The sequence below is a fragment of the Coturnix japonica genome, chromosome 2, assembly GCF_054131305.1.
Source record: "Coturnix japonica strain WE chromosome 2, WE-NBRP24, whole genome shotgun sequence".
NCBI lineage: Eukaryota > Metazoa > Chordata > Aves > Galliformes > Phasianidae > Coturnix > Coturnix japonica.
In genome coordinates, this window is record NC_140664.1 from 25,328,885 (window position 1) to 25,446,616 (window position 117,732).

The 117,732-nt window shown below is 43.1% G+C and overlaps 1 protein-coding gene across 4 annotated transcripts; it reads left to right on the forward strand.

Annotated features, from left to right (window-relative positions):
• The first annotated feature begins 13,136 nt into the window (after nt 1-13,136).
• On the forward strand, nt 13,137-103,624 carry PAG1 (phosphoprotein membrane anchor with glycosphingolipid microdomains 1). 4 transcript variants are annotated; one of them, XM_015855849.3, is made up of 8 exons: nt 13,137-13,305; nt 35,926-35,986; nt 86,780-86,990; nt 88,970-89,021; nt 89,542-89,638; nt 91,750-92,345; nt 95,485-95,544; nt 96,091-103,624. In XM_015855849.3, the coding sequence occupies exons 3-8, from the start codon at nt 86,866-86,868 to the stop codon at nt 96,439-96,441; spliced, it is 1,281 nt and encodes a 426-aa protein (XP_015711335.2). In that variant the 5' UTR covers nt 13,137-13,305; nt 35,926-35,986; nt 86,780-86,865; the 3' UTR covers nt 96,442-103,624. The 4 variants fall into 4 exon arrangements, with proteins under 4 accessions (XP_015711335.2, XP_085393380.1, XP_015711337.2 ...); XM_085537254.1 differs by lacking the exon at nt 35,926-35,986; XM_015855851.3 differs by lacking the exons at nt 13,137-13,305; nt 35,926-35,986 and adding an exon at nt 56,601-65,833.
• Nucleotides 103,625-117,732: the final 14,108 nt, after the last annotated feature.

Genomic DNA, 117,732 nt, shown 5'->3' on the forward strand with positions numbered 1-117,732 from the left:
AGAGGAAGGAAGGCAGAGGCCGCGTGGCTACTTCTAGTCTGGAGATTCTAGTAAAAGAGATCAGAACACAGTGGCACAATTAAATTCAATTGAACGTTCCTCAGGATGAGGGATCCAACAAGACCTAGCCCAGGAAACCCAGAACTGGAAGTACTGAGCTGTCGATCAGTTACATTTATGTGATGAAATTATTGGTGTGTTCCTCCTCAGTAATCCATTTTTGGTCTTACCACTTTGAATTCTTTTGTACTGAAATTCATACGAGCAAGTCAGAATATTAAACCCTTCTTGTACAGCTAGGATAGTGATTTGCATATAGACACAGCCATCCAGTTCCCTTGCTATTTATTCCCAGTTCTAAATGTTTGTAAAATTGCAGCCTGTTTAACTGCATTTTGAAGGATCTGCAGCTGTGCAATTCAAATACATGACATGTCAGAAAAGAGCAACTTTAAAATAGTTCAGTAAATTGGGGGGGTAGGGGAGGAAATTGTGCATCTTCTTCCAATCTTTACCCTTTCTTCTTAGAAATCCTACATACCAGATCCTCAGGTAGAAGGAAAACAACCTCCATTTACACTGGCTGAGAATCCGTCATGCTGGTGCCTACCCCGAGCTGCTGGAAACCAACAACTGTTTCACATTCAGGCTGTGGTGCCAGGGCACCATGTGATGGTTGGCGTGGCAATACAGCTTCCTCATCCTGAATGCAAGTTTGCAGCAGTAGCTCAGAATATATTCAGCATAGATGAGGCTTAGCAGAGGTGAATCACCAGTGACACTGTGTAACGGTTTGCATTGACACACAGATCTGATGAAACTGATGTAAAACAGGAAATATGGGCACCATGTCTGTGCTGGTGGGCAGGCTACAGTCACAGATAAAAAGAAACAAATGACAACAAAAGGCTTTTTAAAGCATAAAGGCACGGTAAAGATCATTAGGACAGCTTTCTGGTGACAAAGGTAAAGTGGAGTTTTTTGGGGTCACTGGAATGCTTGCTTAGCTGGAAGAAATGTGGAGAAAAAACACATATTTGACAGACTTTCTGACTGAAGTGCAGTGATATGCAGATGCACAGTTTCCTGCCTGATACCTCAAACAGAAGCAAATGAAACAAAACCAGAGACACTGTTTGCACATGTATAGACACATATTTATCAATGAGCAGATTCCAATATTCTAACCTAAAGCCAACAGAGCTATATAACTGCTGGCTGCTTCTGCCCGGCCCTGCGTCTGACAGCTGATGTGTGACCATACATGTGAAATCCCCCATAACACAAAAAACCCTTTTGTCTGATGCTGTCCATTCTGGTAACCATTCCCAATCAGCCAGACAGGTGTCAATCAAAGTAATGCCTCTCAACACAGAGCCAATCTGTCTGTGGTTGCAGGGTTAGAGCCAATTTAATTTAATTTATTGGAGTTGAAAGGAACCTTTGCCTCTGCGACAACGGGTGAGACAGTTTGTAATGATTCTCATTTAATTGATGAATGTAGACTTGGCACTTGACAATTAACCAGACGCGTTAAAACACCAGGGGTGAAGTCCCAAAAGAATCTCACAGGCATCTTCATGGTGCCTGGGTTTACTTTCCTACAGCAAGTTCATCTGAGCCTCTCCCAGCTGGGCAGAGCAGGAGTTGCTCAGCTGTGTCCCACAGAAGCAGACATTCACTGCTCAGAAATCATCTTGCTGTGCAGGCTGAGGACCCACATCCCATCTCCACTCTGTAATCCCACACAGTCCCACACTACACAGACCTTTAGCAGCTGATGCACCTAAGCACTGGTGAGGGGCATTTAAATATGCAAAAGCTTACAATGAATTAATCATTCCACACAGTGCTGTTCTGCAGGAGAAATGTTGCTTTCTGGAAACACTTTTATTTCCTACCTATTTTCCTGGCACTGAAACTTGTTTCTCTATTTTTCTTGTCCTTTATGGTTGTGTGATTTACCAACCCACTCTGAATAGATTTTCACTATTAATTAATGCACATTTTCAACCCTTCTAATCACATATTGCCCAAGGGTGGTTACTTCAGAGGCACAGATTTTAATTCCAGGGTGCATCATTGCAAGCTTCTGCATAAGTCCCTATGATTTTACCCTGGGAATGCCTGCTGGATGCCCATCAGCTGACCGAACGGAGCGTTTTTTAAGGAAATCTAATCCTGATTTAAAGACTTAATGCAAGTAACCGCATCCTGTCATAAGCTGTTTCACTGGTCAAGATCTGCAACTTATTTTTAGCTTGAACTTTTCCAGCCCTGTCTTCTACATGAGTTGCTCCGAAGGTAATGCCTCCTCTTTATTTCCACGGAAACCACTGCAGATACAAAGAGCACAATCACACTATGTGATAGAGAAAATTATCAGCTCTAAAATGCTATTTTTCAACAAGCCACCACCGTTGGCTGTGTGTTTTCACCAGTGTTGAACAAGAGCCTGCATGCTACTCTTGTACAAACCTGCACCAATGGAGGTGATGTGCTGTCTCTGTCACCACCACTGAAATGCATGACCCACCACCTCACTGTGCTCACAGCCACTTCTCGGTCCCCATAAACATTCAGCAAGCATCAAATAATGTCAATGGGTGCCATTTTTTTTCTGTGTGATGAAATTCAGTGCCACATCTTTGCTTCATCTGCACTTCCGTGTCAGTCACCATTGTGTCAGAGTGCCCCTCTGCTGCCATCTGGCACACAGCAACTACATGGAGTGGAATATTGGTGGGAAGGTTCAGCCTCTACTGCCTCACCACCAACATCCACCTCTGATGCTGTGGCCCAACAGAATAAAATAGGAGGCATTACTTTCAGGGCAGCCCTCACGTCTGCTAAATCTATAGGTCTTTGTTTTCTGAACTGTATTATTTATAAACTGTGACTGGCCACCTCAGAATCTCCTCATTTACAGATTAATTAGATTATTCTATAAATGCTCTCATCAGTAGGAAAGCCCTGGTCCTCATGCTTGTGCCTGAGCCTCACAGCAGAGTCTTCTGATTTGACTGGAAGCTGCATGGCTCCCTCCTCATCAGGACAAAATGCCCTGAGGTCTATCAGAGCATCAATGCCCTCCACTCTGCCTATTCTGGTGATCACCCAGCAGGCATCAGCACTCACTGCTGCTTCCATTTTTCCACCATCTATCTGAAGTGCAGCCTCCAAACTTAGGATGCAGTTCAAGTAACAGCCCCAGTACTGCTGTATTTCTTCTTGGCAATCTCCTGCTTTGCCAAGCCTCCCACCAGCTCTCTGTCCCCATGCACCCCACAGGGAGCTCATGTTCACCCATGACTCAGGAAGCCACCTAAATCCTTTGCACAACCCCTGATCTCCCCACCAGTCCTCAGTTAGTCAAGTTATAGTCATGTGGAGTCTTATTTTTCTTATTGTCGGATAACATGTCTTCTTTTATCACATCAGTTCAAGGGTTTATAATTCAGTGCAATTATTCTGAGAGCTCTTCCATGCAATATTTGTAAGTCTAGTTAGCACATTTATCTCTGTTCGGTTCTTTGGTGCCTGCTCTGCACAAAAGGCTTTCAATATTGTTGCAAAATATGATGTTTAGTCTTGTCCTGACATACTTCAGATTTGCTTTACCTCCTTTCCTCCTTTCCCCCACACATCCCTCTGTCTGCTGCCCACGTTTTCTGCCTGCCAGCCTAAAAAAGAGATTTCAGAATTTTAAAAATAGCTATTTAAAGGCAACAAACTAAGGCTGAAATGAAATATAGCAGGGAAGAGCTGTTCTGGGGAAAGGCAGTTAGTTGGAATACACCAGGGCTTTCCTGCAGGGCGACTGTGCATCTGCATGGACCTAAACTCACACATGTTATTAGCTGAGCCATCACTGAGAGGTCTGTCTTGTATGTGAAAATAGCCAAATGCAGACTTACTTTGTGAGGAGGAATTCCAAAACCAAATTAATAAGTTTTATTACTCATTCTTGTGTTTCTATGAAATTTCACTCTTTCATCCTCAGAGTTTACAGGTTAAATCTGGATTTAGATGCCACTGTTCGAACGAATGAAGTCTATCTATTTTGCCCCACAGTATTTAATGAAAAAGAAAATGCCAGAAGATCCTTCCCTTTCCAAATAAGCAGCTGCAGAAAGATTAGTGAAGATATATGTATGTTCAGACTGTCCCCGCAGCGAGGCCAGGGGGTTAGGGGTACATTCATCATCCGCATCTGGATTAACTCGGCTCTTCTTGTAGCACTGCAGTCCTCTCTATCACCACTGACCTACTTTTCAGGTGGCTTGGTGAAAGTCACTCCAAATCCTTCTGGCATTTCAGCGCCATAAAATAGTAATGTTTCACTGGAATTGAGCATCTTCATGCGTCTGCACGTAGTACAAAGGTAAGTCACACAACTGAACACAGAATCTCACCGCCGGGAAAACAATTCTAGTTTCTCTAACATGAACAAACAAACAGCAGCTGGCATTGAAGGCCTTTACTAAGATGCCCTTCAGGAATTGGTCTCCAAGGGCAGACGGTGTCCCCAGAGATCTTATCAGCTCTGATGCCTTTGCTCTTCTGCTCTTCTCTTTTCTATAAGAAAGTTACCGGTAGATTCTGTGGGATTTTCTTTTACCTTTTGTGTTTTGTTTTTTTTCCTTTTCCTTCGTGCAAAAGAGTAGCTTTACTAAAAACAGGTTTATGTTTATGCAGAATGATGCCAGTTACACAGCACCATCTATCTCATTTGAATACAGTGCTTCTTGAGACTGAGACAGCACCAGCTTTCTCCGTAGCCGCCATGCACTGCCAGCACTGTCCCTGCATGACAGCCGTATTGGAGCAATGCTCAGCCTGGGAGCTGAGAGCCCAGGACTGACATGTCCCACTCCTTTTGCTGCTGTTGGCACTCATACTCATGGAGCTGGGCACGGGGAAAGCAAAAGCAGCCCAGCATGCTCTTGACAGATAGCATTTGCATCCCGAAAGACAAAGGGCCACATCTGGTGCCATCAGGCAGAAAAGCATGAGCTTATGGGGAGCAAATCCTTAATCACTCTCCTAAACACAAGGAAGACTTCTCATAAATTTAAACCCACCAGATTATTATCTTAAGTTCTTTAGGGATTTGCTTCTGATTTGATTGTATTGGCTTCAGCGGAAAGTGGAGCAACATTTTCTGCAGTGATGTTACAAACTCCTAACGTATGCAGTTCTACAGCAGGAGCTCTGGTAGATATTGAATCTGCTGTATCACCAGCACTACAATGGTAAAGTGAGCTGCTGCACCCTTTAGTCCTTTGGAGGCTCCAATGGGGTTATTAGAGAGCATGTTTCTGCTTTCCAGCCTTGGTTGTACAAGGGCTGCCCTACAAAAGAGGGCATGTACATGACTCCCAGGCAGCTGAAAATCCACATTGATTTGTCTTGCCCTGTAATTACATGGGTATCTCTGTGGGAGGGTTACCCTGTATAGCCAGTGGGGGAGGTAAGAAAAAGGAACTGGTGAAGGAAAAAAGGACAAAGTCAGCAAATTTATGTCACCCTTAGCCTGAAGGATATGCATATTATTTCTTCCTCATCTCTTTCAGATTCGGTCACCAGTTCACAGCACTGAAAAAACATATATATATATTTAAAGTCATCTGTATTTCTACAAACAATGCTGGAGGAAAATGGATATAAATGATATAATAGGTCAAAAAGTGTTCACAACAGCAGCGTGCTGAGTGAGGGAGCTGAGTGGTTCTGCAGTGCTGTGAACTGGGGCTTCTGGACAGGTTTTCCAGCTGCTGCTGGAAGGAGAGCCTCCATCTCTGCATCTTCACTGCCACGGTTGGGACCACCTGAGGTCAGTAAGGACTTCTGTCCCAGGGGACCCTCATGCCCGGGCCCCATCCAGGCTGAGTAAATCATCTGCTGGCAGAGGAGTGGTGCCAGGCAGAGGGATACCCCTAGTAGGTGCCAACCCAAAGCCCTGATTTTATGAGCAGAGAGAATATTCCCTCTGCTGCCCTACCACATACATTAGAGGCAGGGAAACCAGCTCTCAAACATCCAATATACCACAGAGCTACCACAGGACTCAACTCACAGCAAGGTTGCAAAGGCAGAAGGCAACCAAGCAGCCTAAAGCTTGTAAAATACATACATCAAGGAATATGATAGCATCTAAAAAGTGCTCATATCCAAGGATATGAACATTCTGTGACCCAGTGGTAAAACTGACCCTCTAACAGGTCACTTGGAAGTGAACTGGTACTTCCAACCAAGACATTCATTTGGCTTACTTCCTTTCATATTTGTCTTGTTACAACAAAAGAAGTAGCAGACACTTCAGTGAGTGAATGCTGCATAGTGACACGGGCTGCCAGGAGTTTAAAGAGAGTTCAGAAAATTGAGGATTAAATATCTTTCCTAACATTAACACAGTGCTAAATCAAAAGCGTTACTCTCCCTGAATCTGAAATAGATTTGCCTATATAACCGAGAAGATATCCTTTGAAATGGGGAGACCTTTTTATCAAAAAAGGAAATATTGCCTCGGTTTGCCCAGGGCACGTTTCCTTCCCCAGGATTTGAGAAGGTGGGAAAAAGAAAGCGGAAAAATCTTAAATGACACTTATTCTAAAACACATATTACATTTTTGCATTTCAAATAATGACTTCCTTTAATTTGATTCTGCCTGTAATTTTTTTCTCTGTGTAATGGGTTTTGTTTGCCCCTCATTTTAAACACATCCCTGTCTCGGGGCACCTGGAGTACGCATTTAGTTCAGAATTAATTTCTGTAGTTTTAATTAATTATGATGGCTGCATTAAAACTGAACTTCAAGGTTATTTGTAAAACCCTTTTTTCTTACTTGTAAGATAGCAACGGAGAGGGCAGATACTCACAGCCATATAAATCATTCTCAAGGTCTAAAACGCATTTATTAAATTTCTTTCAAGTCTTTCAGGCTTCTCTTCTGATGGTTTGACAACTCCAATGCCGTCTGCAGAATCCTTGTTATGGAGGTAGAAGTGAGAAGAGCACAGGAGAGCTGACCCTCAGGTGCCATGGCCGCACATGGGGATGGGGGCACTCATGCACTGCAGCCCACTCCTCTGCAGCCGCTGTGTCCCTGTGAGCACTCATGTTGCCCGTAGCCCCATGGCAGCACTTCCCACTCTACAAGCCCACCCTTCAGCCACAGCCTCTCACGGACCATTTTGCTTTGATCCTTTCAGTTGACCTCCATCTTCCTGGTGAAGGAGGTCAGAAAGGTCAACTGCTTTAGGCCACGATCCTTCCAACCTCTTCCCTAACGCAGCCAGCTGTTCAAAGAATTCACTGAGGTGGAGCACTTGTCATTCAAACTGAGCATTCGCTCAGCCTGAGCCCTGCTGTGATGGAGACCCACACCTGGGCCATCAATGCCTGTGGTGGGAGGCAGGCCCGGGAGCCCCCGGCACCAGCAGGGGCTGTGGTGCCTCATCATACACTGGCCCTAAGGCAGGAGATTCAACTGTTTACCTCAGTGTGAGACAAAGTGGCAATGGTATATAGATCATAGAGTCAAATTTTGATTGAATTTTTGCTTTCTTTCAATGGTTTCTTTTTTATTTATTTTTTTTAAATTTATTTATTTATTTTCAGGAAGCTACTTTTAAGCGTTAATGGCCACCGTGTGTTCAAGTTGGTTACACTCGGCAGGTGGGCTATTAATTGGAATGTGCATTAGTGAATTCAGAAAATGCTTTTTACTCAGTTCCTCAGGCAGGTTTTGATTTGCTTCCAAATGCTCCCTCCATGTTATGGCCAGACGTTCATAACGGGCTCCGCAATGGCGATAGCTTGGATTTCTCAATGCGTGTTTTTGTGTTTTAAGGATTATTCCAGATGCAACACAACTTTGTCCTGTTCAGGCCATCCCCAATGCTAAAAATAAGTAAATCCATAAAAAACAACAATATTTCTCAGCACTGAATCAAGACAAAAAGAACAACCAATTACTCCTGCACAGCATGACTGAAGTGCTGTCAGCTAAGTGCTGCCACGGACACCTGCTCACTCCCCCTAAAAATAAACTGCTGGATTGTGTCAGCAGAATTGATGAGCCCGAAACTCTAATGTCCCATGGCAATAGGATTCCTGTGTAGAAATCTGTCTGTGGAAAACCACCGTGCATATGCCTTGCCCCGGTCTCTTGTAGCTGCACTGCAGAGTAGTTACAGTGGTCAGGGCACTGAGGCACGCAAAGCCCTGCAAAGCTCTGTGAAACATTCGAATTCACAACCAGGTTTTCAAAGCACATGAGCTCATTTGCTAAGTCTGATCTTTGGGTCTGCTTGGCAGACAGCAGCTACCTCATACTTCTCCTCGTGTAACCACTGTAAAAAGCAAACTATGTGTGGAAGTGGGCTTCCCCAGTGCTGGCATCACGAGGAATTACTTTGTCACTTTAATAAATTCCTCTCATTTGAGAAAACCTTGGCCCAATGCTTTTGTTAGAAAATAGCTCACTTGCCCACAGGACTGAGCATTAACCAGGATGCAGAGCTAACAGTGACTGCCTTAGACAAAGAGGCTATGCCAGGGGCCATTCCTTTGACAGAACTATTTTATGCACCTCAGCCATAATGTGATTTGTCATTGATTTCAGAGATGCAGCACATAGTCACCCAGGCTTTCACAGGGATTCTTGGCCTGTAAGAAACTTCTATTAGACCATTTAATGTCCTCTTGCCACTGGCAGTTTCTTACTGATGTGCTCCTTAAATGGAAACAATGCTTTCCTACCAGCCCCCCTCCCCCCCCACAAACACATATCAAGGCCTTTAGAGCCCCTTGTCTGCCTACCCATAGTAGCTCAATTTCCAGAGGCGATGGCATCCTCAGTGAAGGCTTTACGATTGTTAATGACTTTACAATCTTGCCTCTCGAAGAAGCACGCAGCTATTGTAGAATCTAAGACTACACCTTCTTCATGCTCTGCTTTGCGTAAGTGACCAATTACCAGGTCAAGGCTAATAACTACACACAGACACTAATTTCATGAACAGTGAAAAATGGCTTCTTTTATTGCTTTTGTGGTGTTTGTTTGCTCTACTTCGTCTACACCCCCTTAAGCTATGCACAATAATATCCCATCACAGAGCAGGGGAGGTCCTGTCATGTCACAGCCCGAGTGTTCATGCATGCCTCCTACAACATCTCCCCCTCCCCATGCTTGATAAAGCCTTGCCCCACTACAACACAAACTCAAATTCTAACCCTACTATCTTATATCAAAAGTGTTAGTCATCATTTGATTTAAGCTTTGCTGTAGACAGCCTAAGAAGCAAGGTGCACAGATTGAGAAGCATACAAAGACAAGCAGCACAAGTGAAAATGCATGTGGTGACGCCCCATAACTGGACTTCGTCATCACAGCCCCCTGTAAATCCTTTATACTCTCTCCCTTATATGTCGTGTTCTATGAGCTATAATACGGTTTTGTGTTAACTGCATCCAAGAGATATGATTTAAAGCAAGCATTGTTAATTTCCCTAAATAACAGGGTAAAACCGTATGACATTAATAGAGAACACACAGTAGGAACCAATGGCAGAAAATGAAGACATTCTTGCTTGGACTAGCAAAAGACCTTCAAAGGTGCAAACAGTTCAGCAGACAAGAAGGGAGAAAACCAAAAGATTGTAACAATTCCTGCCAGACAGACCATCTTGGGATGATCATGAGACGTCTAGCTTGCACACCTGGCATGGGTGGGAGCAGACACTATAAAGACCATTGGCAAGCCTGCCAAACCTGAGGCAGCTTGGAGTGAGTGGCGAGAGACCATGGGTTCGTGTATGAGCAGAGAGCAAATGGCAAACACAGAGGAGCAGATGGCAGATAACCAAATTGTGGAAGAAGAGCAGACGGAGCATACAACAGATAGTCAAAACGCGGACAAGGAGCAATTGGAGGAGTCTCAAATCATGGAAGAGGAGCAGAGGGAGCAGAATGCAGAATCTCAAATCATGGACAACGCCTTAACCTATGTGTGCAACCCACTCTATGAAGTTCCAGCCTGGAGAAGACAATGGAGAAGACCTGTGCAGAAGGAGGTGAGCCCCAACATCGATCTGCACCTCGTACAGGAGTGGTCCCATGGAAGGATGGGAAAAGGGCGCGGTGGGCGGCACATCGCCAATCACCTAATGACGGAGTACTGCACGGTGATGGAGGCTCCCAATGGCTCCTTCCTGGTCAGGTCTTTTCTCCCCTTAAAGAATTATAGCTGCTCAGACCTTTGGAAAATCAAGTGAACAAGGCACAAACAGAGGGGTAGTTGTTATCTCTGTGGGCAGGCCAAGCCAATTGAACAATGCACTATGCTAAGTAATACCAAAGCCCACATTAGATGGAGTGGGTGGATGAGAGGCTAGACATGAAACAGGACAGACGTGAAGAAGGAAACCCATTCAACAGCCCATTCAACGTTTTTTTGTTGAGTCAGTGTAAAAGAGGATGGAGAATGATCTTCAGAGCACTGCATGCCCACAGTGTCACAACGAGTGACGTAGCGGAGGGACACAAGAAGTCTCACTTTCACCCATGGTGCCTCTCTGCATTAGTCACCCACAGGAAATTTACACCGGTGGAGTTTAATGTTGCATGCTTGTTATAAGAGGTTTGCTTATACTACACACTAATGATAATTAGGGGAATAGCTCAATGTTTCTTCAAAAGATATTTCAGTTTCCCCAAACCGCAGAACCCTGCAGGCTGAGAACTCAGAGTTTTCCCCAATTACTTATTAAAACTTCTTTAATGAGTATTTCTGCATGAATAAAATATGTGGAATTAGGACCACACTATATATTACATAAAATAGGAAATAAATGAGTGACTACAGCCACCTGGAGAGCTGCCTGCACTAGCAGAGTTTGTGCAGAGTTGAGTTAATGTATAAATTGGTCCCCAATGCTGTATCACTGAGCACCTAATGCATCCAATGGCTTTTGTTCCTTCTCTTCCTTTTCTTTCTCCTGTAACTCAGACTTCCCCCAGCCGTGGGCCCTACCTCCTCGCTTGTGGTGGCTCTGGAGTTTGGCCATGGGCAGGTTCAACTCACTGACCCAGCAGAAATCTTGGCACCTCTTTCTTCCTGGGTCATGTTTCTGCTTGGTTAGTAACCAGCATTAAGAGAAGGAATTCTTTGATTCACAGCCGTCAGAGCTGAAACGATGGAAATGATAGGACTGATGGCTAGGAACAGGGCTTCCTTGTTTTGGTGGAGGTGAACTGATGGCTTAGTGCACACCATCTCATCTGAAACTTACAGTGTCTGAGCACCTCAATCCACTGTAAGCATCCAAAAAGCAAAAAAGCACCTGCTTTCCTCCAGTGCAGCTGAGGCCATAGCCATGTACCTAGACAGAACATAACACTTGTGGCTGCTTCACAAGACCCCCTGCTCCTCTGCCAGCCCCATCAGCACAGAAGTTGGCTGCTTTCACCAGGAACGGATCCAGCTGAAAAATAATCTCTTCCTCCAGCTCACTTACAAAGAGTCACACAGAACAGTGTGGGACAGTAGGGGCCTGAACAAGGGGTCAGATGGGCTTCTCCAGGGTATGAGGTGAAGGTGGCATGTGTCCAGCTGCACATTGAGGCTGCTATCTCAAAATGCTATCAGACAAAGGCTGGGACTTCCATCAGTTCTTACACCTTTGCTTGTTGGGTTAGCCCAGCATGACTAATTGCTCCCAACATCAGCCTTTTGCTGAAGATTAGATTGGGCATGTGATTTTTCTCAGTTCTTCAATGGGAAAACAAAACATAACAGAACAGAAGTGGCTGAGATGTATGTACGTTATTTATGTTATTCACATGTGATAATAACTGTGAAGTTGTATAACGCAGGTTACAGTGAAGGCTTTCAGCTGCCCTTCCTCTCCTGCTCTATATTTCACATTCTTATCTTGCATTCTGGTTCACACTAAACTATAAGGCCCTTGTGTCAGGGACCACGTCACTTATGCACCAGTGCAATGCCTCACATAATGGAGCTCTAACAGCGACCGGGGCCTTTGGGAGCACCTGTCACAGAAATGACAAGAGGGAATAGTTTCACTCTTGTGGAGTGCAGAATTAATCACGCCTCACAGTGCTTCATTTTTGCTGGTCTGTTTGAAGGACTCCATTGCTTCCTCTTGCCCGTGTGGGTCCTTTCCCTCCATTGCCTCCATTCCCTCCAGCAAGGGACCCACCAGCTGGTAACACTGTACCATGATGTGAAGAAAGGAGCCCTGAGGATTCGTTGTATGGATGTACGTGGGGACAATACACTGAGACATAACCTTGCCAAAGATGATGATGAAAATGCTGGTGGTGCTGCTGTATTGGTATTGCTTTGTTTTTTAAAAAGCAAACCAAAAGCGACCAACCAGAAACCACCTTCCTGTGTAGGTAAGCATCAAACGCAGACTCAGGCTCAGACCTGGAGCAAGCCACAGACGTGACACACATATGTGTTCCTGCAAAACAGACTATGGGGTTTGAGCGTGTTCTTAGGAAGCAAGAACCTCACTGAGTGTCAGCCCAGTGCTCCCATGTGGGTGGAAACATACAGCAGTTGTGCCATTTCCCTAAAGATTCTCCAGAGATCTAAATCAGGCATTTGCCTTTGCAGCCTTTCCTGCCTTTGCTGTCACTGTACCTTTCACTCAAAGTCCTCCGTGCTTCCCTGCCTGATGGAAAAGGTGGTTATCCCTTTCACCTAAAGACCCTGTTACATCAAAAAGCCACTCGTAACGATCTGGAAGACATAATATCTGTCTCTATTAGTCATGATGGAAGGACAAAAATAAAGAATTAAAGGAAAGGCAGGAGGACAGGCAGCCCGCATTCCTCCTCGCCCTCCTTTTCCAGGCCGGCCCCCAGACCCCCTCAGCCACACGGCGGAGCAGCGCGGAGCTGCGGGGCATCCCGGGGTCGGCTCTGACACCCCGTGTGTCCGCACATCCCGGCTCTCCCGCATCAGGCCGTGCCCTGCGCAGCCTCCGCAGAGCAGCGCTGCGGTGCGCGGCGCGCAGGGGCCCGGGGACATGCGCACTCTCCGCGGACATCGCTCGCTCCTTCTCCGCCGCCTCCCCCGGGCGAAGGAGGAGGAGAGAAGGAGGAGGGAGAGAGAGGAGAGAAGGAGGAGGGAGGGCAGAGCCGCGCGCCGCAACTTGCTGCCGCTCCTCCCTCGCCGCTGCCCGGCCCCTGCGGGCTGCGCTCGGCGGGCAGCGCTCGGCGGGAGGCGGCAGCCGGGGCGCGCCCCGCTGCGGGGCCGGCGCCTGCCGGTGAGTTGGGGGCGGTGCGCGAAGTTGCCGTGTCTGCGTGTGTCTGTATATATATATATCTGTGTGTATCTGTATATATATGTCTGTGTGTGTGGCTGTGTGTGCGCGGGGTTGCGCGGCCGCGGGGCTCGGCTGGTGTCCGCTGGGCTCGGTTGGTGGCTGCGAGGCTCCGCGGGCTGCCCCGGTCCTGCAGTGCTCCCCGTCCGGCCGTCACCCGGCGGCCATTTGGGGCCGGGGTCAGTCCGGCGGCGGCCGCAGGTGCAGCGCGGTGCGGGCTGCGCTGCGGCTCGGCGGGCTGGGGCTGGGGCTGGGGCTGCTGCTTCCATTCCCATCCCGGTACGTGCAGTTTGTTGTGCGGCGGCATCTGCTCCTCGTCTTGGGAACTCTTGGAGAAGATGCGATCGGCACGGGAGGGCAGGGGCCGCCGTTCAGAGCGAGACAGAGTGATGCGAGCGGCGGCGGGTCCGAGCGCATCGCCCTGGCTGCCGCTTGGAGCATCTCCTTCCCATAAGAGCCCGGAGCGCGGTCGTGGCGGAAAGTTGTTTAGCGTTCTGATGGACCCGATGATCTCAATAAACAAACGCAGTGATTTATAGGTGTCTGAGCTGTAACGCTCTGAGCGGTGGAGCTCTTTAACCTTTCTTTCTAATCCGTCTCTCGGAGATTTGGTTTTAAGCAGAGCGATACATCATCTGTGGTGCCGAGTACTTAAGTTGATTACATTTGTAAAAGGAACGGGCTTTGAAATAACACCGAGCCGGTAGGCAACAAATGCAGAAAAAGAGTGTGTGAGAAAGAGCGGAGATAACATTCAGGCAGCAAAGATATTTTTCTCCTTCCTAGCGGACAGGCTCGATTAACTTTTATCTGAAGTTCTTATTATATTAAGCTAAGAAGAAAAAAGCAAGGTGCTGTGTTAAACCAGCAGCAAGTCCTCTTGAAATCTGTCTCTGTCGTAGGTAAGTCGTGATTGGAGCTGCGTTTATTCAGAGGCTGTGCAGAAGAAGATACCGGGCATGTGTTTGGGAGTACTTTGTTGTTGTGTCTGTTTACCATTGATGCTGAAGCAGAAGCAGAAATATCCAATTGCTGGGTTTCTTATCCTGAATCTTTAGAAATGGTACCCTGATGAGTATCCCTGTGTGTTAGATGTGCAGCTACATTATAGCTAAAGTGCCTCTTTTCTCTGGGAAATGGATTCATTCAGCTGTGAGCTTCTTTAACGAGGGCCACATTCTGCAGCCTGTAGAGCATCTTCTGTAAGGGGAGAGTCTTTTGCTCCTGTTGAAAAACAATAGCGAGCGCAATGTGTGCAGCATTTTGCAGACCAGAAATACAAAAGAGGCTTTATTTTTAACCGGTATTTCAACACAGCGTTTTATTAACATAAAATCAATATTCAGGTCAGCAATGAGGATCTGCAACTTCTGAAAGAGAAACTGGTCTGAAGGCAGCACAGTGAGTAAAGGCTGTGGGATGTGGCCCTCCACCAGCACACCTATCTCTTACTAAGTTCCTTTTGTGAAATATCACTTAATGAGGAACACATTTGAAGACAGTGCTCCTCAGAGCCCTCATTGATGGACTCTTGAATGTGCCTTTAGAACATGCATTGTATGTAAATGACTTCAGAACTACACTCTAAATTTATCCTGCTATTAAAGTTATGTTGATCAGAAAGTGGCAACTAGATTTCAAGTCCGAAATAAGAAATGCTCAATAGTCTCAAGCTGATTTACATTTTAAGAAGCACAATGCCGAGGAACCCACAGGAAACGAATCGAGTTTTCTTTGCTGGCTGTGCAGTGGCATTTTGTTAATGAAAGCTCTTTCCCGAGGCTGACTTCATTGGCACACAATGGAGTTAAATCTGTTTATCAGCTTGTTGATGGTGCTGGTAAAGTGCTGGAGAGCTCAGTGGCTGGAACAGTACACAGCCCTCCTCCTTCCAATAGGGAAGGGAATGGAAAATGGAAGGGCTTTTTCAAAGTAGTTCCAACACTATCATTTGTAACAGCAAAATGCAATGCAAGAATAAGATTAATAGACCAAGTAGGCTCAAAGACATTGTTTAACATTTAATTGAAACCATAAATCATTCAAACAGCATTATTCAGACTCCTGCAGTGATGCTTCTGCTTCCAGGTGTTGAGAACCCTACAGATTTCATTACTGGGATATGCTGTGCTGAGGGGCCAGCAGCTCATCCTCAATGCCCCTGAGCTTTACTGCAGTCAGGAGCCATCACTGGTCTGTAGGTCACCAAGCTGAGGCTCCCCTCACAAGTGGGAATGTTGGTGGGATGAATGGCTGTGGCCCTGCTGAATGAGACTGCTCACAAGGCTATGGCTGCTTGCTTCTCGTCCTCATGTCCTGAGCACACAGGGACCCTCACCCCCATCCACCCTCCCCTGGCACAGCTCCATGCCGTTCCCTCGGGCCCTGTCGCTGTCACACAGAGCAGAGCTCAGCGCTGCCCTCCGCTCCCTGTCAGGAGCTGCAGCCACCATCAGGCCTCCATCAGCTCCTCTGCTCTGCACTGAGCTCACCCAGGGACCTCAGCTGCTCCTCATTTATACACCATACCCTCTTGACTCATCACCATCTTTGTAGCCTCCTTTGGATGCTGTCTTGTTTTGTGTCTTATGTTGTGGTGCCCAAACCTGCACCCAGTGCTCAAGGTGAGGCTGTGAGGAGCTGAATGGTCCCTTACTTTCAATGAGCAGCACAGTCAACTATTGCTTACACTGGCTAACATGTGGAATGGGGAACACTGGATGCCCTTTTGTGTAATGCAGCCAGCAGTAAGTTCTAGGCTTGGAAATCACTCTGTGCTCATGAAGCCTTGTGGAAGCCCTGTAGAAGTGCATGGGTACAGCAGCTGCAGCCTGAAGGCTCCAGTGCAAAGTTGCTGCAGATATCCTCAGTTACAGTTGCCCATCTCCATCCTAGTAGTGACTCTTACTGAGCGGCTGTGCCATGCCAGGGACTCCCTGCAGGTCTCCCATGAGCACACATGACATCCCTGTGCCTTCCAGCTCCCAGAACCCTGCATGATGGGCAGGTAGATCTGTGTTGTACGAGCTGCATGTGGAGACTGGTCAGCAGGAACTTCCAGGTACTCAGTGCCATATTTGAGAGCATATGCTGCAAACCCCCACGCAGTTTGACTGTGCTTTTCTTTAGTGGGAAAGCATTTTTTACAACACTGTCTCCACAGTTATTTGAGCAAACTGTGGTGCCTGAGCCAAGAGCATCAGTCAAATCTGACAAGGAGCATACCCCTCTTTGGGAAGGGACATAGATTCCTATGGCCCAATTCAGTGCCGCAGCTTAGGAGCAGATGGGGACATGGGGTCAGGGAACAGTCCCCATAGCAGCGCCTGTAGCAGGGCATCAAGTAGCCAGGTGAAAATGAGTGGCAGGAGGCATTTCTTCACTTTGTGAGTGTGGTATAACCAAGGTTTAATTAAAACAGCGATGGTAGGTTGTTAGGGCAGATAAATACTGCCTTGTTACAGCCCTCTTGGGTCGTATGTAAGCAGTGTTCATTTTAGAAAGGATGAATGAACAGTCAGTGTGGAGGATAAAGATCAGCATTGTTAATTGCTATGGAAGTCTTCCGTGGGAAAGAATAAGCTCGTGAGGAATGGTACTGTCCATAAATGTCATTTAAATATTTACATAACTCAGCGATAACATTTCTATATTAAAATACAGAGTCATGTTCAGGGTCCTGTTGGCAATAACTGGGACTTCAACAGCTGGGTTTGGTTGGTTGGTAGTACATTGATTTCTGCTGCGTTTCTGAATGCTTCGCTAACAGTAACCAAGAGCTCTGCAGTATGAAAAGCCCTTAATTGTTCTTATAGAAGAAAAAGGGTTTTTAATTTTGTTTTTTAGATACTTAGGAAACTGCATTTGCATAAGCTGTCGTGCTTCAAGTGTGATTAACTTTTACCTTTTGGTGTAAGAATGGAAGTCACCATTATCTAAGCTTAGATGCGTAGTGGTTGATCATCCACTGAAGCTTCTGCCTGTTGGTAAGTCTGCAGAGTGAGGAGGAATTGCTCCATGTGGGAAAGATTTTTCTCACCCACCACAAATAACTGGAAATAGTAGGAGCTGTTCCTACACTGCTCATTGATGTTAGAGTTCTCACAAAAGTTTCTTTTGTCCTTTTCCAGTTCTCAGAATGTGAGACAGCCCTTGAAAAATTATGTCTACTTTCATGTAAACATGATGAAGATGAGCCTTTGAGAACATAGCTTATGTTGATAAATAAACTAGCTTGGCCAGAGTGAATCTTTTCATCTAACTTCAAGAGCCACACTGTATTGAAGTAAATATAGATGTGCTCCTTTCATCCAAGTACATAACAAACACTCTTATCTACTGCAAGCAAACCTAAAATGGATTTCTATGTGGTTTTCTTCTTGGTACTGGACAAGTTTAGTCTAGCTAGGGTAGGACAAGAGTGGACTATTACTGCAGGAGTTGTGGAAGTGCTGAGGTTGGTGACGTTGTCAGTACTGTGTTGGTTGGAATGTCCATGAAGGAGGAGTTGAAAGAGCAGTTCTGCAAACCTGAAGGTGCGACAGCAGGTTTGTTTTACATTTCTAGATTTCCAGGATGACTGTTTGCAGTGACAGCATGTTTAATTAGATCAGCAACTTGCTGTGGAAAGCATTCTTAGTGCACGCAGTGATTTGGTTCCATAGTACTTGCTTCATAAGGAAGACCACCATGTATCATAGAACCACAGAATGGCTTGGGTTGGAAGGGACCCCAAGGATCATCAAGTTCCAACCCTCCTACCCCAAGGAGGGGGTGTTAAGTTTGTATTTCCCGTATCACAAAGAGTCTTTGGATCTTCTATTTAAGATGGACAGTTGTCAAACAGAGAAGTAAAATTTTTCTTTGCTGCAGTCTTGACGAGTAAGAGATAATATAAAGAGTGATTCCTTTGAGATACCGTGAAATATCGTGAAAGATCTTTACATCTGGCAGACTCCTGTACTTTAAGTACATAACAGTGATATACTGATGCCCAGATTCTGCTCACCATTTGACACCACAAGCAGTCAGACATACAATTTAGCTCATGTCTGATTGCACTGTGCCATGTGTACAGAAGGTGAAATGTATTAAAAACTGTTCATCTTTGGATGTGTTCATCTGGGAATTTACTCATAAATAATTGATAACTCCCTGAAACAAAATCTCTTAATTACTCCTTGCATTTCTCACCTCATCCCTCCCGTGCTCATTGTTCTTGTAGATGCAGGGGAAGACAGAGGCACGGCTTTAATGACGGTGTGTGTCAGCCTCCAGTGCTCCTTTCAAAAGGTCACCCACCTGAGCAGGGGAAATGAAATACATGACAACAGAGAAACATTTTATTGTCCTATGCAGGAAGGTGGCATTTCAGTGTTTAAGAGGAACCGTTTAGCTGATATATTTAAGGCTTGTTTTCATCCCGTTGTAGGAGCAATGCATATGATGAATCACTAAATCAACGAGTTGTTTGCATCCAGTGCCCTGCAGGATGTCAAATTAAGGGCTATTTGATGCGCAGGACCAATTACAACTGTTATATTTGGGCTTGATATACCAAGATTTTAGTGTTTTTGAGTATCCTTGCACAGCTGACTGCAGTGGAACAAGACTTTATGAGTAGTGGTCTCTCAGTGGAGTAGGGGTTTCCTTCATTGAGCTAGTTTACCAGGTATTGAAGCATTACGATGAGTTTACTTTCTTGTGATAAAAAGGAAAGCCTTTCTGCTACCCGCAGACTTGATAAAGTGTGTTTGATTTTTATCTAATACAATTCATTTTAATAAAAAAGTGTCCTGATGTAAAATAAGTTCATCTTTCTGATGACTTTATTGCTTTAGAGATACTAGCCAAGTCTTTGGAGGTGATCATACTTGCTTGCCATTTAATAGCCCTAAATATAGCTGATGTACAAGAAGTGTTCAAATAACTTAATTAGGAGAACCCTAACAAATCCTACAGCTATTTTAATGTGAGCTTTCAGATGTTACTCGTGTTTAATTGAAAGGTGAATGCTGCAAAGGCTTGGTCAGCCTGCTGTTTCTGAATGAGAACTCTTTATGGACTAAACTGAAGATTAAGTCAGAGAGAGCTGGGACTTAAACCAGATTTGACTTTGGAATTCATAGCTCAGGTTCTTCCATCTTCACCTGGCAGTAATGTGCATTTGTGGTGCTATCTAGACTTACGTCTTCCAAGTAGTACTGTTTCTGATCAAATAAAATGCAAAAAAAATTCTTCCTGATACTGGAGAAAAGGCGGCCTTCGCTCCTTCTATAAACCAAAAGATTAAGCTTGCTCATAAAGGATTAGCAGAGCTCTCTTCTGTTAATTCGTAGTGGTGTAGTCAAAGTGCTTGATTCTACATCAGTGGAAAATCCATTATCGATCAATGGGAATTTTACAGCTGAAGCCAAAGGGATTAGAGGCTCATCATTTGGAAGTGACTGAAGGAGAGAAAGAGCTGGATATGCTTGTTGTCGCATGGCTGTGAGCCACCTCTGTGGTACGGCCACCAGAAATGGCAAAGCAAAGTTTGGTTTGAGGAGGTCTGATGTCCAGGATTTAGTTAAAGCAGCAGGGAGAAACACAGGTCTGGAATTGAGGGCTGTGTGGAAGCACTGGTGCCTGCGCCTTGCTGCCACCTGGGGAGATTGGATAGAGAGGTGAGCCTTAGGAAGTGGCAGGAGGAAATTACTGCTGATGGTATTGAAGGTGGTGTCCTAGCAAATTACACAGCCTGCAAAAGTTTCTTCCTTTAATAAACAATTGCTGCTTTTCCTTCTGGTGGACCAATGATCTTACTGTTAGAACTCTAAGAAAACTGATTGTCCCACACTACTTTAATTAAGAATGTTCATGAAGCACATTCCTAAATATAATTTTGCTTTCCTTTTGAACGCTGAGTGTAGTTAAAAAGTAGCTCTGATCCAGAGTCCAGTTTTGGATGAAAGCAAGGCCAGCCCTGATTTCTACTGCAGCATTTGGCGTGTATGTTCCCAAGGATGGTACCTAATACATCACAGAATAACGTTCAGAGTAAAAATTGGATTTCTTACGATGATTTGGTAAATGTAAATGTATTGTTTTTATCTGTCATAATAGGCAGGATTGTGTCATTTAGCATGGCAATTACAGAGATTAAATTAATTTCATTTTCCTTTATTCTTATTAAATGCAAAATAATTGAGCTCACATCATAGGAGGTTGGGACTGCTGTTTGTAGCTTCATCATTTATTAATCTAACACATTAGATGAGAAGCTTTATAGATTTGCTTGCCTAAGGAGAGAGGAAGAATGATAAAGGCCAGACTGGATCTGTGTATTCTGTATATCCTTCTTGCATTTTGAGATACTGTCAAACAGTTGCTTCATTTGTAGTATGTTTTTTAAGAGCACTACCCCCAGAATGCCTAATTGTGACCTAGTGCTTAATCAGTCTGAGTACACTGAGATTTGGACAGACAAAGTTGCTTGTGCAGTTCCTTCACCCCCTCAGCATGCTGCTGGTATAGAGATGTAGAATTGTAAACGGGCAGGCAAACTAAAATACAGATGAGAGTGCTGCAAAAAGGTATGTTTTGTACTATCTTGGCCATCTTAATTGGCTGTTCTAGTTATGGGAGGGAAGCCAGAAGATGGTGTTGGCTGTGTTGCAGTAATCAGCTCAGAAGTGACAGAAGCGCTCTTTCTTACCTTGATGTAGCTGGAGGGGGGTTGGAAATTAGACATTTGTCTCTGCAGCTCCACGTAGCCCCAGCTCTGCCAGGCACAAATTAGTAAAATAAATCCCTCATGTTCATATTTAAGTGGAAAGTATAAAGAACATTTTATGCCTTTTTTTTTTTTTTTTTTTTAATATGTCGTTTGCTGGCTGGTACAGTGACTTCCATTTCGTGACTCCTGTGATGTGACTTGTCACAGAGCTTTCCTGTGGTGATTAATTCATCGCACTGGGGGGTAGTGGCGTGTGACATTATGCATGGGAGCTTAGGCAAACAGTTACCTATAGAACATCAGTGATGAACCTTTACTTAAACGTTATCTATTAATGCAGTTTATTATTGCTATTTTGTAATGTGATTTTCATTCCTGTTTTCTCTCTCATTTGTGTCTGTGGTATTCAAATAGCATGCATACCTATCAGCACCTTTGAGTGTTGCCAGTGTAGCTGGTTTGGAACAAGATGTACCTAGCAACTAAGGACATGAAATTTACCAATGTACTGGGAAAGGGCTTTGCACCAATTATGCAGAGCTATGGCACAGCAGTTTAGTCTTCCAGAGTATCTTAGTAGACAGTCTGTCCAATCTTTTAAATAGTCATTCCAGTCAATTGTATTGACTGAAGTGAAAGCACGAATTAATTTTTCTCTCCATTCTCAACATCAAGATTTCATTTCATGCTCTTGATTTATATTTCAGTATTAGTTGTGTATTTTGATTTCTGTGAGTGAACTCTGAAGCCCCTCCTCTCATGAGAGCCCACCTTTAATTCATTTAACAAGTCTGCGTTCCACACAGCAACAGGCGTGCTCTTGTTCCACTGAGCAGTAGTATCTTTGTATTGTCTATTAGCTTGTGTATTTAATTACACCCATGCTTAAAAAAAAGTAGCAGGTAGTTTATATTGGGAGAGAGACGCCTGGTTTCCAGTGACTCTATGGCTTGGCCCCAGCTGGTCATCGCTGCATCCAGTGGACATCAACTTCAGCAGTGTTATTGAGAGTAGCCAGGTGTTGTCACACATCCAACATTTAAACATGTGGGAATGACTTGGCAACAAGGGAAGGTGTAGAGTTATGCATCTGGGGAAGAACAGCCTCAGGCACTACCTGGAAAGCAGTTTTTCAGAAGAGTCCAGTGAAAGACTGTGAAGATGATTAAGGATCTGGGCAGCACCCAGAGGGGAGGCTGAGAGAATCATAGAATCGTAGAATCACCAAGGTTGGAAAAGACCTAAAAGATCATCCAGTCCAACCGTTAAGAGAGACCCAGACCTGTTCATCTTGGAGAAGAGGAGGCTCATCAGTGTCCTGAAGGGACCTTCCTGAAGGGAGGGTGCCAAGAGGATGGAGCCAGACTTTGTCCAGTGGCGCCCAGTGCCAGAGCAAGAGGCAGGGGGCATGAACTGGAACACAGGAGGCTCCCTCTGGCCACCAGGAAGCACTTGTTTACTGTATGGGAGACTGGCACAGAGAAGCTGTGGATTCTCCTTGGACATCTTTATTAGCTGTGTGGACGTGGCCCTGGGCCCCCTGTGCTGGGTGTCCCTGCTGGAGCAGGGGTTGGGCCAGAAGGACCCAGAGGCTCCTGCCAACTTCATCCATCCTGTGGTTGTGTGACCCAACCAACTGCACTTGAAAGCAGCTGTGCTGGATGAGTGGCAGAAACACCTCTATGCCATCTTCTGAACAGACAGAATGTTTTTAAAGAGAGCCTGTTCTTAAATAACAGTTCCCTATTTTGTCCTTTAAAGAACCTGAAGATAGTTCTCCACTTGCCCAGGAAAGGTTATCAATACATTCTAGGTACCTCATGTCTGCTTCTCAGTTCAGTTCTCCTTTTTCAACCTCAGTTTATAAAACAGAAACTCTTGCATGTGTGCACTGGTCTGTTCAGCAGGGAAGCTGCTTGTCATTTTCTCCTGTTCCTGAAGGATATAAACATAAGAAAATGTGAAAAAATAAAAAGAAATCTCATTCTTAGCAGTGACTTGAGTCTGTAAATGTTAGACAAATAATGTTTATTGTGCAACTCACTTGTATGGCTTTTCTTTAAAGCCCAGTTTGTAGTAGCTGTGTTTGTGCAGCCAGCATCGTGTCACATTTGTCTCCAAAGAATGACAAACCAGGTGGTGAGCTTGGCTGTTGTGCTGATAGCCCTTAAGCAGTATCATAAGCAAGATGCACGGCAGGAGACTTGTATCAATACGGGCCTACAGAGAGTGTTTTTGTTGTAAAACACAAAGGTGTGCCACTGAGTTTGTGTCTTCGTTCTGACAGAGATAACTGCATCATGGAAACAAAACACTCAAAATGTGCAGCTTTTTATGCTAGTGGAAGCCATGGAACTATTATTGGTGACCTTAGCTTTCTCATTTTGTTTTGCAAGCTAATTGTATATTAATTTCAAGCATAGCTTTAATCTTTGTCACTAGGGTAGCAGCAGTGGAGTTTCCCTTTGACTATTGATGTCCCATTTGTTTTTATTCCCCGACTCTCCATTTGCAGAATAAAGACTGAAACATACATATTCTTTCATATTAATTTATTTCCCACTTGGAAATATTCAAGTTTGCAAACAGGCTAATCTTAGATATATCAGTGCTGTCTTCTCAGTGTAAATAGGATTGTTAAGCATGATCCTTGGTGACTGGAAGGCTTTGCAGGTCAGGGATGAAGTTGTTTGAGGTAGAAGAGGAATGGTCTTAACACGAGGTGTTTGATTTTCCTGCAGGAGAAGGAGAGTTGCCATTTTAGAAAAGGATGGAATTTAAGCCTTTACCCAGTTCCCCTCATATTAAACACACTCACCATGAACAACTTCAGTTCTGGTTGTACTTGCAATATTAGAGACTTCAAAAGAGAAGCAACTGCATATGTAATTTGCTGGCTAAGACCTCATGAGTGGCAAAATGGGTGACATTTCCTTCATCAAGATCTGAACTGCATAGTGGATGTCGATTTCAGTAAGAAACATTTTAACCAATGGAGGGACAAACTTTTCTTCCTATGGAAAGTAGATACAGTTCTTTGGGTACACTCCTGAAGTTGGGAAGTTTAATGGTGTTTTCCCCTCTCTTCATTGCTGTAAATTGGTAAGTAATATCTGAAGATAATAAGAAAATAAACCAGTTTCTTTCTTTTTATGTTTTATTTGCCTCATTACTGCACATGTGATATAAACAGCAAATTCAAGAATTACTCTTGTGTGACCCTTAGGAAAAATTTCTTTTTGTTATACAATGGAAATACACACCAACACTTCAAAGAATCTCAGAAAAGGTCCGAGATACAGTGCTTGATATCCATCTTTTAGCTTTTAGGGCTTTTTAGACACCAATATACCTTTCCACACACAAATAAAAGGAAACTAGTTGAAAACAGGATAATGTTGGGAGAGGGAAAATTAATATCCTCAGTCTCTACATGGGAGGCTGCTTGGGCAAACTGTATAAGTCATGTAACGCATCTGCATCAGAATGTAAGCAGGTGGAAAGGGTCGTCTGCTGAAAGCACAGAAGTTAAAAGTTATTCAGGCTACAAAGCATATGGAATATCTGCCCCTAATGAATCCAACAGAAAACAACTGGACTGTGTTGGGTCACGAACTGAATACTGAGATCTTAAAAGGACTTTGAAGGGCAGAGAGTGCAGTGTAAAAGTAAATTATAAACTGCTTATGTATCAGAAAGTGGTTAGCACTGGTTGGCATGTAGGATGATTGGGCAGCTGAAAGCACATATAAAAAAAGTTAGTTACATTATATATTATAGAGGGAATGGAGTGGACAGATGCTTCACTGAGTGATGGAGATGAGAAGGTGTCATGTGCTGAGAGCAACTGGCAAATTGAGTACAGAGATGCCACTGCACATCTCGCTTGTGCTCAGAGGAGGTGGCATTGCTGGCAGAAAGCATGCTGCATGCCACAGTGCTGCCGCTGGGACTTGTGAATCTCCATGCTGCCTTTTGGGGATTTCACTTAAAAGAAGATGGAAACTGGCAGAAAGCAAGCAGTGATTTTGAATAGCAGTGATGGTCCTGAGAGGGTGAGAGCTCCCCAGGGAGCAGTTTCTCTCCGTAGCACACTCCAGATCACTTCCTTTGCCTTCTTCTTTCCTCTTATGCGGCGAGCACAGCCATCCTGCAGTGATGTTCTCAAGCCTGTAACTAACTTTACTGTGCAAGTTCACCCTTCCCCAAAATTAGCATTCTCTTGATAAATGCTCATCTTCAGCTTCTCCTGGATTTGTGAAAGTGGGAAAAAAAAATAATGGAAAAAAAATAGGTGGTTGGCCTTTTGGATATTTCATGAGATAACTGTATTATTTATAAATAATTTATGACTTTGAAGCTACGCTCTTTTTCTCTCCAGATTATATGTCTTGTATAACCGAATGGTATGATTTACCTTAAATTGCCCATCCGACACGCATCACAAATCTCTGCTCACCACTCTTTCTTTTCTCCTGCATGGCCTTCACTTGTGGATACGAGATTTGCATAAGATGATTTCTTCATGTAAATGTGATCAGGCGGAGGCTCCAGCGTCTTGTTATAACATATGTACCAATTCCCTTGAATTGGGTTAGCATCTACCTCGGTAATTGAATCTATTTGTTAGTTGCTGTAGTTTTCAGTATTAGCGCCAAGAAGAATGCGTGTTCTTTGGTGTTTTTGCTGCAGCCTTCACATTCTTGTCTTATCCTAAGACTTCATTTAAATGAAACACAAGACAGAGCAGGAAGGGGTCCTCGCTGAAGCTGCCTCTGGCTTCTGCCCAAGAGGCTTCAAGGGCTGCCCCTTGCCTTATCTCCACTGGCCCTGACCAGGCAGCTGGCCCCAGAGCAATTAAAAAGGTGTGTGTAAACTGGGGAGATAAGGGTCCGTGTCATCTAAGCAGTGACATGGGGCCCTTCAGCAGAAGAAGAGCACTGGAAGCTGCATTTAATCTCTAGGAGATAAGGAAGCACTGAACAATATGTTGACTGTGAGCTGAGCTGTGTGGCAATATGTTTTGGGAGTAACTCTCTTTAAATGCAAAGCTGGTGGTGGAAGTCCTGAGCAGGTATAGTGATGAGGAAAGCCATGGTAAATGTATCCAGGATTGGCCAGATCTTGCCCTGGCAGCAGCCTTGGGAACTGCATTGAGTGACTGCTCTGAAGTGCTCTTCAGTGGGGATTGATCCCCTTTTCTTTTTCCTGGTTTGAGATGAAAGCTTCTTCCTAACCTTGAGCACACCCTCACTGAATCTCCACTGTTGCAAACTGCAAGATTTTGATTCTCTGCTGTTGATTTGGAAGAGATTGATCAGAAAGGAGCTGTTGTTTGTCTGAGGAACTCAGTGCAACAAAATACTGGTAGTTTGGCACAGGGTCAGTTTGAGTTCAGCTTTGCCTGTTTTATCTGTGCAGGTGCACATGCAGCCTGTGTTCAGCAAGGGAACTGAGCTGGACCTGATGCTGAGGTGGATGGATCTTGGTTCATGTGTCATTGCTCCCACAGTAACAAAGTTGGCTCTTCCTGAAGCCTCTGGTCTTGAGATGGTCTTGCAAGAGCAGGGCCTATATTTGTGCCAGGGTGCCCTGTTGTAACCACCTTTGAGTCTGGGTAATCCAGAAACTGAACGGTATTACACTGGTCCTGCTGGTTTTAGCCCTGCCTTTGTATAGCATGGAGCGTTCTTGGTTTTTTGATTTCTGTTTTTATTGTTTGCTTGTTTGTTTTTACATCAACCACTGGTTTTGGCAGAAGCTCTTAATCTATGATCTCTCCTTCCATGTTCAGTTTGTTTCCTTTCTGTTCTTCTAGTTCCTTGTATAGCCTCCCTCCCCAGCTTCTGTGATCTTGCTCTCACCTCCTTGTCTCTCCTTCACCTGAAGCATGAATAAATGAGATAATGAGACACAGGCCAGTCATCCCAATTACTCTGTATATGAATGCATATGTATGTTCTTACATCTCTCTCATCTCTCATCTTTCTGTCTTTTTATAGAGCAGTCCCTGGAGGATGGGATTATCTTTTGGTCTGTATCTGGCATGTTGCAATATGAATAGAATTGACTAATGGTCATATTTATAATATATATGTATTATAATATAATACATACTTTGAAAAGCTGGAGCTGCAGTGTTCATCTGGGCTAGTACTGCCCAGCACATTACCATGAAACCTTAGCTAGTCATCACTGTCAAGTGTTTTCCTGCATCCAATTTATGATTATATAGTTCTAATTTTTGCAGTCAGAAGGGCAGATAAAATGGTGCCAATACAGCTTCTAATAATTAGGTGGTGCATTTTATATTGATGTTAGTTGTGTTCTGAGTGAAAGTTTATGGGAAAGATGTGATAGTGTAAGTAATGGTAATAACATTTTGGTCAGTAAGTGCAGAAATTTGCAAGTAATTTTTTTTGAAGGCTTCTCTATCTTTCTGTAATGACCAGATAGATAATATGAACTTGACAGATCCAACATGCTAATGAATGCCTTCCAGCTTTTAAGAGGGACAGATATTTCAGTTATACACTGAACAAGATTCTGCTTTGTTAGTGTGATAAAGCTTGCAATACTTCGCTATCTTGCACTTCCATAAACATCCATGAATACATCCCTGGTCTGTCAATAAAGAAAATAATGTAGATGAAGCTGAATCTACTTCAGGAGTACTCAAATGGCTATTGATGGCGGAGGAATGCTGGGTTATCAATAGTGGATGAACTGTTTTGCTGTTGTCTGACACTTTATAGGGGTGTCTCATGAATCGTTTTCAGATAAAAGGTAAATGTTCTTGCTGTCCAATTTTGCTCCTCTTAAATTGCTGCATTTTTCAGCTTTGTCTGCACATTTCCTGAAGCAGTGCTCCCTGTGGCAGAGGTGCAGGATATTTTCTTACTGAGATGCCTTTTTTTCATCTGGCTCTGAATTGTGTTGCTTGATTAAAGGCAAGTCTGCTGAGATCTTAGCACGCAGTGATCATCTGCTGTGCTCTGTGCTCCACAGACAGCTCAGCTCTGGGCTGGGCTGTGCCATTAGGAGGAAGGTAAAGAGAAGGGTGTTTTGATAACATCTTTAAATGTACCACATAGTCTTGATGCCTTGCAATTGGGTGTGGAATAATGGGCAGGAGAGCACGTTGAGTACGATGCCACTGGCCATTTCATTTGTTACACCTCGCTGTGTCTCATTTTTGGGGGAATAATTTGCAGCCCCAAAACTCCCCTGCGATGGAGGGAGTTCTTTCCAGTATACATTTTCTTTTAAAATGCAGCGGGAGATTTATGTAAAGGGACACAGAGAGCTCTGGTCTCTTTACTGCTATCGCGTGGGGACTGTGTAGGCAAAGGAACAGATGAGGGTGGCACCTCAGCTGTTAGATGAAGAAGTGAGGAGAAAAACAACCAAAAAAACAGCAATAGAAGCTGCAGCAACAATTCCTGACTCTGCACGAAGTAATCTAATCCACAGTTAATATAAAATGCTCCTGAAATCACCACAGCCTTTGTTTATTTTCTCATGCCCTGTTGGAGAACACTCTACAGAATGCGGGGGAAGTCGTAGGAGAAAGCTTTTGTGAGCCCATTCTGTTGGATTTATTCTGAAAGCAGAAAAATGAGACGAGGCCCATGCATTCTCCTGTGCTTGTTTTGAGCCGTGCAGAGTAAACGCTTGCCTGGCCCTTTCTGGACCTTTAGTTTTGGTCTCTGGAACTACTGCAGCTGATGGGTGGTGCCTGGAGCTGTGAGGGCAGCTTAGGCTCAGAAGTTAATGGGCAGTGAAGGAAGGAGGTGTAAGACAAGGACATCAACTCTTGTGTTTTTGACCAGTTGGAATACTGTTGCTTTTTCTCTTGCCTTTCCTGTCATTCCCCACATTCCCCCTGCCTTTTAGGATCTCCTCTTGAATTGACTCTAGCCAATTATACGGAAATTAGACTTTACTGGAATGACTGCATCACAGAGTGGTGAGATCTTCCCCCTCATCATTTCTCCAGAAGCTGAAGAGGCTGCTGTTGACATCTAACTGTATTGCTGAGTTGCTTTAAAAACTGCTTCTGTGCTGGGTCATGGGAAAGGTTTCCAGTGCAGTATTTTCCCCTGATGCATCTATAACTCTAGCAGCAGCCATCAGCAGTGCCGCTACCTTCACTTTATCAATAAAGAAATAAATCACAGTAATTTTCCTGAGCTCTGTGTGCCAGTTCCATGAATTAAAATTCACAAAGAGAATACAGCACGAGGAAGGGTGGTTGTGTACTTACTTAGTTGCCATGGCAATAATTAAGGGCACACTTATACCAGTGGACCCAGGAGCACTCAGATCTGGGCATGCTGTATGCATGACCCATCAGGATGAAACTGGGGTGGTGTTTCCCCCTTTCCTCCTGCCTTTCCCCCCAGTGTAGTGAGGTTCCTCCAGGGACAGCATGTAGCACCAAGGCCTGCCTGGTGTCTCCAGGGGAGCAAGGACTCGGGGGACCCTTGAGCCACTGGCATACCTAAATAAGAAAGTTTGAACAAGATCTGCAGCTAATATAAATTGGTATAGAATTGTTAACAGGAACAGAGCATGTCATCGTTTGGAAGAACCATACTACAGCTCCATTAAATTATGCTATTACATTACGACAAGTCTATTATATTTTCTCATGTTTTGTGCTCTTGCTGCCAGCTATGCTGAGAAATGCGTTAAAGCAGAAAATATGTTCCAGACCAATTGTCTCTAGAACAGCTGTTTGTACTTCCCTCTGTAGCCACTGTTCCTCTTTTAGTCAGCTGTACATTTCCTCTTTTACCCCAGATGGACTTACATTGCCTTCCTGTCACTCACTTGACTGTCTCTTCTTGCCAGTCCTTCATCCCGCCTCTCAGGTCTCATTTGCTGCCTCTTTGCTCTGTGTCCTCCTGCATCAACGTGGTTCCCAGTCTTCTTTTTTACCCATTTTTTTCTCCCTCGCTTTTGCCTTGATTAACTGACTCTTACTCTCCTCCCTCCCCAGTTTCTTGCCTCCATCACCTTTCTTTTCTCCCTGTCTTGGCAGCTAAATTTCCTTGCCATTCATCTGTCATCTTCCCTGCACATGTCTGGATGAGGAACTCTGAGGTATGGTTTAGTGGTTTGCTGTAGCTACGGTAATGGGAGGACGGTTGGACTAGATGATCCTGTAGGTCCTTTCCAACCTTGTGATTCTGTGATTCTATGATTCTCAGTCCCAATTTTCCCCATTTCATTACTCTTTTGTTTGGTTTTGTCTGCTGTTTTCACAGTATTGCATCTTTCCCATGTTGGGGTGCAGTAAAAGCATCTCTCTGACAAAAAGCTTTTTCCTGTTTCATGTCAAGGCTGATTCAAATATTAGAGTTGCTAAAGCTTTTCAAAGAAAAAGGATGCCAAGACCTTTTCACTTGGGCAGGGCTAGGCATTTTTCTTTGGCTTTATTTTCAGAAATATACGCATTGCATTAATGGAGATACTGAAAATGAAATTTAGCACATGGCTGCATATTTAAACATTTGAAAATGGCTCTGAAAAAGCAAAGTGCCAGTCAGCTTTAGTGAGCAGTGCTGCTGCCAACCTCACCTGTTACTCATCATCAGGAAATACTATTACTGTCTTCCAAGTGCTTTTTCTCAGCATGCTGGCAAATACATACTCTTAGAATATCATATCGATATCGTATTGATACTGCAAATTTTGCAAGGCTCTCCTTAAGAGTCAGTTGTACAGGGAGGAGGAGCTGGGTGAGTAGTGAACTGCTGCCTACCTCAGCATCTTGGAAGAGGACATTTGGGAGTGAGAGCTCTACTTTGGTGGAGGGCATTTTTTGGGAGTCCCTTGATGTTAGGACTGCATGTATATTTGTGCATACACACACACACACACACATACATACATACATACAATCCTTTCTCCAAAACTAGTTCTGTATAAATAAAGACATCTCATAAATTACAGGAGCCTTTATCACCCTAGCCTTTCATTTTTACAGAGGTGTCAGATTGGAATGCTGGTATCCAGAAGACAGCTGGCAATGCTGCATAACATTTGCAACTGTTGAAATAGTTTTGGGGATGCTTTATGAGGAAACTCAGGGAGCAGTTCCACCAACCTTATATTGTCTTAGGTCTGTCCTGACCCCCAGTGAGTTACTAAAAACAATTCTTTCATATTGGGGGAAAAAAAAAAAAACGGGAAGAGAAAATGAGCTGCGTAAGATTTGTCTGTGACATTTGAGGTCTAAGTCTGCGTTTGTCTGCGTAATTTATCTTTGGGTATTTGCAGGAGGGAGAGCAGAATATGAATGAGAGCATCTCAATTGTGTCTGAGCTTTCTGATGGATGAAGAGAATTTCTGGTGACTCCATCTGGCTAGAAGGTCTGTGTATGTGATCTCTTCTCCGACAGATGGAAGATAACACTAGGAAGAGTCCTTTGATTATCAAAGCATGGGAATGACTCCAGTGTAGTATCACCCTGAGACATCTCTTTCTTTCAGAGTGACAAGTGATGCTCTGATGTTAGAGAGCTGATTTCTTCCTGCTGCACTGAACATGTGTATGCCAGATTTTCTTTGGCAATATTAAACCCATCCACCTTACTTGTCTCTTGCTGGTGAGGAAAGCAATGAAAATACAAGGTATCTATGTAGATAGCATAGCGAGTATAAAGAGACGGAACAAAGAGGTTGTATTTATCCCCTTCATTAATATAGAACAATATATGTTTTTTTTACAAAAGTGCCTAGTTTCTTGGAGCTTCTGTGAGCTGCATTTTGAAATACATGATGATTAGACTGACATTAATTGAAGTCTTTCTTTAAACATGGAGGTTCTTTCTCCAAGAACATAGCAATTTTTTTCTCCCACTGTTTTTGGCTTTCTATCAGCACATCTGCAACATCCCACTGAGTATTATCATACGTCTGTCAAGATTTCACCTTGCAACATGCAGTGTTGCAAATGAACCTACTGCAGTCTTGCATTCAGACCTTTCCAAACCTGGAGCAAGGCTACCTTCCCCATCTACCCTGCCCTAGTGAGGCCACATCTGGAGTACTGTGTTCAGTTCTGGGCTCCCCAGTTCAAGAAAGATGGGGAACTTCTAGAGAAAATCCGGTGGAGGGCCATGAAGATGATTAAGGGCCTGGAGCATCTCACTTATGAGGAAAGGCTGAGAGACCTGGGACTGGTCAGCCTGGGGAAGAGAGGACTGAGATGGGATCTTATCAATGCTTATAAATATGTACTGGGTGGGAGTCAAGTGGAGGGGACCAGGCTTTTTAAAATGGTCCCCAGCAAGAGAACAAGAGGCAATGGACACAGACTGAAACATTAGAACTTCCTTCCATATGAACATAAAGAAAAACTTATTTGAGAGTGACATAACACTGGAATAAGGTACAAAGATTGAGGAGTTTTCTTCTCTTGAGATACTTAAAACCCTCCTGGATGCTGTACCCTGATGTAAGGGTACCTGCTTTATAAGGGAGATTGAACTACATCATCTCCAGAGGTCTCTTCCAGCCACTTTAATTCTCTGATTCTGTAATTTTTAACAGCAACATTCAGCTTGTTCTTGCAAGTATCTGAAGATAATTAATGGAGCCTTCTGTTAATTGCATGCCACTTCAGTATCAGAAGGTGTCTGTGAGTATCAGTGCTTGCTTGGAGGTAGAAAGGAGTAGGCAGCCATGGGAGCTGTGCTTCAGCAGAGTTTCCTCTGGTGTCTGAAGAGATATGTGATGGGGAAGACAGCCTCTACCCTTTTCTACCCGCATTGGCCTCTGTCTTCACTCCTGTTGCTCTGGCGGCAGTTAGGAGTTGTTTGAGGTAACCCCTTCCTACACACAGATTATGCCTTTCCCAGCTTACCCGTACCAAATCATTGCAGTTTGGAGTAGAGAGTTAGTGGTCTGAGCTACACCTCCAGCCAAATTAAGGAAGATGTATATAGAGCATCTTTGGTGATGAGAATTTTTATGAAAAATGTCTGCCCATATGAGAAGGATGTGGAGCAGAGTCCAGAGGAGGGCCACTAAGATGATCAGAGAGCTGGAGCACCTCTCCTGTGATGAAAGGTTGAGGCTGTTGGGCTTGTTTAGCTTGGAGAAGAGAAGGCTCCTGGGAGACCTAATTGTGGCCTTCCAGTACTTGAAAGAAAGCAGGAGGGGAACCAACTTTTTATGCAGGTAGATAGTGATAGGACTAGGGGGAATGGATTTAAACTGAAAGAGGGGAGCTTTAGTTTAGAAGTTCTTCACTCAGAGGGTGGTGAGGCAGTGTAACAGGCTGCCCACAGTAGCTGTGGATACCCATCCCCGAAAGCGTTCAAGGCCAGGCTTGATGGCAGTATGACCTAGTGGTTGGCAATCCTGCCCATGGCACAGGGGTTGGAACTGCATGATCCTTAAGGTCCCCTCTCCCACCTATGCCAGTCTTTAATTCTGTGACTCTTAATGGATGACTTTGCTTCTTCTACCACTTGACTACTGTGGTGCCATGTGTGACATTAATTTATATTTCTGCACTGCTTTTCAACAGGCTCATGGCCTGTCTGCAGGAAATACCATTACATGGAGATCACTTTTGGCCTTTCACTATCTCGGCACTCGCCACTGCTGGGTGGTACAGACCTGACACTGTAAAAACCTGAGGTTTTGAATGTCAGACCCCAAGATCCCATTATAAAGAGATGGGGACATAGCTGGGTTGCTTTACAAACTTTACTTAAAATGTTTCCTACTTTTTGTTTATTTGTTTTATGGCAATATTTATACGGCCTTTCCTGCTATAACTTTCATAAACTTAGCTTTCTGATAATACTCAACAGGGATGTGTGTAATTGGCATGTGATTAATACTAAGTACATGTAGCAGAGTTTCTTGAACACTTTTCTTTTGGCAGTATCCCTGATTTTTTCTTTGCTATTCATGTTGTCCCCCGAGATGCTTTCTGATTTTTGTCTTGGCATAACATTCATTCTGATTTTGGAGCTGATAGCATTATTATTTTATCAAATAATGTGATAAATTGTTACAGCTATCCTGCCTAGCAGCCAAAGCAATGATGCTTTCTAATGGCACACTTTACCTCTGCTGCGTTATCGCTGCCCATTTCATTATTTGCACGTTGATTACAGCTATGCTTCTCAAGGGCTATGAAATATTCAGCAGCCTGGAGTAGTTCAAGTGCATCACAGTCCTCACAACCAGACACCTGCCCTCAAAGGCAGGGAGGAACCAAAACCTTTGCAGATTTAAAACTGGTGTGAAAAATCCTGCTTTGCTTTCGCTTTACCTGCTCCACTGGCTGGAGATGCACGCTAATTAAAAGTTGCCACTTTTCTTGCACTTGAGATTAGATGGGAAGAGAATAAGAATAAATACACGGCGAATATATTTCTACCATATTTAACAGGCTATGACAAAGAAGGAAGGAAGCGTTGTGGTAAGATTGGTGTCTGTGTGTCGCTGTGAAGCAGCTGGCATTATGGGTGGAGTTGAGAAAAAAGCTGTGTGTTAAGGGCAAAAATGAGCACTGCAGGTCATTTTCTCACACTTTGTCTCTCTGTGGGAGTAACCAGCAGTGATTGACTGAAATGGGCAATATTTTACCAAGTAGGAAGCAGATAAAAATGTTATAAACAGGATACTTCATCATTAAAGAACAGAAACAATTGCATTGACCTTGACACCAAACGAGTAAGGCCAGCATTGTGATAATTGAGAATGTAACCAAGCAACAGTTCTGTAGTCACTTGCACTGCGTGATTTCTTGTAGAGCGTGCCAGTAATGGGGAGGCCTGAATCAGCAAAACAACTGGTTAGTGCTTACAAAAAGGGAAATGATTTCTTTGTGCAGGGGGTTTGAGTTGTAATACGTGCTTATGCTGATTGTAATTTGGGCTTACGTCAAAAGAAAGTAATTGAATCAGTATATCCTTCTGAGCAGGCAGACAGCCTGACAGCATCCCGCATTTCTTAAGCTGCTTTAGAAACACAAGACTGTTCTGAAAATTAGTGCTGTAGAAGAAATGGTATATTCCTTCAGAACTAGCCTATTGTATATCCATTTCAGTTTACTTTGGCAGTAATTGGACTTCTCAGTCCTACTGGTTTGCATTGTACAACCTCTGCTTGAAAAGCTGGACTGCAGTTTTAGCTAATTTAGTTTTGAAAGCCATTCAAGTAAGTTATTGCAACCAACAAGTGAAGTTACACTCTAACTTCGTTTTAAACTACTCTTCCAATACTACAGAAAGACAGATCCCTACAGAGTTAAAGGTGGAAGACCCTTTACATCTGGAATTAGCATCCAGGAAAAGGAAGGTATTTACTTCAACCTACGTCAGTTTACAATCCAAATTAGTTAAGTTTGGATTAGTTAAATTTGGCAGCCATGTGGCCACCACATTATTCTCTATCTAGAAGAAAGCACTGAAAGGCTGGAAGCCTGCAACCTCTACACCTCTTTATGCTCAGCAGATTGCTGCCTTTGATTCTCTCTTTCTAGATACCAAACCAGTACAGTCGCTACTACAAACCACTACACTTACTGCAGTGACTTTCTGGGCGTGAGACACAATAAAGTGCAGAAATCACTGCAGGATACTGTCAGTGCATGGGTATAAACTATGCTGTGTACAGGTGCCTTTAATAGTAATTTGGGCTATGAAATCCATGTTGCTGTGAACATTATATAGGCAAGACAATAAAGATTTCAAAATTCTCAGTCTAACTTCTTTGGAAGAACTTCGGAGGTCAGAGATTTTAATAAAAGTAATGAAAATGTGTTTAAAAATAACATTAGTTGTGAAAATGTCTTCTTTATTTTTTTTACCTAGGAGGAAGTGTTTATCAATACTGTTCTTCGCCGGAACATCAAGATCTACAGAGACTCTTGAGGTATTATTTATCTGATTCTTTGTTATTTCCTGTGGTGGTCAGCTTGGCTTTAGTTCAGCTTTATGAAGACGCCCTTGATTTACAAACAATGTGATACTAAGCATTACATGTAGTATTTGCGGAAGCCTTTGCTTGCAGTTTCATAAGCTATGGTTTGCTGCATGTTTGTTTATAAAGTGAAGACATGGTACATTCTGAAAATGCAGTTGTTGCTATGGCTTAGGAAGCAGTACTACCATTTTCAGCTGAAAGACTTGAAATCAACTGGATATGTTTTTGATATGCTTATTTAGAGAGCCTTTCCTTATCTCTCATCTCCTGCCCTGGTGCTGGGTGATTTGGTTGGTAGAGCTGTTTTGGAAGAGCAAACCAAGGGCTCACTATCAGAATCTGTCATCTTTGCTTACTTTGCTAAGTTCTTAAAAGCTGCTTCTGCTGCTGTGATTACTGTAGATGCTGCAGATCTATACATTGTGTTTGCTTGTTTCAAAGCCTTTCTGAAAGCATAGCTGATGAGGGCTCCATGGTACGGACAGAAAATAAACAACAAAATAGACAGCTGGGAGTCATATTTTCTGTTGAATTTATAAAGCTATCCCTCTACAGAGGGAATGAAGACAGGTGCTATGGTTATGAAGTTGCCCTGGAAGTGCATCATATCTTGTACCTTTGCATGGGGAGCACTGAGATCAAGTCTTCAGTATGTAGGCCTGTGCTGCTTTCCATTCATTTACTGAAGGTCTGATGAGACTTGAACAACACATTTGCTGTTTAAATAATTAAGGACTCCTAACACTTAGCAGATGTTGATTTCTAAAAACTACAGTTGTTTATTACCCCAAGTATTTCAGACCTTGCTGTGTGGCTGTTTCTAGTAAGTGATGGTATGGCACTGGACCAAAGATAAATCCGGTTGCTTTGGGGCTAAATTTCTGCTTCTCATTCATCATAATGGCAAGGTCACAAATAGATCTGGAGTGTCTTAGCCGTTTTCCTCACCTTGGCAATCATTTGCTCTTTCCCTATTATTTATTTATTTATTTATTATTTTTTTGAGCTGAACTGAATTCAGGGGAAACAAAAACATTTTATTTTAGGAAGAGAGTGACAGACAGACTGCTTAGTGACTTTAGTCTGGGAATTACCTGCTTTGCATAGAATTGACTTTATTGGTGCTGGTGGGTTGTTGACATTTTCTAAGCTAGAGACTGTGAAACCTGACATATGTATATACCCTTCAGCCATTCTTGTGACTTGTTCTCCAGACCTCTTACAGCTTCACTGCTCTTCCCTGGACATGCTCCAGGGCCTCAGTGTCGTTACTATAGTGAGGAGCCCAGTACTGTACACAATACTCAAGGTGCACCCTCACCAGTTCTGAATACAAGGGGAGAAACTACTTCATACTCCTACTGACTGTGGTATTTTCTGATGCAAGCCAGGATGCTGTTGGCTTTTTTGGCCACCTGGGAATGCACCTGGGCCCACATTCAGCCAAGTGTTGACCAACCCTTTCCATACAGCTTCCCAGTCACTCTGCCCCAAGCCTTTTACACTGCATGGGGTTGTTATAACCAAAGTGCAGGGCCTGACACTTGGTCTCATGCAGTCGGTCTCAGCCCATCAATCCAACCTGCCCAGGTCTCTCTGTAGGGCCTTACTACCCTCAGACACATTGACACTTCCCCCCAGCTTGATACAATCCGCAGACTTACTGGAGGTGCTCTCAATTCCCTCATGTACATCCTCAATTGAGATATTAAGCTCCCATGATTCTGTGATTTGTTCAGACAAAATTAATGGCTCTACTGGTTTTAGAAAGCAGAAGCTGAGAGCGTACTCAGTTACCACAACTTGTCTGACCTGATACCTCCAAAGCTACAGTGAATGAGTTTGTGTGAATATACTCTTTTTTTTTTTTTTTTTTTTTAACTATCCACACATAGTGCACAGGTGCTTCAGTCCCAGATCTTGTGCTCATGTGAAGTACATAAATATAATTGGTGTATAATTGATGGAGGCATTGCTTCGTGATAGTAATTTTCTTTAAAAAGAATATAGAAATCAACAAACTTTGCCAAACATCTCAAAGATAAAATCCATATAAAATCAGTTTAGTATCACACATGCTTCTGCTGCCTTTGGAAGCCAGAGGTTTGTGACGGTTGTCTTTTAATCTGCCAAAGATGAAGCCTTTTAGTTCTGAATTTCTATTCTGTGTAAATACTCAAATCTGGAAATGAAACACCTCTGCGAGGTCAGAGGACTTTCTTTCTGTTTCCTGTTGAATCACTCATCATTTTGGAAATTCTGTTTGCAATAAGAGTGGGTTTATGTTTCTAAAGGACCTGGATATGCTGAGCACTTGCACAGGAAATTGGGACTTGTGAGCAAGTTAGCATGTGCCGGGATACTCTGTCAGTGTTAGACAGCCAGACGACATCATCGAAGCAGAGCTGTAGGTCCAGTGACTTTTTTATCCTTTTTCGTCAGTGCAAAAAGTTGGGGATGTTGCTGCTGAAAAGGAGGATTGATTTTGGTGAGATGAAGGGTCTTGTAAAAATCTGGATTTATTTCTCTCTCACACCACCAAGAAACAGCTGTTTGGCCTTGAGTGAGGCTGAGTGAAGACAGGATCCTTTCAGCAAGCTGCTACTGGAGAAATAGCAGCAACATTCACCATGGTCGTGGGGGGATTTTTGACTGTGTAAAAACCAAACAGCTGACTCCGGTCACAAGGCAGATGTGGTTTGGAGTGTGGCTGAAGGGTGTTCAGAAGGAGGTGAGGAGGGTGGGTGGGCGGAGGACGTCTTTCAAATCTTTACTCCACAGATGATCTCTCACAGTGTGAAAGCGCACCTCAGGATGCCTCAGTGGAACAGTCTGGGTATTTTGCTGGTGTTCTTCCCCTGGGTGGTTGTGTGGCGCACCAAGCTGGGGAGATTTAAGGCAGTGTTCTCTCACTGACATTACAGTGTCAGTTGTAGGAAGCATCACTATTCATTCAATATAGCATAAAATTCATTCAATATAGTGTTTTTGGACAACTTATGCTATATTTTATATATAATCATGTGTCAGAGCTTCCTCTCCATGTAGCATTTCACTTCCTTCAATTTGGTAAAACAGGTGTTCTGTGTCTGCATTGATGCTGATGGGCTTCCCTTGCTAGCCTATAGTGCAAGCCTCAGAACACCTCAGCTAAAGCTTCTGCACAAGTATGTTTCTTTCCCCAAGACATCAGGCTTCCTTCTGCTTTTTTTAAATTGCATTTCCAGATGGTCAGCTCTCCTGCATGAGTAACTGCCCCAGGCCAGGGCACGCAGCTGCAGCTCCTCTGCCTAAAAGGGTCATCAATATGTAAAGTTTGTGCTTTTCATTATGAGTATGTAGCAGGAGGAGCCACTTTGTCAGTGTGCTCCCAGGGGGAGGATCTGCACTGAAAGGTCTGCATAACAGCAGAGCAGAAATGCCTTTTGAAGGGTATGTCCCTGGGCTGGACACCAGTGGCTTGGAGTCACTGGTATCACAAATCATTTATGAGTCTTGCCTTTACCTTTTCCCTCTCTTTCTCTGGTGCTGTTTTGAGCTGTGGGGTATGTAAAGGAGTTAAAGACCCTGCCTTGTGATGGTAGGTAGGTAAGGTTGTCTCTTTTTGATCTGTGTTGAAAAGGTAGAGTGGTCCAGATGTCCTGCAATGGATTTGAATCACTGGGGCTATGGTGACGGATGCCAGAGACACAACCTGAGGTGGGTGTGGAAACAGGCTCACACTGCAGGAATGGCCAGTGTGATTACAGAGCTGCATAAGTTTACCCTGCTTTTGTTTGATCCCAGGTCTGCTGCAAAAATACGAGGTGTTTGTGGAAGAAGGTATTTAAAAAATAAAATGAATGCAGTTGTAGTAGCAGACAGCTTTATTACACAGATGTATACCAGAACTGCTCCAAGTGGAACAAAGTAAAAGATTAGTTGCTGCCGTATCTCTGCCACATGAGTATTAGAAATTTGTAGATAAGTAATATCCAAACACTTGGCAATCAGAGAATCTATTTGCATTTTAAGAGGGCAATATTCTTCTTCTTCAAGTAGGATGCGCAATGAAATAGCGTCAGAGCTTTCTTAATGACAGTCCTCTAAGCTCAGTTTGGAGAGGATTTGTTTTGTTATTAAAATTACTCCACATATTTGAGACAGATTTCAGCTCAACTACTGCCTAACACATGCTAGACACATATTGATTTTTTTGTCTTAGACCAACGTTTCCCCTGGGCATGGTATTATTTATTCATAAAGCAGAAATGATGTCTGACAGGCAGTTAGGAGGGTGTATATCTCTAGTTCAAAAACAATGTGCAAAGCTTTGTGAGGACCCCAAGAAATCAATGTGCTGATGTTGAAGAGCAGCCTTTTAATTCTGAGCACACATTCTCGCAGTCGGGAAAGGAAATTTGAATAACAAATAGTTACTATAAACCTACATTTTCATTCATCTTTATTCCAGTTACCCAAGCCAAGGTGGAAGGAGAAGGCAGATAGCCAAGCCCAGACACATCTATGCCATAAAACAGGCTTGCTGCTCTCCTACTTTGCATGTTTGTACATACACTCCTGTTATCAATACAAATTTTAAACCCAAGCATTGTTCAGAGAGTCAGAACTTCCAAACCTTGTGTGATTCATAAGCACTTATTCTAACTGAATATTAAATTGATGTCTGTACAGCTGATTAAACTGATAAATAGATGGTCTTTTTATAATGTGAGTTAAATTATTTTGGATAAGCTGTTTGTTGTAATTGACCTGTTGGAAAAAAATAGGCAAAAGGAGGTTTGTTCTGATTGTCTTCATTCGGAGTTAGATCACAGCACAAGTAGTATTTGCTGATGGAAAATGCATTTCCAAAACTGTTTTGTCTACTTAATAAATCAAGCTCAGGATATTCTAATGTGAAGTCTTATCTGAGCAGGGACTTTTCTCAACAATGTGAACTTGGCCTTGAATCTGAATGTAGTTTGATATATTCAGGAGTTTTGAAGTTCGCTTTGTGTATTTGGAGGCAACAAAACAACAAAAGCCCCTCCTATCCGTTCAGTGGGCATGAAGTTCCCATCTTGGTTAATGAAAAAAAAAAAAGGGATGTTATTTAAAGTGAAACCAAGTTAAACTTCTGAAGCTAAGAAATTAATGTGCGGTCCTTAAATCAATTTGCAGACCATCTAATAGTGGTAGGGGAGGCTTTGACCTCTTCAATCCCGAAACATCACAGTAAATGCAGTTTTAAATCATTCAACTGGGACGGCATAATCTCTGCCCACACAGGCCATGTAGGAGCACCTGAAGCGTGCACGCTTATTTTTTTCCTCCAGGAAGTGATGTGGCCTTAAGAAAGAATGAGAACAGAATTACCACGGAGGTATCTTCTAAGAAATCAAATGGCTGGACTTTCATAGATGTGAAGATGATACCAGGAAAACACTGAAGTGTTTTTATATCACCCTTTTGTGGATTTGAAAATCTCATTTCATTTGGCTCGATCTGAAGAAAGTATGATAAAAGTGACATTTCTATGGGCTCTTGTACGTGCTGCAGTGGACACAGGTTTTTATGATTGCTATCTGATGCAAACACATAGTCATGAAAATGTGTGAGTTTTGATGTACTCTTGCCACTACCTCTGAATGCTGCCGTTAACTTGCAAGATTGACTGTGTATTTACAAGCAGGCTTCAAGTAACAAATTTACTGCATTGCATTAGGAATATCTGAATGTTAACTAGCAACTTTAAATGTCAGTTTTCCAAACTGTTAAACTGGAGCTGTAATAATAATTCTTTTAATCTCTTTAGATATATGGGAGGCGGTCAGTTAACAAGGTTTGTTCGTCTGATGCTCAGTGCATCTCTCTGCCTCTCTGAACTCTATTTTCTTAATTTAGTTCTGTCATTACTGCTGTCAGGAACATAATTCTTTGCTTTTGACAGCAGAAGAATATGCAGCCCTAGATAAAGCACTGCAACATGAATATACACATTTTCTGCTTCAGCAGCCTGGAGTGCTCTTCAGGACATTCAGCCAGAGGATGTCTGCACCGGGCCTGGTCACTCCAGCTCTCCCCCTTGTCAGTGAAGGGAAGTAGCAACATTTAGGACACGGTCCATTTAACCTATTTAGGAAGCTTATTTCACTGCACACTAAGATGCATCCTACAGGAGCCTTCCAAGGTGCTGCAGTCCGAGGGGAGCTTGGGTACCCAGTTGTGGGTTGGAATTCAGTGCCAGGCTGTGACAGGCACGTTCAGTTATTTATGAGCAGGCAGGTCCTCGTGGGAACAGAATGTCTCCATTTGAGCTGGTGCAGTTGTAAAGCAATGCCTCTCTCCCCCTGAGCTATTTGCTGCTGCCTGCTGTGCTTCATCAGCCAGCATGGGTGACTGACCAGGCACGATTTTCTTATCATCATGATGGTCCTCAGTGTGCTCTTCCAGTGTTCAGTAATGCAGGACAATGGTATGCTAGCAAACTAGAGTATTACCTACCAACTTTCATTCCAGTGTTGGTCCTTACTAAATTTTAGAAGGCCGCTAAGCAAAAAAAGATTAAAGGCAATCCATACATTAAACACACTTTGTTGGTAAAGTTTATCTGATTACAGCACAGTGAAGAGAGAGTTCACTGGGTTTTATGATGTGTTCCTAAGGTGGCTTTCATCTGATGCATTGTTGGAACTTCAGATGAAAAGTGCTTGATTTATGAAATTTTTACATGTAGTTTCCAAATGGAAAGAAGAAATCTTCTTCATTTTTCTATTTATATCTTTTCTTTTTTCCTGAACAATAATTTATGGAACCTCTACGTGTTTTTTATCGTAACACATTGCTTCAAACAAACCAACAGATGTTTTGGGAGGTTTAATAAGAGGACATCAGAGGTCACCCATCTCAAAGGTCAACTGCATAAAAGGCAGCATTGCTGCTGAGATTCTCACGTCAAGAAAGACAAGTGTTTTAAGACTCGGCTTTATTACTGAGCTCAAACTGATCGCAGGTTCCGTTGCTCTATTAACTTGCACGATGGCTGAGCTAAGGAGACAACAGGAAAAAAAATGCTATCATCTGGAATATTTTCCAACAGAATTAAATAGCAGGTAGTATAAATGTAAATAAATTTTTCAAAGGCCAAAACAGTTGTAGAGCACAGCAGTTTCTAGCTGTTGCAAACAGGTCTTGTAGGAGTTAATAAAAGATGAAAACTCATGAAAATGAACAACATAGTTGATGGTATCCTGGGCTTAAAAAATGAGCTGTGAAAGATACTGAGGCGCGTTTCTTCCTCCAGAGATGCTGGTGGGCTGAGATGTTTGAGTCAGCCATGGGGATGTCCATGGTCATTAGATGAAGCCTCACTCCACTGCCAGGCATGGTCCACATACAGCCTGTGTAGTTCTTACCTTATTCAAACCTGATATAAATAAAATTAATTTTCTTGTGAGCTCCTCCATAATATTTATCACTCTCTCTTTAACAGCAGTGGTAGTAAGAGGCAGCCTGTTTTAATATCCAGAGCCCATCTGGCTCATCCATCCACACATCCTTCCAGTTCACCTCTCATACCAGCTTCAGCACTGACCATGTATTCAAACCAGCATCCATGTTTTACTCTTGGTTGGTAGTAAGTTAAGGATGAGCTCTGGGCAAGCATCAATGCACTTAGCTTCATTCTCTCCTTTTAATTCCCTTCTTAATATCTCCTCTGCCATAACCCCTGGGGGAAAGAAAAAAAAAAAAATAGGTTAGTGGTGTGTTACAACCACTGTCTCTTTGTCAACCGTCCATATCCATTTATTATCCCTTGCTTTATGTTTGAATATGACCCTCAGAGACAAGAACCATCTTCTTCTTTGTAAGCACAACCTCCAGCATGCCTGTGTCCTGGCCCGTGACTCCTAGAGGCTACTGTAACATAAGGCAGAGAAAATAGTTGTGATGGCTCAGTGCTTCACAGCCTCCATGGGCTTTTTTACAGCACCATGTGAGGAAAACGAATGCTGTTATCATACAGCAAATGTGACAAATGAAGACATATGTCCTTAATAAAGAATGTTCCTAAAATATTTCTATGAATTTTGTATGCCTGAGCTGAAGTACAGCTTATTTATTTGTTTGTTTGGTTTATTTTTCTGGAGGACTTGTGTCTTTTTTCTCTATTATCAGGTCTCACAGGTTAGATCCTACAGCGCTTCCATTTGCAGATGTATGTTCAGTGCTGCTGCAGATCAGAGGGTTGGGAAGTAGGAGGGCTGAGTATAGATATGACATTTGCATCTCCAACACATTACTGGAGTGAGAGAGATTGAAGGGTGAAAATTCAAAATATACAAAGCTCAGTCTCTGAAATATATAGGACATAATATATTTCTTGCTTACTGAGGAAGTGATGCAATGGATCTAGAAATATAAATCATTTAAACCCATGAAATCGTAAGTCATAGTTCAGGCTTTTCCAAACTGAATTCAAATATATTTCAAAGGAGGGTCCCTAAGATGCAGTAAAGAGAGTTTATTCTTTTTCCTCTTGAGAATCTGAACTGGACATTCACGTTCTTGTGGTTTAACATGGCAGATATGTAAGCACCACACAGTCATTTGCTCACCTGTCCCTTCTCAGTGGGGTGGGGGAGAGAATTGGGGGGGGGGGAAAACAAAGGAAGAGAAAGTGTATCATGATAGTTTTATCAATAAATATATATTTTTGTGTTTTTATTTCTATATATAAAACACGACATGTACAAGCAATTCACCACCCACCAAACAATGCCCATCCAGTCCCCAAGGAGCAGCTGCCTGCCTGGCCAGCTCCCCACAGTTTTAAAAGACTTTTTTGCACGGTGACTTGTGGTATGGAATGTCCCTTTGGCCATTGTAGGTCAGCTGTCCTGGCTCCATCCCCTCCCCCAGCTCCCTGTGTCCCCCAGCCCTTCTGCTGGCAGGACAGTACAAGAATCTGAAAAATGAGTATGTCCTTGGCTCTGTACAGCGCTGCGCAGTAGCAACTAAAACATCAGTGTGTTATCAGCATTGTTTTTCTCCTAGAGCCTAAATATAGCATCATGCCAGACACTATGAAGTGATTTTTCCTTCATGAGAAACACCCTGGCTGAAACTGGGACATAGATATAGAGCTGAAGAGAAGTTCAGTGCCAGCAGTACTTCACCTGGGAGGATTTGCTTCTCTGCAGATGCTGTCAGTAAAGCTGCCCATTACAGTGGTGTTTGCTGTGGTGTGGGTCCCAGCCAGGCTCAGACCGTTCAGTTCAACCAACCATCCGATTGTACCAACTGGTTTGGTAGTGACTTGACCTCCCAGTTATGTTCAGTTCTATGACTAAAATTTACTGTCACATCACCATTGCTTGGGAGTTTAGATTGACTAATGTTAATGAGTTTAATCAGTTTAATATCCACTTGTTTCTTCTCTAGTCTTTTTAAGGAAAATGTTCAGTAGTGTCTACCTTTGACACCACCAGGAGCTGGTGTGGGCTTGGGCTTTCAGCCTTAGCTCTGCGTGTTCTTATATCTGCATATTAAGAGATCCTGTCTTTTCTGAAGCCATCCAAACTTTTTAACTTCTTCCGTGGCCATCCATTGGACAAAGCAAGCTGCAAACATAGCACAGATATCAACTTTCTTTGGACCTACTGATGGACACCTTTTAGAGCCAGTGAAGCTGTAGTCTGCAGCTTGCTTTGAGGTAGCTGGAAAAGGTGGTGGGAAAAATCAGTTCTATCAATAAATCATCACCATGTTTGCTATTTTTGAGGCCCTGTAAGCATACCTTTGCAAATGATTGCCTTAAAGCTTTTAATATTCTTGCACTGCTGAGCAACATTTTCAGTGCTTATTCACGGCATATACTCTTGGCACATATTCCTGCAATCCACATTAGGAAGAAATCCCCCTCGAATTAAATGGGCTTTTTGCCTGACACAGTCTTTCATTTTAAATAAATTAGCAGTAATAGGCTTGAACTATAAATTATTTTTTTACTCCAGGCAACTTCACTAATAATTACCTTCCACTAATAAATACTTCACCACATCAGTGAGATAACAAGACCTTTTATTTCTAGTTGTTAAAACTCAGAAACCACTTTTTATTTCAGGTATGGTTCTGTTGGAAGGGGAGTTTGGTTTGTTTTTGTGGTAAGAAGAAAAGCAAACTTGCGGGTGTAATTAAGACATTACCTTATGGAACTACTGCCTTCTGATACCTGAAATTTGAAGTTCTTACCCACTGAGCACCTTCTGCATTACAGGCTGAGGTGACTAGTTCTAGGGAGACTAGGTTGTTTTTTTTTAATTTCCCAGGTATGCATTAACATTGACAACAGGCTGATTCATGCTAGAGTACATTTTTAATATGGATTTAAATCCACCAGGAATCGGGGTAGTGAAACGTGCTGCATGGCAGCTGGCTCAACAGCATTTTTAATCAAATAATACATTCCAGCTGGTGGGGAGTCAACTGAGTTCTGAAGCAGATGTGACTTAATGCAGACCTTCCTCATTTCTTCAATAAAATGCATTACCTTTGCATATTAACCAAATGTGAGTGGAGGAGGGGAGCTGGAGGAAAAGCAAATCTGTAACCTAGGTAGAAATGAAATGAATCATAATAACCTCTTATATATTAACTGTGTGACTTGCATGCATCAGTACAGGTTAGGGGATGACCTGCTGGAGATGAGCTCTGTGGAGAAGGACCAGGGTGTCCTGGTGGACAACAGGTTGGTCATGAGCCAGCAGTGTACCCCTGTACTGAAGTGCACTGAAGGCCAGTGGCATCCTGGCAGCAGGTCAAGGGAGGTAATCCTCCCTCTCTACTTTGCCCTGGTGAGGCCACATTTAGATTACTGTGTGCAGTTCTGGGCTCCCCGGTTCAAGAAAGACAGGGATCCCCTAGAAGTAGTCTGGCAGAGGACCACAGAGATAATCAAGCGTCTGGACTGTCTGTTGTATTAGGGAAGGCTGAGTAACCTGGGTCTGCTCAACCTTGGGAAAAGATAAATGTTTATCAGATCTATATGATCTATAATATGTATATGGAGGTGGGAGGCAAATGGATGAGGCCAGGTTCTTCTCAGTGATTTGTAGCAATAGGACAAGGAGTAAGGGCCTAAAACTTGAACATAGGAAGTTCCATATAAACATACGGAAGAACTTTACGGTAAGGGTGATGGAGCACTGGAACAGGTTGCCCAGAGAGGTTGTGTGGTTCTATGGAGATATTCAAGACCTGTCTGGATGCCTACCTGTGCGAGCTATTGTAGGGTACCTGCTTTAGCAGTGCAGCTGGAATCAATGGCCACTTGAGGTCTCTTCCAACCCCTGTGATTCTATGGTTCTGTGACTTTATACAAAGGAGAATATGGGGTCTTGCACTCTGTGCAACAAATTAGCTTAGCCTCTTTGTACATATCCACATACCAAAAAAATGATTTCTGCTTTGCTCTTGTGCTTCATGACTCATTCTCTGTGTTCTGTCCTTGAATACTACATTTGTTGCACCTTAATTACATATTGTTGTCACTGACAGCAGGACTCATCTCCAAGACAGTTGTTGGTCTCTGTGCTGTATTTAACTGGTGAAGCCACTGCACTGTGATTTGAACAGTTAACACCAGCAGCAGTGTGTGAGTCTGTGACACAGAGAAAGGAAGGGGTGCCATTCAGAGGGACCTCAACAGACTTGAGAGGTGGGCCCAGGTGGATCTAATGAGGTTCACCACAGCAAAGTGCAAGGTTTTGCACTTGGGCCGGATGAATCCCAGGCATATATACAGACTGGGAGGAGCAGTCCTTGAGAGCAGCCCTGCAGAGAAGGACCTGGGGGTCTTGATGGATGAAAAACATGGGCCAGCAGTGTGCTCTTGTAGCTTGGAAAGCAAATGGTATCCTGGGCTCCATCGGAAGAGGGGTGGCCACCAAGGAGAGGGAGGCAATTGTCCCTCTGTACTCTGTCCTTGTGAGGCCCCATCTGGAGTACTGTGTCCAGGTGTGGGGCCCCCAGAAGAGGAAAGACAGAGGTGTTGGAGAGGGTCCAGAGGAGGGCCACAGAGGCGATCAGAAGGCTGGAGCACCTCCACTATGAAGACAGGCTGAGGGAGCTGAGCTTTTTCAGCCTGGAGGAAAGAAGGCTGCAGGGTGATCTCATTGCAGCCTTTCAGTACCTAAAGGGAGCCTATAAACAGGAGGAGGAGGGGAGTCAACTCTTTGAAAGGGTATATAACAGCAGGACAGGGAGAAGTGGTTTCAAGGTGAAGGAGGGAAGATCTAGGTTGGATGTGAAGGGGAAGTTCTTTAATATGAGAGTAGTGTGGTGCTGGCACAGGCTGCACGGAGAGGTTGTGGATGCCCCGTCCCTGGGGGTGTTCAAGGCCAGGTTGGATGGGGCACTGGGCAACCTGGTCTAGTATTAAATGTGGAGGTTGGTGGCTCTGCCTGTGGTGGGAGGATGGGAGATTCACAGTCCTTGAGGTCCCTTCCAACCCTGGCCATTCTGTGATTTCTGTATGGGAGTCATGGAACTGAATATTGTTCAGTCATTTTTCAGTGACGTCCTTTTCTCTGCATTCTTTAAAAGTGTAAAGATTTTGATGGAATTCAGATAATGAGGATCTTATTGATATGTAGAGCTGAAACAACGTAATTATACTTCAAAGCTAAACATAATGGCATTGGGAGGGTTAGTGCGTATTGAGAAATGTCAATAGGTGCCACATTTTCAATGGTTTTTCTTGTTATGCTCTGTCCCATGATCTAAGCTAAGCACTTAGCCAGGACAAGCAAGCCATTCATCACTTGATGCTAGCTGGAGCTTATTTCCTGCTGTTGAAAGAAACTGCAGATGACACAAAAAGAGCATATATTGGCTAAAGCTCTCTCTGCTTAGAGTTTCAGCCTTGCCTGGATGCATTATGCTGACTAATTTTCTGTTATTTCACTGTTGGACATTTCCTTGTGGAACCAAGATGAAGTTCAATATCACCTCATCTGTATCAGTGGGCTTTTGGTGGGAGAAGATATTACAGTGTCCTGCCCTCAGCTGAGAAGCACAAACTCTTTGACAGCTCCTATCCCTTAGCTGGAGCTGCAGAGGTTTGGTACATGCAGTGTGGCCTGAAAGTAGCGGATGAAAAAGCACGTGTGACCTGAGAGACCTTTTCTGAGCTGAGTTATCCCTGTGCTCAGTCCTTCTGAGGTCACTTGCTTTGATGAGGAGCTGTTGCATGACAGCAGCAGAATCGAATCCTCTTCATTTTGTGCCAAAAGTCTGCTCTGAGGTAAGTTATCTTTAAAAGAAATCATGTATTGTTACTCTACCTGCGTGTTCAGAACTTTATCTTCATTAAAATCCTATGGTAGAATACTCAGGAGTAGCTTTATGGTTGCAATTAGGTTAGATCTATTAGTCTTCGGCAGCAGGAGAATATTGATTTTGGTGTTTTTGCGCTGCCTTCTGACAGGATAGAGAAGTGATGAGTGAAAAACAAAGCCAGAGTGGTTTCATAATTTCAGGAAGTGTCCTGAAAACAAAAACAGATATTTATATAGCTTCATTTTATTGCCTTTATTACTACCATCATGCTTCTGTGGCCTCTACCAGCTTCTGAAAATATTACAGTATGTATTTAAGATCTTTCGTATTCATCTCGGTTTTACCATGTAAGTTGCCTTGTTCTTCTTATAGCTTATTGATGCCATAAGTAAGTTTAAGTGGTTCTGAACATAAAAAAAGGAAAGAAAAAATAAGAAGTAGTCCGAGATATGAAGAAGTAGATACTAATAGGGATTTGAAGTAATCATTAGGCAAGCTTTTATATAGAAGCTATTAAGAATTCAAATTAGGTTTTCTGTTGTGCATTTATAGTTCAGGGGACTCATGGAAGCTTGCTTGTTTTTGCCTATGACTGATCCAAAACAGACAAAAAAAATCAGCAAATTTTTTTTTTGCTGCAAAATATTAGATTTGAAACTCACCTGTCTATCATACAAAAGCAAAAACAGACCTTTTGAGAAAAGAAGAAAAATTAACCCGGAACAGCCAAGTGTATTTTGTCCAGGCACTTCGCAGTTGGCGCCAAGAACCCGATTTCTGGTCACGTTTGACACACCCTGGATTGCACCCGCGTGTCTTACGCTACAGGTGGCAATATTTCTAATACCAGCTTTCTCTGAAGGTGACAGACTACTGACATACTATTGAAATACATTAGATTTTCACCATTTTCAAAATAAATGCGATAAATTTAGAGGCAGCCATAGTAATGTAAACTAATGTAGGTGAGCACTGGTTATGTTCTCATTTTCAGAGGTACACTATGAGACAGCAGGCTCTCTTGATCTGTAAGGTGTATGTTGATGCCTACTGAGGTTATGCCGTCAGTTGAGGTTGTGATGGGGAAATTAAAGGTACGGACTGGTCTACAGCCTTATTGACTGGAATGGCAATACACTACTTTCCATTTGGATGCGCTGCATTCCATACACCACGTGCAAGGTTCTGCCCAACAGTCTGTTGGTTTTAATGAGGTTGTGTCAGATTCACAGGATCCATTGCAATGAAAACTGAGAAATGAAGGGCAACACATTGCATGTTGGTCACATGGTTTAAAAAAGCAGCGATTTCAGAGCTAATTAGTCTATTTATGAAATGGTCTAATATATATTTTTAATGATTTGTTCGTTTCTTATAAACAAATACTTGTGCTTGTAGATGCTAATTACATGAGCAAAGCCCTTCACTTTGCATGGGCAGAGCTACATTTGTGTTGAAGTGTTTGTTGTATTCGTGCCAAAAAAACAACTGAAAAACCTCATTAAGATCTGATCTTTCAAACGTGCATGTACTTCACTTGACTGCTCAAATAGTGCTGCTCTGGCAGTGCTGATTTCAATACTTTGATCATGAAATACTTCATTTAAGGGGGAAAAAATTAATACAGCGGTGGTGTTGATCAGTATAAACAGCCGTTAATGAGCACATGTTGTACCCCTCCCTGGAGGCTGAAAATCATGTTTCCTCTGAGATGGGGAGTGACGCTCACCAAAGATAATTATTGTTTGATACCCATTTTGCTGCCGCTTTCTTAGCTGAAGATTAAACTTCAGAGTGACTGTTTCTGTGTTTCTCAAGGAAAAGGGCTGTGTGCTGCTCTCCAGTGTTCAGGCTTTTCGTCCTGTTTGCCATATGTTAGCTGCAGCAACTTCCGCACAGTCCTCTGAGCTACTGGAGGAATCGCATAAAGAAATTCATGGAAGTAAACAATTAGTCGACTCTCTTCACAAATAGCAGAAGATAATTTGTGTGCCCAGTAGAAGAAGAGTGTTTACTATCTAGCCAGAAAAGAGCAGTGCTTTCCCTCTACGCTTTACTGATTGGGAAGAGTTACTTCATCTGAAAGTAACCTGGATGCCCAGAGTATCTTATTTTAGATACCAGCAAACCATCATCTGAAGGGATGCAGAAGGGGTAGGACAAGAGCACTGAGGTAGGAGTTTGAAAACAAAAGTGAAGAGTGAAATAACATTAATGAGGGGTGGGAAGGTCACCAAGGAGAAGTAAAGAGTGAATCTCTTTGCTTGGCACTCCGGAAGGGATGGCTATCAAACCGACAGCAGTCTGTGTGCCTTTCTGCTTGGCCAAGATCTCATTTATTATTATAACAAAGTATTTGAATTTCTTCTGTACTTCTCCTTTGTGGAGTTCTTCCTGCATTGGTTTTCATGTTTATTTTCTTAAAGATGACAAAAATGTGCAGACTGCCTGAATATTTCTAAGAAGAAAAGCCAGCAGTTTATGTAAGTTTGCTCTCAGTGCGCAGAGAGTTGCTTCCAAAAGAAAATGCTGAAGTTTGGCTTTAGACTTTCCTCAGAACACAAATACACTGTTGTTTTTTTTCTCTTTGTAGATTTTGTTGGTGTTTTTATTTCCTCCCCACTCTTTTAATATTTCTTTTGCTACTTATCTAGCATAAATTTGATATTTATCTTCGCACCGAGTAATTTACATCAAAGATATTTACATGAAGATACGCAGGGTTTTCTGAATGTTTCTTTACCAGTAGACAGAATAGGAAGCTAAAAGTCATCTGTTTTCTATTCCGTATCTGTTTTGCAGCGCATATTGAAAGACATATGCTGTTGCATGTGTGATGAGGCTAATTCTGTCTTTGCCTTAATGGAGCTGTGCAGTGAGCGTGCATTCTGATTAATTAGATGAGAAATTATGAATTTAGGTTTGCAGTGGGCTCTTAACTGCATTCTCAAAGCCGACTCCTTGTTCAAAGATCTGTGAAACCCCTCTAGCCCCAAGTCCATCCCAGCTTGCTGTTGCTTCTGTCCTCATTTGATGTTCTGTGTCTCCTGATGGCACTCCCAGTACCTCTGTAACAGAGATGTGTGGAAATGAAGGAGCTATAATGGTGATTTTTTCTTTTCTTGAGTGGGTGGGTTCAGCCTTAACTGCACAGCCACCGCAGCTTGTCCAAGTCTGAGATATTGCTGAGATGGGCTGTGACCAACCACATGGTCATTTTGGCTATCGACATCTGAGCCTCACTGATTAGCATTTAAGGATTTATTTTTAATGGGCATGTTAAACATGGGCCAAATTTAATTTTAGTGTTGTCATTTAAAGTCATTTCTGTTACAAATGATTTGCTGGCAAACGGGACCTCGGGTCTGCCGTAATTTGGGACTTGTCCAAATTTCCATTCCTCTAAACACAACTGATCCAGCTGATTGTTCAGCTGTGCACAGAGCTGCTCAGTGTGTTAATGGAAATGAATCATTCTGGCCACGATGAGTGCAACAGCTAAAAACCCAATACGTTAATAACAAAATGTGTCTGCTATCACCTCCTTTAAAAACAACTGACATTTTGGTGTGGTTGGCTTTTACTTTCATCCATTCCAAGTGGAATCTGCTTTAAACAAATGCATATCTCATGGATTTCCATGGTTATTTTTGGAGCAGAGTATAGTGTCACTACTCAGTATATGAAAAAAAATAAGAAAAAATATTTTTAAATAATAATGAAAATGAGCAAAGAAATCTAATTTGGCCTAAAAGAAAATGAATGAAGCTTAGAATAAACCCCTTTATAACAAAACATATCATACTTTATACATGTGTTGCACATGTATAGTGGAAGTGTCTACTGTGAGTTTATGTCCCATTTAGGTTCATGACAACCTGTCTTTACTTTTTACTTTTTCCCTTCACTTGTAGTTTCTGAAGTCCCTGAAGATTCCAGGGGCAAAATGCGTAAAGAGCTCTTTAATTCTTGCAGCAATGCTCTGATGGTGTGAGACTTATTTTAAGCACGATAACAATGGAAACATAATGTTGTACACAGTGTAGAGGGCTTACAGAAGAGGTAAAATGGGGATTTTTTGGCTGACAGTGGAGAGTCTTTGGTATAATTGTTTCAAAAATTAGATTAGAGCGTACATCATCTGAAACACTTTTTCAGCAGTGCTGTAAATTTAATGGCAAGGTTTTGTTGAGACGAGCTCTTGTGGTCTGCAAGCAAGAGAATCAATCAGCCTGTGACTTTTCATTTTTTTATATCCTTGGTAGGGATGCAATTAAATTCAGTCAGAAAGGTCACAGTGTGGGGTATACATTAACCTCACGCTAACCCTGTATGTGATACTGCTACTGAGAATGAGTTAATAAAGGTACCAGTTGGAGCTGTACGTTTGTTCTCTTTTCTTCCTATCTGTGTACACACACACACTTCTAATTACATCTCTGGGCATTACAACAATAGATACCTAGAATATTTGCAGTGCCGCTAATTAGGTTGTGGGCTAGAGTGCAGTGGGAGAGACTGCTGAGTGCCACAGCTAGTGGCTGAAAATGCTTAAACTCATTTGTTGAAGTTAATGTTCACGCAAGGATATGTCAGTGAGAGGAGACTCCTTCATTTCCAAACTCTGCTGATGTTTCAAACAGCAGCTGCAAAAAGAGGGTTCAATTCCAAAGTGCAGTAACATTAGCTCCGGGTAAGAGAGATTAGATTTCTTATTAAGGAAACTGGACAGTTTCTTAGAGAGTGAAGAGAATCTGACCTTTCTAACCTTTCTGATTAAGGTATTTAATATAATTTAATAAGGAAAACCCCATTTGCTATTGTAACTGTCAAAAAAGAAGTAGTGCAGTGTAACATTAAGAACAGTGATGCAGTTTCATGTACATGTTGGAAAAACGTAATGATCAATAATTTCTATATGCCGGCACCACTTCTCCAAAGATTAGGAGTATTGCAGGAGAAGTTATTAAATTTTACCTTTAAAAGCATTTCGACTCCTGCCTGAAAGGAGAATATATGAGATTGCGGAGTGTCTAGTGAATAGATTGAACGATGGGCAATGAAAATGAGAAATATTAAACTTATTTTTCAAATTACAAGATAGAGCAAGGGAAAGGAGGTTTGGAAATAATACAGTATGTATTATTTTAAAGCAAATTTTGAACAAGGTAGCAAAGTCATGGAAGCAAAAGGAAAATGAGATTAAGAAGCAGTTAAGAAGTGTATTGCGCCAAGGGTAGCTGTTTCATCTTCTTCAGTTCTATTGCTGAGCAAAAGCAACAGATGCAATCCACCTCAACTTTGATACAGAACTTAAATATGGCACCCAAATGGAGAATTATCAGTATGGTAAGAGAAGATCTATGAAAGAAAAATTAGGTAGAAAATTGAATAGAGAAAAGATGGCAATGCTTCTGTTGAATCTTAGAATCTTAGATTGGAAAAAACCTTTAAGATCGTCAAGTCCAACCACTGCAAGCACTGCTCAGCAATTGCCAAAGCACTGCTGCAACATCAGCACTCCAGGTGCAATGGTACCAGTGGCTGCCAAGGGGATGCTACTAATTATGGTTCTCAAAGGAGATGAAACACATTGAGGATCTTCCCTTCATTGGCATAAATAAGAAACAGTGCACTTATGGATTAGCAGATGACTCAAAGATAAGTGTAACCAGCATTTCAGAACAGGGTCATAACAGCATAAAAGAAGGATTCGTTCTTCTGCCAAGATGTAGTAATAGACTTGGGATGAAATGTAATTGTGTAAAGTGCAAGGTCATTGTGTACATACGTATTCATTGGGGAATAACCATCTGAATTTAGCCTGATCAGTTGAAAACCATGCAAAAGTAAATGCAGATATATTAGGGCATCCAAGACCAAGGTCCTGCATCTTCTGACTTATCTTAAGCCTAGGATTCTGTCTAAGATCAAGTATGCTGCTGCTGTTAATAAGATAAATGCACTCCTACATTTATCTTATTAAACATAGAGGTATTTCTGCCAGAGACTGAAAGTATTAACAACATACTTTAAAGTGTTGACAAAGCACAGCGAGAATAGTGTGTACCATGCACATTAAAGACAGATGGTGAATTCTAACTGGAAATGGTTTGCAGATATGCTCTCAGGACAACTGGGGAAATGATGGATCGTATTGTATCAAAAGGAATCGTGAGAGCTTGGGTTGTTCAGCTAAAAAAAATGAAGGCTGAGATGCTGCTGTCTCCAAGAGTTGATGTACAGCAGTATAGCAAACGCCAGGAAGAGAAGAGATCTGTTTAGGTTAAATTACATTAATGACATATGAGGAAGCAAATGAACACGGAGTGAAGTGGGGCCACAAAATAGAAGGCAGTCACTGATAATCCCTGAGGTTTGTGATCAGCATTTCCCCGCTGTAGTGGAGGTAAAAATAAAGATAATTTCTAAGATGGTGTTTCTTCAGGTTATAGAAGGGATTGGGGAAATTTCTGTTCTCCTGTACTTAGTTAAGGTGCTTCTCTTGAGGAATGGGATGTCCATGTGTCTGTGCGTGTGTGAATGTTTTAATTAAATTGCTGGTTGCTTCTGCATATTTGGGGCATTCCTCCATGGTATAAAGTGTCTGCTGTAGGCGGTGTAAAAGAAGATGTGTTCCTGGGCACAGGGCTGCCACACAGCAGAAGCGGGAAGCATATGAGAGACCGCAGCTTCTGCATTTCCTAAAGGGACAGTTATCAACCACATCTGTTTTTCCAAGCTTTTGTAGCAATATCCTGAGTCTCTTCCCTATTTTCTTATCACAGTAGCACAGCCTAAATATCGATCTGCCTGCAGAGAAACAGAAAATCTCCTTCACACAGTTTGACTTCTTGGAAGACTGACTTTGCTGCAAGGGAAACTTCAGCAGTTTCACAGACTCACCAGAAGGCTGAGGTAGGAAGGGGCATCTGGAGCCATTCGGTCAAACTTCTGCTCAATCAAGGACACCCAGAGCAGATCACCTAGGCCCATGGCCAGGCTGCTTTTTAGAGTCACCAAGGAGAAAAACTCCTCCAGCTGTGGAATTTCCTGTGGAAATGGTGTGAAGTCATGCAGATGAACATTAGATGGGATGGTATCTGGTATCTGGAACAGGCTGCCCAGAGAGGTTTTGGATGCCCTGTCCCTGGAGGTGTTCAAGGCCAGGTTGGATGGGGCCCTGGGCAGCCTGGTCTAGTATTAAATGTGGAGGTTGGTGGCCCTGACTGTGGCAGGGCGGTTGGAAATTCATTATCCTTGAGGTCCCTTCTAACCTAAGCTATTCTATGATATGACTTACAGGAAAGCTTGGAGCTGGAGTGAGGGTGAGGCAGCTCAGAAGGCAAAGGAGATGATAGAGAGTCAGCTCTTGGTTTTGCAGTACACATGTGCCATGCTGACGTGGTTCCTTCCAAAAGGCAGGCTTAATTTAGTTCTCTAGACCAGTTAACTTTGGGTACCAGTTACACTGGAGTACTGTGCTAACAACAGAGGTGCATATTTAGTTGTGTTGTCAGTGCCCTGCCAAAAGCATGGCTTTGGTACTATTTTGATAGTGGTGCTGAGGAGGATTTCAGATAGGAAATTGAGAGCATGGATATGAAAGGAGGATGTGGTGGGTTGCTTGTGTGGCCCCAAGGATGCCCTGCAGTCCTGCCAGCAGAGCAGGGCTGTGCTTGAAGTGCTCAGATCAGGGTTGATGGCCATTTTCCCCCAATTCCAGTCACTGTTCATCTTCCATTACTACGTGTGGTCCTTTGAGGTTTGTGCTGATCTGTGGGTTTTAGAAGAAAACGTGTGTCATGATTTCTGTTCTCCTTAACCTTGAAAAAAAAAACCAACCAGAACTTAAGATTTAAAAGGAAATCCAGCAATTTGTTTTGTCCATTCATATGTTAATGCTCATGTTTCTTTAACTGGAAAGCAAGAGAAGAATAGGGATGACAATTTATTCCACTTCAAGCATGCAAAGCTTTCTTTTTTGGATCCACCATAACAATGGTTATCATTACTTTGGTTGTATGCTATGCATAAGCAGCAAAAGCATCTGGTTCTTTTTTTTTCCCCCTTAAGATTATTCTCACCCAGTTTCCCTGCTTACATTGTTTACCCCTGATGTGACTATCTATTCCAAATATATTAAACACATTAATTAAGATTCTGTGGCTGAAGCAAGTGTAACATGTATTTTAAGGAAGGTATTGGATGTATTTCACCATTGCTTTTCAGAGAATTTTACTTGCTGATGTACTCTGAGAGTAAAATGCTGTTTTTTGTGTCAGACATGCAGCGTGGCAAGCCAACAAATGTGAGAATCAAGAATGACTCAATGCCACAAACAAGAATGTGCAATTTTATTGTTTCATTGCTTCATCTAGTTCTGTTTTATACCAACAGAAAAGGCACAACTTCCACCTGTGCATGAGTACAGCTTCTACATTTCTACAGTGCACAGGAAAAGTTTAATCAGGGTTTTCCCTTAAGGGACAGAGGAAGCCATAGTGCTGTCGACTAAATCATCACTTCCCTAAAATAAATCTGCTTTACAGCTCAGCTGAGCAGAAGTTGGGCTCACAGGCAGGTATCTGCAGTCTTATCTTTGTGGTACAAAGACCTATGAATGTGTATAGTAACTATGCACTTTATAATTTTCTGGTTAATGATGCCTTAAAATTGTAGAGCAATTGTATTAATTTTTATACAGCAGCATGGTGAGAGTTCAAGAACACTACTTAACCAGTATTGAATTGTTACACTGAGGTTCCTGGGTTTATTAACTTATTATCTTGATTTCAGTACAGGGATAAAATAAAAATGAAAGTGTCTTTCTTAGGAAATAAAATAACTACGTCTTCTTAAGAAAAGCAGGAGGAGATACAATTTAGTGGGCTCAGACCAGAGAGACGAAAGCGATGATGGTCCACCAAAACCTATTGCATGAGATGAAGATCTGTAACCAAATTCTCATGTTATTGTTACTGTAAGTATAATGTAGCATGGGAACCATTGTTTTTATTTCAGGAGTGAGGAAATACGTTCTTTTACAATCATTTCAATCTATTTTGTTATTTTGATATTATTACAGTCAGCATTATGATTCTGTTAGATATCCAGATACTACTACTTGGTCCTCTGCTTTTAACACTTCTGTCTTTCTGCCTGATTGCTGAAAGTTGCTTCACTGTAACATGGAACTTCTTAATGGTATCAACAAAGAAATGTTCTTTCCCACATAGTTAAAACATGAATTTGCAGCCATTCTTACCCGTGAGGCGGGGGAAGGATGTAAGAAGACTGTTACAGAAAACTGACTTCTGATCTTCATGTAAAGTGAAATCTGTTTCTAATCTTGTTTAAGATAAGAGTTGATAATGACCATCTGCATGAAAATTTTACCCACAGTAATCTATTTAAGAAGAAATCTGGTTCAAAATCTCAGCTTTTTTTTTTTCTCCCTTGAATAAAATTTCCTAGTCTGGCATCTCAAGGAAGAGCATCTGCTGCAAAGATGTGTTTTGAAGTCTTATGTTACGACTCTTTACCTCTTTAAAAACCTTAAGTTTTTCCATTGTGCTGCCTCTTAGAGCCACTGAAGTCTCCAGCTGCTGTTGTGAACAAGCTCTGTGCTGAAGACATCATTCTGGTTTGGGCTGACTTCATTAAGATTAGATAAAATCACACTTCGCTCCTTAATATGGATGTCTTTGTTCATCTTTTCCTCTAAAAATAATACTCAGACATTGTGATTTTCTCTCATTAGAAAGAAATTTTGAATATTCCTTCTATCAAAAATAGGCATGTCTTGTATTTCAGCCTATTAAAAAGAAACTCATTTACAACAGTCGGGGGGGGTTAATAATATTTAGAATGTCCATCCTGCTCTACAGTTTTTCATCGCCTTTGACAACCTGTTTAGAAATCCTGTGTTTGCAGGTTCAAGCAGAGATTTTCAGTATGTCTCAGTGAATATGTTCATTGGGATTTACAAAAAGTTTGTATTTCAACTGTATTCTATCTCCACAGGAATTGTTTTCTCCAACGGACATTCAAATAGTTATCCTTTATTTACATAAATAGTTATGCAAATAGTCAAAATCCACATTACATTAAATAATGTGCTTACGTTAATGTAATACAATGACACTAATCTAAATTCAAATGTAAAACGTTAATTTAATGTACTAGAATACATGGCAGTCTTGTATTAGGCTAAGGGTGCTTTAGGGGCATCAGAGGAACACAGTGTTCCCGAAACTCCTTGACCTGCTTCATTGCAAGAAGGCATTTACAAGCCCAACAAGGATGTGAAAATACCTTTCACAGCTGTGACAACACAACATATGTTACTGCTTTGTGTGAATGTGAGTAGAGATGATTTAAACTCTGCTTTTGGCTGATTATTCTTATGGGGTCTTTTCTTTGATAATAAAGATGCCATTGGCGAAACCTATTCAGAAAGGACAGAGTGAGTATTCCTGCGGAGACTGCCTGGTAGATTGGGATGCTTCTGGCATACAGGTATTTGTAACAGATGTTTCCAATTAACTGTGATAATGCTGAAAAAAAGAATAAATGAACTTTCTCCAGGATCTCCTAGATGAATATTGATGCAGTGCAGTTCTGCTCAGCCTGGAAGGTTTTAATGTACTGATGCTCGGGGCAGGGGTTGAAAAAATCAAAGAGAGAACAGGGCTGGAGTCACCTGAAATGATTTTCTACTCATTCTGAGTGATGCTTGTGCAGTGTGGATGAAGCATGAACGTATGTTCATGTTGTACAGACACAGTGATGAATGGAAGATCATTGCTGGGGGTGCTTTGGGTTTGGGCACAAGGGGGCTAGAGCTGCTGGAGAGGGGAAGAACAAGGATGTGGATGCAGCAAGGTGGCAGCTAAAGGAAAGAATGGGAACACAGGAGAAGGATGCTGAGGTGCTGACAGCCATGCTAAGCATCTGTCTTTAAAAGTGATAGTAAAGGACAATTCATATTTTGTCTTTCCCCTCCCCAGGCAATGAGAAAAGAGAAAAAATAATGAAATCCTTTAGAAACCATGAGGAGGGCTGTGAGCTCAGCAAGATGAATCTGGGTACCATTGAACTATTTACACAAACCTACCTTTGGTGCTGCAATAGCTGACAGCTCCAGAGCTGGGCCACCTCTGTCCCTGTGCTCATCTGTGGTGGAAGGCAGGAGCTGTGCAGCCAGGCTGGGCCAAGGTGTGAGCACGTGGGGCCTCATAACGTCTGCATCCCCACCCAGGCTTCAAGGGGAGTGTCTGACTCGTATCCATCTGTCCCATCTGCCTGCTTTGGTGTGGGAGAGGTGGCCTAGTGACACCCGTATAGTTCCCATGAGTTTAATGCAAATGCTGAACAAGAATTTCAGGATTTGGTTAGGTGTGGGGGTTTCATAGGCAGGCTAATGTGATCCTCTGTGATGTGCAGTTACATGTTCTGGCAAAGCTTGCTTATTCAAACCAATCTCACCATTGTTTGCTGTACTGTCTGGTGTATTCTGAGATGTACAGACATCCTAGGTTGTGTTTCTTGTGCAGGTGCTGGTCAGAGCAGTGATGCTGTGTACTGTCTGTCTGTTCATCTGCACTGTTTGCCAGCTGCCATGCACAGAAGTCCTGGGAGGAAAGCGTGACAGAACGTTTATGAACGTTTATAAGAAGGGAGAAATTGGCGATGTTGTTTAGTTTTTGCACTTCTTTGGGCTGCTTTTTAATTGACCACAACACAGGTCAAACTCTTGCGGTATTGCTACCTTTCATGCCAGTGCCACATGAGGCAGTGCATAAGGCAGGCAGCTTGCTCTGCTTTGTCCTGTAGATGCTTTGGAGAATGCTGCAGACAGCCTTGGTTGTGTAAAGAAGTGTTTGGAATAATTAGCCAACCTTTTATGTGTCTTTAGTGTGGATTAAGGTTGTTGATCGTGTTTTTTCCTGCTTTTTAAAACAGTTTTCCTCTTTTGAATGATAATCAAAGAGACTAAAAGCTGTGAGCTGGTGATATTCTATCCCATCTTACTGAAATGAGTCTTCCAAAATTAAGCTTTCTCAGTTCCCTGTGGTTAAATCAAAGTTGATATAGATGGATTCTCTGCTTTGCTTTGCCTTCCCTGCCTCGCTCTCCTTTTCCCTCTGTCTTTGTATCTGGTAGATCCCCTCTTTTATGAACAAACAAATTCCACGAAGATCTTTAGTACCAATTCAGTACTTAAACAAGCTTCCAGTAGTTTTTGCAGAGCAGTAGATGTGGTGGAAGACTTGTATGCTTTGTGTTAACACTTAACTATACAGAGATCTTAATTTTTACATTTTTTATAAATAATAAATTCATTGAATGAAAACATTTCTATCAGTTATGCTTATGCTGGGTGTAATGCCACTATCCCTGGCAGCAACACTGGGATAATTCAAACAAGTCTGACAGGATCAGGACTCAGGAATACAAGTTAGCCCTAGGAGACAGGAACCTACCGGCTGCTGATGAGGCTATGATACAGGTATTCTTCTATCACAACTTGTCAACATATGACAGAATGATATCATCCTTTATCTCCCTTTAGCATTTATCATCTTAAATAATTGACTGATACCTAGATTTATATCTTCTGGTGGCTGCTTTGCCAATTACAACGGTATCACTTCCATTTCCAAAACCTCTGTCTGCTATAGTCCCCTATAGACTGGCCAATTATTTTGATGCACTGTAATCAGATCTGACATTTAAAAATAAATGTATGATTCCCTTGCGCATTTGTGGTTTAGCAGTTTCATTTAGATAATCAGATCTTGTCCATAAACTCAAATAATTTAGGAGTATTTCTCCTGGTTAGCTATGACATTACTAGGTAATGGATTTGCACTATTTTTAAGCAGATCTATAAAGATCTGAATGTTGTGAGTCTGAAAGAGCTTTGACAGGAAATGAAATTAAAAAGTGGAAAATAGGAAAAGTGAGAGGATGCAGAAGAGGATTAAAAAAAAGAAAAAGAAAATAGCTGGTCATTTCTACTGCTAAATACAGTGGTTTAGAATGCCCCTGTAGAGCCAGGCCTAATAACTTGGATACATTTGAAGAGGAGTGGAAAATGAAGAATCAGTGATGAGAAATTTTTCTTCATTTTTAATAAAAATGGGCAAGGTGCAAGGAAAAATAGAAGGCAAACTGAAGTTGAAGGAAGCTCATTTGTAGCCATCCATGTCCTAATGAGTAGCACGGGGAAACCATCTATAGGCTGAATTACTTAAATCTTCATAGGCCCTTGACTTGACTTCTGTAAGAAGGGGCTTGAGACATAGTCCCAAATTAAAATCCAAACAGCCATAAATTTCCATGCAGTTTATGTAAGGGATATCTTCATCTGAGTTAGCTGCAAGCCTTCAGTGGAATCTCTGACCATAGACCCAAATGATGTGTGTCAAATAACACAGTTCAATGAGATACGCAGCTCAGCATGAAGTCCAGCCCTCTTCAAGTGCACAGTCCAGAGCACATGTGTCTTCATCCTCACGGATTTCATCAACGGCAAACTCCAAATTTAGCTAATATTCCTAATCTAGTGTGTAGCAACCCTGCCCACTGCAGGGGAGTTGGAACTAGATCATTTTTAAGGTCCCTTTCAACGCAAACTTTCTGTGATATACATCCAAAAATACCAGGAACTAGGGATCTACACCAATGAAAATGAGGTTTCCTGCAGTTGAAAATAACTGAGAATAGTCTGAAGGTATTAATTTTCCATGTGACGCTAAAAAATAATGGCTGGATCTTTACATGTCATAGATATGGTAAAAGAAGACAGTAAAGCCTTTAAAAAATTGAAGCCAAAAAGGATCACAAAGACCCAGGGAGAAGAATCTAAAAAGCAAAAATTGATAAACTGTCACATATGTAAATTTACATGTATGTAAATGATAAATATCAGTATGTTTCCTTACCAACATAAATGCTGTGCATTTCTGTCTACGTAACTGGATTTATCTGTGCTAAGTACAACAGAAGCCCTTAGCAAACTCTAGAGCTGCAGACAGCTGAATTGGTAGAGGTGGGATGGGGTGGCACAGGCAGTCTGTAGCTCTCTCTTCTCCTCCAGGCTCAGCTTTCCAAGAGGAGTAACTGTCAGGAATGTTCTCAGCTGCCTCTATGCCAAAGCACACCACGTCGTACACACTTGGTGATAGGCAGCCTGTTGTCACTGTGTTGTGGTTCCCAAATGCTGCACAGTAAAGGAGGAAAATGCTACGAGAGCATTACTGATTTGTGTAGACTAGAAACTTAGGAGAAACAGAAAATGCAGGGGAGATAAAGCTGATTTACGAGATATTGCTCTTGATGATGATGGTTGGAGTAATTTAGCTTGCCACGAGCAACAAGCATTTCCTAATGTACTTTAGCATTAGACATTACGTCCTTTACTATTTATTGGATTGTGTTTGTAGGCTGGCCTCCATGCAGTTCTCTGCTTTAGGGCATCTTTTGGGCTCTAAACAACTGCCTCGGCACTTTGTTGTAAAGGATACAACTGTATGTGATTTGTGAGGTTACATACATATAGTTATACAGTGCAGAGAGATCTCATCTGAGATCCATCAGCTGTGATACTCACCTGGAATCTAAGTGTGTGTGCTACTCTGAAATGCATGCTGGATACTTATGATGTTCTGTCAAAGGTATCTCGCTTTGTTTATTGCCACAGTCATCTGGCTCTGCTAGTACAAAGCAATCTTGATCTTCCTGGAGTCCATTTGGCAAGATGCTAAGGCAAATGCTCGATCTTATTAATAGATCAAAGGAAAAGGCTTTTCTTAAGAAGTATTATTAAATCATAACATTAGAAGAGGTGGTTGCTCATTTACAACTCTCTTTTCTCAGCTGAATTTTGATCACAAGGTGCACCGACTTACTGGGCTGTCTACAGGCACCACTGCTTGGCTTTCCTGAACAAGGATGCTGCAGTTTCAGCCTCAGCAAAATGCTTTCAAACAATCAAGTTGTTTTTAGGAAATGTTCCAAAATATTTCCACCTAGAAATGTCTCATGGTGCAAATTCACATGCAGTGACTTGGAAGTGGCTGGCATACCTGGGACTGTTCCTCAGGACAACCTTGGCCAGTTCCCACTAAGTGTAACAGCAAGGAGCCCATGGAGCTGGTGCTGCAGTGCTGCAAGCTGGTGGCTCTCAGAATGACCTGGTGGGACCTGCTAAAAGGGCGAGAGGGGCTCATGAGGCATCAAATCAGCAAGGCATCAATTAGCACTAACTGCATGGGAAATCATTGTAATGCTACGATGGTTCATCCGGGAGATGGAATGAGTTGGTGGTTGTGCTGAACCCTGAGGACTGTGTGTCCCTTGCTGTTGTTACTGTAAGAAAACCCGTTGTGTACTTCTGTGATCACTGGCACTATTTTAGGATCTGAATTATAATTAACATAAAGAAATGTGCAACAGCCATCATGTACCTCTAGCACAGCATGGGAATCTTTGAGTTAATCTGCAAAATCCCAGTTGGTTACAGCAGGGCTCATCACCGGCAGGGCAAGATAACTTTTCATTTTCTGATAGCAAAGACAACAAACTTGAAGTTATGTGAAATGTATGAAATGCACACACAGCAGTCTGTCTTTTAAGAGGAAAGAGATACGGGCGTATCAGTTTAAAAGGTTTGCCTTTTCAAAGTGCTGCCACCTTCCTTTCACGCCGACAGCTGCAGACATCTGTGGACCCGCTGTCTCAGCGCACAGTCACTTGCTGAGGTGAGGATGTGGCTTTTCCATGGTGAACAGCCTCGCATGCAGAGGGTGACTGACCAGCTTAGCCCAGAGCTGCAGGGTCACAGAGTCCAGCAGGGACGCAGCACCTCTTGGCTACAAATGGATGTCCGACAGGACTGGTGTTTGGGCTGCCAGCCACTGGGTTGCCACCCTGATGGGGCACTGACCTGCTGGGTCACCACGCTGCCAGGTTGCCGTCCTGCCGCCTCACTCATTCCTGGGCTCTAAGTGGCAGCCAAGGCTTGGAGTCCTGGGGTAACTCCTCCTCTGCTCGGGATGCTTTGCTCACGCAGCCACCCACGGTCCAAACAAAAATGTGCGAGGCGAGGCAGGGAGCCTCCACCTCCCCTCCTGCCACCGGCATGCGCTGACAGCATTGCACTCCTCTTCACGCAGCTGGTCCAGAGCACATCGCGTTTTGCCCCCTTTGCTTCTCATCGGACCAAGCAAGAAGAAGAATAAAGAAAAATAAAGGGGGGGGGGGGGGGAGAAGTGCAGGGCTGTGCATTAGGATGGCTTTGTGACCGCATCAGCAGCCAAGCACAGAGGCTGCTTTTTGCAGGGCTGCAGTGCACTGGCAGTGCCAAGGTGAGGTCCGCGCTGTGTGTGCAGAGTTGCAAGGGCACGAGGAGGGGGCTCCTGGGAGAGCCGGGCTGCTGACAGCTCCGCTGGCAGGAGGAAGAAGGTAAGGCTTTAAGGCTTTGTCCCTACAGGAGCACAGTGTGTTGCTGCTGTTTGCTTATGAGTTACAGCATGTGCAGTATGGTGGGGGGAGAAGTTTTGCAGTCTGCTGGGCTCTGCAGGAGAGCAGCATTAGCAGAAGCAGCGTGCTGCATCTGGGGGTGTTTTGGGATCACCACCATCAGCGAGAAAATCTGTCTGCATTCCCGTCACAGAGAGAAAAGACCATTCTGTCTCACACTTTCGTACTTTCTAAGCCTGAAGCCACTATGCAAATGCAATATTAAATGGGTTTTGCTAATAGAAATACATTACCATACAGCCATTAGGCAAGGGAGATATTTCTTCCTGTTACCACAGACAGCTCCTCTCTGCTGCAGGTACAGTGGGTGCACGGGCTGTGCTGTGCCGTGGGAAAACACACGTTTGTTCTGCACACCTCAGCAGGAAGAAACACGTGGGGGGTTTTGCATTTGCTTTGGAATAACTGAGAGCATGAAGACTGTGCTAAACAGATTTTGTGCTGTTGTGCTGCTGTTTCTCCTGTGTCCTTACTGCTTCCGTGATATTTTTAGTGGTCTGAGATGTTTTAATTAGTTTTTCTGTTTTTAAAGTGAAGATGCCATTTGTCTGAGCGACTCTCCAGGTGTTGGGGTTTTTTTTGCTGCTATTTGTCTCTTGAAGTTGTTAACTGTATTTCTGGGAGTTTATATTAACTGTTTGGGTGAATCATAGAATCATAAAGGTTGGAAAAGAGCATAAGATCATCCAGTCCAGCTGTCGGCCCATCCCACCATGCTCACAAACCATGTCCCTTAGTGCCACATATACGTGTTTCATGCATACCCCCAGGGATGGTGACTCTACCACCTCCCTGGGCAGCCCATTCCAAAAGTGAGCACTGCCATGGCTGTAACCACCAGCAGCCTGGTCCAGTCTGGCCTTGAATGTGTCCAGGGATGGGGCAGCCACCACCTCTGTGGACAACCTGTTCCTATGCTTCACTACCCTTATTGTAAAAAACTTCCTGTATATCCAATCTAAGCCTCCCCACTTTTCATTTGAGACCATTTCCCCTTGTCCTATCACAGCAGACCCTGCAAAACAGTCTGTCCCCTTCTTTCTTATAGCCCCCCCATTTAGACACTAGAAAGGCCACTGTATCTCCCAGAGGTGTTTGGTTGCAATTGAGTTGTATGCAGTTCAGACCCATACTGCATACTATAGGCACTAGTATCTGTAAACGAATGTGTACTTGGAGAATTATGGTTTTAAGTGTAATCGGCGTTGGTTGTTTATTATCATGAATACACTGGCTTAGGCAGGTATAGAGCTTTACTCTCAGTGCTGTGCTTAATTAGCAAACATCTACATCATCTCTTTTGCTGATAGCTGGGAAAAGTGGATCAACTATGTCTCCCCCACACAGCACTATCCTGCCTAAAGTTTATTTGCTGAGGCTGCACGCCTCAGTTATACAGCAACAGTTCCAGCCCATTTCCTCCCAAGTACACGGCACTAAGGCAGGGTCCATTTAAAATAGGCAGCTCTTCCTTGCGTAGTCAACTTTCATCCACTGTAAACAAGTAGATGCAGCAGTTTGTGGTGAGCGTGAGCACAGGCGCAGCAATGCAGTAACTCCTCATCCTCAGTGTCTCCGGTTTTCAGCAGCCCAGGAGCCTTTGCTCCTTGCCAGACAGCCTGCACGCAGACCTGCTGGGAGGTAAGCAGTGTGACTGCTGTGGGTTGGGAATTTGAAGCTTTTCTTTCTCATTTTGCATTGCTACTGAGTTCCCATGTGAGGAATTACTTCATCCTGCATCTGTTTTGCTTTTAGAAGGAAAAGTTAACTGTTAGTTGTGTGGATGATAATGCACGCTATATGACACTGAAGTTCACTGCTGTGTGCGCCTTTTCAACCCTGCTGGCCTCGGGCAGCCCCTCCAGGGGCCACACTGTTGTTTGTACACCTTGTTGTGCATCAGTCTCTGCACAGCAGCAGCTGCAGTAGTTTGTTCAGCTTCTAAGTGTTGAACTGAAAGAAGGGAGTCAGGTGTGCCTTCTGACAACGCTGTGCCCTAACATCACCTTTCCTTCTTAACTCTATATTCACTCCTGCTCCAGGTTTCCTTCTCACTCCAAAAGTGTTGTCCCTCTACTTTCTCTGCTCCTTTCGGAGAGAATTCATCTCCCTTTGGTGCCAACACACACAAGAGCAACAGGACATTGAAGCCTTGCTTGGTGGTAGCCCACACTCTGGGTGCTCTTTGCTCACAAACTGGTGGCCAGGCAGCCTCCATATCTCCAGTCCCAGCACCTACACACACTGTGATTCAGCCCATCTCATGCATTGAGTGAGCAATAGGGAATCTTTTTGAAGCATGGTGACTGTAGAACGTGTCACTCTGCTCTTTTGGTTCTTAGAAGGCATGCTTTCATGCAGTGCTAGGCAGATGACACAGCCTGCATTGATATTACAGAGTCCATCAATGGAATAGTGTGCAGCTTCTTGCCCTAATCTGCTTGTTTAGAGACACCCAGAATATTTATCCTAATCATCTGTTTCTGCTTCGGAGTAGGTACAGGAGGAAATACCACAGACAGCCCTGTCACTGGGAAAGCGCATCATTTGAATGTGCAATGTAAATATTTTAACTAACCAAATGTAAACACTAATTCGCTTTCACTATGGGAAAAGACTGATGCAGTCAAAAACGAGCTGGCATAAAAGTGACCCTGTACGGAGGAGAGACAAAATTGCTTTTGCACATTATGGTAATCAAAATAGAGTGCTTAATGAATTGCCTTGTGTGAAATGAATTACAAATACAAATGTGCCTGACACGAGATGATCGGAAGTTGCTGCTGCATTAACCTGAGAGGGAAGGACTTTGTGATTCATGGGGATGTGAGGTCACGGGAGGCCTGACATGTGTGTTACAGGGAGGCTGGAGAATGGAAGAGAGCCTAAACCACAACTATGGGCTGCCTATCTCTGGGCTGCCATTTTCACCATGCCAGTACAGTCCATTCAGAAGTTTCCACAGGTTACAAAGATTATAGGAGCAACAAAGATAGTAGACACAGTAAGAAGTGCCTTATTTCATTCACACATTTGTTGTGTGGGTGAATTCAAAGGAAAGCAGAGAAACTGCTCATGTGTTCTGCCTACACTGGGTTCATAGCTTCTTGCTGATAGGGCTTTAAGGATGGCCGTTCTGTTCACATCACAGAGGTGACTTTAAGCAATTGCAAGATGTAGCAGTATTGAAGATTGTGCCATGGAGAAATTAAAGGACAGGCAGGAAAAGGAGCTACAAATGCTTGGTACTATCTCTTGAATGTGAAGGCTGTAGTGCATCAAATAAGCAGTCCTGTGGCCTTTATCTTTCTTGTTGACAAGGTGGTTAACTGATATTTGATAGAAACCAGAAGAGAGGTTTGACTTCCAGTGCTGAATCAGGTCCAGATCATGGACTGCAAAGGAAACCTCTACTCCTTTGGGTGCCCAGAGTACAGGCAGCTGGGGCACAATTCAGATGGGAAGTTCATTGCCCGAGCACAGCGCATAGAGTATGACTGCTAAAGCAGAGATTACAGAATCCTTCCAGATACCACTCAACTCCATCACGTAGTAAATGTTGCAAAGTAGAGACCCTGCACAGTGTGGCTGTTCCTCAAACCTGTAAGCAGAAGAACTATCTGGAGGAGATTAGTTTGGCTCTGTGTTCTAGTCAGTGGATTGTGAACACCAGAAAAACTAACTTGATTTTTGTCGATATCCTTGTTAGGGAAGGAGAGATGGAAACAGAAGGAAAAAACAAAAGGGAAGAGTAGTCTCCCATGGTAAACGCTTGCAGTTGCAGCACAGATAAATCATGCAGTGTGTAGCCTAAGAGTCGTAGCCTGCCATTGCTATTGCAGGCCAGCTGCAGCCAAAGCAGCACATCTCTTAAAAGTTATCTGTCTAAATAAAGTAAAAGCCAAACCCCTTAAGTCATCGGTGAAGCGAATACAATAGTCTTATTTTCAGTATGGAGCATTTTTTTATGTGCAGTGCAAATTGTTTTGTGTAGATGAGAATAACTTTGCCATTACCTTTGAATAAAATTCCTGTTGCTGGCAAATCAATCATTTTATGCAATAACCTCTTCTGGCTATTCCCTCAAATGCAGATCATCCAAATGTTCTTTACCTCCCAGACAGATGGATCAGTTTTCACAGGAAAAAAGTAAATACATTCAGAAGAAAGTGCTCCTTTTTTTCCCTATTGGGAATGGAAAGCTCATAAACTCAGACATTTTTGTTACAAAAAGAAAGGAAAGAAGAAAGAAAGAAGAAAAACGTGCTCAATTAAGCACTAGAGAAAAGGTGGCAACAGATGAGTTTGTTGTAGAGAGTTCATGGCATTGCACTTCTGGAAGAAAGTGGCACTATTTGAAGAAGGACTTTAGATCATTGAAGAGAGAGAGAATTCAAGAGGAGGGAGCAAAAGTGCAGCTGCAAAAATCTTTGGAATGACGCTGTAAACTTCAGGGAGAAAGGGAATTAGATAAAAGAATCTGTGAGAATGGGAATAGGAATGTGAATGGGAACAGATTGTGCTGGTGAGATCTCTTGGCCTGCGCTTAAGAAGAATTCAGAATATGATCTGCATTCTGTGTCTGTTTGGGAAGGGGGAAGGGACCTTTCTCCATTTATGGTAAAGTGGACTAATACTGGCTGTTCAAACAGTTTAAAATGTGCTTCAAACCGATTATTTATTGCAACTTAAAGTATCATGGTCAGGAGAAAGAGAGGAGCTGGAATCAGTCCCCAGAAGTGCATGGAAGTGTAATTTATGTCTCCCTCCCAAACCAGAAGCTCTGTGAGGGAGGAGAAGAGCACCACGCTCATCCAGTGACTCTCACTCACTCAGACAGGAGATGTTTTCAGGAAGCCTTTCTGGGTATAGCTGTAAATTTCAAGGTTCGAGCCTGCATGGAGAGTTTGGATGCCCCCATGAAACCCAGGGCTGAGTGAGTTATTTTGAGTCTGAAGGTGCCACTTGAGGCTGGCTCTCAGGCACATGAGGATTATGGCATCCCAAGCATCCCTGGCACACACCTGGAGCTGCCTTGTGCATGGCAGCATTTCTGCAGCAGCCGGCTGGGCTGTGCGGCAGCTCCTGTGCCCACAGCTGCTTCAGAAGCCACTTTCTGACTGTTCTACTGAGCAGTCTCCAGCCTTTGCCTGCTGTGCCACTTCTGTGGATCACAAGGTCTTCAAATCTGCACATGACCTATTCCAGGTGAACAGCAATAACTTTCAGTGCTGTGAGTAACTGTGAGACGAATTTATACATATGCTGCCATAGGCTGTCAGTAGCTATAGACAAGCCTCAGTCCTCTGGAGTTTCTTAGCTCTGCTCTTGCGGTGCAGCTGATTCCATTTCAGGGTATGTCAATTTAATAGAATATGCTCTAATAATAATTTACATTTACACAGCACATCTCATCCCATAGTACTTTATAAATCATGTATTTTCAATATCGCTGACCTTTTGCAGTCCCTTGAGTGCAGAAGAGCAACCATTTTACAACAGCAATGCAAACAATGGGATTTTTTTTTTCTCTGTAGTTCTAGAGTGACACGTTAATTATAGAATAAATTATTTGTTCTGTAAGCTGCAGCTCCTGTTTTTGAAGGTTTTCATTCTTTACTGTGAGGGTGGTGAGACACTGGAACATCTACAGCATTAATGTTCCCTGCCATCAGTGTCCCTTGCCATAAATGTTTAAAGGGTGATTCAAAGCTTGCTGAGATTGGTACATGTCTGTCCCTGTGGCTCTAGAGCTGTGGGGGCTGGCAGAGGCCCTCTGAGGGAGTGCTGAGGTCCTTATCCTGCTGGAGCATCCTTCCAGGGATGTGCCAATGTTCAGCTTGTGTGCAGGACTCCCTGGGTAAAAGCACTTTTCCTCTATTGATTTTAAGAAAAAGCTCCAGTGGAGCTGCTTTTCTTATTGTTAAAGAAGTCAAAAGGTAGATGTGCAACCTGTCATGTCACGGTATTTGACAAACCAGCAGTTCTGGAGGTTAATTTGGGCCTTATTTAATCCGTTGTTTTAAACAGGAAAATAGCAACATTTCTGTTTTAGTTGTTCAGTTCAACAAATGGATTTCAAAACCACATTTAATGTGAATACCATGGATGGTAACTCAGTTAATAGTACATTAAAAGAATCTTTAGGTTTTCAGTGTATTGTTTTGTCATTTATCTCTGCTTGTGGCTTGTCTGGGTTTAATGCAGTTTATCCCATTTAGGAGCATTACTGAGACAAACTCCATTAAAGCAGGCATTATAGTCTCTGTTTTGATTAGCACTCAAGGCCACTGGAACATGATGCTTAAAAAGAAATCCATGTTTCTTGTGATTACTAGCACTGTGATCACCACCAACTCCTATGCAGTTTAAGTCTGGGTTGTCTTTGTTTTGTACTTTAAATCCCAGAACTGACAGTGAATGCCTTTGGTGAGGTCTGTGACATTTGAACTGGAACATTTATCTCAGAAACAACAGTTTGTACACTTTCAATGCTAATACTTGTAAGAAATCGGATCTTCATATGTAAGTCTTGTGGCTAAACACCATTACTAGCTAGTGTTTTGCAAAGCTACCTTAGTGGGGCTATTTTACTTCATGGTGAGGCTTTGCAGGCATTCAGGTACGCACATATTCTGCTCTGACAACTCCCTGACTAAAAAAAGAAGTTTGTGCTATTTGTACCAAGGTAGCAAGTAGGACCATTTCAGTCCCAGGCTGGTACAGGCAATTAAAATAATTTCCTCACATCATGTTTAAAGCACTGACATGTAATTCTAGGACAAAGCCTCTCAGCACCTCTTCCCAACACTTTTCTGCACTCAAAGGATGAGCAGCTGCTATTAAATGCTAATGCTTTTCAAGGGTGAATGGCCGTTTTAGGATGTGTTATTAACTCTGTGCAGATGGGTGCATTTTCCAACCTATTGCACAGGGCTGATGTCACTTGCTGTTTTCTTTACAGGTTTTAGTATTGTTAAGCAAAAAGAAAAAGAGCAGTGAGAAATCCAATGAGTCTGAAGTGTCTTCTTGGTCTTGGTGGGAATCCACAATTAAATGCTCCAGCCATAGGAAACAGACCTCAGACCTTACAGGTGTGTGGAGTTGTCTGTCAGGACAGAAGGCTGCCCAGGACAATTTATCAGCTCATTTTACCAGTATTGCTGATTTCATGTACTGTAGATGGATACTGATATGCCTAAAAAGAGCTACTTAGCCTGGTCTTCGTCTTTTATTCTTAAAGACCAAAGCAGCCCTGTCTTTCCATTGACTTGCTAGCTGCAGTGTGAGAACTCAGCTGTGACCTGAGGTCCTTTGAGCCACTCGTCAAAGGCTCAGAGCAGGCTGAATGCTTGCTTTTGCAGGCTTCCTTCTATACAGAGATAAAAATTGCTGGGTTTTTTGTGGTTTTTTTTGTGGTTTTTGTTTTTTTTTGTGTGTGTGGTTTTTTTTTTCACTCTCTAAGTCCTCCAGAGGTGAAAGATGGCACAAAAGATTATACTATGTGGAGTTTCAGCAGAGATGTGGGTGTCTTGGCCTATCTCCCTACCCATATTGCCACCGATGGGCTGTAGCCATGCTCCCCTGCCCCTTTTCCAGCCTTCAGTGTCCCTGGCCATAGGACAACCATGGAACAACCTAGCTCAGGAGCCTTTTCTGTTTCAAAGGTGCCTTTTGGGGCTGGCCTTGGCCTACAGTGAGTCATCCCGCATGCTTCTGAGGTGGCATGAGCCAAGTGACAGCGGGCAGCAGGGACTGGTGGCCTGGAATGCCTTATTTCAGTGACACAATCAGTGAGCTATTCAGGTTTTAAAAGGAAAGGAGCTGAATGTCATAGAAAATAATATTCTTTATTTCGCTGCTTCTGCATTCTTTCTACCAACATAAAATCACTGAGTACAGAAGCCCTTTCTGCCCTTTTATCATAATGTGGCCTGAGTCACTTTATCTTTTCTTCTTTGGTTTGGGAGTTTCTTGATGAATTCTGCTCAACGGGGCTCCCAGTCCTGCTCTACTCGTGCCATTTGTTTTGTCTGGCCTTGCACAGAGTAGATAATTAACACCATAGTTAAAATACCATCGAGTTCATGCTCTGTTCCAATACTCACACGTTAAGAATGAGCTCCAGAGTGGAATAACACTGAACTTAGTACTCAACCAGGCTCCACATTAATTTGCTTTTTACTGTTGTTATTTTTATCCAGGTAGTTGCCGGAGATAAGCTAAAAGGCATCTCACTATGCCTAAACAACAAAAGATAACCAGATCACTGGAAGATATTATCATAATTAAATCCATTTTAAAGTATTTTCATCCTCATTTGTGAATTCGTGATAAACCAGAATAAATTCCTGCAGTTCATGATTTCTCCTTACTTAATTAATTTATGTGCCATTTTAACTATGAATGAGGCTTTACAAAACCACAGGGACGCAATCTTTGCCCTAAAGAGATTGTAGCTGAAATTAGACACAACATATAACCAATGGCTTTAATAGACAAAGCAGGATTACACCAAACAAAAATGATTTAAATTGTGTATAATTGTTTACGTTATATGCTTGTGATAATGCTGTTATTTGGAAAAGACCTGTTTATCACCCTTCAACATGGTGTTTATTAACAAAGCTCTGGAATAAAGTCATCATTAGACTTTGGTGCTTTAAACCAGAAAACCTTAGATGCTACTAATTAATTATTCCTTTCATAAGGGCAATTATAATGAAGAACTGGATTTGAGTCTTTAGTGACATACTTGACTTTGTAGGCCTCCATTTTTATGGAGGATCTTCCCTCCATTTTTAGCCTCTTCTTCTAGGCTACTGATGTCAACTTTACCTTCAGTGTTTTACTACACAGTGAAGATAGGGCCTCTTGGAGGCTCCAACAGGACTTCCATGCTTTCTTTACCCTCTATTGTGGGTGCACAGTAGAAAGAATCATAGAATCAGAGGATGGTTTGGGCTGGAAATATCTTGAATATCCTGTACTCCAAGGGCAGGGTTGGCACCCACTGGATTAGGCTGCCCATCCAGCCTGGCCTTGAATGCCTCCAGGGATGGCACACCCACATCTACTCTGGATGACCTGTTCCAGTGCCTCAGCATCCTCATGTTAAATAATTTCTTCCTAATATCTAACGCAAACTTTGGATGTTTAAGTGAGGTTTGGTCCGTTTCCAGATCTCATCCAGTCCTCAGAGCAGAGGAACAGATGACACATCAGAGGTCAGAGTAGCGTAGACTGAGCGGGAGGCATCAGACTGGAAACCTCCCCTCCTGTTCAGCCCCCCCTGCAGGAAAGAAAGGCTCTTCTTTTCCCCCAGTAAATTGCTGAGATACAAAAATAAGTTAGTGTATCCCACAGGCTTTTTGTGTGGCTAATTAGTCAATATTTACACAGCTCTGTGAAAATGCTTAAGAAGTGCCAATTATGAATTATAATTATCTTGCAAAGATGATTGGGAGCCCACATTGGCATGTTGAGTCAGGCCATGGGAGTAAACCTTTCATGTAATGTCTCTTATTTAAATGCCTTACCTATTCCTTATCTCCTTTTTTAAAGGATGATGAGAAGCATTAGTTTACCCTCAGGAAAGATCAGGTCTGACTGTTTTTAATAATGAGTTATGTACTTAGTCACAGTAGGTAAATTTACAAACTGAGCAGGACACGCTCAGAGATCGATTCTGTCTGTTTAGCAGATGGTTTTACACCATAGGCATCAGGATGAGCCTGCTGAGACTTTAAAACAAACATTTGTAAGTAACATTGCCATAAGCCTGTTAATATAGTGGCAATTCCTATTTTAAACTCTGCAGAGCTACTACTTTATTTATACCCTATCTATTTACTGAAGTATAATAGATTTACTCTGAAAAGATAGTAAATCTCAGCAGACTCGTATTGAAGGCTGACATTTAAATGTCAGCTGACTTTCACAAGATAGTAACTAATGCTTAGCTCTAACCACAGGGTACCTGGATATATTTTCATAGTGGCACACCAGTAATAAAGGCATTTTTTGTACTTTTTTTCTAAGGTCTCAGTATTTTCTTGTACCTACATTATTAGTCCTTTCTGGTCTCACTAACTGGGTAACAAGAGGCTTTATTATTTATTTTACCTAGATGTAACTTAATAGGGCAAATAATTGCTTCTATTGCAGTTCTCATATTTTAACATGTAGAAACATGCGTATGTTAATAGTGCATTAACTAAAAAGAAACCTAGAGCTGCAGGTAATTCCACAGAGGGGACCACATTCTGCTTTCAGTATGACAGCAACTGAGTACAGAGTGGGGCCAGAAGTTCCCTGCGTACCTATCTCTTTACAGTAAGATTAAATTTTAATGGGGGAAATGTACAGGGAAATGAATATTTTGTTTTAAAAGGCTCGTAAAGGGAAAAGAACGTGTTCTTGAATCAGAGCCTTTAGACAGTTTGTTAATTTTATGCTTACACGTGGCTTCTGTAACTGCGTGGGAATGTTGATCACCATGTTGGTATGTGCACACACATTGATGCTCCACAGAGGTGTGTTAAATATTCATTATGATAGCCGGATTCATGTGGTTTTGTCTGCTTCTCCTCTACCTGTAGTCCTAAACACCATCAGATAATTAAACATTATAGGCTCTGTGGTACTGAGTCTATTGGAAAGTCTGGTCATTCACTTTCTGTGATGCCAACTGGAAAGGAGTGTGATGTTCTGCCATTGTTCTGCTTGCAGAAAATGGGGCTTTTTTGATACTGGACCAAAATGATTCATCCCTACGTAAATCCTTAAGGCTTCCAATAAGGATTTGATGGTAATAGCATTCAGCCCTTGCGTAGGCAATGACTTTAGAGGAAGATCTGTGTAGCACTTATGCGTACCATTACTGATATGGGACTTAACTGCACATTAAGAGTCTTGGTTTTTGGGAAGTACCTGCAGGCATCCTCCAGACCCATTACAGTCATTGGAGGTGAAGGCCTCCATCAACTGGTCTGAAATTGCTTTTTGGGAAGCAGGAAGCTGTAGGTCCTGTGCCAGGTCCGGGTGCTGTGGGTGTCCTTAGGATGTCACAGTCACACCTGATGCCTCTGTGTGTGCCACAAGTTGCTGCAGGCAGCAGAGGTTATGGGGCATTTGAGGCCATCCCACAGTGGGTCTATGGGGGCAGATTTCATTTGCCTGAAGACCTAAAGCCAAGGTGCTGGGACGCCTTTTCAGTGCCATAGGTTGTGTCACTGGGCCTCTGGCTGTTGTGCCAGCAGGGCACAGATCTGCCATTCCTGCATCAAGTTGTCTGTCCCCACTGACATCGCTGCCAAGCTGCATCACAGAGCTGCCTCAGGAAATCTGGTGTCCCTGAGGCTCCATTGCTGGGCACCGAGATAAATTGGCATCCTGAAGTGGGTCACAGGGCTGTCTTTCCCAGACAGCAGTGGACACTCCATGGTAACTGGCTCTCTTCCTCCTCCCATTGGGCAGACCTCTGCATTTTTAGTTATCATTTTGCCTTTCCCTTGCCTTCGCTTCACCGGCCTTTGCCAGCAGTGCTGTCTTTGCCTGTTAGCATTTGTGTACCAGCTGCTCTGCTTTTGCTTTTTTTTGCTTTTTTTTTTTTTTTTGCTTTTTTTTTGCTTTTTTTTTTGGCAGTTTCCATGCAGATTTTTCTGTGTGGCCTCTTGCTTTTTTCATGCTTGCTTTTTATCCCAAAACATTTTTGGTGCTCATCAGCATTTTATCTGTCTGAATGCACTGGGGAAGGATAGGAGCCATGATTTATTTGGGTCAGTGCTTGCCATTGTGTAGCAATTCCAAAACGGGGGATTATGCTAAGAATAAAGACTCCCTCACTAGTCTGGATTCTCATTCTTGCCCACATAAAATCTATTAGTTCCCTTCTGCTATTTTTAGGCTTGTGAAACTGGGATAAAGTGTGTGATGAGATTCTCTTGTTTTTGCTTTCTTTAGACCAAATGTAGGCTCGTGTTTCTCTTGTTGGTTGAATAACCCATTGAAACAGAAAGATGTGTGGTTCATCAGCTGCTCCAAACTCAGCTCTCTGGTCGTGTCTCACTGAAACTCAGAAAGAACTGTCTGAAAGGATAACACGGCTGTTTTTCTTAAGGTAGCACTTCAAGTAGACGCCGCATCTAAGAAAATACAGAGCAGGATGACCTCTGCTCTGCAGGCAGTTACCCGGCTGGTCAGCACAACCAAGAAAGTCTTTCAACAGAAGCAAAAACCAACTTAGTGTTGCTGCCACCAATTTAACCTATACGCATTTCAGTTCTCAGTAACTAGCGGTCACCCACTTGATTTGTGGCTGTTTTCTTTAGAAAGCTGCCCCATTAAACTGTTTTCCATCTGCAGAATCTGATTACTTTAAGATAAAACTGTCTCCCTGAGCAGTGGAAGAGAATGAAAAGAGGTTTGTTCATCATTAGCGTTGGGTTATCTCTTAAAATGAGCCATGTTCAGGAGGGCTTTACATCAGGCCTGAGCCTGGCAAATGATTCAGAACATAAAGATAAAGCAGATGAAACACTGCTTGGTGAAGAAAAATCAGACCTGAACAGAGCTCTGAAAGTGATGTAATGGTGAATGGTAAAAGATAACCAGCTGCTGAAACTGGGGAGTTCATTCTAGCAGTGTATGGTCTTGAGCTGGTTTCTCATTATCACATCTATGTTTGTGTCTTGTGAGTTACTTGATGCTATTTGTCGCATTTTAGGTGAGCTGTCCTATTATTTCCTCCCAGTCTTCTCTTTCTGAGGGAGTGTCTTCACGTATTTCTTGTTTCTGATATGCCCTGCCTTTTCCCACCACTCGAGTATTCAAATGTGAATGGGTCACAAGCAAAGTGATCAGTGATTGGTATCAGTACTGGTAATTTTCTAAGGTCTTCATGCGACTATGTTTGATCGACATATTAATATAGAAAGATATGTGGGGAGGAAGGGTGTAAAAACAAACATGGTGAGAAATACTCAGCTAGCTGTGGGGTAGCTGTGCCTTGCTGGGTTTAAGCACTGAGCCCTCTGGATGGGTGAAAGATGGGTGGTAGCTTGTGGAGCAGTGCTGAAGATGGATGGAGCTGCAGCAGCAGCAGCTGGGCCTGCAGGTGGGAGGAGGAGCGAGGCACTGTGGGGACAGGAGGGCTGGGCAGGTGAATTTACCCGAGGGAGGCAAAATGACAGAGGTGGGGCCTTCCTCATGGTGTCAGAGCTGGAGCAGCAGCTGTTATGTGGTGTGTGTCCGTGTGGTGGTCACATCTGCACAGCCAGCAGGCTCTGTAAGTAGGAGGTGGTTACAGCTGACTGCCTGTGCACAGCTTTCAAGCTCGCCGTCTGCTTTTCCCCTTGTATATCACCACTGTAAGACTACTCTTCTTACCAGATCTGCGTTCACTTTCTTTCCTCTCTCTGGAGAACAGTTATCCTGCATCTGATCTCAGTTTTCATCAAATTCCCGTCTTATTCTTTGCCTTCAAAGGCTTAACAAGATGGATTTCTGTGGGGAAAAAAAAGTAATGACTGGGTCAGCACAAAACCAAAAAATGAGGGAAAAAAAGGCAGACTGGTTATCGATTGTGGGAAGCGACGTGATGCTCCGCGTGTCTCACCTACCAGCAATTGCTGTCTGTCATAATGCTTTGTCAGTTCTTCATTCAGAGCAGTAGGAAAAGTTTGCAGCAGGGCTGTTGTTTTTATCTCTGCAGTGGAGCACATGTCGTGGGTCTGCCTGCTAGAGTTGTGCTAACGATAGCAGCAGGGCAAAGCAGGGAGGCAGGGCAGGTCTCACATCATCAATACATTCACTGCTGAAAAAATTGATGCCAACGGGCAGCAAAATGAGTAAACGGGAGCAAAGGGAAACATTTATATATATAAACATATATATATATAATTCTTAGTTAGTTGATTGTGAATGAGCAAGTTCACGTTTACAAGCTGAAAGCCCAATTCTGTCTTCCCATTTGTGCTTAGAAGCAAAGAGGTGGGTTTTTTTATTAAGCATTATGATTATTTTTGTCGAGGAAACGCTCTGTTTATTCCAAGTTCAGGTTGCAAAGTGGTAGTTAGTACAAGATATTTAGACTAGGGATTTTCCTTGCAGTGATACCAGAACATGCTTAGTTCATGAAGTCCATTTCCTTTCAGAGGTGTTTTCCTGCCAGCACTCTTCAGCTTATGTATCTCCATCAAATATCCAGAAGGCAGGAGAAAGAGCTCAGGAAAGTGACAGGCAACTGGCTTTGCAGGATGTATACATGCAATATTCATACATAGCTCTGTGGAGAGTTTCTTCTCTACAGCACATGAACCAAACATCTCAATTAAGCCTCAGAGGAGAATACCTGTTTGTCATTAGCTGTGAAGACGTTCAGAATTGCATTAGTTGCAGTTCATTAGATCTTATAATCATATTTGCTGCGGAGGAGGGAGTGAGGGGTTTGGGTGTGCGTGGAGGGAGCCCTGCTCATAGATCATTCCCACAGGACCACAGATTAGATTTTACTGCCTCAGTCCATTGGGATCAAGGCCAGAGCTTTATGTTTCCTTCTTCACAGCAGGGAAGAAGCAGACGAAATGCCAGGAAGCCAGTGTGGGGGCAGGAAGGGGTTGGACTGGTTTTGTCTTGCTGCCTCCTCATCAGGGAGGTGATGCTGCAGGATGCATGGGAATTTGCCTTTTGCATTGCCCCATGTTTTTCCCTGGTCACCACTTCCAGTTGGAGCAGCAGAGTGACATCATTGTGCTCTTCTTGGAGAGAAATTGCAATTAAAGTGAAGAGCAGCAGGAGGCCATGGAAGATCAGATCTGCTCACACCATGCTAATGCGCAGTCAGGGTTTCCATTTGGACGTGTCAGCCAAGAAAGTAAACTCAAATGAGTGTGTCTGAAGACAGGAATTCAAACTGCTAACTGTGGTACATCACAAAACAGTGGTCTCTCCTGCTCCTCCTTGTACATACCTCCTAATTCCAACTGTCCAAGAGCTTGTAGTCTGGTCTGTAAGAGGACACTGAGTCTGATCAGGACTGAAGGTATTGTCTCTGCAAACACAAGTTAGTCTCTACCAACTGCACAGACTATGTAGGCAATCAGTGTAGACTATTTTCTAATGACTGAAGACAACAGCTCCCCTCAAGGACCACCAAGTTGTGTTTCCAACATTGAGGAGCTCCTCTCAGTTCTCTTCTCTCCCAAAGGTCTCTTCAACAGCTACTGAAGCCTTCTCTGTCTTGGACTTCTTTCATGAGAAATTACTAATATGGAGATTCTCTAATGTGCTGCATTGTCCTTATCTGGATAGAGCAGAAATGCTTCAGGATCTGCAGTGATGCAGAAGGCCTTGCATGTGTGCATATGTGATATTTTTCTTTTAAGATGGCGTTTTTAATGAAGCACAAATGCAAAGTGGAAAAATGGCTTTCCTGAATGGAGTGAATAACAAGAAATTTGAGCCTGAAGGAAATCTTGGCATTTTAGCATGACAGTGTGAACGCTTTCTATTAATTAGCTAAATCACTGACTGCTGCTTCTCTTGTTGGGATATGACAGGGCTCCATTCTCACTAAATCCTCCTTCTCTGAGATTATTTAATGTCAAATATAACAAGTCCTTCTGATTTAATTTGTCCTTTACCTCCGAGGATCCTCCCTTGTCTTCCTTCCTTTCATCTTCTGTATCTAGAAACTACACACATATTTGTTGGCATTCAGGAATCTGGGCTTATTAGTTTTAAAACTCTTTTGCTTTGGATTTTCAGAACTGGAACGATTATGATGTGCTTCATGTTAGACGGACCTCAGTTAAGATACATTAAAAGCTCTGTTACAAGGCATTTTTAAATCTCTCAGCTAACATAATCTCAGCACTTAAGCACTGCCACTGTGGAAGTGAAGTATCTAGTCAGTGGAAGTCCTCTGGTGTTCTCCTGTGATGAGCACAGAGGTGAGACCTCTCAGCTGGGATCATTCAGATAGCGTCTGTGTGAGCTGCGGCCTATTTTTAGAGATATAAACGTACAGAAGTTCTTCTATAGTCTTCTCTAGCACCATTTCATCACAGACAATCAGAACATTGTGTTTTGCTGCTGCGTATTTTGCAAGCTTTGAAAGTTCAGGGTCTTTTGGAAGTCGGAGGTAGCCTATGGAAAAGTACTGTCTATCCACTGTGTTTTGCAGGCCCGATTCAGACATCAGTTTGAAAATGAATGAGATTGCCGTGGATTGTAGAGGTCTTTTAGGTCAGATGGCAGAGGCAGTTTCTGTGTGTGTGGCTGCTTTCTGGGTCAGGGGGAATTCCTTTATATCTGTGATTATTACCTGAGTTTGACCGGACCGCTTCATTATTGCACTGCAAAAGCTAAAAGGGGGCTTGGCACGGTAGAATTATAACCAGCAAAGGGTAGTTGTAAGCAGGCTGTGTTTAGTATGAAATGGCATCTAGTTCCAGGAAAAGCACAGCTATCAGGAATATTAGTGTCAGAGCTGGAAAACACTTCACAAAGACGGCTTTCATTTCTGTATGCTATAAAGTATGCAGTAATCGTGGTCTAATTACCTCACTGCAGCCAGAAAGCAATATGGGATATTGAGGGGGTGTGGGAAAGAGAATAATAGGCTACAATTAAGCTGTAATCTTTGGCATGGTCACTCATCAGATAAAGCTTTTCAGCTGTAGCGTTCGAGACAGTCATTACTTGGCTGCTGAAGCCTGGGGAAAATATGTGGTGGAGTTCCTGCGAGCTGTTTCACAGAGGCTTCATTATCAGTTTATCCTCTGGCAGCTGCCCAGGCCCCGCTGATGCTCTGTGCTGGAAGCTCTGTCCTCAGCGCTGCCCTGGCCCCTGCCCGTGCTGGGGTTCTCAGTGACACACAGTGATGTGGTCGTCCACCCTGGCATGAATCTGTGAGCTCTGAGCTGCTGGTTTTAAAATGTTTTTGCTTAGAACATGACTTCTAGCACAAGGTGCCTTCAGGAGGACTTGGGGATGTGGCAAAGTAAACATGCTGGCTGCGGGACAGTTTGGATGCATAATTATGTCCATTTATTAACCCCAGGATGTGGGCTGTGCTGTGCTGGGACATAGTCATGTTCATTTGTTCATTTGCAATTGTGCTCTCCCTGCTTTGGAAATCCAGTTTTACAGTCTGCTGGAAAACCTTGCTGGGAACATCTCTTATTTTATAAAATCCTCCACTATTTTAATAGAAAAGAGACTGCATCCTTGAAGCAAACTCTTGAATTCACAGACTTAATTGTTCATATAACCTTCTTGATTTTTCCTGCTTTCCAAAATGTCTTTCTGAGTATGCCTACATTGCGGGGTTACGTGCAGTATGGAACTCTGGAGTATAGGGAGGGTCGAGAAATGGGAGCTGCAGAGGAGAGAAGGGCTGTGACAGAGTGAGTGCAAGGAAAGCCAGGCAGAGGGAATCAAGGAGGCAAAGTGTGATGCTGTCTGGGATGCGCTGTAGGACAGCAGAAGTGCAAGTGGCAGAAGTGTGATTTTATGATGGTCTGTGCTTGGATGCTGTGAATTGCAAGGTGTACAGAAAGAGTATGTACCCTGAGATGGCTCTGAGTTTACACATTGCTTAAATTCCATTAGGAGTAGAGAATAAACCGTAGAAGCACAAGTCAGTTTAACTTGGAAGATGTGGACCTTCTGGTGACAGGGTCTGACACAGCTGAGCTGCACAGAGCAGGAGTACGAGTTGCAGTGTGCATCAGCATTCATGAAGGCAGAGGCCTTCTCTAATTTTTTCTTTATCATAGAATCCTTTAAGTTGGAATGGACCCTTAGAGGTCATCTACCCCAACTCCTCTGCAATGAACAGGGACACCTACAGCTCAGTAAGTTTGCTCGGAGCCCTGTTCAACCTGGCCTTGGATGTTTCCGAGGATGGGGCATCCACCACCTCTCTGGGCAACCTGTTCCAGTGTCTCACTGATTAGATTGTTTCAGAGAGACGTGGACTCTCTACAGGGAGTCCTAAGATTTAAAAAGGGGTTAAAAGTGACCAGTAGTTTGGGACTGCTCGGTATTGTGTTAGATCTGTTATAGAGCGTGCACAGATCTTTTGATAAGCCAGCTGTTATTTCTGTAAAAACAGATATGGGCGGGAGGGATTAGATCAGGACCTCATCAGTCTGCTGTTTTGCAGAGCAGAAATACGAGCTATTTGAAGGCTTACAGCACACACAACTTCAGCAAGGCTCGTCTGACAGCCTACAGCAGCATACTCCATGTCAGTAATTCCTTCCAGCATTGGGGCTTTCAGGACCAGCCAGTAATTATGTGCACAGCTGGTCTGCTGTAGCAGTTCTTGACTGCCTTGAATAAGACGTGTCTTTTTGTCTTCAACTGTTCCCATTACATGGGTGCTGCTGAGCCAACTAGCTCAAAATGCAACTGTACTAGAACAGCATTAATCAGTCAGGGGAAAGGATTTGTCCTGACTTTGCGCACACCAGCCCCAAAGTGAAATGCAGTAGACAGACATGGGTAAAGGTGATCTTGGTCTTTGTGTTTGCGTAGTTCAGTGCTGGCTCCAGATCTAATCAGCTAGAAGCTGGAACACAGCAAGACACAGACAGAAAAATTAACACCATCCAGTCTTACAAGTTCCCTACAGTGTGTTTGGAGAAGGCTCACAGCCTTATCCTGGTGTCACAGTGCTGTAAAGAGAGGTTCTGCCGGCAGCACCTCAGCGCAGACAGCAGTCCTGTCACATGTTGTCTCCAGCAGCATTTAATGGCGTGCAATTACTCTTAGGTACCCATCACGAACTTAAAACAAGATAATGATTTTGCGTGTTTATTGCTATCTTAGCATTGCGTATGTCACATATAACAGAGGGGATTGCCTCGGGCAGCAAACAGAAGTGAGAACTTGAGGAGAGGGATGGGAGCTGGAAGCTGATGAAAGGAACTTGGCTGGGTGAGAGCTGGGAACGACCTGTGGTGAAGGAGCACCAAAAGGAGAGCAGGAGTTCTAGCACGAGGGATTGAGGTCAGAAGGACCCACTTTCATCAGATTCTTGGTCTGAGATAAAAGCAATCTGCTTTAAATGCATTAGGGCAGCCAGAGCCATTCTTTTGGCTGCATTCAAATGGCTCTTTCCCAAGCACAACTCATGAGCAATCTCAGGCCAGGGGCCACTCCTGGTGGACAGTTGGGATGCAAATACCATTTTATGGAGAAGTTTAACCTAGACTGTGCCATGCCAGTTGGCTCCAATAGAAGGCATTTATCCCAGATATGTTAAATTCACTGCTGTGTACTTAACCTTGAGCACAACACCCACTGGAAGTATTAGAAATGGAAGTAGCGAGCTGGTAGGAGACCTTACAGTCTGAGAAGGAAGCCCAGCACAGCTCTTGCTCTGAAAGTTCACGTGAGAGCTGTGATCCCGGTGACCATCTTGTCCTCCTGTGTTTGGGTTCTCACATCTGAAGTCGTTCGGTTGTTGGAACAATTTCTTCCTTTGCCTAGTCTGTATCTGCAGTTCATTATTAAAACCAAGAGTGGAACCTCCTGGGTCACTGAGTCCTGTGTGCACTGAACCTTCCCAGGCCATTCATTCTCAGGCTTGTAAGAAATTCAGGCGCTAATTGCAAATACTGATATCTAAAAAGCAACAGAGAGTTCCAACAAGAAGGGGAATTTCTATTCAATGTAGTGTAAGAATTAGTTTTCTCAACTGGCAGTGGTTTTGGAGTGTGAATGCGCCCCACCAGTGCGCATACCTTTCCCCTAACAGAAAGCTTCACCAGAGGGCAGCACGGGATAGCTTTTGATTGCAAAAGCGGTAGTTAACCATTTCTGGTGTCTGAGAACTGCTGTCCCAGTTTTCAAGAAGGGCAAGAAGGAAGAGCCCAGTAATTACAGCCTGACAGTCCCACTTTGATGCCTATTCGATGAACTTTATCTCCTTTTATGACAAAGTCACCCATCTGGTTGACCAAGAGAAGCCAGTTGATGTAATCTCGTTGGGTTTCAGAAAAGCTTTCAATTCTGTTTCTTGTGAGATTCCTGCTGTTCCCCATCCTTTGTATTTTCAACATTGCCATAAGCCAACACTGCATTACATTAAGAATATGTACAAATGTTTATAACACAGTGAATAACAAAACTTATGTATTCTATTAACCCAGAATCTTTATTCAGGGGCTTCTGTGCTGTAGCAAAAATTCTGTTTATCCAAGATCTGAGAAACCAGTGTCTGCTTTACTCTTTAGTTGTTATCTTAGATTTTCTACTTTTCAGACCAGTGGTTAAGAAAACAAGCATTTCGTGCAGAAATAGGTTAGCAGATTAGAGTTGATCTGCGGTAAGAAAGACTTCTGTGGTATTCCTTTTAAAGCCTTATGTAACTTACTTGTCATTGTACTTTAAATGCTGAATCCCTTGCAGACAGGAGACAGGGATAGGAGACGAAGTCCTGCTGCAACTCTTACCATGTTAGCTTTGCAGTAGTTGTTTTTTGAACGCTCGTTTTGCAGTGGAATGAACAAACATCACTGCAAAATAGGCTACTCTGTGCCTTGAAGTAGATTTGTAAACTTTCTTCCTCAAAGTACAAGTATAGAGATAGTAGTGAGATATTGTGCTACATTTTACTCATGCTGAGATTGTAGGTATGTAACGGGCTGCATTAATATTTGACAAGGTTCGTTCTATGCCATCATCAGAAATGTAGCTGAAGATAATCTGTGGCTGGCTGTCTTGCACTAAAAACTGGTTGTTTTTTTTTCCCTAAGATCTCCATCTGAAAATCTCTCCTACCAGATTTGGAGTTGTCATATTCATTATCCTCAAAATCTGCGTTAACTTTCAAACTCGTTTCTCTTCCTGCAGACACAGAAGCTGCATTCGGCACAGATGCCAGCCTTCTCCAAGAGGCAGCCTCTTCATCCCCAGTGACACCAGCTCCCGCTACTATCATGGGACCAGACAGTGGCTTCCTCAGCAGTGGACGGGTCCATGTCATCCTGTGGGGTAGCTTGGCAGCTGTGACAACGCTCTTATTCCTCACCTTCCTCATCTTTCTCTGCTCCAGCTGCAACAGGTATGACTCAGAAACTTAGGAAGCAGTGACATTTCTCAAGTCAAGTAATTGCATGGACTGAAATAACTGCACTGGTAACTAATTAGTGAGAAGCACTGAGAACTGAAGTGCAGAAATACCTAATTATCGCATTGTAGTAAGTTAATGCAAAGTAGTCACTTGCATTTTTGGAGAGCTAAGTTAATTCACACTACTCTGCCTTTTCCATGATGTGCCCACAGGTATGTCTATGGGTTGGCTTCCAATACTGTTTTACCCTCAGGGTAATTTATCTGGGAGCTCGTGCCTGACAGTACATTTGTTTTCAGAGCAAACCTGAATTTGAGCAGCCCTTACTGTTTTCTGCTGTAGAGGAGCAATCTAAAAATGTATTTTTGGTGTGAAGGAATAATGCTGTAGTTCTTGCTACATGCTTTCTCATAGCCTGGGGAGGCTGACTGTAATGATGTGCTGGTTAAAGGAGCAGTGGTAGTACCAGCCCTGCTCTAAGCACCATCCGTCCTGTGCGTCACTCATAGATCCCCTTGACATGTCTTGGCTTTCTGCATTCTCCTGGATATCAGCTCACACAACACACACAAACAGATCTATCTAAAAACATTATTTAAATTAATTCTTAAGACCAAACTTTGATTGATAGGGTGAGAGAGAATGGCCTCGCGTTGTACCAAAGGAGGTTCAGGTGGGATGTTAGGAAAATTCTTCTCAGAGGGAGTGGTAACACACAGGAATGGGCTGCACAGGGAGGTGATGGAGTCACCATCCCTGGAGGTGTTCAAGAGATTTGTGGATGTGGTACTGCGATACACTGTGATACTGCAGGCATGAGGGTTATGGGTTGATGGTTGGACTTGGTGATGTTAGGGGTCTTCTCCAAACTTTATGGTTCTGTGATACTTACAGCAGCAGCAGCAGCAGCTGTTTGACAACATAAAAAGACAGAGCTGGAATGTGTAATTTCACCCCAAATGCTGAAACATTGCTAGAAAGATGTTTTTAAAACCAAATCAAACCACTGAGTGTGTCCTTGCAGTTACAGAGATGCACTATCGGAAACTATCTGGCGAAGCTCTTTAATAAATGATTGTGCTGCAGGTCTACATACAGTATCTTTTATTGCAGGTCATTGTGTAGGGCAGGTTATTTATGCATAAATGCAATTATGTAAAAATTTTTCCTAGCTTACTTTTCAGAAGTGGTTGAGGACATGAAAAACTAAACACAACCTTCTCATTCTAAAATGTCAGAGTGGAAAACTTCCCAAGAACTTTAACAACACGCTAACAATAATCTGTACGATCTGGGCATGGCTGCAGACTTCCTTGCTCTGTCTTCTCATTTCACAATCAGGTAGAATTTGAACTGTTTTAACAGTTCTATTGCTCTATTTCCAAAATGGTAGCAACTGGAAACTCAGTCCATACCTTGAGTATTGCCAAGTTCCCATTGAAGCAGAATTTATCTAAAAGTGAAGCGCAGAGCCTCTGCTACTATGTGATTTGTAGACTTTCTTGAACTGCTCATGCTCTCGTGCTTATTCATTGAAACTGGCATGGAGTAGAAGTAGGATGAATTGTGTGGGTTTCTTCTACTTTAGAAGACAGACACCTTTCACTCACGCAGTTTAGGGAACTCACAGGTCATCTGTTATCAAAACACATGTATCATGTATCTCAGAATGTTTCAGTTTCAGTTCAGTGGTGATAATAATATTGTGATTACCGTCAGTAACTCTTCAGTGTGATCTTACATTAAACAAGAAAAAAGGTTGTGTGTGTTCCCTGTACCTCCTCAGGATATGTTCACCAGCACCCGATCTTGCTGATGACCTAATGTTGGAACCACACCTACCTCTGTAATCATCATTAGTTATTCCATCTGTAATAACGTTGTGAATCAGCAGCTGTGTAAAAGCCATTAATGATTGACTTTTGAAGATTAGTATAATCTGTCCTAACGTGTTGTACTTCTTCACTAAGGGAAAAGAAGTCCAAACATCAGAATGGAGATCACGAAAATCTGATGAGCGTGGTAAGTGTTTCTGACAGCTTATGTCTTCCTTGGGGTTGGTCTGCATCAGGCCCCTTGCAAAATACTGCAGGTTGGAAAACAGATCAGGAGTTTGGCAGCTGTTGAGCACAGGAAGTTTAGGAGTTTCAGAGCAGTAAAAGGATGACAACTTCAGTCAGTCTCAATAATCTGCATTTTTTATTGTTGCTCCAGATCTCCTGATTTCCTTTTGCTCACGCTGAAGTGCAAGTGTGGTTTACGCATTTGTCAGCCACTGTCTTCTAACTGTTTAAGTGGTGGTGATTTCTATTCACACAGAGTTTGGAAGGGAGATCACCTTGGGCGTACTTGCATCAGTGTGTTCTAACATCTGTAAACACATGAATAACTCTTGGAGAACAGTGTGCATGATTTGACCTTCCTGGCAATAAAACATGCAAGTCAGCACTCCTGAGACGAGAATGAAATTCATTATGTATCTGTTGTTGGAAACAAGCATTCCGCCCGCGCGTTGATGCAACCCACCTGCTTTGTGTTGCAGCCTTCCGAGAAGGAGGTGTTCAGCCACTCCATCACCAGCTCCGCCACGGAGCCGCCACCCAGCAGTGAGCAGAACGGAGCACTCAGCAACGGTGATGGTGAGCAGTGCCGCTCTGGTGGGTGGGATGGCCATGAAGGGCAGTGCCCACACTTAGAGCTCCCAGCTCAGATGTGCTGTGAACCTGTGATCATGTCTTAGGTTTCCAGCCATCTGCTGTCCTTGCGTGTAGTCACAAACTCAGCTGCCACACAGCTACAGGTGCAGATAGACCCCATCACCAGACACAGCCTGCTGGCTTCCCATCTCAGCCAGCTATGGAGCTGGGATATGACCAGAGGTCTGGCTGGACCTTGGTGCTTTAGAAGTGCTCTGATGTCTGTGGAAGTATTTCAGGTCCTCCTTCAAAACTACAGCTTTGGGTCGTAGACCCGTGCTATAGGAGACTGTCGCTTGTGTTTTTGTATTTTAGGAAACAAATGCAGTTCCTTTTGTTCTTATTCTTTGTTTTGCTGAACACTCAAAAAGATTCATGCTCATTCGAAGTCACATAGCTCTGGAAAATACTTTTCTCAGCTGTGCCTAAAAATAAATGTGCTCTTGGTTCAGCACTGCTGAGAGCCAGTGGCTTGCTGTGGCACCGGGGCCATGTCCCTTTACTTGAAGCTCACTGTGAAGCTGGAGGGTAAGCTATTAAAGTTTTAACTCCCCGAGACAAATAAGCAAAGGAGTTTCTAAACATTGCCATTGCATTTCACTGCAGTTCCCATACACTGACTTGTTGCTTTGTTTACATCTCCCACTGACTCTGTGTGCAGAGCAGAGCCCTATGCAGGGAGGTATTCCTACCTGCCAGTGGTCACCACACATTCAGCTTTTGGAGTCTGCTGCTAAGAGGAAGCAGTGCTGTCAGCTGTCAGGAAGATTCTAGACTGATAACACTCAGCTTACAGTGTGCATAGCAACCCTTTAACATAACAGTGAACAGGACCCCTTGCATGTGTCTTACTCTTCTCCAGGTGTGCACAGGGGGCAGGTGAATGGAGAAGGATGTTTTCTTTTTCTTCTCACATTTCCCATACATGTAGCAATTACTCACACCTTAAGTTCTTTCCTGGGTTCTCTTGTCAGATAACGTCTCCCAGGGGAGTTGGCTGTGTGAGTCTGCGTGCCCAGAGCACAAGATAAAGAAACATCAACCACCAAATCAATGGCACTGATTGCTTCGGTAACACTCGGTGTCATAGTGTCAAACACTCTAAAGGAAATGGAAGAATGGGTAGATTTTTTCCAAGAGAATGACATGGGAACTGTACTGTAATGCTATTCAGAAGTGATCTTTGAAAGAAGTAATAGTGTCACATAAAGTAGCATACCCTGTACTATCTGGAATGTGTTCGTATGTCCATGTGTATGTATACATCTGTGAGCGCAGGCAAATGTCTTATGTGAGCGTCGTAAGATGAGAGGTCCCATAAATTTCAGTCCTCAGTGCCCTATGAGACGTGGCCCACTTCTGTGACTTAAACACATTCTACCAACTAATCTTCTCTTTTGTGCTTATGTGCTGGCTCGTTAGTAGGTTGTCAGCCTACATTCTGTGCTGCAAGACGAGGAGAAATATGATGCAGCCTTCTGATAAACTGCTCTTGATGTTGTGAGCCGTGAGGCTGACTTCAGCAAGGTTGAGTGAGGTGTGGGTCAGATGAGAATTTGGCCAGCGTGTTTAACAAGATGAGACTGGGTAGGGAGAAAGCAGCAAAAAAAAGTGGTTTTTGACTGCAAAATAAGGAAGTGGAAGAGGAAAATCTCTTCGAGATATTTTAAATGCCATTGGTTTGAGGCCTCATGGCAGTGTTCCTCATTGGAGATGACTCAGCAGTCTGTAAGCATTCAACAGAACCAAGTACAAGCCAGCTGAACATACCTGTGTCTACCCACCCATTCTTATTGAGAACACTGCTGTGTAAAGTGATGTGAGGGTGCACAGAGCATTTAGGGTGTTATCAGAATAATGTTTAAACAGTAGAGTGCTAAAATCTCCATAAATGAAATCTTGTAAACTGAAAACATGATGACTTTTTCAGGCATTACTATCATTTACCCTTTTTAATGAGAGAGAAAACTGAAGTAATGGAGAGAGTACCAAACCACATTTGCTTTTTTTAGTCGTGCAATTGTCTTAAACACTTCTTTAATTATTTTCTGTAGTGCTCTCAGAGGACAGTACAACTGCCTGTATCCAGCCTTACGAAGAAGTACAAACATCTATTTCTGATCTGCTAGAACAGGATAGTCTTGGGAAATCCTTAAAATGCCACCAGAGCCGGGAACTACCCAGTATTCCACCTAACAATACCATGGAGACTATCATCTCAGCTAGGAATGCCGAAAATGATCAAGGTCTCGGAATGGAAGGGCCTTACGAAGTCTTGAAAGACAGCTCCTCTCAAGAGAACATAGTTGAAGACTGCTTGTATGAAACTGTGAAGGAAATCAAAGACGTCGGAGCAGCAGCCAACGTGGAAAGAAGCTGCAGCAGAAAGTTAGCGGCTTCAATGATGGTTACTGAAGGTCAGGATCAGGTTCCTGAGCGCAGAGCTGAATCAGCGGAATACGCATCTGTTGACCGAAACAAAAAAAGTCGCCAAAGTGCTAATTCAGAAAGCCCTCTTGACAACACGCCGGACGTAGAGGATGAGCTGCCTCCTCCGGTACCCATGAAACTTCTTGATGAGAATGAGAATGTGCAAGAGAACGAAGTGGATGAAGGAGAAGGGACAGAAGGAGCAAGTAAACCAGAGAAGGTAAGCACTACTTGACCATGTCTGAATGCTAGACAAGAGCTGGAGAACATACAGGGCTGAGGAGGTTTTTTAGCATAGCAAAGAATGTCTAGAAATTAAAACACACTCAAAGGCTAAAATAGGAGAATGGGAAAATGCACAGCACAGCTTCCGTATTAAAGGCATGTGTTTGTTTTATAGGAACCTATAAGCAGGATCCTTGCAGTGTGCTTCTCATAAAGCTTTTCACAAATATTGTCTAGAAATTACATAAAAAGCCTCCGCTTCATTATTTAATTATTTAAAAATACCTGTTAAATACATGTTACAGTGCCCCCTCCCTGGAAGCATTCAAGTCCAGGCTGAATGGGGCTTTGCGCAGCCTGATCTAGAGGGAGGTGTCCCTGCCTATAGCAGTGCATTGGAACCAGGTGATCTTAAAGGCTCCTTCCAACCCAAACCATTCTGTGATTCTATGATTCAGTGTTTAACTGTATAATGTATAGAAGAGCCCCAGGGAGCCAGTGTGAATGCAGGGAAGACTCACGCTCTGAACATTGTTCATCCAGACTCTTCAGTGCACATTCTTACAAATAACAAGCTCATTAAGCAGTAAATTAATATGGTGCGTTGCTCATAGCCCACCAACGCTCCCCTCTGCCCAATTCAGGCCGCATGTAATTTCTAATTAATTTTTTAGAGAAACAGCTCTCAGAACAAGTGACATTTTCCTTTCTAGGTGTGAAAAGTTTCCAGAAAATCATTGTATTTCCCCATCAGAGATACAAAAGAGGCATGTTTGCTGCTCGGGAGCTCCCAGCACACTGTGTATACAATGTCAGTGTCTGCGATGACTGGGAATTGATTAAAATGGTTCAGGTTTTGAAGGATTAATCAAGAGATGGCACATGCATTTCTCTAAGTGCCAGGAAAAAAATAAAGGTGTTTTTCTAATTAAAATTTATTCAGAGCTAATGTCATCCTGAGTTAAGCCTTGGCAGCATCAGCTCATTGGCGAGCCCTGTGCTAGGTGCATGCATTATGCATTGAGCCATGCGCCTGTCCTGTCCTTGAGAGCTACAGCTGCAGCAGAGTTGGAAATGGTAATTGATTGAATATATAAATGTCATTATTGTTGGCATTGTACATGGAGGTGGGTGCAGGAGTGTTTCTTTCTGTTGTGGTGATAATTTTTCCCTTTCTTCTCCTTCTTCAAGCTTTGCGCTGCAGTGCCTGTGTTTGCTGATGTGGCAACCAGGAACAAGATGTTTATGGAAATAAGTGCTACGTTTGTAATTACTTTAGTTAGATGGACTTCACCGGTGTTTATTCTTTATGGTTGGACTAGAGCATAGGCATCCAGCCTTGTGGTTTGCCTCGACTGAGTGAGGAGTAATTGCATTGGGCCGCGTATACATACATTGCTCCAAAACTAATGCCTCCTGTTTATTTCCATGGAAACTACAGCAGCTACAAAGAGCACAATAACACCGTTTGATAGAGCAGATTCTTATCTACAGAATTATTTTTTCCACATAGTCACCACCATTCACTATCCTTTTTTAACAGTGATGAACAAGAGCCTGCATGCTGTGCTTGTGAAAGTCAGTAGAGGTGACCCGCTGGCATTATTTTTGCACCAGCGTTCATGAAGCGTATAATATAGTTAGTGTACATAGAGTAACAAAACTTATTTTAATTTCCAATGTTTTGGTGAAGAAAGGGAAATTTAGTAGCACAGTGCCTCTTCCAGGCTTTTGTGAACTGGAAGAACTTGGGTGTAGTCCTTCTATTAAAACTGGAGGGGCAGAATACTTTTTCTAAAGTTTTTTAATCAGGAAAGGCAGCATGGATCTCCTTTTTCTCCCAAGTCTCTCCATAGTGAGCAAACACAGGAAGGGTGGTAGAAGTGCTCTGTGTGCACGTTTGGCTGCTGCCCATCTGATTTCAGACCAGCACAGCATGAGGATGGGCAAAGCATCACTTGCTAATGCACCAGAGGAGAATGGCATCCTTGTTCTGGTGCCTCAGTCAGGAGCACAGCCAAGCCAACGAGCACAAAATCCAGTGCTGTCGAGGAACTAAAGGAAAGGGGATAGAAAACAAGGACATGTTCTGTTTGCACTGAGGTTTCTAATGTGATTTATAATATTGCTGGGTACAAACTGTTCAGGAGTGAGTATTTTTTTCAGTTCCCAACACGGTGATATCCTTCAAGACCAGTGTTATGGGTTTTGTGCTTAGAGGAAAGAATGCTATGCAATAGGAAAACAAGCGCAGGGCTGTCAGCATGTGGGGGTGTTAGTCAGGACTGGAGTGGGAAAATGCAGAAGTGCCCACAGACACTCTAATAAGAAAATGACTTCACTGCAGAATTTTGCTCGCACACAGTTTGTTTTGGTGGGTAACAGTGATAATATTCACCTACTCCTCAGGACAGAAAACATCCTACAGGTAAGAAAGAATAAGCCAAGCTGCTGCAGTATAGCAGATCCAGTAAGGGGCGATACCAAAATGCATCTGAACTTCTCTTTTTGTTTTTCATTTTATCAGTGAGTAAACAAAGCCCTGGTTGAGGAGCAGGTCCAGCAGCCAGTAGGTCAGCAGCCAGGAGCCCTTGGGGTAGGGGCTGACTTCAGAGTCTTCATCAGACCCAGGTTCAGGGTTTGAAGCTTGGAACTGATCAGAAGTAAAAGAACCAGGAAAGGAAGGAATCTGCTGTAAGGAACCTCTAAGGAAAAAAGTCTTGTGTGACTTCCACAAGGAAGGCACAAGTTCAGTGTAGACCTTTTGTATTCTAGGAACGTACCTGAAGATTTACCATCACTCACTTTTAATTGCTCAGAAGCCTTTGCAGACTCTTTCTTGCTTCATTGGAAGTCTAAAGGCAGGGATACAGCACAGCGGAGTTTGTTTTAAGCATTACATTATATTTGCCCTTTTCAGGTCATCGTAAGAGCAGATACATTAAAAAGCTCTACTAACCTCAGGGCTGTTATCTCCAGAGATGTACGCTGGAAATTAGCTCTGTGAAATGGAACTAGTGAGCAAATGACCATAAAATACAACGTATTGATTGTAGTGTGAGGGTTTTATTGTAGGTATCACACTGTTGACTGGTAATGAGCCTTTTTTTCTTTCTTTCTTCCTTTTTTTACAGAGGCTTAGTTCGATGTCTTACAAGTCTCGAGAGGAAGATCCATCTCTTACAGAAGACGAAGTAGGTTTCTTGTATAAAATTCAGTAATGAGCTAGAGACCTTTATTCAGGCAGAAATTAGCATAAGCTCCGCATGATTAAGCAGAATCTGAGGTAAAAATTGTCTAAAGGGAAAATGAGAGCCCAAGTTTTTTTGTACAGAGTTTGCACTGCTGCATTCCTGAGATCAGAAGCATTATAGGATATGGCTTTATCAGGCCTATAGGTGGAAAAAAGGAAGCAGAAAATAATAGGAGGCCCAACCAGCAGCTAAAGCTGATCATCCCTCTGGTGCTGTCTCCTCATTTAACCCAAGTTGGTCCCAGGGCCATAGCATGGCTTTTGGGAGCTCACAAAGCCAGTCCTTTTTGTCCTGGATCCGATTTACCTTCATTTTGGGAAGGAAAGAATAAACAAATGCATGCAAGATGAGCAGTTTTGTAAGAAAGGATATGGTGCTATTGGCAGGTCTAATAAACAGTCATCATCCTGGTGGTGGGAGGGGGTCAGATTGGCACACAAGCTTCACAGCATGTGTAAGTACTCAGCAGGCATCTCGTTTTCCCAGATCTCAGCGATGTACTCGTCGGTCAGCAAGCCAGGACAGGCCATCAGGGCAATGGATTCTCCTTACACCTGTATTCAAGAAATCACATCTCAGAGGTCCCCGTCTGTTTGCAGCGGCCTCTATGCAAGCGTGAAGGACTTTGAGAACACCCTCAGTGCTACCACTGTGCCTCAGTCGGCGGGCAGACCCAATGGGGAGCTGGAGCCTGACTATGAAGCAATCCAGGCAGTGAGCCAAGACGAAGACAGGACCTTGTCTGTGCCTCACACAAACCACATTGCTCTGTCGGGAGAGAATGACTATGAGAGCATAGGGGACTTGCAGCACCACAGGGATGTCACCAGACTTTAACTACTCCGGCAGCCGGGTTTCAGCCTTTGTGTTCTCTGCTGGTTTAAAAGGAACACATGAAACAAGGAGAGGGAAGTGCTTCTCATTTTGAGGAGCAAAGCTATGTGCAAAAGGTGTGAAGAAGCCATGTACGTTTCAAGCCAGCGGGTGGTATCTATGGGTGATTCTGGGCGGTGGACAGAAGCTCAAAGGAAGGTTAATTTTTATTGTTGGCTTTTTATTGCTAGTTCCTAGATAGCCAGAATTCAGGAAGGAGCACTGTGTTTGTCATCCTGATGGGGTTACATACCAAAAAGACTGCCTTTACGCAAAGCTAGCTTTTCATTTTAGAGGATTATTTTGTGTCAGTTGCTTCAATGTGTTTTTCAAGAATCATTTTTCATCCAAGTTCAGGAATCCACTGAGCAACTCGCAGACTGCCATGCCTCAGTCAGGAGGACTCTGAGGGCTGGGGAAGGTGTGCAAACCTCTGTCTGGGAGCTCTAATTCAGCCTGGTAGGACCATGAGGGTTGAGGCGGGGTCAGAATTCCCATTTCATTGTCATTGCAACTGAAGTGTAAGCAAAAGGTACTTCATATCACAAGGGACATAATGCACATGTGCTTGAATTAATTCCATAGACTTTTTTTCCTTCCCTTCCCTTCCCTTCCCTTCCCTTCCCTTCCCTTCCCTTCCCTTCCCTTCCCTTCCCTTCCCTTCCCTTCCCTTCCCTTCCCTTCCCTTCCCTTCCCTTCCCTTCCCTTCCCTTCCCTTCTTTCCCTTTGCTTTTTGCAGGTCAGGGGCTGTAGAATATGACTTGCATTATTTGAGATGCGTACTGGTATTTTTAGGGTATTCCATTTAATTATTTGTGAAATAGAGCTTTAAAATGGCAAATAGTCCCCTTAGCATTCTTGCTCTATTTCCCCAACATGCTAACACGTACCTGCACATACACATGCAATACACGGTCATGTTGCAGAAGGTTGTACAAATGAACGTTACCACAATGTTTAGTCTCACCGTAATAGTCTTGACTCATCTATTTTTAAGACTTGCAGTATTTTAGTATGTTTGACTAGTGCATTACATAGGAAATTTTTTGTACTGTGTTGAGTGGATGATATTTTCATTTTTACCACACATTTTCATCTTCAAAGCTTTTGTAGGTTATCTTACTGCTTTGTGTCATGAGAGGAATCCTGTTCTTTCTTTGGGTTTTATTTGTTTTTGCTGTATATCTTTTTCCTATTTTAGAAGTATGTAAAAGAACAAATCCTACTTTATTACGCAGGGTTGAGGATCGCGCCTTGCTGTTTTCAAGTTCAAGATAATGGAGTGTGTATAAAAGAACACTGACAGAAGGCCAAAAAGAAGGCAGGAGAGTGTATTTTGTGTCCATCAGTCACTGGTCATCCTTGTTCCTCAGCTGGAAGGAGCAGGAGAGTCAGTACTGCTGGGACCAATGTCTTGTTGGGGCTCTGACAAGCAGTTGGAAAGCCACTGTCTTTCCAGAGATACGAAATTACTCTGTTACTGTTGAAAACAGAGTACAGTGCTGAGATGAAATAAGCAGGTACTGGACTGATATTCTTGTTTTCTTCAAGAATAGCACAACGAACGGTACAGTAAGACAAGAGTAGCCCAGCAGTAGGGAATATGCATTATATTATATGCATCTGTACACAGTTATGTGTACATTAGTGCATGTCCCTGTGTATGCTCACATGCACAGGTGCTTTGTAAACAGGCATAATCTGTAGTCCAGACTTGGTAGCCTTCACATAACGTTCACATAGGTACTATTGGCATGTGCTTGAAGGGTAGTTTATTTTAATGCAAGATAAACAGTACTTAAACAGGGATTGTCTCATTCCCAGCCTAGCATGGGTTTAGCATGGGTTCAGTTGGTACTGAGGTTTGATGCATGACATTGAGTCCTTCTCAGACCACTGTCCAGTGCACAATGCTTGGTACTATAAAGGGCAAACACAGCTCTGGTACACACGCTTCCTAGAAGTAAGCTTATGACTGGTTGAGGTGCAGTGGTTTATGGATGCTGACTGTAATGAGCATGGCTTTGAGGAGCAGTGCAGTTGGATGCCCATGGAGGAACACAGACAACATGGAGCCCTACCTCACGCATGGTGAGGTGACACACCTGGGCCAGGCTCCTCCTTGGAGTGATGCCATGCAGCCCAGTCTGCATTTGCCTTATTCTTGGTTGTGCTGCCGTGCTTCCACAGCTGCATCCTATGCTTCCACCTCACTGCAGTGCTTTTTAAAGCTGACTTTGGTCTTCCTTTCCTGTCAGTGTTCCCTTCAATGTGAATTTGTGAAGTTCACCTTTGACTGTTCTCTCCTCCTGCTTTAAACTGTTTAAGGCCAAAGAGAAAATGCCTCGCATTTCAGAAGATCTGTGCCGAGTTTGAGACTCTCTGGAGACAGCTGCGTGTTTGCTCTTTGCTCCATGCTCTCTGTATGTTGTCCTCAGTCTGACTCCTGCAGCATAGCAGGAGCCATACCCCACTCCTGAGGTTCCCACACACATCTCAGGATGCAGTCATCCTTTAAGGACTGTCTTACTTTTTACATGGATGGCTGCTTTTGGAGAAACGGTAGCAACATGAGTTTTGTCAGGTTCATCAGATGCAATTACACGAGCAGTTTAAAGATCAAAAAATAAGAGCAATTAACAATAGCGAAGTAAAACATGGAGGTCCTGACTGCAAAATTTTAACCTGCAAATGAGAAAATAAAGCATCACTTTCAGTGTAAACCCCACCAATAGCAGCGAGTCCAAGGAAGAAGGGCCTGCCTGCTCATATTCACTGTCCTTTGGAGCAGAACAGGAGTGCTGGATGGGAGGAAGGGCAGTGAGGTTCAGCCCCTTCCTTCCTTTCTTTCCCCTGTTGGGAGATGCTTTGTCTGCTCCCCGCTCAGCCTCCAGCTCTTGGCAGGTGACACAGTGATGCAGCGTTCAGTCCTGACAGCATTCAGTCCCAGCTGCCATCCCTGTTCTGTCTGAAATCAGGATTCAGACTCAGGTCAGGCCAGTTTCCTCTGAACTCCCCTCAGGAGGACTTGCTACCAGCCCCACGGACCCTCAGCCTGCTCAGGCTCTGGGCTGCTACGTGCATGGCTGCCCTCATCTCCAAACCCACCAAGCCATGAAGGGGATTGCCTCCTGAACAAGGACAGGTGAGGAGTTACATCCCTGCAATCTCCATTGTGTAGTCTAATGCTAAAGAAGAATATTTTAGAATTTAGTCAACATTCTGAAACAAAAAGTGACATCACTTGACAAGAAAACTTAGCTTTCATTGCCTCTCACCAGAAGTAAGATCTGCTCTTTGGCTGCTATTGCCATGGTTCCTTTTCACTAGTATACTGGATGGAAATATTTTTCCAGCAGCAATCTTCAAATACATCAGTTTTACTGGAAAGAAAGGGGACTTTCTTCTACTTATCTCTTCATTGCCATTTGTTTCACTTTCACCATAATCCCAAGTAAAAAGTCAATGTGCCGAATGAAGTATTTGTTACATGATGATCTTTTCCTTCACAGTTCGGTTTGTTAGCATAACTGTTCAAGAAACTCACACTTTGCTGTAGTAAAGCCAAGTAAAGCTGCAATGTCAGTGTACTTACACTACTGAAAAGATCATTTCTGATTCCCTTCTGGGAACAGGTAGAAATAAGACATGGAGTTTGGATGTCTCTTCCCTGAACCTGTCTCCTGTGGGACTTCCAGGCACGCGCTGAAGCCAGCAGTCCCTTTCTGCAATGACGAGTTCAGAATTGCTTTCTCAGTCTGAGTGAAACATTTGTTTAAGGATATCTGTGCATGGGCACGAACATAATTGCAGCAGCTAGATCAGCTATAGTGCCTTTTTTACCAAGTACTTCCATACTCTTTTTCCACACTGTGTTTGTTTGACACAAAACCAAAAAGAGTGTTTCTTCCATTTATCTGTGGGGGAAACAGCTTTGGAAACAGTTGGAAACAGCTTTACAATCAAGACACATCAAATGCACTGGACCTCAGTTAGCCTCAGCTTAGCAATAGCCTCTCATAAACTTCCTCTAGAAAGCCCAGCAATGTAGCTACAATAACTAAGCTTTGCAATAAGGATGATCAATCTTCTTTTGAAGAACCAATGTCGTTCAACAGTGAGGATTCAGGGAGATGTGGTCTGTGTCCATGTCAACTGTGAACAATTGGCAGCTTCAGTCTCTGTACTGGCATCAATTACAGGCTTGCTGGTATGCAGCAGGCCTTGCAGGGTGGGGGAACTGCAGAGAGGAACGGGTGCTGGGGCTTGGGTCCATCAGTCACACAAAGCTGGGCCATCCCAAAAAGCAGCTGGCTGAGGGTCAGCCACCTTGTTCCTTAAGCCCTCTTGTACTGTGCCTCCAGGGAACCCATCTTGCCGGGATTCCTCTGGGCTCTGTACTTCTCCATGGCTCCCTGAACAGCTCCCCTCACTTGTCTTGATCAAAATTCTGTATACACGGTGCTCTCTGTTCAACCTTTCAATGGTGCTTTTATACGATGCTGGATAAATAGGTTCAATGTGCTTTCTGAAAGCTGACATGTAAAGTTGTGACACAGTGTTCTCTCTAGCATTTTCTACTTCACAGAATTCAGTGTTAACTGTGTTGCTCTGCAAATGGCTGTCAGTGCTTCCCCTGTTTCTTGCTCACTCTGTGCAGAACTGTCACACATAGCAAGCCCACGTTGGGTGGTAGAGTTCAAAAGCAGCCACTCAGGTGGAGTGCCTTGGCCTGAGAGCTGTTAGACGTGTGGCAGTGTGCAGCGTGGGGCTGGAAACAGCACAGATCCCTGCTGAAGGGCTTTCTTCTCTCAGTGTGTATATACATTTGTTTGCACAATAACTATAAGTCTGTTTCAGCAACAAACGATTTAATTTGGACCAAATGCCAAACAGGGATTTCTGTTCTTTGGTACTTTAATAGCAGTTATTTCAGAACAGCGTTATTTATTTAGGTTGGAACATGCCTTAATAAGGCTGGTAGATGCTTCACAAGTAACGTGGTGTGTGTGTAGTCCATTGAGAATTAGACTGCTGAAAGGTATTCAGTCTGACGGCTGCTTCTGAGGTTACATGCTGAAGACTTCCAAAAGCAAATCTCTTCCTGGTAGCAGGGCGCATAATTGCTATCAGTATGTCTTCATACAATTGTGCTGAAGTTGATTTGTAGCATCTCTTTTGGGATGGTCAAGGTTGAAGATACTGCCGGAACATATCTCAGCCTCAAAAAAACAAAAACAAAAACAGGCAAACCCAAAAACAACAAACAAACAAGCAAACAGCACAAAAGTATTTTTATATTCCTTGCTACTCAGCCAGATATCAACTTGTTGAGGATTATGCTGAGAACAGGCACTGTGGATGGAGCATCACAGAGATGAAAGCAGTGGGTGCCTTTTTTTCCAGGAGAGAGATCCCCATTTGGTCGAGTGAATATGAAAGATCCCATGCTCAGCATTCATATACCCTCAACAAAAAGCATTAAACAAATTAATTGCCTACTTCTCATCAATTGTGTTAGGATATCATTTACCCTACACTGCTCTTCCATATGGACGACAGAAGGATGAAAGCTTTATTCTGATGCTCAGAGTGAGCCTGCAAACCCAGAGAAGAGCATTTACTGGCAGAGCAGGTATATTCTATTGTAGCAGCCTGGAAGAAAGCCTTCAAAGAGGCAGGGTCAGGTCCTCGGTGCCCCACCGAGGTTGAAAACTGGATGACTTCACTGAAAAATAATAATTTGTAAGAGACGAGGTGCAGGATTAGACCCTAAAAGCTTAGGAGATGTTTGGTTTGGTGCTGGGTACTTTGCTTTGTATTTTCAGTGAAATGAATTTTCTCAGTGGACTGATACGACCTCCATAGGAACAACAAGAAAGGCAGAGTTTGGTATGTGGATGTTTATCTCCAATAGCTGTTACTAAAAACCCGTCTCGGTAGAATTCACTTAAAATTGGGTGCTAGAGGAGCTTCAGCACAAACTGTATGGAACATTGCCTACTTAGAACATAGTGGATAAGAATTTGTAATTACAGACGCTTGTTTATTTTAACCATTGTTTTATAATGGGAAAACTTTATTAGCAGAGTGGTTTTCTAGCAATATTCTCTCAAGGAAAGTTCTAGCAGCAGATTGTGCTTTCAGGACAGCTGTTTGATTTTCTGGTCACTGAAGAAGGACTTCAGCCATCCTCTAACCAGCATGACCTTCTGAACAGAGAGGATTAGATCTGGCTCCGGCTGTCACAGAGCGGATACGGTTAAATAAGCTGTGCAGTTCAGCTCTGAAGGTAGCAAGAGCAGTTGAAAGAAATGACTGTAATATATAAACCTGGAGTCAGTGCATGCAGACTTCCAAGCTGGCACTGCTGAGCCTTGTTTGCTACACGATTGGTTATTTGGCTTGCTACCTTTTCGAAATCAATATGGTTTTATTAACAGCACTGCAGACACCAAAATGCTGTAGTATTGCAGAATGTATGCTCCATAAATTGCAGCTTGACTGTAATTGCTGGGCTTATGCTACTGTCAGAGCAGCTCAGAGCCAGCACTAAGTTGCGTTTTGTAAAGTGATAAATGCCACGACATTCCCTTCAGTGTTTTGTAGGAGTACACACAGGTTGATGTAATTTAGTCATACCCTTAATTCAAAGAATCTTCATCTGATAACTTCTAGCCAAGCCAGCTTTTGGCTGCTGAAAGCACAGTAGGTTATTATGGTTATTTACAGTGAACGTAGATGAGTTTTATGTAAATATGTCAGGAGAAAAAAAAAAAAAAATGTTACTTAAACGTATGAGGCCGTTATCTAAAAGTCAGAACGTAGGTCAATGAGATAAAATGCAGCTTTCATTTATGTACAGCAGTATCCTAATATTTGCTTCTTTACATGGAGGGGGTGGGGGGGTTGGAAGTTAAGATTCTGGACTGTATTCTCTGGAAGCATTTTGGATTGGCTCTGCTATTTTCTCCAGTTCATGTATTTGCAAATACCTTTTTGGATTGATTGGCAACCCGTGTCAATTATGTCGAATGAGAGATGTTACGTTGCGGTGAAATCAGTTGAATTATCCCGGGAAAACACATTGGATTGGAATCTCTATAAAGATCCAGTCAGCAGATGGAATAAAACACAATAAATAAGATTTGTCTTTTTTTTTTTTCTTTTTTAAATCTGTGCCTCTTATTTTTTGTTGCTGTTGTTCATTTGTCTGTTTTCTCACCAAACGCTTTCTTTAGTCCTTGCAGACACTTGCTTTTCTACATCCTGAAGCCTGCATTATTTGATAGACTGTTGTTTGTTCCAGGCGTTTTCTGCTGATTTCATTATCTCAGGAGAACTTTTAAGTGTTCTTTGTGTTATAAGGCACCGCGTTGCCCCCAAAGCCGCAATCCTGTCAAGATTCAAGCACGCACTGCGCAAATTTTACATTGCCTGCAGACTGAAGCAGAAGCTCCCTCGAATAAGGTGTCACTGTGCTCTTTAATGAAGGTTAAAACATTGGTCTTGAGCCTGGGAAAGTTACACAGCTCTCAGCGTTTTTAAAGAGCAGCGATTAGCAGCTTAATGGGTTGTTTTCTGAAGTATGGCATTCAGTTCCTCTTTCTTGTCTGAGGATTCTCTCCAGGTAACAATCCCAGCTATTAGCAGCACTGCTCCAACAACAGCAATGCTGTCCTTTGTGCAGAAATACTTGTATTTCTGAACCACTTCAGAGGCAGCTGAACCAGGTCTGCAGCAGAATATATAACACAAGTCTGCATTCTGCACCGAAACAACACAAGAAAATGTCATCTGTGAAGCATTTTGCTGGAGCAAGGCTTCTTCATACGCTAGAGCATGAGGTTCAAGTGGTGCACAGCCTGCTGGGACTTAATCTTTCCCCATGGATTGGGCCTTTACCCTCAGTATCTTCAATTACAGATGAGGGAAGAGCAGGTTTACCCAATTAATGCCACGCCAGGACCGATGAGTGAATTCCTGGAAGACTCACCGTGCAACCAATTGTTAGTTATGCTGAGATGGGAGGCAGAAAAATCACACTAACGCAGGAAAACTGTGTCTGTTCACTGTCAAGGTAATGGTTCTTTAACCCGTGTTTGTATACCTTAATACTGAAAGATAAAAGCTTGTAGGTCAGATAGAAGACTTGTAAAAATCAGGAAAATGGGAAAAAATCAGTATCTGAGAGTTTAATACATTGCTTTTTAATGAACACCTTTTTTTTCACGAACCAAGAAGCTGCAAAATACATAGCCTGACACTATCCTTCAATGAAATAACTTGCTGAACATCACCCCATACCCAAAGAATGCATACGAGATTCTCATAAAGAGAGCTGTATTACACATATTATCTATTTTCTCTTGACAAGAATTAACCTGTGTATATCTAGTCTATATCTTATATGTATGTATATATGTATACACACACATATGTATGTATATGAATTCCAATTGCTCTCAGCCATAAAATAGCTATATTACAATGGTTAGCCTCAGGGTGAAACTACAAAGGTATCTGGTTGAAATAGTGAGCAATCAGCCCGCATTCCGGCTTACCATGTATCTGCACGCAAACACTCGTCTTTGTTCTCCACTCATCTTTGACACTGCTGAAACCAAGCAGGAGTACACTGCAGTGACACCTGGCGTTTAAAATAGAATCGTTCCCTGTGAAGTGTGGCAGTCAATTTGTTTTTAATTGGATACACTCAAACACTCATAGTTCACCCCGTGTTGCTGTACTGAACTTGAAAACGTAGGAGCTAAAGAGTGATTTGACATTACTTTTGTATAAAAAGCATCTGACAGATTTGTTTCAAAAGCCAAAAATTGCAGGGACACGATCTTTCTTGAATGGCTGTTCTTTCCAGCACTTCAGCTGACAAGATACTTTATCACTACTTCTTCTCAGCTGATTATTTCACAAAAGGGATTGACCCTTAACATAACTCACACAACTGGAATTTCCATGCAGCCTTTGTGGAAGGGCTGATAAGCAAGAACAGAGATCTGCCAGTTCAGACAGGAACCAGGAACCCCACATCTGTTGCAATGCCAGAAAGGGTATTAGAGCCACGACAGGTGCTTCTGAAGAGCCCACTGACCAAAGTAGTTGAGTCCTGTGCTTTTTCAAATACTGCTGATGCGGAATGTAAATCACATCAGCAGGTAAGGTAATTCGGTTACCAGCAAAGGACTAAATAGAAAGAAGCTGTCTCCAGGTCCTTTGATTTCTGAAGGCCAGTCTTACTGGTAAAGATTGAGCCAAGGTAGCATCCAGTACCTCAGTTTTTGCCATGTGACCTTTAGCAGCAGGCCCATCTTCTCCCTAATTAAACTGACAGAAGCTGTTTCTGATTCCACTGATTCTATTAGAGTCATTTAGATTGACTTCCAGTTGAACTTTGGCATTCCCAACTTTGTCTCTGCATGCACAGACAGTGTCTTAGTGTCCCTACCAGGTTACCTGTCCCTGCTTCCACTTTCTGTGGGATTCCTTGTTGTGTTTGAGTTTGGCCAGGAGCTCCTTGTTCACCCTCCTGGCAGTTTTGCCTAATTTCTTGTGCTTGGAGCAGGTGATTCTAGAACACTGATCACCTTTCTCAGACCCCTCTACCCTCCAGGGCCTTATCAAGGGATTCTGTCAAGCAGATCCCATTCAGCCACCCCACCAAATAAGGGGATTCCTGTGGAAAAGTAGTACTGTCATCTTACTGTCGGTGGCTTTGTCCTTAATTGCATGATCAGGTTTGTTGGGTTTGTTTGTTTGTTTCATTGGGGTGTTTTTTGCTTAAGTTTAGGTTGCCCCATAGAAGCAGATTCAGTGAGTTTTGAGCATAAAAATAGCAAGAAATGGTAAGAAATAGGTGAAAGTAGTTGTAAATCTAAGATGTCCTTCCCTCCGAATTTTGCAGCCTAGATACCACTTAGAAGTTTACTACGTGACTAAAAGATGGTAATTGCCATGTGTTTCTAGACCAGAACTGTGGTTAGGTCACAAATTAGGTAATTACCACACACAAAGGAGATAATTCTGTGGTTTGATTTGTTTATGTATGTATGTGTGTGTGTCAGTGGGGAGAATCCAGAGGATCACACGTTTGTTACCATGTAACATTCCTTTTCAAAGCTTTCCTTATGTACTTTTCCACTTCGAATAGCACTGAAAGCTGGGCAAGACAAATAATGCCATCTGAAGTGTAGTTAATTTACCTGTTCCTCTGTAAAAAGCCTTTTCAAAAGGGGAAAAGGAATGAGGATGCTGTCATACCACACGGAGTTTCTTGCTACTCCAACACTGATTCATCACAGTTTGGGGTAGGTGAGCGAGCAACAGGAATTTTCTTCAGCCAGAATTTCCCTACATCTGCTTGATTTTTATTCATGCATTCATTTACGTTTGCTTAAGTGCACACGCACTGGGTGGGGCTGCTAACTTGGCTGTGCCTGCTCTTGGCTTGAGAGATCCAGTTTGGTAGATCTGGGGCACGTCAGGCTTGAGGCTAAAGCAAAGTAAGGACTTACATATCAGAAAATCACACCGAATTTGGAAGTGCAATCCAGATCTATTGCTGCTCAGCAGCTGCTTGGTTAGCTCTAAAAAGCCCTCCACAGGATCCAGATCTTCAGATGCTCTTCCCAAGTGCACCTGGAAGGTGGTATTTTGCTTGTCACATTGGTTTCAGGGTCTCCAGGTAGCTTTCCTCATATATTGGGTAGGTAGCTTAGATGTCTAACGCATTAACTGTCATGAGTTTTGATGGCTTTAGTGTACTTTATGTTTACAACACATGCAGCTGTGCACCTTTTCATTTAGTAATAGAGCCAGTGAACAACTTCTGGTCCTGCCAGTATTATTGTGAGCAATATTTGTGCTGCAGGGATGTACCTCTCACTCCACCAAGCATAAAAGACAGCACAAGTTCCAGAGACAATTCCAGACCAGCATGACCATCCAGGGAGACTGCCATGTCAAAGGGGAAGAAGGTGGGTGCTGCAGGCTATAAGTAACTATTGTTTATGCCTGACAAGATGAAAGAGTTAGGAGGGGAGGAGAAAGGAAGGGAGACAGAACATGGGCATGATTGATTCTTATTTCTAAGATTCTAGAGCTGAATCCATGATTAAAATTTCAGTCCCGCTGTGTTCTGGCAGATAGGCAGGGCAGCAAGCACTCCCCATTCACATCTCTGAGTTCTGGGTGTTTGGGTATGAAGTGCAGAACACTGACTTCAGTATTCAATATCCCTGGCAAGTGTTAAGGGGAAGACTTTGGCATATGTTAAAGAACTCAGAAAGCAGGGAAAGAGAACTGCTGCCAAAAGCTCTAAGTTTCACACTCAATTTCTCTTTGCAACTTTGTTTCTACCGCAGTTTATTAAAGCTGCAATTTCTACACCTGGAAAAGCAGAGACAAAAGAAAGGGAGAGGATGAGGCTCTTAACCTTGAACAACTTCTTGCACTCCCATGCCTGGGTTTTTGATGATACATTTATAACTGAAGTAAGCATTCACTATGCTTCCCAACCTGAATTTGGTTCGGGCAGTAACAAAGGCTTTTTGGAGATGGTCTTACTCTAGAAAGCGACAACAATACTCAGTGTCTGCTCAAAATAAACAACGTTCTTAGTGTTTGTTGAAGTTTGGGTTGGTTTTTCTTTTTGGTGTTGGTTTTGTTTTTTGTTTGTTTGTGTCCTGTGGTGCTATTTTGAGTTCTAGCACATCTATTGTACGCAGGCTGAAGAGCACACTCTGGTTGTTTACAACAATTCTCCTTGCATTGCCAGGCTTTTCTTCCATGAAGCCTAATTTTGTAGCCAAATGTAAGAAACAAGCCACAACATAAATAAACTGAACATGTGTTGGCTCAGCACCCCTCAGATGTCATCTCCAGCTCAAACACCATCACGAGAGCAGGAGACATAACAAACTTCAGGTTGGATTCAAAAGCTTCATTACCTACTGGCATTCAGTGTTAAAGGATTTATTGTGTTATTTGAGAAAATCTGGAATTGAAAAGATTTCTCTAATTTCAGTGTTGCTGGGTAGGCTCTGGTGGTTGGCCAGATTTCACTCTGGCTCTGCTGAGCTCACTGTGGTCACAGCTGCTGCTGCCACTGAGATGACTAAGACTGCTGATTTTAGGGTTGGTTGCAATAGCTAAAAACATTGATTTGATGGTCAAATCTGTTGACTAAGAGTGGATGGAAGTGTTTTGTGCTATTGTACTTTCATGTACCCTACAAATCTAGCTCATCGGATGTACAGCTGGAGCTTGCTGACCTTTTTTTGTTGAGCTTTACTGGGAGATTATTAAGCAGTGCATTATCTCATGGTGGCAGGGGTCCACCAGAGAAACAAGGGAAGAATTAAGTAATGGGGAGTGCCCTTGTTACTGCATACTCACCTTCAGTGAAAACTCAGTAGGTAGAAACAGAACAGCTCCAAGGCCTCTCCTCTGCCATGTAATCCATCACACACCTCAGGCACTGCCACTGGCCCAGCGGTCTCCTCATCAGACATCACCTCTGCAAGAAAAACAAGATCTAAGAACCATCATCTGAAGGATAAAAGGGGGGGAAAAAGTGCAACTGCAGCACTTCTACAAGGTTTCCCAGTTCCACAAAAGAGGACAAAGCAGGTGTAGAAGAGAAGAATCTGCCAGGGCTACCAGCACAGGTATCAGTAAAGCAGTTGGTTGTGGTGATAGAACTCCCGTATATCCCACAGGTGATCTCCAGGGCCTGAACAGGGCATATCATGTAGATATGAAGTTCTTAAGCTGCTGTTTTCTACCTGTTCCATGACTACAGCTCTAGAGGATGAAGATTTTAATGTGACTTGCAAGTTTCTCACTAGGATGGACACCGCTGTCTCTAAGGTAAGAGTTGCCCCTCAGATGGACGCACAGGCTTCTTTCAGAGCAGTTGCTGAATGCTTGGATATCATTGCAGTTGGAATGGCCTCCCATCTGAATCTGAAACATTCAGGCTGGCCTTAAAAATGGCGAAGTAATTCAGATGGTGTTTTGATAAACTGTGATCAGGAAAGTGGTCACAGAAAAGAAGATCCCTTTCTATTTAGCTGTAGTTTAAGAGTCTTCTGATGAGTTGGTGTAATACTGTGTCCAGAACCTGTCTAAGAACTGGTACTTGTGTATCTTAGGTAGCTGCAATAAAGAGCTCAGCTGCACTTTGACACTTAACATTAGAGACAACTAGGGTGCTGCCATTGGCATTTCCCAAATAGAATATGTACATAAGTTATTTGGAACACAGGCAAGATAAATTCAAAGCTTTGTCTGCCCACGTGTTAGATATAGCTGGCTTTGACCTAAAGATGTTTTCTTTGGTTTAAATAGTCAGACTCTTTGGTGTATGTTTATTCCTAATAGCCCAATTACCTCGTGAGGTAACTAATACATACTGTGACTTACTGTCCGCATACATTTTCCACTTCCATGCAAAGCTAAAGAAAATGCTTTGCTTTGAGAGAGAGGATGAAACTTGCCAAGAAGGAACTGCAGTAAATTGCTCGAGGAAGCAACAGGCTTGCCAGCCTGATGATTTCAAATGGGAAAGAGAAATAGATTCCTCCTCCTCCTCTTTCTTCTTTACTACTAAGACTAAAAAAGACAAATTTCTAGCCACAGTGAGACACGGATTTTAAAAGTCTGTCCCTGAATCAGTTTCCAATGTTTCCAGTTGTAAGAGCTGCCTAACTAGCAGTGACACAGCAAAAGAATTTTACTTCTCCAGGTACTTAACACTTGGGGTGGTAGAAGAATACAGCAGAACTGAGACTAATTTGCTGTGAATGCTGGTGCACTAGACCATGAGGTTGTGTGTCAGTAGAAAGCTGCATGTGACGCGCAGATTATAGGCTATTTTTTATTGTCAAACTCAATCCTTCATTTAAATGAATATGTTGTCAGAACCCTAATTATTTCTGTTAGAAACGCTGCAGCTTGTTAAGAAAGGGGCATTAAAGTCCTTCTCTGTAAATTCTTGATCAGTGCATTACAATTCCGAGCCATTTATGAAATATTCCGTCATTTAATTTACAGCTTGTTTCTCTCTGTGTGGGCTGTGATTACAGAATCATCAATCGTAATGCTGTATTAGCCCCGTGATGAACCAAAGGCTATATATATATATTTAGCTTTCCCCAAAATAATGCCATTAGTTTCTTCCTCATTATCTCCTTTTCCTACTAATTGCTGTCAGACAAACTGGAAAACCTTTACTCAATCATCTCGCTATTCCTCAACAGAGAATTTCAGGCAGACTCTGTAACAATCCTTCTGCCTTCATCTACTGCTATCAAGTTGTATGGACAGGTTTTTAAATTCGGCATAATTAGTGAAATGTTTTGTGCCTCTTCCCTGATAGTAGCTCTGTATGGAATTAAATCGGTAGAACAGTTTCAGCAGGCCCAGCCCTTTGGTGCATGTCTAGAATCTCAGAATCATAGAATGGCTTGGGTTGGAAGGGACCTCAAGGACCATCAAGCTCCAGCCCCCCTGCCACGGGCAGGGCCACCAACCTCCATATCTAATACCAGACCAGGCTGCCCAACTGTTCTTCAGGAACAAAAGACATAGACCACCACACTGTACCACTGCTACCCATTAGAAAGCCTTTCATGTCTGAGTGTTTTGCAATGAATAGCTTAAAGTAGGTTTGAGTTTACCAGTCATTGTTTTTTTATATGCAAGCCATATAGAACCACTGAGCTCTAACTATAGACCAGCACTTTAAGTATCTTCATTCCAGAAAAGAAATGCATTTTAGAACAAGAAGGGCTTTGAAACCCAAATGTTCCAGTGGCCAGGAGCCTCCAGGGAGCATCAGAGACTAGAGAGATAAACAAAAGCCACTGAAGTGGCAGCAAGCACTGTTGTTCCTACCCATGACTGTGATTGGAAAATTAGAAATTACGATGATGGATGCCCTAATGTTTATAGATTTCACTGAATGTACTTTGTGATTACATCATCACAAATAAATTCCCATCTACTTCAGTTATCTCCTCCAGTTATCTCTCTGAGTAGCTCAGAAAATGTTGAGCTACATGTCAGGGGTAAGCAGAAACTTATTGTTTTATGGTGCAGTGGAACTTATTGTTTTATGGTGCAGCGGAACTGAGAGAAACCTTTATGAAAAACACTACTGAAAAAAAATGATTTGAAGAGAAATGATCCAACCTGAAAAAGCAATTTTGCCACTAATATGTCAGTCAGACTGAACAGCTCGGTGAGGTCTGTAAGTGTTGCCTGCTAAAAGCTGAAGAGGTTAATAGAAAATTGGCTTTGAAAAAAAAAATAAAACAAAATGGTGTGGCTGATCTGATACCTCCTAAGCACTGAAACCAAATGGGAGATATGGCTACAATGGGAAATGTGACTGGGATCTCCCTCCTCTAAAACCACTTGGCTCTTCCTGTTCAATCAAAGAACAACTTCTGTCAGTCACTCCTTGAGAAAGTAAGCTTAATTTGCTTCTACACAGAAGAGGGAGGTAACATGCAGATATTTGCAATGTATTCGCCTAAAAGAAAATCAAAGAGGTAAAGGAAAGCTGCATTCATGGATTAAACACATGAACAAATGTGTTTATGTATCTCAAAGCAGCAACATAGGAAGAAAGAGTTTTGAATTAAAACATTTTTGAAAGGGATGGAGAATCAAGCAGCAATGGAAAGCAGAACTAGCAAGGTATTATCCATTCAAAGGCAAGAACATGCATGAAAATGACTACTAAATCCATTGTCACAAATGTCTTTGAGATCAGTGAAGCGAAGACATTTAGTGAGTTGGCATTGCTCAAAACCTACTAATCTCCATGAACAGACTGAGATTCAAAGCAGACCAGAGAGCAACCCTTTGTTAATCATAATAAAGAATTTGCTGTATTCAAATGAAGTTACAGCAAAGTGGATGCGTGCCAGTGCAGCACCAGTGTTCCAAGAGAAAGGCAAGCTAGGAAATTATAGACCCTTCATCTCAATGTCTGCAATTTGCAAAATAAAGAATACAACAGAGGAGTAAGTTTGCAAAATGAATGTGCAAACGCAGCATCATTCTCTGTAATCTAGTTGCAGAAAACTAGTAGGGTTAGGTGGTGTTGGTTAACTAATCTTTTTTAAACAATCGTGCAACACTTTTGTTATTCAAGTTAAAATATTCAAATAACAATTCACGTGGCACCTAATGCTCTGTGGTAGTAGAAGGGGTTAATTGCCTTCCAAAAGCAAAGTCTCCTTTTCTGCAAGATGAGCTTTCTGCTGCTGTAAAAAAGAGGTAACCTAGATCCCAAACATTAAAGGCTGGGTTGGCAGCCAAGCAAATTTCCGAGCAGAAAGAGCAATGTGACCACAGAAATAGAAGTACAGATCCAAATGTTTTATCACAAGCTGTATCAGACATCTTCAGGACACTTATCTATGTCAGGAGTAACCTGCAGCCTCTCACAGACATGATGCCCGTTTGATCAGCTACTTCTCCTCTGTCCCACTAAACTCTGTCAAAGAGTTGTGTTCAAGGAAAAAATAGAGGAGAAAATAAACATCAGAAACAAAAGTTTTGGTTTCATCAGCTCTGCTTTCCCTCAGTGCCTTAGGGCTACTCTCATTCCAACTGCTTGACCCCCCAGCTCCTGCTCCTCGTTTGCTGTCCTTCCTCTGTGACTATAGACAGACATCTCTGCTGTTTTGTGTCGCTCCATCTCTGTGTTGTGTTTTATTCTTCTTTTCCTGCTTTAAGACTTTTTATCTAAGTAACGCGTTCCAAATGACTAACTCAGCCAAAGCAGTAGATGCTTCATTAAGTTGTAGCTCAAGAAAGACTCATTATCTCTCCATCTACATCAGACTTGTTTTCACTTTCTGACCTACCAGAGGCGGGCGGCCTGCAGGGCTGCTCGGTACAGCTTTTCCTACAGCCCGGCCTCCCTCCGTGCCTCCAACAGCACAGTCTGCAGCAGCAGCTCATTCAAATTCTAAAGAAAATAATAATAAAATATGTTTATACACAAATAAGTTTGTTCTGTAAACACTGAAAAAGAACCCTTTGTATCTATAACACTTTCCGTAGCCGCAAGGTTTCCTTCTTGCCCACACAAATCACTCATTACAGTGCAACACACCGCTACCGGAGGAAGCCAACAAAGCAGGATCCTTCTGGTAGTTCTAAACAGAACGTTGCACATGAAAAAAATAATAAAAAAAACCTACAAAAATGCTTCAGAATTCAATGTTTTCATTGTATGAGACTGACTCTCCCATGACAAAGCCAAAGTCTCCAGCAGCCACAGGAATCAGCTGGACGCAGTGTTGGGCTGCAGCGCTGTGGGAGATGAACTTGTCACAGCCATGGCAGTGCTGTACGCTTAGGAAGCGTATCCCCCAACCCCACAGCGTGTTCCACCTCATGAGCTGTACATTACAGCTGTGTCACGTCTGTACAACACCTCACTACGGGACTATGAATCACACAGAATCACAAATGACCCGGGTTGGAAGGGACCTCAAGGATCATGTAGTTCCAACCCCCCTGCCTGGCAGGGCCACCAAACATACACCTTTACTAGATCAGGTTGCCCAGGGCCCCGTCCAACCTGGCCTTGAACACCTCCAAGGACGGGGCATCCACAACCTCCCTGGGCAGCCTGTTCCAGGGCCTCACTACTCTGAATCACCCCAGTCTACATGAGACCGTCAGCTGAGGTTCCCAGTTTTAGCTTGAAAACCACAAGATGTGTGAGCTCAGTTTTGGTCACTGTTTGTATTTGCCGATAGCTGAACTGTTTGCTTATATCAAGTTTCCAAACTTTTTTTTTTTTTTCTTTTCCCTCGCAGAGAGGGGTTACAAAGGTTCCATTTGGGTGGTTTACTGAAGGAAGCTGAAAGTCTTACACAACCCCTGGCTTCATTAACCGAGGCTTTCAGATATTTATTTATAACCGATTATAAAACCGCCTCCCGCCAACACGGAGCGGGGCTCAGCAGCGCTCGGCCCGCACCGCCGCCATCGCGTAGGAAATGCGCAGATAAACCGCGGGGGCCTGCACCGATGGGAGGGGGGTAGGGCGGGCACAGCCGGCTCCGAGGGAGCCCGGAGCTCGGCTTCGAGTCGGGCACAGCCGCTCTGGGTGCCCGGCCGCTGCCTCAGCCCGCGGCACGGATCTGCCCCGCAGCCGCCGCCGCCTGCCCTCAGCGCGTCCCCCACAGAGCGCGGCGGGCGAGAATGGCGGAGAGCGCCGACAGGGCCGCACAAGTTGACGGGCCGCGCTCTGCCGGCTGGAGGAGGAATCTGAGGCAAAAACCGAACAGGATCGCGGGCGGGAGCATGGATCGACGGCTGCCGGAGCTCGCCGGACCGGCAGGCGGCTGGGGGCAGCGGTACGGGCGGCAGGAAGGGGGCGAGCGTGTGGAGGGCTGCGTCTCACAGCGGGAAGGTGCGGGCTGATTGCCGCGCCTTGCAGCCTCCTGAGGGGAGGGAGGGAGGTGAGATTTGAATTGTTCAATATACGTATTGAATTGTGGAATTTACCTAAAGAGCTTTTTGGGGTTAATGTCAGTGTGGTCTGCGAGCCAAAAATCTGGAGTGCTGCTGTCAAAGCAGAGTGTTTATCTTCGGAATTAAACAATGATGTAAATAAAGCTATGCTATCTCAAGATAGCAAGAAACGCGATCAAAATGAAAGTGTGTCTGTTGCGTAATTTATAGGGTGGAGTGTTTTTATTGGTGACAATGAGCGGCAGCTATATAATAATATACTTTCTTTGGTTCCACCAGACTCACTGTGGAGTTTCCATGTAAAAAGTGAGTCTGTAAGTACCACTTTATGCTGTTCTGTAATATTTGAGGTTGGATATCAGGAAAAACTTCTTTACAGAAGGGGTTGTTTAGCACTGGTTTAATGAAGCCATGCCTTTCTCTCATCAGTATTCAGTCTCTCACAGTCCAAGGATAGAACATCCAGAATTCCTTTCCATCCTGGTAAGATTATTCAGAACTCATAAATGTTTCAGAGCAGTAACTGAGGAGAGCGATGCTTAATAGCTGATGAATTTTGCCGCTTCATTCCAATGCATGGCTGGCACTGGAACCTCCTTCAAGCAAAAAGCATAGCCCTGTCTGCGGGGTGGAATTGTACTACACAACATCCAGACACAAAAGTGCCCTCATGCTCCCCACTCAGTTGATGATTGGGGCAGAGGGATGTCACAGAAGCGATGATTTTGCTCATTGAAAAGAGGGTCGGAAGGTTACCACCTCTCCTTTCGAGCAGCATCTGGTAGAAAATTTTCTGCCTAATATTGTCAATCATTCCCTTGTTCTTGAAGGTGCCTGACTGTCCTCCCAGCTGGAGTGAGAACTTCAATGATCACTATAAAGCAAAACAAATGCAAAGTTTAGAAAGGGGGTGTGGAGAAGGCAGGTTCCCGAATAAAGAAGTTGGCAGGGTCTCAAATGCCTGGGATTATGAGAGAAGTGGAACACACGTGATTAATGCACGTGCTGGTCTGAATACTAAGGCTCAAACAAATAGATTAGTTGCACGCTAAAAAGTGAGAAATAAGTGACTATTGAACAGGTTGTGTTTTGAAAAATGTGATTAAGTGAGCAGAAAATTGAGGGCTTCTTAGCACCAATTGGTGCTAGGCTTTTTTAAAGGCAAGGGAGCAAAGCATAGCATTGGTCTGGGGAGCATGTGGGAGCGGAGGGAATCTTGCCTCTAGCAATTAGTAAAAGCTGGCATTCATGGACAAAACTATATAGAGACCAAAGAAAATAAACCAAGAAACGCATTATTTCTGTATGGTTTGGGGTGGTGGTTGGGGGAGGGGAAGGTATCCTCCCTTCTGGAGAGAGGATATCTATTGATGGAATTTTTTTTCATGGCTTTATGTGGAGAGATACCACTTCTTTTGCAGATCACAGAATCAATCACAGAATCACAGAATGACCCGGGTTGGAAGGGACCTCAAGGATCATGTAGTTCCAACCCCCCTGCCTGGCAGGGCCACCAAACATACACATGGGCCACCAAACATACACATACAGATGTGAACCGACTGCTAACATTTGGGGCATGGAAGCATCTGAAACATTTCTGCTGTGTTGGAAAGCTGTATATACACAAAGGGAGTGTCAATGTGCACATTAACTTTTAATAAGCTTGGAAATCATTGACATGTAAACAGTTACTGCTACAGACAGATCCTGGAGTTCTGTCGGAGGCATAATATGCTGCAGTCCAGTCAGCAGGTAACTGTTTAGCTGAGTGTTGCCATATTATCCTGTGTATCACAAGGATTTTACTAGGTGGCAGGATGTGGCGATGGGCCAGAAGTGTTCAGCAGTTCACCCTGAAAGTGCTAAGACTGAGTTTGAGGGGGAAAAAAGTGTAATGGGCAATAGAGGATTATGGTTTGTTGTTTGCTTATTGTTGATTATTTTTTGCCTCTTCCCTGTATGTGAATGTAGCAGGGTAAAGATAGTGCAGAATCCCATATCTAGGGCTCCCTAAATGCCCTTTGAAAACTTGCTTCAGAAGTTAACTCCTGTGGGAAGTGCTGAAAGGGCAATACAGGTTCAGCTTCAGTTCTGTCTCAGCTGACTGATCAAAAGTCCGCATTCTCTAAGCCCCTTCTTGGGATTGCCCTGCCCAACTGCCCAGTGAACTCTGGACTTCATTTTCCCTCCTGATCCCTAAAGTATTTTGCCTCCTCTTCCTCCACAGGGGTTTGGTGACCCTCATCTCCTTTACCCTGCCCAATGGGCTCATCTGCACTGCTGTGCCTTGAGAGAGCTGTGGGACCGTTGCCTGCTGGAGTCCTGGGAGGAAGAGGTGGTGTGCTGGACGATGGAGCACAAGGAGAAACACCACCTCAGGCAGGCAGGCAGGCAGGCCTGGTCTTTCCTGTATGTCCCTAAGGCCTTTCTTTTCTTCCTTCTGCCCCTATGCTCCCAAACAGCACCTGGTTAGTAACTGCAGGAGTAACTGTTGCAGAACAAACAACTGAAAGGCTGATTGTTGGTTACCAGTCCTTGCCTTTGTGCTCATCCAAGGCAAGAGGCATCAGGTCAGCTGTGCCTTTTTCCATTTTCCTCGTTATCTTCAATGCAGAAATAAAGCTCTGAAGTGCTGGCCTTGTGTTATTCTCTACAAGTCTGTCCTTCCATCGTTACCCTCATAAAACCACGATGGACCCACTCAGCAGGTGCCAAGAATCACAGAAT

Excerpts from the sequence above, each read along its gene's own strand:
- PAG1 (XM_015855849.3), top strand. The coding sequence starts at position 86,866 with ATGGGACCAGACAGTGGCTTCCTCAGCAGTGGACGGGTCCATGTCATC. Across the intron at positions 89,639-91,749 it reads AGCACTCAGCAACGGTGATG|TGCTCTCAGAGGACAGTACA; the intron begins GTGAGCAGTGCC and ends TATTTTCTGTAG. Across the intron at positions 92,346-95,484 it reads GAGCAAGTAAACCAGAGAAG|AGGCTTAGTTCGATGTCTTA; the intron begins GTAAGCACTACT and ends CTTTTTTTACAG.